Below are 138702 nucleotides of genomic sequence, written 5' to 3' on the forward strand. Positions count from 1 at the left end.
ACTGCCGCAACTGCTACGCTTACAGACGAGCTTTAGTGCTCCGCGATAAGAAACCTGGCTTGCTCCAACCTCTCCCGATCTTTTCGCGCTTTTAAAAGCACGTTACTATGGATTTTTATAGCTTTAATAAAGACAAACACGGCTACGACAACGTCTTTGTAATAATCGACCGCTTCTTTAAGCAAGCAATCTCGATCCTTTATCACAAGTCCATCGACGCTAAAGGCTTCGCCAAGCTCTATATCTACTATATCTATAAGTATTTTAAAGCTCTTTTAACGCTGACTTCTGATAGAAGACCTTAATACTAGTCTGAGTTCTAGAAAGAATTCAATAAAATCCTCGGCACCAAACTGACTTTCAGCACCGCCGCACACCTTAAGACTGACGGTCAGACCGAAATCTATAACTAGTACTTGCAAAAGCGCTTCCGTCCTTTCGTAAGCTACTACCAAGACGATTGGAGCGAGTTCCTCTTTATAATAGACTTCGCCTAATTGACGCTCCTTCACGACTCTTTCGGCGGCCTCTCTCTCTTTAAGGTAATTCACGGCTACGCTCTCCGGACCACCTGGAATTAAAGCTTGGAACGACTTGACGACCAAACCCTTTCTCGCAAGCTCAACCAAGACGAAGCTCGCGCTTACGCCAACCGCCACCTCGGAGCTTGGAACCTCGCTAAAGAGCACTTCTAGCGCGCCCAAGACCGCATAGCTAAACAAGCTAATAAATCAAGGCGCCCGGTTGACTTCGACGTTAATGATAAGGTTTAGTTAGATATGCGCTCGTTCTTTACTTCTCGACCATCAAAGAAGCTCGATAACCTTACGAACGGACCGTTCGAGGTTACCGACAACGTCTATAGCAGCTTCAAACTCAAGCTCTTCGAATCAATGAAGGTTCACTCAGTCTTTTACCCCGGACGGCTACGAAAAGCTTTTAATAACCTTACCTTCGAGCAAATCATTTTTGAACCTAACCCGATTAATATCACTAGCGAACTTAAGTACGAAGTAGAGAACATCTTAGCCGTGCGCTAAACCAAGAAGCACTTCGAGTACCGCGCTTCTTAGCTCGGCCGCGACATTGACTTTACTTGGTATCCCGCTTTCGACTTCATGTACGCTCTTTTTAAGGTACGTGACTTCCACTTAAAACACAAGGAGCTTCCCGGCCCTCCCGCGAAGCTCTTCGACTAGATTAAAGCTTATTCGGACAGTGTTGATAACTACGATCACTTGAGTAATAATAAAGCAATAGATAGACGCTCGAGGACGAGCTTTTTTCGGACGAAAGAGTAGTGTGACGACACGCCAAGTCTCTTGGACGCACCTCACATGCGCTAAGCTATTTCTTTCCTTTTTCCTTTCGTATTCTTCGTATTCTCTTATTCCCCGCTTTTGACCCATGAACCATAGTTCACGAGTCCTTGGCGCTTCTACCTTCGTGTATATAGACCTCAGCTACCTTCGACCTTTACACTCGATAGTTGTTGATTCTAAGTCATTACTTTGAGATTCTCTTAAGCTCCCATGTGAACCTCGCGCTCCCGTGAGTTCCTTCAGGTAATCGCTTAAGGTCGTCACAAGAATTAAGTCTTATCGAACGTTACGTTGCGTATAATAATCACTTTATAAAGCATAAGAACATAGACTTTATATATATTAAAAGCTATATATCTAATCAAGTAGCTTATATGTCTTTTCGGTTTAATTTTAAAAGCTCTTTTATTGCGAAGAGCTTTTCGGTCTTTGATTATTAAGTACGCACGAGCGCTATACGCAACTAAACCGCTATAATCTAGTCTTAAATCGATATCGATCCGTATAAAGATCGCTAGATCGTATTACTTAAAATATTATTTGAACTAAAGCTATAGCACTTCATTCGGACTTTTTATAAAGCTTTTCGCTTTCGGTGTTATATTATAAAAGTAGATAACGGTTAGTATAGTTTTAAGCTAAAGCTTCTTTAAGAGCCTTGCTCTTACTCTCATTTTGATAGACCGTTTTATTACTTTTCTTTTAGCCTTTTCGGCTCTTTTATTAAGTTCGTAATTAAAAGATAATAAAAGCTTTAACTCGATCTTAACTTTTTTCGCTTATTTTTGATATTCGATAGAATTGATAACGTTGATTACGATTACCGAAAAATCGTTATTATAACGTATAATAGCTATTAAAAGACCGTATTTGCGTCTCGTTTATGCTTTAAATTCCTTTAACACTTTTATAACCGTTAATTGTAACTTGTCTTTTAATATAAAGCCGAATAGCTTTTTATTATATTCATTCTTAATTATTAACAATTATTTGCTTTCGTTAAAACCGTTAAAAAAGTCGAATAAATTTTAAGCGATCTTATAAAATAGCTTAGTTGCTTTATTATTTAACGTGCGACGAGATATAACTTATTAAGCGTGCGTAATAGCACATGCTTTACATTTAACTTTAATAATTCTTTTAAGTCTTACCTTTTTAGCGTTATAAGCTAGCGCTTCGAAAGCTTTTTTGCTTAAATAACTTGTTCGTAAATGCTAAAGTATCGATAAATCTTTTTTTAAAGCTCGGAAGACACTGCTCTTTTAGAATTTATAACGTGTTTACAAACGCTTTTAAGTTGTAAAGAATATTATTAAACAAAAAGAGCTACGAATCAATTAAAGCAAAGAATAATTGAATAGCTTGTATTTAAAAAACGTAAAGTTAAACTTCCTTTTTAACTTTCTTAATACGACGCTTTCCTTGACTTTCTTATAGCGGAGAATTGCGTTATATCTCGAGTACTATACGCTAGCTTTGCTTAAAAAAGCTTTCGAGATAATATTAATATTAAACCTTTTAACGATAGCGACGTTCTTTAACTTCAAATTCTTTATCTTAGCTTTATTTAGTCCGTTTAAAGCTTTTTTAAAGACTTTAGTCTTTCGCCCGACGACTAAAAGACTATTCGTTTTAGCTTCGATAAAGTCGGTTAAGCGAAAGCGCTAAATTGATTTTAGCATTAAAAGATTTTTATCGTTAATAAAGTGAGTAGCGCCGTAATTATCGAGAAGAGTGCTATTAGATAGCTAATGCTTATTGTTAGCCGTATTATAAAGACCGTTAAAGACAAGATTATCGAGCGTGCTAAAGAGCTTAAGATCGATAATAATTATTAATACTTTTTTAAAGTATTTTAACTTATCGCTATCGTTCGATTGCTTCTTTTTGCCTTTTAAAACGATTTTATCGACTTAAATTTGTGCTTACCTTTCTTTCGTGATTTCTTTTTAAAGCGCTTTAAACTTAAGCTTTTAAAGCCTTTTTTTTATAGCGACGATATCATTTCGATTCGGCTTTGCGAATCCACTTTCGTTAAAACCGTTAAAGCAATAACGAAAGATCTTATATTTGATTGCGTTTTAATAGTAGTTTCTCTTTTTAAAGCACGAGCATTTAAAACTTTTAATAAGTCTTTTAAAGCTATCGGAGCGTTTACCGGACTGCTTAAAAGCAGTGTCGTTAGCTTTATCACTTCCGGAAATGCTGCGAATAGTTTGATCTTCGAAAGTAGCGAATACGTTAAAAAAGTTAAAGTTCGGATTGCTCGTCTTTTTTTCGACTTAGCTTTCGTACTAATTAAAGTAGTCGTAAAAGGTGCGCTTTTAAGGCAATGATAGCTCGTCGTTTCGAATGATCTTTGCGAGCTTTAGCGACGCTTAAGTTAATGATCATTTTTCGCTAATAGCTTTTAAGAATGCTTTTATCGCGAGTATACTCGTCGTTTCGTAAAAGTTGTTTATCTTCGCTAATTTATAAATAGCTCGATGTTCTTTGATCTATACCGTTAAAAAGACGCTTTTTTGTTTAGCTGCTTATAAGAATTTGTTATAATCTCGTATTATCGATAGCTTAAAGCTCGAGTCGGATAGACGGTATATTTCTTAAAGCTTTTTTATTAAGAATTAAATAAAAGTATTATCTTTTTTTAAAGCCGCCAAGATCGCTTCCTCGAGAATAAAGCTCTTAACCGTCTTTTTAATTTAATTTATAATTTGATTGCTCTTGTTACTTAAGACTTTTTAGTTGTTTATAGCGAAGTTGTATTCTTTTATATTATCGTTATACGCTTTTCGGACGTCTTCGAACTCAACGTCTTTTAGCTTTAAAAGTCTGTTAAAATCGTTTGCAAAAGCTTTTAAGTATAGTTCTTTTTAAGCCTTTCGTTAGCGGTCCTATTCTTAGAATTATTCGTTATTAAGCTCCGTTACTATCTTTATAACAGACTTCGTTTTTAATCTGATCTACTCGATAAAAAGAGCAAGTTCTTTTACGCTAATACGAAGAGATGCGTATTATTCTATGCTAAAGCGCTTAATAAAGTATTTATAATTCGTAATCTATCTTAAAAAGTCGTTACGACTTGTAAAGTTCGTTTTATTAATTAAAAAAACCTTTTTTACTTTGTCGTTTATTATTATAGCAATTGACTTTATGATTAAAGCTTTTGAAAATTAATTAAAGTTCTTAAGAGTAGTAAGTGTTGGTTGTAAAGAATAAATATAATTGAAAAAAAGATAAATTGCAAAATGAAAGTTATAATAAGATAACGTTAAAGTGACTTGCAAAATCCGCTCTCGATTAATTCGAAAGTTATTAAAGACTAACTAAATAGCTCGTAAGTGCGAATGTAGCTCTTAATTATAATGCTTATTAGCATTAAGATTAAAAGGAGATTCTATAGATTGAATAAAGCTTGGTATATTTTATTTAAGAAGCTCGTCAGGATTTATATACATGTACTTAAGAGCTCTAGTATGCTAAGGGCGCTATTAAGCGAGGTCATATAATATGTCACATGTAGCTTGGGTAGAACCATGCTTGTTCCGCACAACATAAACTAGTAGGTTAAGTAAAAGTCGAAACGGTAGTAAAAGTTATAGTCGAAAGTCAAAGGTAAACTTTTATTATCTTTGCTATTAATAAGGTTGCTTATCGAATAGTATATCGAATTGTATATTATTCGAAGGTAAAGGTCGATACAATTGAAAGTGTATCGGTAAGAGAAGTGGTCGTATAGTAAGTTGTATCGGTATAAAAAGTATAAAAGGTAAAAAGAAAAGTAAAGGTTTGACGGCAAGTTTATATATTATTAAACTAAGTCGCTTTTCTCGTCTTGCTTTTTCGTAAAATAGAAATACGAGAAATGTAAATCTATAAAGTAGTTTAGCAAAAGCTAAAGCATAGCTTATACTACTTTTCGAATCTTTTATTTATACGTAATAAACGAAAAAGTGATTATATAAGTAACTTAAAATTATAATATAACCTAGCTTAAATAATAGTTCAGTCTATTTTTCGAAAAAGCTTTAATATATCTTTTATAAATTATCATTTGTAGCGTAGCGATAATCGTCTTTGAATATATCGAAAGCTCGAATGATATACAAGTGAACGCAACTTTAAGTCTATTTAATTTTATTAAAAAGGTCGAAATCATTAGCTTCTTATACCTCTTGGTCGACCTTGAATTTGCTTCGGAGAATCTATTCGAGTTCTTCGAAGCTATTTGCTAAAGGTCGAACAGATTTCTTTAAAAGAAAAGGAAAAAAAGGGTTTCTGTTTTTATTATCCGCTATATTAGCGGTAGTTGCGTGATAGACGCTACAACTAGTGATAGTACTGCTAATTATATTAAGTTTCCGCTAGACTTATTAAGAACTAACGGTTGCTTATAGCGTAATTAATACTTTTAAAAAAGCAAAAACTACCTTTTTTTTTTTATATTTAGCTTATCTATAATTAAGTATGAATTTAACTATTAATCAGTATTGATTACACAATAAGGTGCACACGTAAGACTTGATACGAATAGCAAGTGGTTGCATTCGTAGTATTGTTAAGTCTAAGAAAGGAAAGAAGCTATTTTAGCTGCGAGGTGCAGTTATATATGGGTGGTTGCTATGCCAAGGGTGCACGGGCCACCCTTATCCCCGATCGAGTCCTTAACTCCGATCCCTTCATTCCCACACTGCCTTTAAGCTAGTGGCTTCCGCGAAATTGGTGTCTCAGATGACTTTTTAAGATGATATCTCCATCGAAGCAGAAATTTATTTTAAGGTTTAATAGTCAGTGCACCGACTTTGTAACCTGCGCAGGGGTTGAAGTAGATTGCTTGGTATTGCGTCTCTTCCAACCTCACTTCCTTTCTATCTCGACCATATACACACTTCTTTCACTGGAATTCTCTCCTTGATCCATAGTCTCTTTGTTTACTCTCTACTTAAGCCCCCAAAGTCCTCCAGGCCTGATTATCTTGCACTTGGCTGACCGTCTTCGGCCTGATCAATTGAACAGCAACGACTCTGGGGACAAACGCCCAGCATCAAACCTGCAGAACGTATCCGATGGGGGAAGTTTCCAAGATCGTTGGCGACCTTGCCGAGCACATATCCCAAAAGACATCCGGCTTTATTCAATCTAGCAAGCACCGAGATCTGCTGGACATTGTCGATTCTCTGCGCTCCAACGGTGTCAGTCATTAGTAAGTCAGAGTTTGATTTCTTCCCCACGTAGAATTAAATATTTGCTTGCTGACTGGAGGCTCTTTAGTGTTGATCTTCCTCAAATCATCGTGTGTGGCAGTCAGTCTTCGGGGAAGAGTTCCACACTCGAATCTCTCTCGGGGATCGCCTTCCCAACTGCTGAAGGACTGTGCACCCGCTTTGCTACTGAATTGTAGGTCTTGCTCTGTCGCTAAAGGACCAGGACGCTTCAAAAATTTCCCTTTATCCATTTCAACATCTCGCATTCGCTAATATGTCCCCTTACCTAGGATCCTCCGCCGAGGAGAAAAGTCCGAGCTCAAAGTTCAGATTCAGCCTGCCGCCAGTCGGTCAGAAGAAGAGAGAGTCAAGCTACTCAAGTTCCACGATAAAGAAACAGCCCAGCGAAGCTTTCCGAAGATTATCGAGGCCGCGAAAGTTGAAATGGGCTTATCCGGAACTGGCCCCGACTCCAAGGTTTTCAGTAATGATGTGTTGCGGATCGAAAGTACCTCGCCAAATGCCCCCAACTTGACCTTAGTAGATCTTCCAGGTCTCTTTGGTGCGAGTGACAAGAACCAGTAAGTTTTCATAGCCCTTGATTGCACTTTTTCTTCTTCCTGGGGTCGATTGCCATCTACGCCACCCTTTCCGTACATGCCCCTAGTTGCCTGGCTCAACCTGATATTGTCACAGGTCGGACGACGACGCTGAAATGGTCCAGAATTTGGTAGTTTCGTACATGAAGCAACGCAGAAGTATCATCCTGGCCGTCATTTCAGCGGACAATCCCTTCGCGAACCAGCCGGTCACAAAATTCGCTCGGCAGATTGACCCATCTGGAACCAGGACGCTTGGGCTGATCACAAAGCCAGATAAGATAGAAAGAGGCTCCGAGAGTGAAAAATATTACGGTGTGTGATCCGAGCCGACGCTATAGATGTTTTTGTGCCGGTCGCTGTTGGAACTCCATTCCGCCACTTCTTATCTTGTTCGGAAAGTCTAGCCCAGAAAATACTTACTGACCGGGTTCGCTAGTCGAAATGGCACAGAACGAGAACGTTAAACTCACTCTGGGCTGGCATGTCTTGCGCAATAAGAGTTCATCCAGCGCAGACGATACAGCCGAGCAACACGAGGAGAAGGAGGCAGCTTTCTTCTCCGAATCTATCTGGGAGCAAAACCTTGAACGCTCACAGCTTGGCATCGGAACTTTGCGAGAACGACTTCGTGACGCATTATGGAAGCAGATTCACGATGGGCTTCCTGGGGTGAAGTATGAGGTTCAACAAGGGATAAAGGACTGCACTACCAAACTCCAGCAGCTGGGTAAGGCGCGCAGCTCCCAGAGAGAGAAGCACACCTACCTCCACCGGATTAGTGGCACACTTACTACTATTATTCAAGCCGCGATTGATGGAGTCTACGCAGACCCCTTCTTTGCATCGTATCCAGGCCAGCAAGATGCTATCGACAGACGACTTCGTTCAAATATACAGAGGCTCCTTACGATCTACGCTGGCCGAATGGCGCTGCACGGGCACTCTCTAGAAATAGTGGAAGATGACATGGAATCTTTACGAGAATCGACCACGAAATATGTCACGAGAAGCTCGTATCTTGAGGAGGTTAAGAAGCTCATGGTCGAATGTCGGGGCCGTGAACTACCTGGTACCTACAATCCGCTCGTGGTTGGAGATCTGTTCAGCCGTCAGTGCAAACCCTGGGTGCGCATCACTCAGAACCTGGCCGAAGAGGTCCACGGAGCTGCAGCCACGACTTTCAACAAGATTTTGGCTGAGATCTGTGACGAAAACACTCGATCGCTCTTGATGAGATGGCTTGTCCAACCATCACTGCACAAACTCCGCAAGGATTTAATTGCTAAGCTAGACGAGCTCCTTGAGCCGCATCTTGCCATTCATCCGATCACATATAATGACTATCTTACAAAACAGGTGCAACTCATTCAAGGCAAACGTCACGACCGAGCCTTCGATAGGATATCTGAGGAAATCTGTGACTATACCTCAGAGACAGCAGATGTTGGTGGTAGTTATGATGATGTCGATCTGCAAGAGCTCTTGACATCACTAAAAGATGGCACCAGGCCAGACGTGGAGGAGTACTCTGCCTCGCTCGCTGCTGATGTTGCCGCAGCCTACTACAAGGTAAGCCGATTCAACGTTGGTTTCTTGCGAAGGTCCACCATGCTAACAAACTCAGGTTGCCCTCAAGAAATTTATCGACGACGTCAGTGTCAACGCTGTCGAAACCTCCCTCATTCAGAAGCTTCCAGGGGTGTAAGTCAAGACTCCATCTCTTCTATAGCATCGCCGCGGGCCATCTAGGCATTAGCGGATGTGGCCGATGAAACGTTCGTTGTGAGGACTAACAACCATGCAGATTCTCTCCGGATGTCGCGTGGGACCTTACCGATGATCAAGTGGAGATTCTTGGATCAGAGGATACCGCCACTATCACCGACAGGGCTGATCTATCCAAGAAGTTGGAGGTTCTGGAGAAAGGTCTGCAGGGCCTGGACGCCTTCACTGCACGATCGGGAACACGAGCATTATGATGCTGTTCCAATCTCCCTGCCAAAGTCTACGCGGCTGAGAACTCAAATTTGAGATCTCCTTTGAAGACAGACAGCGACCGAGAGCTAGAATATTGATAAACAAGAAATTGCGAGTCGTAACCTGAAGAATAGTCGCATTTTGCATGGCAGACGGTTGAGGTCGATTGTATCGAACATGCAGCAGGATATTATTTCAGATCAAGAAGCTTCCCTCCTGCTAGGATACATTATATCGCAGCAAGGTCGACGCACGAGAACAGAATGAATCTTGGTAACCATGCTACCCACACGTTCGCCTAGAGAGCTCGTAACTAGATCTTTGCGATAGGCAAGCAAAATAATTTTTTGGGAAGGAAAATAGATGGAATACCATACTTTTCGTTTAATACCACCTGTCGTGATATATCTGGCCTTATAGTCTTTTTATGGGAAGGTCTTGGTAAATTTGTTATATCTAGAAGTTGAATCGTCGGTTACCTTAAAATTTGATTCATGAAAAAATCCGACCTGGCTGCGCCAAGTCGGCGCCACAAACCCGGGACACTTTCATCGAAACACTTATTAAATTGTAACTACTAACATTTATATATATGCAGATTTATATGCTTGGAAAACATTGCTATAAAACTGTGTATTATATGTATTAAGATGCATCTTCTTTTTGCAAATCAAAAGATTATAATATAGCGAAGATATAGCTAAAAACTGTCCCAAATAATCAAATTTTACCTGTCCGCTTTAAATCTCACAATAACCACAACTCTAATTTTTTTAAGAAAAAACGGCTTCTAAGTTCGACGGGAAATAAGTGAATCTATCATGTGACAAAAGGAAATCATCATTAAAGGAAAGTTGGTGGTATGGGAAATGGATTTTTGGTGGATTTTGATGGAAGTCCGATTTTCGTGTTCCTCGGTCATTCTCGTATTTACAGGGCAATTCTGATATATACGCACGGTAAAACTATACCAAAATCGGTACCAGAATCAGGAAGCTTAGTCGGCGCTCGGACTCATACCTACTCAGAAAAAGTATATCAAAAGTATCATTTTTACTACTTTAACACAGCATAATAATGGAACAACAACATGTAATTTTAATTTTTCTTAATCAGTTACTATTGAATTCCATACGGTGCATCTTTTCATATAAGAGCAACTACGATATTATCGGTGATTGATTTTATATCGATTTTATAAGGGCAAAAGTAGGTGCTCTGGGTTGGTGGGTGTCCCGGATCGGTGGTGCGCCAGGTCGGGATTTTTTACATTTTAATTCAAGATAACCGACGATTATCAGACAAGAGTGGCGGGCGGCTTGGATATGAAGTAAAGCGGATGGCCTTAGATGGACTTATGAGATGGCCATCTATTTATTAGAAAAGTGAAATTTTATTTTCCTATATAAATCTCGATAGAATAGGCCGATGTCAGGTTCTGCTGGTCAGTCAGGGGCAAGGCTGAATGTGAATGAAGTTGGTTGTGAGATGGTTCCAACCATATCCCGGAAAGAGATCACTGAAGGCTGGCTGATCGAGGCTAGCCAAATGATCTGCAAACTTTGCGCGTTGAACGACCATCAACACATTTTTTATGTCCTCTCCTTCTATCCGTCCTATAGTCGCCCTCATTCTTCATGGCTAACGCTTCCTATCCGTTGACCCGTATCGGGGGCAAAGGTACGTTGAGTCAACTTGCGCCGCCCTGGGCATGCGGTTTAAAAACGAAGACACTGTGAAGTGACAGCTCGTTGCAGCATTCAATCATAGCACCAGCGGCGATGCCGAAGCAGAATACGACCGTCTCCGCGACGCAGCGCGACAAGAAGCCGGCAAGCGCGCGTCCTGCTTCGACAAAGTGGGTTGAGAACCCCCCCTCCATCCCTATTCCACACCGCTGGACCCCCGATCGCACGAGCGCAGGTTAACGTCGTGTAATCCACAGGCGCATCAGGCATACGAGCGAGGCGATGGAGCGGCGGCGCATCAGTTGAGTCAGGAGGGGAAGCGCCACGCGGCGAAGATGGATCAGTTCAACAAGCAGGCCTCCGACTACATCTTCCGCGAGAACAATGCGCCGGGACGGGTTGCGGACGACACGATTGATCTGCACGGGCAGTTTGTCGAGGAAGCGGAGGATATTCTAGAGCAGCGGATCCGCTATGCGCAGCAGAATGGACAGAACCATTTGCATGTGTGAGTCCACCGGGTGGCGGCGAGGTTTGCTGGGCCGGGGGGCTGCGACTGATGCCGAGTAGGATTGTCGGGAAGGGCAACCATTCGGTGAACCACGTTCAGAAGATCAAGCCGAGGGTCGAGCAAGTATGCCGGGAATTGGGACTGCAGTATGCCACCGAGGCGAACCAAGGGCGCATCTATATCAACCTCAGCGGCGGCCCAGCGACGATGCCTCCGGCGGGCGGCCACCAAGGACAGCAACATGGAGGGCACCAGCAGGGCGGTCCTCCACAGGCTGGATATCCGGGCGGTCATCAACACCAGGGCCAACAGCAGCATGGTCAGCAGCAACACGGCTTTCAACACGGCAATCAACACGGCAACGAGAACAACAACAACAACCAGAACGACGAGCTGGAGAAGCTAGCCAAGAAAATTGTACCAAGAATTTTAAAGAAGCTGGATGGGTGCTGCATTGTCATGTAAATGTATACATATATATACCTATATATGCCTGGAAATCGGAGTCCTGGAAACGTGGAAGCAACAATGGATTTACAAGCCAAGCTACGCTTGAGAAAATCCGGCGTAAGTAACTCTCACCCAAGCTTCATACCACGGATCAAGCCTTGGCTACTTACCAGCCCCTACCTGCATGCTTCAGTTCTCCACGGATCTTGGAGATGTCCTGGTATTGATACTCGATCCGGGATTACCACTCCTGCTTCTGTAACGAGTGAGGGAGCCTGTGCATTGAATAGGCAGTGCTCTTTCGAGGGATTTAGATTCGGTTCAAGCAAGGGTCTGTTATATCAGTATGCAATATAGGTATGCTACTATCAGATCAGAAATATATCTCAAAGGTGCATCGAAAGGCCAAAGATATGGCTCAGTATTTCTCTCCAGGAACTCACTTCCAGCCAATTATCCAAATAACAAGCGGCGTGATTTCCAGCAAGCTACCCGCTCAGGAGGGCGCTACGCTATCAGCGGCTCAGGTGCTCTTGGGCAGGTCGTCTTTCTCAAGCTCTTAGCTCCCAGAGAGGCCATCGTTGCGATTTGATAAGATGAGTCTCAATTCTATGATTTACTTGTTCTTTCTTCAGACCTGCCTATTTATTCCCATTCGAATTTGAAAATCTGTCTATTATAGCAGGCAGTCTGTCCTTCAGATTGACATTTGATTAATAGGAAACAAGGAAAGGCTTCGTCTTGAAGCTTGTACATTAAGATGGATATAAGGCTACTTCCGGATGATTCGAATTTTGATAGCGATGTAAGAAGCGATATATCTTTTTTTTTTTCTTTTTTTTTTTTGAAATAGTGGTTTTTGAACTGAATTCAAGCCAGCAAGAAGTTCAAACCAGCAAGGGTAATATACAAGCAGGCTGGCTGGCTGGTATCTGCGCTCTCGCTTAGAATATGGGTAGAAGTAAACATATTGGTGACGCTCGTCACATTGGTATTAATCTCGATTAAAATATATTATCAATATTTAAAAGGGAAGGGGGGAGATTTTAACAAGACAATAGCTTGCATTAGACTTAACAGGGCTGATACTAAGAATAAAATCTTAGAAAAACAGCTGCTTGCATTGCACTTAAGTAGACTATTAATAAAAATTTCAGATGAAATGTTACAGAATGTTAAGAGCAGAACCCATTCGGAGGTACCGTAGTAAGAGGCTCTGCGGGCTTGGCTCGATTACGTGTTTTATACTAGCCATATTTTTTTTTTAAGAATTCCCTAAAGTTCCAGGGTTTAAAAGGCTGAAGATCAGTTTAAATATTAACGGAGCTTTATCGGGACTTTGAATAATGATTCTTTATACTTTTCCGAAGCCGTTTTTTGCGCTGAAGCGGGACAGACTTTTTTCGCCCACTTTAGGGGAAGGGCCCCGAAAGTTGGGACGTCAAGGCCCACTATTAATGCTATCGCAATTAAAAGTTCATAAGTAGCAAAGATTTAAGCGGAAATTGAGCGAAAAAAAAAGAGAAAGAAAGGAAGCAGTTAAGATTCGAATCGCAAAGCTAAAAGAGGTAGTAAGAGAGCGAGAATTGTTGGAAAAAGAGCTGGAAGATATTTTGCAAAAGCAGCCAAAAAAAAAAAGGAAGAAAAAAGAAAAGAAGAAAAGAGAAATCCGATTGATTTCGCGACGCCGAATTAATATATAAAGTGATCGATATGAAAGAGAGCCTTTGATATCTTTTTATGATAACTTGGATTAACATTTAATTATTATTGAAGGTGATTATAAATAAATATTAGTAATTATGCTTATGGATCATCTAGTCACGTAGGACTATCCTATACCGGTCGGATAGGATTTCTGAGAGTGCCAAGCTTTTCAATCGCCCGTATTCCATTATCTTATACTCGAAAGAGATCGGCCCAAATTAAATATATCATATAGCTAAGCTTAATTCGGCCAAGTAGCTTGGCAGCTACTTTACGTATCAGCGGTTATGATAAGTTATCTACCGGTAATCATGTAGCACTGTTTTAATAAGCTACCTACCGCAGCGCGTCGACGCGTTATTTGAATACGCGTGCACGGGTCACCTTTCTTATCTTTTTCATACGAGCACGTCGTTTGTATAATACTGCACGGACCACTTTTTTCTTTTGAAATGAGCTTTCAATAAGGCTAAGAAAGCCGTATGTTGAAAAGTGCAACATAGTATAATAAAACTAAATAAGAATCTTTCGAACTTATCGAAAAGTTCGAGCTTACTATATATAAGCCAGCAACGGTGACGATAATCTACGTAGTAAATAGTAGAATAGAAAGACCCTTGATAGCCGCGTAGTAATCAGTAAGAAGGAAATCTATGCGTTGGATCGCCGGCAGGGGATCGATTAAAGCGTCACGCTCTTATTACTAGCGTGCAGCGCACGTAGCTTCTTGCAATTGCAAAATCATGGGTAAAAATAGGATCTGATTTCGGTCTGCTCCTTAAGGTTCGGGGGAATGGATTCCTTCTACCGGTAGCATACGACTAGAAGGAACCACGAGACTACCTAGCTATATAATAGTATTTACAAGGAAGTTGGGGGCCCTGAGGGTGTGCCACGCTAAGCCAGGCATGCTCAATCCGTAGCCGAGCTAACCGAGCCTGCCAATTCCCCTCAGCCGAGTCGTATCGATATTGATGCACCGACACTATGCTCTTATATATACGTGTAACATTCTTTTCCTTTTTTTTTTCTTTTAATTTTTTCAAAACGCGTAATTCATTCAAACGTATTCAGGCTAATCGAGCATAGTAATATAAGTAAATCGCAAGGGGGTCCGGGGTCTCCGCGGTAAATGGAGGGTCTAAGGGGGTCTCCCCCTCATAATAAAATATCCAATAAATTATCTTTTATATAATAATACTTCCATATATATTTGGTTTTACACTATGATTTATTTTGTAATTCTAATTCAAATATATTGAATTATGTTATGTTTAACGTGCCATTTTATATAATATCAATTATATTATATAAAGTTGCTTATGAAATTTCGGCTCTGATTATCAGGCTGAATTATTATAAATCGAGTAATTAGCCAGTTGATGATACAATCAAGAACTTGAACCTTTGCCTGGTAAACACGGATTTTATGAATTGAAAAACTACATTCAGAAAAACTTACAAAGCTGGAATGTCAAAGATTTAAATATACGTAGTATATAGCAGCAAAGGAGATCGTGACGTATGCGAAGTTTGAGTAGGTCAAAATTAGCTTCCGCCCGACTCCGCCGCACCCTTAATACCAAGATCAGGATTACGTCGCTCCACAGGTAATTGTTGGGCGCAGGGCGTTTCTGTGACTTGGAAATCCCATCCCCATCACCATGGCCAGTCTCTCCTTATCTACCTTCGGCCTCCTCTCCTTCTTCTTAATCAACAACACGACGAATTCCTATCTGCGAGAGCTCGATACCAGTCGCGGGTATTGAATTAAATAAATACCTTCACGAAAAGCAGAGAAGCAGAGATAGGATCGGTTCGAGGCCCTCGAGCTCTTCCATCTTCCAACTCCAACTCCAACTCCATCACCTCAACATCACCATCAACATCACCATCACCATCATCATCACCATCACCGCCACCGCCACCATTACCATCACCACCACCACCACCTCGAGATGGCTGAGCAGCTCAATCCCATCATACTCCAGCAATCGCATGCTCAGGCATTGCGAGAAGATGCCGCGCGGCGGCTCTCACGGACCCCCAATCCCTATCATCGCCAACAGTCCGAGTTAGCCTATGGCTCCGAAAGATTCGATAATGCGGATGCGAATGCGAACATCCCTCCCAAGCATTCGCTCCTGAGATCAACCCAAACAACAGATGATGAAGACCTGCAGGTACTGAGAGTGCCATCAAGGCTATATAGGGATCCAACGAATAGCGACAGCGGCACCGAGGCGGACGATGAGCATTTCCTCAAGGGATTACCTGCGCCGAAGGCACGGCCCCATAAGGGACTCCGAGGTGGCGACGGCAACCCATCAGGCTCGCCGAGTCCTATCCTTTCGCCGGCCATACTCGAAGAGAACACTTTCAAGAGTCATGGGTATCTTCAACAACAATCGAAACTCTTTCTCAATACAGATATGGATGAGGCGACGCAGGCGGCCCGAAGACTCGGGAGGAAACGGAAGATCGAGGTGGTAAGGAGATCGGCAGAAGCAGCAATCCTCTGCTCCCTCGGTGGACTCCTGTGTCTTGATTCCCAAGTCCGCGAGGTCCTATACTTGTGGAGAAAAGGTACGTTTCAAAATCGTGGCCTGCTCCAGGCGTGCTGACTATGGCAGAACTGGCATGCCAGTTTTTCATATCAACCTCACTAGTCGCCGCATACCCTTGGAGATTATTGCGGCACTTACAGCCTTCACAAGTATGGAAGAGACCTTTGCCGATTGCTATTCCGGCAACGTTCGAGCCCGCGGCGCTGATATACCCCCCCGCGATCACCATACTCGTCACTGTGATACTATCGAGAAATAACCCTACGAATTTTCTTTCAAGCATAAGTCTGGGAATAGCGTCGCTCCCTAGGCAGCTTATACCATCCACTGGCGGACTGGAGGGCTCCAACATCTCTCACTGGGCTCTGACCTGTCTCCCAATGCTCGTCTCAGATTCAACGGCCCATGACAGAGAGATTGTGACCAGAGGCAACCAAATTAACCGGGTCTTGAGCCCTGAGGTATTGGTTCTTTTGTACCCGCTACATCAAGCCCTGTGCCACACATTACACTACTTGACCACCACGAGTTTACTTCCAGCGGAACTGCAGTTACTTTCGATATCTCTGATCCACTTATTGCTCCTGGCTAGATCTCCTCAAGCCACCATTTTGAAAGCCCTTCTTTGGGGTGGAGGAGTCGGCATGCTGATCAGTTGTGGACATGTGCTCATATGGGGCGTTGCACTTGCCAGAGTCCCAAAGTGGCGATTCAGGCGTGCCCCGAACGAAAGGGGTGTGATGAAACTATTATCTCTTGGGAATATTGGGAGAACTGTCTTTGGGAAAGACGCTGCGCTTAGCGAATCAAGCGCGGAGGACGAACCTGCTGAAATTCAATCAACAAGACTGGAGCTGAACACTCGAGACCAGATGTCAGCCTATGAGGAACCTCAGGGGAGTGGCTCCTTATCAGCAATTGATCCCAAAACAAAGGTCAACTTCACAAACGGGGCGGTAAAGATGAGCGGTAACGGTCTGTCTACCATGATTAGACGACATACGCTTCCTGCTTTGACTAGTCTTCCCCAGAGGTCAAGCAAAAGGACTCCGTCGGGTCGAAGGAGAAGGGCAACTTCTTCGAGCGTCCAGGCATTCTTTTCCCTCACGCAAAAGCAGGCCACTATCCGGAAATGGCTGTACGCAGGCTATGTCTACCTTTGTGTGGCAGCGATTATCTTCGTCGGTATCAGGGAATACGTCCAAAGATTTGCTCTGGATGGCAACGAGCCTATAGGGTGGGCTCTGGGGTACCTATTTGGTGACTTGCCATCGTTCAGGATGCAAGTGATAAGCTATAATCTTCAGCGATGGATATGTATACCTCCGAGGAGTGGACGCGAACACGAAGACTCTTGCTATATGGGATGGGTTGAACATCTACGACAGGCATCTTTCGGGCCAGCAAACACCCGCCTCATTCTATGCGGATATTGGCTGGCGATCATCATTGCGGGACTGGCAACTGTCTTTCGACTGTCATCTATTTATGAGGTTGATACTCGCCGCAAAGTCTTCCATTTCATGATGGTGGCAATGCTTCTCCCTGCCACTTACGTGGATCCCACATTCGCAGCATTGGCACTATCTCTAATGCTAGCGATCTTCCTACTTCTCGATTTATTTCGAGCTTCTCAACTGCCGCCACTATCAAAACATCTAGCGTACTTCCTTACGCCCTATGTAGATGGAAGGGATCTCAAGGGCCCTGTAGTAATATCTCACATCTTTCTCCTCATCGGGTGCGCAATACCCCTTTGGCTCTCTCTCGGGACACTCCCTCAGACTGGCAACGACTACCTCTCCGGCTGGGAGGTCCCAACAAGAGAAGTCAGCATGGTCAGCGGAGTGATCTGCGTCGGCATGGGCGATGCAGCAGCATCATTAATTGGACGACGATACGGCCGACGGAAATGGCTCTGGGGTGGCGGCAAAAGCATTGAAGGTAGCGTGGCATTTGCTACTGCCGTAGGACTGGCGTTGGTGCTGGCAAAAGCGTGGCTTAGAATCGGAGGCTGGCCGGCAAATAACAACGATGCTTGGTTTATAACGATTGGGAAAGCGGGCGTTGCGGCGTGGGTGGCCAGCTTGACGGAAGCAGCTCTTACCGGGGGTAATGATAATGTCGTCGTGCCCGTGGTGCTTTGGCTTTGTGTCAAGGGGTTAGACATTTAGCGTTGGATATCTGGGAATATCAGTCTTGGGCATTCTTTTGCTTTTCTGGTCCTGTTTTTGAGACCTCCAACTTTCGATGCCAACGTTGCAAGTGCTGTCTGTACCTGGCGTTCATGCTTGATGTCTGCAGTCATGGGTGATTCTGCTTGCTTCACTCCACGCATCTTCTCGGGTATCTTTACAGCTGTGAATTATGCATTTGAAAAGCCAGTGCTATACGACACCTGTCAGCCGCTATCCATGAATAGCAGCGCTCCCAAGTCACCGCGGGCAGCTTCTATCATATCTCAGATCGGTGCGAGAGGTCTGTTTGTTTGGAATCTCTCGGGCCTGATCAAATTCTCTTTGAAGAATGATTGCCCTGTTTTCTAATCCAAGTGCACCATTGCATACCACGGCAAATTCCCCAACTTCTTCTGCAGCACAGTATAATAGGCCGGGATATCAAAGATGAACACGCACTCGACGACTTCCATGCCCAGCTTCTCGACCAGCTTCTTCGCGGCCAAGATGGTGCCCCCCTTCGCCAGCAGGTCGTCGATCAGCAGCACCTTCTTCTTCCCGTCGATGCCCTCGAAGGCGTCCGTCTTGATCTCCATCACGTCCGGCCCGTACTCCCGATCGTAGGCCATGCTGATCTTCTCCCCGGGGAGCTTCCCCTGCTTCCGGACCGGCACGCAGGGGAGGCCCAGGCGCGAGGCGACCACCAGGCCGATGAAGAAGCCGCGCGACTCGATGCACACGAGGCTGCCGATCTCGCTCACGTCGTGCGTGGACCGGATGTGGTCGACGAGGTGGCTGGCCACGGCCTCGGTGGCCGCGGGATCGCGGAAGATGGGGAAGATGTCTGCGAATGGCTGGCCCTGGGTTCCACGGATATATTCGCGTCAGATGTTTGTTGTCTTCTTATATTATATTATACATATATGTCTATACGTCTATATGTCTATATGTGTGTATGTGTGTATTATATCCTCCTTTTTCCATACTGGATGGGGGCAGGCAGCTGTGGAGAGGGAGACTGACAGGTATCGGGTGGTTCTGGTATACTTTGACCTTGGACAGGACTAGAGCAACGTCCGCCATGGCGAGTGGCGAGGATATGGTGATGATGGCGGTGGTTCGGGTGGCGGTCTTGTATTGGGAAGTAATGGTATGGCTCAAATGGTAGCTTTGAAATCAATCATAGGTCATACGTAGATGGACGGGGATCGTCTTGTCGAGATAGGTAGTACTTCGACGCGGCAGAGACGTGCGAACTCCCTGGTAGATAGATAATTAGTTGGTAGGTGACTGGATTATTTAAACTCTGTTGGCATTGCTGTACGTTCCGCACCTAAGCCTTAAGGATAAAGGGGGGGGGGGGGGGGGGGGGAAGGCAAGGGAGAAGAGGGTCTGTCTGACTATGCATGATGCATCCCCAGCAGCCGGCACAGAAGACTGGTATATAAACAAGATGTCACTATCACTCACTCACTCCATCATCTTCTTCCCTGTTCGCAAAATCGTTACCGGGCCAAAAGTCTCGCAAAGAGGACTTCTCTCTGTACAACCAACGGGCTTACCACCAAAACGATTGACCAAGCGAATGTGAATATAAAAAAAGAGAAATTGCCCGCGGCATTGCATTGGTCTGTACAAGAACTACGTCCCAAGCGTAATCGCTACACCCTTGAGGGTAGTTTCGACTTCCGATTACGCTATCGATAGATTAACGTAAGCGCGCGAGCACGCTGATTAGATCGACGATCAATAAGATAAAGGGTTGTTTATCCACGAGACGTAAGCTTAGCCGAGAAAGCATTTGAAAGTTTATATTTACTCGTCGAACTAACGAACGTTAATACTCTGATTGCGTAATTCGTCGAAATCTACGAAAAGATCGAATAAATGTTTTCAAAGAGAATTTTTCGAAAAACTCGATCGAATGTAGGGATTCTTTTATAAGAAAGAGTAAGAACCGATCAATTTTGGAAAGTTATTTGAATATCTTTATGTTAATCTTTAGTAAGACTCTTTTCGATTATCTCGAATTTAAAGTTTTAACAAGATAATGCTCAAAGACGCGCTGCTTAATTTAGTAGTAGTAGTACGTCCCAGGCGTAAGTATTACCCCCTGAGGGTAGGGTAATGTCACGGTACGAGAGCAAGGTCTTCGAATGAGGTCTAAATTGTGTACGAAGGATGGAAGAGATACTAAGGTACAAGAGGAGATAAGTCCCATTATAGGGGTCCGTGCGTTCCTCAGCCTTAGCATTCCTTAGCTGAATTGTTTGTTTCTTCCTTTCACATATGGTCCTCTCTATTCCCTTTTTTCGAGCATCCTTTTCGTAAAAATTAATCAAACAATTAAGCTTCCTTTCGAGCGGCAGTAAGTTCTGTTTTAATAGGTTTTGGCTTTTTGAAGAAGCGTTTTTCGAACTTTAAGATAAAGGACCGTGCGTTAATTACGTAAGAAAGAGGTTCTTAAGTCTTATCTTTTAAATTATATCCTCTTTATAAAATCAAGTATTAGAAACCTTTTGCTTTAGTTCTTTTAAAGTCGATAATAGCTTTAACCGCTTATAGCTTTTCACTATTTGCATCGATAGCAATAAAAAGAGGAAGAGGGTTTTGTTAGCTTAACAAAAGGTCGGTAAAGGCGGGGCGAAAGAGGTTGGTATGAAAGCTATCGTTTAACTTATCGTGTTCGAAAGGTAAGTTTAAGCGATAAGTATAAGAGCTTAATACTTTTTTGATTTTGTAACGGCCGAAAAACTTATAGTCGAACTTCTTAATAGGTTTATCGGTTTTAATATTACGAGAATCAAAGAAGACCTTATCTCTAACTCGGTAAGCAAAAGCTAAGGATCTAGTCTTATTAACTGCGAATTCTTAAGTTGCTTAAGCCGAAATGAGGTTAGTCTTAAAGAGGGCGAAGATCTATTCTATTTTATTCACGAAGGCTATGCTTGCTTTGTTTCTTGCTTTAATTGCAAGTATAAAAGTAGGTTCGAAAGGTCGAAGGGGTCCGAAGCTAACGCGAAGGTAGAAACTAATATTAGCGAAAAATAAAGACATTTAAGTAAAGGCGTTCATTACGTTATTAGCTAAGAATTCAACTATTGATAACCAAGTAGCTTAGTCATCTTAAGTATAATCGGTATATTGTTTAATAAAGTGCTCGAATTGAGCATTGAAAATCTCTGTTTAGCTATCCGTTTTAAAGTAGAAAGACGTAGAAAAGCTAAGTTTGATCTCGAGTTTAAAGCAGACTGCTCTTTAAAGTTCAGAAACAAATAAAGAGCCTCTATTAGATACGATAGTATCGAAAAAGCCGTGTAATTTTTATACGTTATCGAGAAATAATTAAGCCAGTTCTTTCGCTTTAAGTTTAGTATAGCAAGCGATAAAGTAGCGACCTTTAAAAAAGCGATCAACTACGATTATAACGCAATCGTAGCTATTGCTAAGAGGTAGAAGGCCGACGAAATCGATTAAGAAGTAGCGCTAGCGTTGATCGGGAAAAAAGAAAGGTTTAAAGGTGCTTTAGTATCGAAGTCGAGAAGTAGTATTACGAGAGCAGCTATCGCAATTGCGAACGAATCGAGCGCAAAATGCGCTGATATTAAACTACTAGTAATCTCGAAATATTACTTCATATAAAGCGTTCTTGCTTAAGTAGCCCGACTCGCAAGAATCGTAAGCAGATTGTAAAAGGAAAGTGCGTAGTTCGGTATCCGGGACGTATAATCGACTTCGAAAAAATAATCGATCGTTACGCAAGATGCATTCGGAAAGAGCGATTTCTTTAGAATAAAAGATCTCTTTTTCTTTAGTCATCTTTTTGCTAATGACTTTGAATTATTTGTCGGATTTATAGCTTTTTTTTAAGAGTCGCATGATTTTCAGGTTTTAAGGCTCGTCTGCAAAAGCTAATTCGTTTAAGCAAAAAGCTATTTCGGTGTGAGGCTCGGCGGAAGTAAGTGTTAATAAATTCGAAATTTAAAAGTTTAAGTTGTCGGTAGAAAAGAAGGCTTAGTTTCGATAAGTATGACGAAGGTCGGAGTCATCTTGAAAGAGGTCTTGTGATCGGCGTGTAAAAGAGTTAGGTTTTCGGCCTTTCTTTTTTGATTTGAATTTAATAATAAAATCGAATTCAAAAAAGAACTCGCTCTATCGAACTTGCCGTCGAGTGAGTTGTTTTATAATCATAAAGTATTCGAGGTTGCGATAGTCGGTTAATACGTGTATAAGATATAAGGATCTCGTAAAGTCTGAACGCTAGCTTTCGAAAGCTCGAACTATAGCGAGGAGTTCTTTATCGTAGATTTCGTAATTGCATTCGGCTGCGTCGTATTTGCGGGACATGTAAGCTACGAAGTGAAGTTCGCTTTTATTATTTTTTTAAAAAAGAATAGCAAAAGAGACGTAATCGAAAGTATCCGTCTTAAGTTAAATCTTACGATCGGGGTCGAAGTGAGAAAGAATTGGTGCCGAAACGAATGCTTCTTTAAAAGTATCGAAAGCTCGTTAGCAAGCGAGGGTTTAATTTTATTTAAATTCTTTCTTAATAAGGTAGACGAGAAGAGTAACGATTCGAAAGAAACCTTTAATAAATCGTTTATAAAAATTTGAAAAGCTTAAGAAAGCTTGGACGTTTTTAATATTGACGAAGGCTTCTTAAGAGGTTATACAATCGACTTTAGCGGAGTCTATTTTAACGCTTGTAATAAAAACAATCAAGCCGAAGTAAGTGACTTTTTAGACCTCGAATTCGCATTTCTTAACGTCTAATTAAAAGCTTGCTTTTTAAACAGCTCGGAGTACGGCTTTAACGTATAAACGATGTTCTTTTAAGGTATTAGAGTAAACTAATATATCGTCGATATAAGCGAAACAAAATATATCGAAGAAAGGTCGTAGAACATCGTTGATTCGAGCTTAAAAAGTAATTAAAGCGTTTAATAAACCGAAAGGCATGACAAAAGATTCGAAGAAGCTGTATCGAGTATTGAAAGCTATAAGCTATTCGTTACTTTCTTTTATTCAGATTCTATTAAAAGCGTAGATAACGTTTAATTTAATAAAGTATTTAGCTTTGCTAAAGCGAGAAAAAGTTTCTTGAATAAAAGGGAAAAGGTATTTGTTCTTTATTATAATAGCGTTTAAGGCTTTGTAATCTACGTAAAAGCGGAGGCCTCCGCTGAGTTTCTTAACGAAGAGTATAAAAGAAGCTGCTTAAGAAGTACTTGCTCGAATAAATCTTTTATTAAAGTTTTCTTTAAAGAATTTGCAAAGGACTAGAAGTTCATCTTGTGATATGTTATAAAAGGGTTTATAAGAAGGGATAGCGCTTGGTTTCAGCTCGATAGCGTAATCGCAGTCTTTATAAAAGGCGAGTTTATTTACTTCGTCTTGATCGAAAGCGTTAAAGTGATCGTAGTATTAAAAAGGGACGATTATAGCAAGATCGATACGAGCCTTAAGAGCTAAGGCCTTCCGAATATTTTTAAAAAAGGCGCCGCAAAAGTATATGTCGGCGGCTATGTAGCGTTGTTAAAGTTCGGAAGGTTGAATATCGTTAATTAAATCTATAGAAGAAATATGTAGTTCTCGATCTATTTTTTGAAAGTTAAAGAGCTCTAAGATGTGGAAAAGAGGGCTTAATCGAGAGGTAATGTCGAAAGCGGCGAGGTCTACTTTAAATTCGATCTTTAATTATTAGTTAATTTCGTAAAAAGAAGCGGAGAAAATCTTTACTTTCGATATAGAAGCTGTAGTATAGAAGGCGGCTGCACTTAGTCTCCGAAAGAGAGGTCCTTTGATAAAGGTTTTAAAGGTCGTAACAAAAGGTGTTGAGCCGCGCATAAATAATTAATAATAAGTAAAAGGTAAGCAATGATTTTTGCAAGTCTTATTATTAAATGTAAAAGAATCAAAGCTTTAATCGATTTGAAAGTTGTAAAAAGCGAGCTAAAGCTTGCTTAGAATAATATCGTATTTATCGAGGTTAAAAAAGAACTTAATAATAAGTTCAGAGTAGCCGTTGATATTAAAGTGAAGTTGTGTCTTATGAGTAACGTTCGCTGACGAAAGAGATCTATCGGCGAATCGTAAAGATCGAGGTTTTAATAAAGGTTCGAGAATTAAGTTATAAGTTTACGTAAAAGAGTAATTGATTATCACTTTTTTAATACACTCGCAATCAATCATAGCTTTAGTTTTAATAGGAATTTTATTAGTTAAGTCTATTACAATACAAAGAAGAACTAAATGATTTTTAATCGAAGTATTTAAAGAAGAGATGATTAGAGTATTCTTTTTATAAAGTCTCCGACGGCGTTTTCGGTTAGAGATTAAGCTTTTCCTTAGCCTTTTCTTCCTTTAGTGTTTTATAAGGCGGTAAAGCAAGCGGAGCTCGTATAGTTTTTGTCGTAGCACTAATTGCAAAGGCTATTATTGCGACAATAGACTTTTTTAGCTTTTCTTTCGTTCAAGGTCTTAAGAATACGCTTAGCAAAGGCATCGGCGGCGGTTTAAATAGCTACGGGGCTCATTTCTATCACGCTAACGTTTATAGCAGTGCTTCTTTGTGTAGTAATAAGAGTAAGAATAAAAGCGGTGTATCCGAATGCAATTTAAAAGATAGCGGAAACCGTGATTATCTTTTTTTTAAAGTAGTTAAGGTTTTGATTGCGAAAGATATTATTAATACCGCGGACTTATAAGATAAACTCGAAGAGTTTAGTTTTGTGATCATTAGCCGAGATATATAAAAAGCGATTAATAATATCGGAGTAAAGGGCGCGCTTAAAGAGAGCGATAAAGGCTTCGTCGCCGAATTGAGCTTCGGAGCAGGTCTCTTACTACTTAAAAAGAAAGGTAGCGAAGGATCGGTTTCCTTAGACGAGGACAAAGAAAGCTTATTAAGCGGTAGATTTAGTATTGATATTATCGAAAGCAGCGTTTAAGATATCGATGATCTCTAATACGCTTTTGTAAAGTATTTCGCTACGGATAAAAGTGCTTCTTTTAACTTGTCTTTTAGCTTCGCCGGAAAAGCGAGAAAGGAAATAAGCTATCTTATCGTACTCGATAAGGTATTAGTCTCTATTAACAGCGAGTTTGATGCTTATGTCGGTCAAGAACGGGCGGAGTTTTATGATAGTTCTATCGAATTTGTCGGGGTCAAGGTGTTCGGCAGATCGATAAAGTCGATTAGATGAAAGGGAAAGGTTGCGTTGCAAGGCTTCGAAGGTAGTAATTTAGCTGGATAAAAGTGCTTTTTCGGTATCGAAAGTAATGATTTGTCTTTAAAGGTCGAGTAATTGTCCGCGCAAAGCTTAATTGTCTTCGTAACTATTAATAAAGAAGCCCGAGAGCTTAGCTTCTACGTCCTTAAAGTAAGCAGTAGCATGTTCGGCATATCCTTATAATACTACAATCTCGGCCGCAATAGCGTTAAGATTCGATTAAAAGGTTGCGGAAACGCTAGCGATATTAAAACACGAAAAGAGAAAAGGGAAATTGTTAGCAACGAAGATCGGCAAAGGGTTCTCTTAGTAGCTAAGGTCTGAAGTAGCTATAAGATCGTCGGCGGACATCGTTCCGAGAGTAACACGGGCTAAAACTAAAGTAAAAGCTTTGTTTTAGCCTTGGACTTAGTATGCGAAGACGGGTATGCGCGTCGAGGGCATGCGAAAGGGTTTTCGAAGTGTGAGAAGGTTTTTTTTTTTTTAGGATCACTAAGTTCGCGCGTTCGTAGATTGCGCTGTATAGCGATTAAGGAAGGTACACAATATGTCACGGTACGAGAGCAAGGTCTTCGAATGAGGTCTAAATTGTGTACGAGGGATAGAAGAGATACTAAGGTACAAGAGGAGATAAGTCTTATTGTGGGGGTCCGTGCGTTCCTCAGCCTTGGCATTCCTTGGCTGAATTGTTTGTTTCCTCCCCTCACAAGTAACCAAGGGTTTTATAATAGAAACCAAACTTTTGGGGCACCTTCAAAGGGTAACAATTTACGCCTGTTCCGTGGTACTGCGTACATTAGCCGGAGGGCTACGATTCTTTACCTGTACGAAGTGCCCCTTACGAACCTCTAGCTCTTTCTCTTTCTTTCTTTTGCAATAAAAAGAAAGATAAAGAGTTTAAAGAGCCGAAATTGAATTATCGATATGCGACGTCTCTTCGAAGAGATTTTCTTTTACCGGCGATTCCGAACCTCCTTCCTTTTTCTTTTCGAATACTGTGACAGCCTGCCTTGTTACCTGCAGTCAGCTGATCACCCATTCAGGCCTAGCGCCTGTGGCCTTGTATATAGACCTTCCTGAGCTCCCCGAGCTTCCTGTTTCCTCTCCTCACTTTGTATTCTAAGGTCAGAATTCATCAGTTCGTCACATTATACAAAGTCCTTCGATTAGGTCGTCGTATTACAGCTTATTGTTATTGATTATTGTTACAGATTACGGCTTATTGATTATTGTCAAGAACGGAGTGAGTTACTTGTTGGGTGCTCCACGGTCTTCATTTATTGCTTACAGATTATTGTCTCTTTTACGACCTCACCTTTTCCTCAGCTCTTCCGACCTAAAAGAGCTCCCCTCCTCAATTTTTGCACTTCGGTTGCAAGACGAACTCTCTTCCCCACTCTTTTTCCTGGCGTTTCCGACACTCAAACGCCCCCCATTTTCAATCCACTATTATATCGCCTTTTACGAGAATCGCTCAATTGGAGTCCCTCGTAAAGCAATTACGAATAGCCCCTCGCCAGCGCAATGCGTTCTCTTTTCGGATCTCGATAAGTTCAATAATACGGTCCCTTTTTTCAACGCTTCAGCTCAAGACTTCGGAAGTTCGGAACTACAATATCGGTATTCTCGGACCAGCTAGCTTTCGCTTACGGTACGGTTCAGCGATAAGATGCTAAGCTCCCTTCTCTTATCGGCGGTAAAGCTCTTGGCGGACCCACTACTCAACTCAATTACGTTTACGGTACCCCGATACGGCTCCCGGTCCTCATTCAATTATACGGACTCGCTCAAACAGCCAAATTGACGTTCCTTAACGTATATCGAGTACGCGCACGTCATTCAGCAACCTGAACGCTTTTCCGGCTCTCCCGGCCTTCCTAGCTTTTCGGTCCGTTTTTACGGGTTCCTTTTTCCTTCCTTCCGGCCTTCGGTTTTTCGGCTTTTCGGCTCTTCAGTTCTTCCGGTCCTTTTGGTTTTTCTCCCGGCCCGTCCTACGGATTCTCTTCGTCCCTCGGCTCCTTTCGGCCCCTTTCGGTTCCTTAAAACCGCCCTCGCACGGCCACGGGCCCCCCCTCTCTTTCGGCGATTTAACCGACCTCTCGGTACTCAAGTATTTGCAGCACGTTATTTGCAGCTTGAGCACTTGCAATACGCTTTCGGTTCCTTCGGCGCTATAGAACTCGTCGCTCTCGGCAATCAAACAAAGACTTAGCTTTTTAGAAGATCGAAATCCCACCCTCCAGCATGCTCCTCACAGCTCCCTCGATTAGCAAGCTTATCAATCTACCCGTTGTGGTGCAATCAATTTGGATTGCTGGGTGCTCCTTCCTTTTAGCTAAGCCTTGAGTTCTTTTCGAGAGAAAAGGTTTAAGGGGGTTTGATTCAGACGAAAAGGAGGATATTTTGGCGGATTTGGAACGCTTCTAGAAGCTACGATCGGTAGCCTCGGCGTATTTTTTGGTTTTTTTTCAGCAATTCCACCCGTGAACCATGGTTCACGACTGAATTTTTTTATTTTTTCCTTCCTCTGTCAGGTACTTTTTGAGAGAGCTGGGACAGCTCTCTAAGGGGGTAGTGTGACAGCCTGCCTTGTTACCTGCAGTCAGCTGATCACCCATTCAGGCCTAGCGCCTGTAGCCTTGTATATAGACCTTCCTGAGCTCCCCGAGCTTCCTGTTTCCTCTCCTCACTTTGTATTCTAAGGTCAGAATTCATCAGTTCGTCACAAATACTACGCCGATTACGATCTATACTTAACGGGCATACCGATTGAAAAAACTAAAAGGATTTGCGGTAAAAAGGAAACGTATATAAGAGATAAAATAAAAAAGGCTTAATTCGATTAATCGAAAACACGCTATTGCGCTTTCGAAAAAGCGTTTTGCAAATACATCGGCTTTATTTTAAAGTTACGAACGCGAGCCTTTCTAGTTTTACGACGAAAGAGAACGATGTTTATATTATACGAATCGAGGCCGCTCGTAAGGCTATACGTATTCGATAATTGTCGAAAAAAAACTCGACGCATAGCATTATAAATTGCTATTAAAAGGTTTATAAGTATTTAGCTATTTAACGAAAGGTTTTCCTTAATGTAGTTTTTACTTTCGATTAAATAGTATTTTATATATAATTCCTTACTTAGCACGTCGCAGTACTTTATAAAAGGTCTTTAAGGTTTAAGCATTGCGTTTTGGATACCAGCTCGGCGTTAATAAATGCAATAATAACAACAACGTACATTAGCCGTTTTAAAAGCTTATAGTATCGAGCCGATCGGATGGCCAGCTTTATTTCTCGATCTTAACTCGATCGAAACGGTTTGATTATGAACAAAGGATTATGATTTAGAAAAGTATTTTGAAGTGTATTACAGCTATTTTCGATTGAACAGAGTTGTTTACAAAGCATAAGATTCGATCGAAACGGATAGAATTACTGCTTTAATTAGAGTTATAAGATAGAGTTGTTTAGACGTAATCGCGGCGGAAGGGTGGTACACAGCTTAATAAAATAAAAGCTTATCGAAACAGCGAAGATCTACCGTCCAGGGTGCAACAACTACGCCTGTACCGTTGTATTACGATTGGCTGCCCGGCTTGCAGTTTTGCTTATCAACTGCACATTCCATCCCACGCGCTTGGCTGCTGCGCTCAACCCGTCACATGGTACATACCGGTACACACACACACACTCACATCTCGTTCTCTGATATCTCGATTGTTATTGCCCAGCTTGAAAAGACAAAAGAAAAAGAAGACGAGGAACGGATAAATATATGCTAACAGGGAGGATGTATGTATCACCCGATAGCATCGACTGCTCTTGGTTTTATTCAAATACATATAGTAGTAGTACGTCCCAGGCGTAGGTAGTTGTTACACCCTTGAGGGTAGGGTATTCAGGGGGTTTAAAGTGGAAACTAAACTTTGGAGGCACCCCCAACGGGTGTACAGCAACAATCACGCCTGTACCGTGGTACGGTACGATGCAAGCAACTGCCTCTTTACTTAGCACTCTGCTCTTAGTAATAACCCTCTTAAGTGCGATGCAGCCAGCTGTTTCTCGAGCGTTTGCTTAGGTTACTCGTGCGGCCAGAAAGTCTGGACCCATCCATACCTTGTTAATCTTTTCCAACTGGGCAAAGGGGTTGCAACGCTCTGTTCCGCATGGTTGACTGAGCCTAGATCTACTACTTACGTAGTACTTAGTAAATCAGACTCTACTATGTACTATATTTGGGATGATTTTCCGGCATGGGTACAGACTTTCTGGCCGCACGAGTAGGTACAGTACTGTACCTACTCAGACTTTTTGTTTACGGAGGTCCAAGCGAGCGTTTGCCGAGAGAGAGAAAAAGAAAAGGAAAAAAAAAAGGGGAAGGGAGGGCCTCGCCTACGGTACAGCGAGCTCGCTAAACCTTTGTAACGAGCCCGCCTGCCCGCCCCCGATGTAAATAATGCGGGCATTGCTTGCAAGCAGCCTGCTGGGAGAGCTCAAACCGATCAAAGGGAGAGAGACACAGAGCCTTCTACCCGCATTACGGGGACTCCATCCGATGTGAGCCTACCCTACTCTGTATCTCGCACATCAAGAATCCCTCGTGGCCGGCTTACCTCTCGATCCCCTTTCCCAGCAGCATCATCAATACCCATCCTCTGCACACTTCCGCTGCCGTTTAAAACCCCATCCCCGGTGGATCGCGTTGTTATCGCCCCAAGCCCATAACCCACTCGTGCACGTGAGTGGTGAAGACACAGATAGATTGATTCTCCGCTCGCGTTCCGTACGGACGGATATGGTAATACTATACAGCTGTCTACGCTCAAGATTCAAGATGACCTCAAAATCCCTCGCAGACAGGAAATCCCGCGAATGAGAACCCCCCTCGCTTATTTCACATCCCACGAGAATCATCTAGACCATGTTATCCAGACCAGAATCAACGTAGATCATTACTGCATAATACTCTGTCTCCACCTCTCGACCATCTCCTGCTGTCCCTGGTTCAACGGCGCCATCCCTGGCATCTGCATCCCCATTCCAAGATTAGGATTGTAGCCCATCGGCATCGCGTTCGGGTTATACCCGCCCACACCCATATTCATAGGCATCGCATATGGGTTCGCAAATGGCATCATCATCTGATTGCTGTATCCAGGCTGCTGGAACTGGCCATACCCGCCAAAAGTAGATTGCGGAAACATGCCATTACCGCCGTACATGTGGTACGGCACTTGCTGCTGCTGTTGCTGCTGAGACGACACGATACCGCCGCCTCTCCCGTCGTTGAATTGGCCAGCCTTGTAGCCGCCTGAGGAGCCCCGTTGGGCTAGATGAGCCGGAGCTCCGGGATTGGCAGAGGAAAAGTTGGGCGTAGTAAGGTTCAGCATAGTGTGCGAGCGATGCTGACTGCTCTTCTCATGCATACCCAACAGACCACCCACAGGGCGCTGGTAGCTAACCACGCGCTCAGCTGCTCCCGCACTCGGATGCGCAGAGAGAAGGTCGGCCATACTGCGTTTGGGCTGCATCAGAGGCCTTTGCGGCACCTCACCGGGCGTGCCGACTTCCCGGGCGCGGGCCTCACGTTCGGCCTGCAGGCGTTTCCGCCTCTGACCCAGCGTCTCCTCTTCCTCTGATGGCGGGGCGACTTCTTTCCCTTTCCCTTTATCGGTATTCACCGCGTCGCCGCCAAACTGAGACATCATCTCGGATGCAAAGTCGCCGCTAACGGGTCGAGCGGCAGGTAGGGCTTCTTCGTTGGGAGGTACGGGCCCGGCCACGTGAACCATGGTGGCAGAACGAGGCATGTTAGGGCGACCTTGCAGCCGATTCCGTCTTTGGCTAAGAGGCTCGTTGTCCTCCAAATCCCGGCGTTCCATGAGGCCCATGGGCCGATTCAGGTCCATCTTGGACTTCTTGGAGAACAATACGCCCAACGGAACATCATCATCGCTATCCCCAGCCCCATCTGGCACTTGGACATTGGGATCCTCCCATGCCAGATTGATCCTCCTGGTCTTTCGTGTGTTCTGTTCAACTTGTGCGACGGCGTCAAGCTCAAGCAGTGTCGAGTGCATTCCGTTCGGATATGCTTGCGCCAAAGGCCTGGTTCGTAGCTTTTGTTGTTGTTTCCGTAGTTGTAACTCGGCAAGGAGAGTCGTAGGAGCGCCGTGATATACCTCATCATCGAGTTGGCCCTGATCCGAGTCCTTGTCGTCATCTTTCCCGCCAGACTCTTCATCACCGAGTTCACCACTCGCCTCGTGCAAACGGTCACCAGCATCGGATTGATTTAGAGGTGTTGTATCCTTTACATTGTCCTCGTCGTCCTCATCATCCAGCGGCATTCTGATCGCGCTCTCAACAACCCCATCCATAGTAGACGCTCTCTTTCTTTCGCCCCCTTGCAGGGGTACCTCGCTGCTGCTCGCCCGCTTACCGCGCAGAATGTTGAAGGAACTGGTCCGTCTCCTTTGAGACTCTAGTAGTTGACTGGCACCTCGAGAGGTATGCTGCTGTGTCTGGCCATACACTTCAGCACCGACTGGGCCTGCAAATGCATGATCGGTAAACGCATTCACTGGCGCATGTGCGGATGCGTCGAGTATGCTATCAAGTGTTGCCACGGCAGAGTTGTCCTTCAGCTCTACCATCTGGTTAGGACAGAGTAAATCGAAGAAAGTGCTGGCTCGTAATTGAGGAGGCATGTGCATAAGGGTCTTGGCGAGCCACCGTCCACCCATGCTCGCCCTTTGATGCTGGGCCGTGTATTCTTGATGCTGGATCTCATCATCCACCCGCATTTCGCTGTGTTCTTCATTCTCCAACAAATCTGGAAGCCAAACCCCAGATGGTCGAGCAGCAGCTGGTATGCTGCTCATGACTTGGGATCTCATCTTATTCCTTGCCGTAGACGAAGGATTTTTGGAAAGTTTCTGGGGTAGGTTGAGCATCATCGGTACAGGCGCGGGATAGTAGACCATATCTTGTCCGGTAGCAGGATCCATGTAAGATTGCGGCCTACGGTTCGAAGGAGTGGAAATCATGTTGCCCGCCGAGATATTCCGCTGTGCGTTGTCATCCGAGTAGGTGGATAGTCTGTTACCCACTGAAACCCTGCGTTGGACCATGTCGTCGGAGTAAACAGATTCATAGCCAGAGCCTATAGACCCATGTATGGAGCCATGTTGAGAAACCCGTTTAGGCTGAGGATCTGGCGTTCTGGATGGGCTCCTTGATAAGGGGTGCGCATGGGCGGCTCCCGTGAATGCTGCTTCGTAATATGGGGTATGAGGGTTCCCCTCGGGTGTAACCTCGGTGTGTATGCCATCAAAATCCTCCCAAATATTCGCCTGATCGAATGAGTTCATCGAGGCCGAGGTGGTCGGTCGGTCGTCCAAGGCGATTGCTTTCGTCGATGAGATAGCATGCATGTCTGAGCTCCCAATTTGGTCTACCACCGGCCGAGTGAGTGTTGATGAGTGCTCGTCCTGCTCAGCAATCGAACTGGTTCCTTGGAGGTGTTCCGGGGGGCCGGTCAAGGAGAAATTGGAGAACGACATGTTGACAAAGGACTCGAGGGGACGACCCTCCAAGTCGGGCTCCGGTCTATTTCCGTACCTCGAACTTTTAGATGCCGACCGGGCTCGCGTACCTGCGGTAAAGGAGCCCTTGGGAGACATCATGAAGCCAGCCGGAGAGTAGCCACCAGACCGAGCTGCCGATTTGACCTCGACGATGGACGAGGCATTCGAGACTTTACTCGTCAGGGCATGCACACCGTGTGAAGAGACCAACGAGGATCTACGGCTGTCGGAGCGCTTCTGCTGGTCGTGCAGCTCGCGGATGGCGTCGTCGATGGAGGAGGTCATGCTCAGACGCTCAGCCGTCTTCTCCAGCTGCTGGATGTTGCCCGTATATGCGCCCCGCAAAGTCTGCAGATCTGGCACCGGATGGCGCAAATCGATGTGGCGGCCTGATGCAGTCCGGGGTTGTGGAGGAAGTTTTTGAGGATGGAGAGGGCGAGGATGAGGAAGTGGAAATGCATGTGGAGGTGGAGGTGGAGGTGGATGGCTGGGAGGGGAGAGAGAGAGGGGGGGAGGGGGAGAGGGAGAGGGAGAGGGAGAGGATGCCGTGGCTGCGTGGCGGTGGTTGTGGTTGTGGGTGTGAGGTTGTGAGGTTTGCCGTCCTGAGCCCTTCTTGAGGCTGGGGGAGACCGGTGAAAGACGAGAGCCAGAGGCAGAGCCAGAGGCAGAGCCAATGCCAGAGCCAGAGCCAGCGCCGTCGAGAGGATGGTCGGCGTCGATCATATCATCGCTGGCGGTGCGCATCTGGGTTCGGGCACGTCGTCGGGGTGATCTGGTCGTGGTCTGGCGGCGACGTTTATTGTCGTTGGCCGGATTATATTTATTCCAGTCCGCGCCGCTCGGCAGATGCTTTGCATAGAAACGGCTGCAGTGCAGATGCATCCCCATCTTCGTCCTGTTGAAGCACCTCGTAACTCATTCTGACCGTCGACTCTACTCGAGATGGGGCGGAATAGGAAAAAACTACAATCCAGTGTTGTGAAGGGAAAGCGGGGGTCGGAGGGTTCTGCAACATATGTATGTGTATATATATATATATATATTTATATATATATACTTGTATAGAAATACCTATAGGTACCTACCTATGTAGCCCATCAGTAAACAGCAATCCGCTCCCACCCACCTCTGATACCGGTACTCATACCACAAATGCACCATATCGGTCTGCCGCATCCGATCAACCTCGCATCATTATCCATCGCACAGAATCCAGATCTACCGACGATAAAATCCGCAGGCTAAAATAATAAACAAAAACGGTCATCTTTATTCATCTCGTCCGAAACTTCGTATTTGAGATCCAAATGACAACATATTCAAGTCCGCTTCCATTAACCATTGATGTTTTCTAGCTAGCGAACACCGGTCATCCCACGTAGAATGAAAAAGACCGGGCGCGGGCATCTGCCAATGCGGGATCGACCCCGGGGTTTCGCCACGCACCTTGATTTCGGGGCTTGAGAAGCGTAAGTTCGTGGGCTTGAATCTGGAATGCAGAGGGACTCGCTCATGTGCGGGGACGGAGGGTGGAAGCGGATGTCAAGACATCCAAACGGGAGAGTCTGTAGAAACCTTTCAGCTCGAACGGCTGGGTTAGAGCTGTACCAATGCTATATATACATTATCAATAAACATAAACACTACACATCATCAGGGATTGCGCCATCTACATCCCATCCAGAAAGAACTCCAACGCTAATAGCAATCCAAGAAGGACCCAAAGCTGCTGCAGGGTTCAGCATCACCGCGGTCTGGGTATATGGAGGCTGAATCCATCCTCATGCGCACTACTCAACCGAATAACACTCCCCCGACTTGTAGACCGTAAACTTGAACTCGAGCTTCCGCCACAACTCCCACCATTCGGTCTTCCACTCGGCGCAAAGCTATGCATGCTCGGTGACCTGGACATCAACCTCTTCTTGCTTCTGGGTGTACCAGGCGCAGTGCCGAATTCCTGTCTCTTGGAACATGTGCCAATACTTCGGGCTGGTCCCGTGCGGACAGTCCCCTCGCTGCGGCTGCGGTTGCGGCTGCGGATGCTGCGAGAAGATGCGAGAGAGCGGCTGCTTGGTGTTGCTGGGGTGAGTGAGGCTGAGCCATCATCGTCAATGTCGGTCTCCGAACGGTCGATATCCAGGCTTGTGAGAATCGCAGGGCTAAGTGGTTCCATAATCCTCAGTAGATCCGCAAATTGCCTCATAAGTTCCCGAAATTGATGTTCGCTCAGAGTCTGGCCAGAAAACCGAGCATATTCGTAATTCGCGAGAAATCCGGTAGCCACTTCTGGCGCTGGAACAACTCCCATACTGACTAGATGACCGATATAGTCCCTGAGACAAGTTGCTGCTTGTCTTTGCAGAAGGTCCACGGCTCGAATATCGGGTAAAGGGGACTCAGAGGTGGACCCGGGGTCTACAGGCGCCAGAGAGACCGCCCTGGCCTCAATCAGATGCGGCAGTTCAAGAATAACTGTAATGTATTGCAAGTTCGGCAAGTCTGGTGATGTCGGCGAGGACCATCCATTATGTGCTATGTCTCCCCACACAGGAGCAGGCGGGGGGATCGTCACTGTATGCTCCTCTGATTCCATCTGGGTGCGTACTCTGCGGAATATCCCACGCTTCACTCTCCATCTCTTTTCCGCCGCTTGATCCATGGTTTCGACTATATCATCTCGATTTTCCGGGTCAGACACGATACTTGCTGGCTGGTCGGAAAGGCGAGGTCGAGAGTCCCATGCGATGACAGCACTCCGGTTGAGGCTTGCTTCAATCATTTTCCGGACCTTTTCCTTCACGTCGCCCTTCTCAATCGGAATTTCTGACCTTGGGATTTTCTTTAGATGGGCCTTGTTCGAGACGATCCTAATAGAGTACAGCAGTACAGCCCAGAAGAATGTAGCAACATATCCAGCGGGAGCCACCAGCGTATTGGCGATCTGGAGAGGACTGTGGCTCCTTTTCCGGGCTTGCGCAATGAGATCCGCTGGCGTTATAATGATAAGTCCGGTGAGACCAAGGACGCAGAGGACGTAGAACGTCTTGTAAAGAAACGAAGATAGGCTGGGAAGCTTCATTTTGGCGGCATATTGTTGTTGGACAGGGGGCTCAAGCAAACGCGTTTGAGGATCTTTCTCCTTGTCCTTGTCTTTGTTCTTGTCTTTGCTCGGGCATCGAGTCGAGTCGGTGTTGGTGGTCGAGCTGCGTGGGCATGTACGAATGGTTTTGCAGGGCCTGATAGTTGATGGTCCGATATCTGATATTATGGATGATACGTCTCGTATTCGATACCTCCCATACTCTATGCGTATTCAGTGTCTGGTATGCGATAGACAAAGTGATAGGGGCGTTGGCTGGTTACGTGCATAGTGGTGGGGTGGAAATGCTGAAGCTGAAGGAGTTGCAGCATTCGCAGAAGTTAAGATTTGAAAAGTTGACGATGATGTCCGAGTTCCGCGCTAAGGCCAAGAAGGCCAAGCTTGGGAGGAGTGTCACGTGATACGGTTTCTAAGAACGGGCTCCACTTCAACACCAATACCACACGGAATATCTTCCCAAATCACTTCCAAACCACTTCCAAATTTATCTTCATTCTGCGCTTTGCCCAGCCTCGGGTGAGATGCGTCTCATGGCCCATTGCCCTAAATAGTATATACATTGTCCTCTCTAACCAACAACCTTCACTCCTGCCGTGTATCTACTTACTCTTCTCACAGGCATGGTGCTAGCTATCCATTCTACTTGCTTCGGCTTCATTATGTTATGAATGGAATTTTTGACCGTATCTTGTGGGATCTCGAGGTGCAAAGATCTACTCTACATGCAGCGACCTCATTCATGTTCTGGTCGCACCTGCCAAGTGGCCAGCCATTATCAAGCTCAAGACTTTATCATGCTGGTAGCAGTCGATCATCACAGCTTTCATGTTCCTACTTTGGTTTATTGGTGCTCCCGTGGCGACTGGCTTTGCATCAAATACTTGATTTCTATGAAGCCAATTCGGCATTCGTGCCCCTTTTCTCTCCCTGTCGTGTTATCGTTGAAGAGCAATATAAAGCCGCGGGAGACTTGGAACGAGCATCATGCCCATGACAACTCGTGCTTTCAGGGGCGAGAAGAATGAGTACGGGGAAAATTCCGACTTTGGAGGCCCAGATGATCTTGCTTCGGTATCCAATGCTGAAGGACGCGACCTTTTGGCTGGACAGGATATCGATCCCGTGCTTACTGCAAAGATGCGCATTATCAATGATGTGAGACGACTTCTACAATCTCAGAAGCCTCGTACCCAAGGAAATATGACTGATGAAGCTAAGGCTATCGATGAGATTGGCTGGACTCCATATCATTGGTATATCGCCTTCAAACCCCCCTCTGACATTCTCACTGCGGCGGCCAAGCTCAAGCTACCGCTTCCTGATGAAATATTGACTGATACTGGTCCACAGGAGACTATTTGTCTTGAATGGCTTCGGGTAAGTACCCCGAAGAGTAACCTTCTGACGCCCCGGCTGACACCTGCCCAGATACGCCGTCGACTCCCAGCTTCTCCTCCTCCAAAGCATCATCGCAACCCAAGCCAGCTATGAGTTCAGCCCATCTTACCCCCGCGCCCTCACTGTTGCTGCCAACTTCGGTATGCTCGTCGGAGCTCTCTTCTGGGGCCTGGGTGCGGACATGGTTGGCCGTCGCCTCGCTTTCAATCTATCCCTCTTCATTTGCTCCATCTCTACAATCGCCGCCGGTGCAGCGCCAAACTGGATTGCTCTGGCGTCAATGGTTGCAATGGTGGGATTTGGAGGTGGTGGAAATCTAACCATGGACATGACTGTCTTGGTTGAGTATTTGCCATCGAACAAGCAATGGGTTCTCGGTACGTCATCTGAATATGAAATTCGGGCTATAATAACAGTTCATAGCTTGGTTGGCATCTTGGTGGGGTCTTGGCCAAGCATTTGCTGGCTTCATTGCCTGGGGGTTTCTACGTGAGCCTTCGTCCAAGCCCCTCGTTTGTTTAGCCCCTGGTTTGTTTACTTAGCATTTCCAGCGCGCAAAAAATGGAACTGTCGAAATCCATTCGACGACAACGACATCAGAGCCTCTACCTGCCACAAATACGACAACGTCGGCTGGCGATATTTCATGTATACATCTGGTGCCATGGTCTTCATCATGAGCATTGCTCGCGTGACCGTCATCCGCCTTCAAGAAACACCCAAGTACCTTCTCAGCGAAGGAAAGGATGCCCAACTCGTCGCCGACTTCCAAATCATGGCCATCAAGTACAACCGTTCCTGCTCTATCACATTCGATATGCTCGATGCGTGCGGGGCCATCAACTCTATACGTGGCCCGTCCAAGTCTTCGATCCCGGGACTTTCGGTGCATTTTCGAGGTTTGTTCGCTACACACACGCTTGCATTGTCGACGTCTCTGATTTGGCTGAGCTGGACCTTGACTGGTCTCGCGTATCCGCTATTTTATCTATCTTTGAATAGTTACCTTGCGTCGAGGGGTGCGGATTTCGGAGTTGCGAGTGATTTTGAGAAATGGAGGAATTATGCTTTGGTAAACATTTCGAGCATCCCCGTACGTTCCGATTACCTTCCACCCCCCATCCACAGCCTAGTTCGCTCACGCGGTCAACTTCCATGACAGGGCCCGATGCTCGCTGGCTATATGTGTAACCGTCGTCTCCTCGGCCGCAAATACACCATGGTTATCGGCGCCCTCACGACCACGGCGTTCTTCTTTGCTTTCCCCCAAGTTCGGACCCAGGCTCAAAAGGTGGGCTTCAGCTGTGCCATGGGTTTCACGTATAGTGTATTTTATGGCACATTGTATGCGTATACTGCTGAGGTTTTGCCGAGTGCGCATCGCGGGACGGGTCATGGGGTTGCGGTCGCTTGCAACCGGGCCATGGGAATTTTGAGCGCGGTCATGGCTACACATGCTGATATCAGTAAGTCTTCTCCCGTTTGTATGTGGTTTGATCTCGGCGGTGGAGAGTGGGTGGCCACGTTGGCTTCTAGTCCCCGCTCCTCTCGCTGGCTGCTGCTGAGTGCCATCTGAGAGTGTGGACTCATGATTGCGTAGCTACTTCGGTCCCGATATATGTTTGTGCGGCGCTGTATATCGCCATGGCTGCTGTGGCTATTGCGTTTCCGCTCGAGCCGTATGGGAAGCGGATTTCGTAAGCGTCCGCTGAGGGTATGATTGTTCCGAGGGGGGGGGGGGGGGTGTGTTTGCGTTTTCTGGATGATTCTGGACTTTGCTCGTTCCACGTGAGTTACACACAAGTTGCAAGCGAGAAAAAGGCAACACCATTCTCGCTCCGACCTAAAAAGCGAGCTTCTTCTGAAAAACTTTCCCATACTTCGAGACAGTGGCCAACTCAGAGGGGATGGCTCTTCGGCACCCCCCGATGGAGTATATTCTAGGTAGAATGAGCCTCTGCATGGCTGGAAGATAGCTGAAAGAATGGAAGTAGTCTTCTGTACTATCTGTATTATGTGTATTATGTGTATCATCTGTATTATCTATATTATCTGTACTATCTGTATCATCGGTATTATCTGTCTTATCTGTCTTATCTGTCTGATCTGTTCACTTCCCATCACGTGTGTAGCAGGAGGTTGACGAGATTCCGGGATTCCCAAGACATTCTGCGGTGGCCCGCTCAGACAGGCCATTGCGGGTCCCGTGTCTGGGGGCATGTGTATTTTTAGCACCAAACCCGCACGCATCCCGTACCGGTAACTCTCTGTACGGTCAGAGGCCCGAGACCCGAGTCCAGACATGGGATCGGTTTCGCATCACAGATCATCGAGTGACCCGCGACCACTGTAGCGGGTCGGGTGGGCCACGTACGGAGCGGAGCGTACAAGTAGTACTGTAGTAGGTACTGTAGGTACTGGTCCTGTACTACCGGTCCTGTACTACCGTACCGTACCGTACAGTACTGTACCAGTGCCAGTACCAGTACCAGTACCAGTACCAGTACCAGTAGGTGCCGAAGCGGGCTCTTGTTTCGCCAGGGGGATAATCCGCGTCGACGGAGTAAGTTAGAATTTCATGTCCCGATTTTTCTTATCTACTGTATCTCTGTCTCGGCTTCTCTGCATGCATACACATATTATATACTTTCTCTCTTTCTTTGACGTGTTGTTCAGATTTTTATTAAATATATTTTTGATATATTTTTGATATATTTTTCGATATTTTTCATATATCTTTTCGATATTACATATCCTTTTATTTTTAGATCCACGTGTTACGGAGGACGGAGGCAGCGCTTCGACCCGGACCTACCGTATCCCGACGTTGAAAACTGGGTCGATCGATAGGCCCGGCAGGCCAAGAAGTACCGACGGACTGACTACGTATCTTTCCCCATCGCCATCTCCATCTCCACCCTCCATCTCCACCTCCACCTCGACACACGCCCGCGCGCTCACTCTCAGTCTCTCACCCATCCCCGAATACCAATCGAGAGGACACGACACGGCCCAACACAACTCACAACACACAACACAGCACAGAGCATCGCTTGTGCTACACCATTCAAGCTGTGTTTGCAACGGTGTATCTGTTTATCAATACCATACTCGTCCCGGGAGTCAGTCGGCCAGCCCGAAGTCAGTCGCAAAGGCAATTGCGAAATGCGCGCTCCGCGATTTATCTAAATCCCCCTCCAAACCCTCCAACCCCGATCGCCTCCCAAGAAACGATATACAACAGACAGAAACTCTGCGGAAGGATAACCGAGAAAACGCTAGTTACGCTGGCAAGCAGGATCCGGCTCAGGAGCAGGCCACAATAATGTTTGCTAAACTGCGACCTCACCATCGCCGCACCTCATCGAATCCCACGTCGCCGGCCGACCCACAACTACAACTACAACCCCATCCCCATCCCCAATCCCAACCCTTCGAGCAACCCGCCCATACAGATCATGCCCACCCCTACAGATACACGGACGGGAAGATACTAGAGTTACCGACGTCTCGATCGCCGCCGCCGCCGCCGCCGCCGCCACTGCCGCCGCTGCCGCCGCTATCTTTACAGCTGCAGCCCATTGCGCGCGTGTCTTCGGCAGACAGGGACTTGGATGGGCCGTGGAATGGCATATTCACATACAGCGGACTGCAGCCGGGCACCATCACAACCATTACGAGCGAGAAAGACCCATATTCACGGAGAAACCACGGGAGGATGCTAAATGCTGCGTCGCCGAGAACAGAGTCGGCTGGGATGATCGCTCCGACAAGCCACCACCGTCTACAGCATCCACGAGCACAGGCTGAGATGAAGAGGAATCCGGAAAGTCCACGTCTCAGATCGGACACCAGTCCTGGCTTCGTGACGTCTCCCGGGCTGGCAGCACCATCGATACAAGGCGTCAAGAAGTCGCAGACCAGCAGCTTCTCGTTGGGAGCCACGACGCTGATAGAACCTATACATTCGAAATCGAGACTGAATAAGCTGAATCCCATGTCACTGCTGGCGCGGAGGAAGGCATCACCAGCAATGCCGCAACTGGCACCCCAATCTCTGGTTTCGAGCAAGCGAGGAAAGAAGGTTACCGAGACCTTTGATCCCCGGATTCGAGGAACGCTTGTCCATGACTTCAGCGCCCCTCGACCCAGGAAGAAGCTGTCCAACGGAGATCTGCGGCAAGATGCAAACTCGGCGCAAAACCTAAGATATCAGCGCAGTCCGAATGGGGACCCGAGTAATGCGGGCGAGGATGTCACTAGCCCGTGGAGCGGTGGCAATCACACTCCAGTCTTTACAGAGAACTTCGAGGAGGAACAGTATCCTCATGCTGGACCCCACGTGCGGAAAGCCAGTGACTTGACGGATCTGCCACTTCCTCAGCCGCCCTATGCCCGAGGCCTTCAAAAGTCACCTGATCCCAAAAGCACCGATGGAGCACAGAAGCAACCCCATGGGCCCACGAGGCCGAATACCCAGAAGCCGGCTCCAGATTGCCCCCCGTTGCCACTCCATCCACCGCCAGTACCACTGAGGTCAGATGGGCCTTCATCCGTTGAGCCACGGCGCGTATCGATAGATCCCGCCTCGGCGCCTCCCAAGGCGGGTTCGAGGAGAAGTCGACCGCGCAGCAACGTCTCAGAGGTGTCTATCAAAGATGCTGCTGCGCTTCCCAAACACATGAGGAGCACGTCTTCGCGATTCAGCTTCGATATGGTCGGGGCAGCCAAGCAAGAGAAGTTGTTGGAAGAGAGGCACCGGAAGAAAGCTCAGAAGAAAGAAGCCGAGACCCTGGACGGCGGAGATGGTCGACTGGAAGATGAGCGAGGGGATGATGACTATTATGACCATATGGAGGACGACGATGGGTTGGAGGAATGGATACCGGGGCTCGAAGTTGCGGATGAGGAGGATTACCCCTACGATCACGATGATCTGGAAGAGCCGATACCCATGTCTGGTTTTGACGAAGGCGATGCTTATCCAGACAGCGGGATCTTGGGCGGGTTCACGTTCCAGCACTCTTTATTGCCAGCGCCATTGAGTCCCAAGAGTCCAGCGATAGCGAGCACCCCGCGAGATGAAGATGGCGCTGTTATCGGGTTTGCCATGTCCAAGAACTCGCCCTGGGCTCCAGACGCAGTCGAGTCGGGGTTGTCGCCGTCCTCGCCTCTTCCCTACGGCCTTAAAGCAACAGGCCCTGTCCAAGGCCTTGGACTCCAGGGCATGAATACCAGGACTGCTGACGCTACGCGGCGATTTTCACCCGTCGATGAGTTCCCACGACCTCCCGCGCTTGATGATGATGACGACCTGTACTTCGACGACGGCATCATCGGTGAGCCCGGTGACGGTGACAACCATATCGAGTTTGACGAGTCTGTTTTTGACAACATCGACACAGACCAGTATGGGAGACCCTTAAAACCACTTCCATCCTTACCGGCCCAGCCCCTCCCGCTTATGCTCGCCGCCGATCTGTCCTCTTCCTTCCAACATGGCACATTAGAAGCGGAGGATATGATCGATCCCGCCTCTCCAATCCTCCCTACAAGCGGCCGCCTCGCTCCCAAACCATCCATATCAGGCCGCGGCTATGGGAGTTCCGGCTCACAAGGATCAGAGGGACCTCTACCACTTCCTACACAAACGCTCACTCGCGACACTCTCGCTGCTTACCAGTCAGCTCTTGCAGAAGCAGCATTCGCCGCAGCCGCCAACGGGAAATTCCGCCGCGACAGCACCAACACGTCGGAGCAAGAAGACTCCCAGCCAGGCCTCATCAACGACTCCGGTCAAACATCGCATTGCGAACCCTTCTCGCCTCCCTACGATAAGTTAGAAGACGACTTCGACTATGACGACGTACTCGAAGATGATCCCATCATCGCAGCCGCAAATGCTGAAGCTCTAGCCAACGATGACGATGGTTTCTACGGGCATGAATTCGGGTTCTACTCGGCACCCGCTGAAGGCAACAATCAAATCGGTGGGTTCTTTGGACTTCGTGGGCTATCGGGTGTAGCTCGTGGCTTGAGCAACAGAGTTGTCTCGCGAGAACCAAACCTCACTCCCATCACCGAACGGTCCGAGTATTCTAACCGAAACTCCTTCATGAGTCTCGCCATGCACCCCCCAGGCAGCATGCCCTCTCCAGGGCTGGCACAACTCACAAACATGCTCCGCACCCCAGGGGGCGACTACGATAATGCAGACATCAGCTTTGAGGCCTTACTCAAGCTGCGGGCCCGCGCGTGGGGTGGTAGCCAAGCAAGCCAACACAGCAGCGGTGGCGGCGGCAGCCCCAAGAGCACAGCAGGTATGGACGATGGCCCCCCAAGCGGTGCACCGCCACCTTTGGCGCAAGCTGGTGCGGTGAGCCCGCGCCCCGGCTCTGGTTCTGGGCACCAGAAGAATAGCAAGACCTTCAGTTTCCATAGCGAGTGTGCGAGCGCGACCAGCAGTCCGCCTGCCAGTCCAACTCTCGCGACGGCGTTCCCGCCGCTGGATGGGATTGCAGAGAAGAGCGCGAAGGCGACCGAGAAGAATATGGGGTTTGATACTGGGAGGTAAGGCGTGTATGGCAGAGAACCCTTCACGAAACAGCATCACCATACTGGGAGAAACGAGAGCATCCGTCACACCAAGGGAGAGAGTCCAGATGGCGGAAAGATGGTGTTGGAGAGAAGACGGGCGAGGAAGAGTGGAGAGGAGGCGCCCGAGAGGGAGGTCGTTGAGGGTGGCATTTAGAGCGGGCTGGTGGACTTTGGGTTTAAATGGAGGGCGTCTTGTTGAACGGGGCGGCGGGCTCCTAAAAGCGTTTCTCGGTGGCAATCGCTTGTTGTGGGATACATGGGCTCGGCAATGGGATGATACCAGTTGGAAAACGTTACTTTTAAGCGAGAGCGTCAAGGGGTGGGCGGAGCATACCAATACTGTATATACTTGTACCCTGAGCCTCGATCTTGAGGTACGAGCCAGGCTGTTATAATTTAATTCCCTTCGAGTTTGTGCTCGAGCCTCTCTCTGTCTTTTCTGTCCGTTCCAAGCTTGGTCCTGACTCTTTTCATTTTAGCATCATCAGGTAGGTCTTCCTGCCGTAGGTACTGCATCTCATGATCTTGGCCTCCCCCCTCTCTCTTTCTCTCTCTCTCTCTTTTTCACACACACACACACACACACACACTTGAGCTTAAGCTTCAAGTTTTTTCTTTCAGAGTCCGCTAGGAACCTTGTATCTGTTGGTGTGGATGGACGAGGAATCACCTTTGGCTCTGATAATATGCCCGAAGGCGTCTATATGTGTCTTGTTTTCTGCACCGTTTCTTCAACTAGCCTATCTCATTGTCAGGATCTTAAGTCTGAATCTTTGCGCAATTGATACCAGAATTCATAACCAATATTCTCCTGTCAAAATTGGAAGCATCCGGTCGGTCGGCTTGGGCGATCCAGGACAGAGGACCATATCCCGCTGGGCCGATATTCAGGCTACAATCGACTGATCCATTTCTTGAACTGAAAACCTTGGTATCTTCATCTCTTTCAGAATTCTTTTTGAAAACAAAATCCAAATAACGCCGATATATGCCATCTGCTACAAGTCACATCCAAGCCCAGAAAACCATCGCGATGCACGCCCCCGAGATAACAGAAATCTGCATCCATTTCACCAGCGCGGCTTTCAGCATCTTCTCGAAAAACTCCTGCATGGCCTTCGCATCGTTTGCTCTCGGGAACGGCTCGTCTGGTACCGGACAGTTCAAGATTTTGCAAAGCGGCTCCCATCCGTCCTTGACGTTGAAGAAAAACAGCCGTTCCGGCGGCACCACCCGACGAATATAAGCTTCATGCAGCTCTAGCAGTTCTGATACAGCGTTAAGAACGGCTTTCAGCTGACTTAAAGGGGGGGGGGGGGGGGGGGGGACTTACGAGGACCGTTCATGTTGTCTCTGCTCGTTTGGTACACCTTCTCCAGCCTGTGATTCGCATCTGTCAGTTTGGATTCCGTCCGTCTCGCGAAGTCGTCGGCGATGCTTCATGCCAACCGAGCTCACCTGTCTCCGATGCTATCTCGCCACCTCCCAAAGTACCTCAGCGTGGGCACCGGCCAGAACACGAGATCCAGCCACCACAGCCCGGTGTTCTGCATCAGCGCCTGCGCGCTCCGCCACCAGCTGTCCTGGTCCCTCGTCGAGCAGATCACGACGGCATCCGGGTAGAGGCGCGTCAGCTCCTCCGTGAACTGGATGGCCGGCGTATCCGTCGTGCCCACGTAGCCGGCGGTCAGATCCCGCAGGTTCCGCTCCACCACCTCCTCGGCGGCCCCCTTCTGCTGGATGGCAATCCACTTCTGCACGTACGCTACCACGCGTGTGTGTCAGCATTCGCTAGCAAAATCCGATATCCGCCCCTCTGCGCCCGCGGGGGATCGCGATGTCAGGTGAGAAGCGTGTGGATGTGTGCCTACCTTCTTCTCGGAGGAGGATGGCGGTCCCGCTGTGGCACACGGGGCCGCTGAGGAGTCTCTCCAGCGCCATGGCGAACGAAACGGTCCCCGTCCTGGAGAATCCCGCGCCTATCACTTGGAGTTCTCGCGAGAGATCCGTGGGGATCGATGGTTGCTGGCCCATGGTGACTGAACTGCTTTTTTCCCCCTTACGCTGGGTCCCGGGATAATTGAGCTTTTGATTAGAGACCAGATTAGATATCAGTTATCAGATCAGATCACTGATCGGAAAAATTGCAGAAGAGAGTGGGTGAACTGCGAACACCGAGTCTATTTAGAGTTGCGGATCATCAACCCAGAAGAAAAAGAAAGAGGAACGATTGTTTTGCCCGTGTTGATCTTAGATCAACGCTACTATCGCGGATGTGGTCGTCGTCGTCGTCGTCGTTATTGTTGATATCTTAATTGTGATTGTAATTGCTTTTCTTCTTGTCGTTGTTGTAGTTGTTGTAGTTGTTAACGTCGGGCGGGGTGGCAGGCGGAGCGGGACCCCCCATGGGGTACGGCAACGTGCTAAGCCAAGGAGTTACATGCAAGACAGCCCTAGAAAGCAGTTTCAAAGCGCTACAGCAAAGGCTACGGTCAGGTGTTCTTTTCCCTTACAGATAGGATGAGCTGTCGCGGATGTCAAACCACCCGAAGGCCCCATTTCCCACGGGGAGCTTGACTGCCGGGCAGAAAATGCACCTTGTTCAGACGAATATCAAACCAAAAGAGAGGGTTATTTGTAGATATACAACAAACCGTTTAACCTTCATATCACATTGCGATGTTGCCATGTTTAACACTTACTTACTCCGTACCAGAGATGCAGGCATCATCTTGCATAAATGAAGAAATAATCCGTGGCTCCTGACTCATGTAAACAACCGATCAACCCAAGCGAGATCCACCATACAGTAGGGAACGCACGTCCGGGGTAAACTCAACCAACAACCCACTCCATGCGACCTGACCGCTTTGACAAATTTTCAAGTTTTCTTCGAGATCGTCGCCGAGTCGACCCGGGGAAGAACATGTTCCACGCAGATCCTTGGCCGTGTCGGCAGCTGTTCAGATGAGGCAACAATAGCCGTATCGCATCGAATCGGATCGCCCATTGACCATAGTTGAGAAAGCAAGCATGTTGTTGGATAATAGGTGGTGCGGCACTTGGCCTAGAGTGTCAGTTATCTGGTTCGAATATTACTATCGAAAAACATCTCTGAACGGGCTTATTGCTTGGATATTGTTCTTGGGTAATGTCCCTCTCCGAGTGATCTCCTCAATCCCTTCTCTCGCTCTCGTTGGTATTGTGAAGTCGCTAAATAATGCAGTAGGCGAACTTCTGGCCTGAGAAGCATCCCAGCGGTGTGTGAATGTGCACTTGGCTCGTGCGCAAATCCGCAATGTTGGACGCCCAAGTATATATATATATATATATTTTGCGATTGCGAAAGCAGTAGTAGGGTTGGGGAGCGGCACTCCAGATGATCCTCCGAAATTTCGTTCACTTATATAAACACACACACACACACAATATATATATTTATCCGTACATACATATGAGATGTGTTTCTCCATCCCCTCCACAGCCTTCAACTCACGTCACTGATCCCGATCATAGACACTGCCAGTAAAAGTCATTCTGGTGAAAGCAGACGGTCCCGGCGATGCAAGTCCCGGACCCAGTGAAGGTACTTCCTCCACATTGCCAGTACTTCGGAATGATTCCCGAGGTCGCCGTCGACGCTGGAGCCGATGTCGCTGTCGACATCTTGGTAGCCGCCGCTGTCGAGCTAGCCGTGCCGCCCAAGACGCTCACCACGGCATTATACGCAGGATGTTTCGTGAAGTCCGCATACCACAAGCAAGCCTGTCCCTGACCCGAGAAGGTGGCCGGAATCCACGAATACTTGTCGGTAAAGTCCCAGAGGGTGATTCCGACACAGCCTACGGTGGCCAGACAGGCCGAGACGGTGTTGACGTAGTCTGTTGATTGCTGGGCCAGGCCAGTGGTAGTTGGCGGCAATGAAGTGAATCGCACGTCGAGCTCGGAATAGGCAACCTCAACACCCAGAGCTGTGAAGCTCCTGAGATTGGAGGTCTGCGCCGACAGACTGGGAGTCGAGCCGACGATGAAATGGGCTTGCATCCCCACCCCATCAATCTTGATGCCGCGGGCTTTGAGACTCCTGACCAGGCTCAGTGTTGAGGTGACCTTGGATCCGGCCGATTCAATATTGTAGTCGTTGTAGTAGAGCTTGGCATCGGGATCGTACAGCGCAGCTGTCTGAAAAGCAATGGGAATGAATTCGGGGCCGATCTATTCTTGTCAGAAGCTTGCCTCTCGGACGGAAGTGCTTTGAAGTCTCACAATGTTGTAAAAAACGCTACGTCTCCAGGTCCCGTCTTCGTTGAAAGCTTCATTGACGACGTCCCAGGCATAACATTGCCCTTTGTAATGAGTGACTTCGTTGGCGATGTGGTTCTTCATTGCAGCGATGAGGGTCGCATTCGTCCACGTCCCAGAAGTGACTGGGTGATCATCAATCTTGTGTAAGCTAAAAGGGGGTTGGTTATGAACGTACCCCAACCCGGAAGTTGAGAATGCCACACCAGCGTATGACATCGCAAGAGCTGTCCATTGCTTTTGGCCAGGTTCGAAATGACATCTCCTTGGGTCCAACTGAAGCTTCCCTGAGTCGGCTCTGTGTAACTCCACTTCTGGGCGTTCCCCGCGGTGATCTGGCCGAACTCATTGGTGTCGGAGAGAATTGCGACGTATTGAGTGTCTGTCAGTTCGTGATTGTCTGTAGCTGAGCCAAAGTACTTCAGGCCCTTGGCTTTGGCCAGTTTGTTGAGCTGGCCGAAAGCCGCGGGCAGGGCAAGAATCGGAAGAAGGATTGGGAAATGCATGATCGCTGGCTAGAGAAACTTATCACAGAGGGTAATGGCCGTATGTTTATAACTTCAGTGCAGCTCGGTCTATGGATGGGATTTTTTTTGATAAAAATCCATGGTTCCGAAGAACAGGCTTCGAGGACTGACACTGATTGGTAAACAAAGAATTTTTCCTGTTTTGAGAGGGGCATTCTGATCGGTTCCTGAGTGATACCTGCCCTGGGATATTAATTAAATATGGCTGTAGCCTTGTGCATATGGCTGGCTAACGGAAGATGTTTTGACTGGAATGGAGGTTCGTCGGCTGTACTTGATTCCAATTTCCACCAATAGATTTCAATATTTTATTATGTTCTCGGTTCGACCCGCTTAAAGTAATGATTTAATTTGAGGCGGGTCAGATGTCGGTTCGGGCCGGGATCCGAAGGAAAGATGTCCATCTCGGAGATGCTAGTATCCTTAGGAGATGCCAGTATAAAGCTGGTAAGCAGATGAAGGAGGCCGTTCATACCCTCTAAATTAGAGCGTTAGATAAATAAGAACAGAAGAAGGACCAATTAAAGGCAAAGGGAGAAGCCTACACATTTTACGGCTATCAAAGATAATTGTAAGAAGATAATTTTTCCTTGTGATAGGGAAGCAGAAAGTGGTTTTAATTGTATTGATTTCGGTTATCTAAGGAAGAAGGAATCCCTCTTAAGGAGAAAGAGAACTGTATACAGTTCTCTCTTTACGCTAGCTAGCTATTCCTTCTTCCAATTGGCAGTTACTATTGTGGTGGAGTTAGGGGTCTGTATTTGTTTGTCCATGTATATAGTACTAATGCTGGGCACCTTTGTCACGTGGGTGCGCTGCATGCTCTGGCCCTGCTAGGCACGTGGTTAGGTCACGTGCAGGCTCTTATATAAACGAGTAATTGATTCCTCCTTGAACTACCACGACATTACAATACAATACAATACACGTATATACAAAATACATTCGAGTATCTTCGATCGTCTTTCTTTTCTCCTTTTATTTACTTACGATTTTATTATAGCTATATATATATATATCTTTTAATTTGACGTTAAGTATATGTCGGAGCTTTTCCTTTTTATATATATTTAATAATTTACGCAAAGAATCGAACTAAAAGTTGGTCTTTATACTTTTTTTAGATTTGCTTTCTTTATAAAAAGTTATATATTCGGAGTTTACGTTATACGCTAAGCTATTAATTATATGCTTTTGCGATGCACTTTTAAAGAGTATTCGATATACGTTAAGTTAATAGTCAAGTGCTTTTGCATATAAGCTTCGAGGCTATTGCTTTAAAAGCGATCTTTCTTCGATTTATGTCCGTCGAGCATGCTATTCGATATACTCGATAAGTATTACTTAAAAAATCGTTACTTTAGTTCGAAGATCGAACTAGCTAAAGTTTAAATCGATATTTATAAAGTATTATTTATTTAAATTACTTTGCACGGCGATACTTTCGAAGTACTATTCGTTTAGTATACTTTAGGCTGCTCCATGGGGTGGGGGCCCCATAGGGTTTTCCTCCCCATTCCTCCTATAAAGTCTTGGCCGATAAAGGACTTTTTTTTTTAAACCTTATAAAGAGGATTTTTTTAAGTCAAATTCCTTACGAGGGATAAAGAAACCTTATAGGTTTAAAGTAAGACAGCTAAAAATAATATATATAAGGCCGTTAAAAATAAAACAAATTTACGAATATTTATTAATTTTACTTAATTATTATATTTATTTATTATATTTATTAATCATATATGTTATACTTTACAATTACATTGCATTATATTATAATAAATTAAAATTATTAAACAAAACTTTTAATTATGATTTCTCGTAATTTCTTAATCAACGCTATATTTTTGTTTTAAATCGTTATTCGTTTAGCGTGAATAGTATATAAGTTCGTCACTAAAAGTAATTAGTAAATCGATTAGTAAATCGATTAGTAAATCGATTAATAAATAAATATATAAGTATTTACTTTCAAACTCTTTTACGAAGAATGCTTTTAAAGCTTTTTGTAAACATTTTAAAGCACCGCTTTAAAATTTAAAGTCTTATTTAAAATCGTAAGTGATCTTTCGAACAAAACGCTAGAAAAAAGTCTTTTTAATAAAAAGCTCGGTGCTTTTTTGATATCGTTAGATCTCTTTTAACGCAATAGCTATATAAATTAATAATTGTACTTGAGAATTAATTTATTAATTAATTGAACTTACTTTTTAGCTTATAGCGACGGCGCTTTCGTTAGCGTAAACCTCTTTTTTTCGTAACAACTATAGACTTCTTAAGATACTTGCCTTTTTTAGATTTTTAACGAGAAGAAGTTTTAGTTGCCGAAAGTGATTTGCTAGCTAATAGAACGGAGCGAGCAGCTTTAGCCGTCGAAAGTGATTTTTTAGCTCTTTTGTATTAAAAGAAAAGAATATTATTTTCATTTGAGTTTTCTTTATTATCGCTTTGCTCTTTTTTATTTATATTATTATAAAGCATCTGTGACGAACTGATGAATTCTGACCTTAGAATACAAAGTGAGGAGAGGAAACAGGAAGCTCGGGGAGCTCAGGAAGGTCTATATACATGGCTACAGGCGCTAGGCCTGGATGGGTGATCAGCTGACTGCAGGTAACAAGGCAGGCTGTCACACTACCCCTTTAGAGAGCGGTCCCAGCTCTCTCAAAAGTACCTGACAGAGGAAGGAAAAAATAAAAAAAATTCAGTCGTGAACCATGGTTCACGGGTGGAATTGCTGAAAAAAAAACCAAAAAATACGCCGAGGCTACAAGTCGCGATAATCGTCAGGGTCAGCGTCGTAGCCTCTAGAAGCGTTCCATTCCGCCAAAATTTCCTCCCTCTCGTCCGAGTCAAACTCGCTTAAACCCTCATTTTCTCTGACAGGTCGGTCCGAAAAAGGGTCCCAAAGAACTCGCTTCTTTGTCAAAGGCTTAGCTGGAAGGAGGGTACAGCCAGCTATCTAGTGGTCGATTGCACCGCAACGGGTACAGCGATTTGATTTGCGCCAAGCTTCGCGCTGATCAAGAGTGCTATGAGGAGCATGCTAGAGAGTGGGGTATCGGTCTTCCAACAGCTGAGTTTAATCAGCCTCGTGAGCGTCGATAAGCTCTATTGCGCCGAGCTCGTTGGCGTGCTGCAATTGCTCGAGTTGTTAAGCGCGTTCGACTGCCGAAAGGTCCATTGGGTCGCCGGGAAAGGGGCCCGTTGACGTGCGAGGGCGGTTTTGAGGAGGGGCCGAAGGTCGAGGGAATCCGTGGGACGGGCCGGAAGGGCCGGAAGAGCCGGAAGAGCGTCCAAGCTGCTGAGTGACGTGCACGTATTCGGTATACGTAATTGGGAGAGTCAATTGGCCATTCAGACGGGTCCGTATAGTTGAGTTCAGACCATTGCGGAACGCAATAATCTTATTAGCGTCGGGCCAGGTCTGACAGCGAGCAGCGTGCAAAAGTCGTTCGAAGCGTGAGACGTAGATATGGAGAGCGTCTGTACCTTGCTTGCAAGCAAGCAGCTTATCCTCAGCTTCTTGAATTTTGTTTGGATTGTCGTAAGCGAGAGCGAGCTGATCCAGAAGAGTATTGTAGTCCCAATTGCCGGAGTCTTGAGCTGAGGCCAATTGAGTCAAAACCATTGCTTGGGGACCGGGTTCCATATTGAAGTAAACGTAGTAGAACTGCGCAGTGGGTCCGCCAAGAGCTTCACCGTCGACGAGAAGCTTGGCCTTGATTGAGGGGAGCCAGGTATCCCACCGCTGAACCGTACCGTTGAACTTATCGGGATCAGGAAGGACGCATTTGCGCTGGCGAAGGGCCGTCCGTAATTGCTCTACGAGAGACTCCAATTGAGCGATTCTCGTAAGGGGGGAAGGGCCGTCGTCTTCGTGGGAGGACATGGTGGAATGAGGGGGGGCGTTTGAGTGTCGGAAACGCCAGGAAAAAGAATGGGGAAGAGAGTTCGTCTTGCAACCGAAGTGCAAAAATTAAGAAGGGAGCTCTTTTAGGTCGGAAGAGCTGAGGAAGAGGTAAGGTCGTAAAAGAGACAATAATCTGTAAGCAATAAATGAAGACCGTGGAGCACCCAACAAGTAACTCACTCCGTTCTTAACAATAATCAATAAGCCGTAATCTGTAACAATAAGCAATAACAATAAGCTGTAATACGACGACCTAATCGAAGGACTTTGTATAATGTGACGAACTGATGAATTCTGACCTTAGAATACAAAGTGAGGAGAGGAAACAGGAAGCTCGGGGAGCTCAGGAAGGTCTATATACATGGCTACAGGCGCTAGGCCTGGATGGGTGATCAGCTGACTGCAGGTAACAAGGCAGGCTGTCACAGCATCGTCTTCGTCGCGGTTTTTATAGCTATAGTTAAGCCCGAGATAATAAGAGACCTTTTAAAAGCTTTTTGCGCGAAAGCTTTTTTAATGCGATTGCTAATAAAAGCAGAAGAAGGTTTAGCAGCTATAAAAGAATTGTTTTTAGCACTTAAGTCGTAAAACGGATCTTCGTTTTAAAGCTAAGCTGATGCATTCGCTTAACTCGTCGATTGTTATATTGCTTTTAAAGCAATTTTAAAATAATTAGCGAACGAAAAAAAAGGTTTAAAAAAATTAAACTTATTAAAAGCTGTTAGTACTTATGCTAATATTATTAAGAACGATACTTTTATTCATTTCGGATTGAATAGCCGAAGTAAATCTAATTGCGTTTGTTAAAGAAAAATTTAATTAATAAATATTTATTAATTATAAGTTAAAAACATTATCGGATCGAAGTCTAAAAGATAATAAGTATTAATTTATATTTGCGCGAGAGTTTATTAGTATTTGAAAAGCGTTACTTAAAATGATAGAAATTAGCAATTATTAATTAATAAAGTAATTAATACTTATTAGCTTGACCTTAAGAAATTCGGCGAGAAAAGGACGAAGATAAATCGGTTTTTTATTATAGACTTGCAATACCGCGCGGAGTTTTAAGAATTTCTATAAATGCTTATTAGCTATTTACAATTGATTTATTAATTAATTTATTAATCAAATACTAATCGGATAGCTATCGAGTTGTAATAGCGCGGCGCTTAACAAAAGTAAAGTTAAGAATTTTTATAAATGCTTATCAGCTATTTACAATTAATTTATTAATCAATTTACTAATCAAATATTAATCGGATAGCTATCGAGTTATAATAACGCGGCGCTTAGCAAAAATAAAGTCTAGCGCATCCGTAATTAATTAAGCTTTACTAGATTAAAGATAAGGATTTGCGCTAAGCAAAGTAATTGAAAAAGTATTAATAATACTTCGATTAATTAAATATAAACTTACTTTATTTACTTTGCAAATTTAAGTTTTTTTTTTTTTACGCTTTCGCCGCGTATTATATCTGCTTCACTTTCTTATGCTTCGTCTTTATTTGCTTGACTTTCAGCCGCTTAACTTTCAGCCGCTTGACCCTTAGCCGCTTAACCTTTAGCCGCTTGACCCTTAATCGCTTGATTCTTAATTGCTTTATTAATTAACTTATCTTAGCTTGCGTTATCTTTTTTAGCCGTAATGCTTAGTATATCGGTAAAAAGAAATCGGTCCGAAAGCAAAGGTTCGTTTAATAAAGAAGCTATTTAAAAGTATTAATAAAAAGACTTGATCGCGATAATTTAGTTTACGATCAATAAGTTGATAATTTTAAACAAAAAAAGAACGACCTTATAAAGCAATAAATAGCGTTGTATTTAAAAGCGTAGCAAATAAAAAAGCGATAATTATAATTAATTATTAAGTAATAGTAAAAAGAAATCAGACTTTACTTTGTAAAGTAAAAATTGCGCGAGGCGGCCGCTTTATCTTAACTGCGGCCGCTTTATCTTAGCTGCGGCTGCTTTATCACTTCGTAAATTTATTAGCGGCCGCGCTAAGATGTTTTAAAAATAAAATATACGAATTCACTTTTAACCTTAATACTTTTATTCTATTACTTTTAATTTTACTTTAAACAATTACTTTTAACGTTTAGCTTTTTTATAATACTATTTAATATAGCCGCTTATCAACTTAATTCGATAGAAAGTATTATTGCAAATACAAATCAGCTTGATTTAATAAAAAGGATTAAAAAATCTATAATAAGAATCATTTTTTTATTTATTAATCTATTTACTAATTAAAAACGTCTTTCTTAAAATGCGGCCGATACGACGGTAATCGTAGCGGCAAGCAATCCGGTGCTAAGAAACTTTAGCAAGCGTAAAGTAAATATCTTTTTTACGTAGTATTTTAACTTTTATTAATTTATTAATTTTTCTTAAAAAGGAAGGCCAAAGAGAGGCTAATTATCAACCAATCTTTATACGATAAAAGCTAATGCTCGTATAGCAAAGCTGAAACAAGATCCTTAAGCAAATAAGCTTCGAAAAGCTAAAAGACGAGATCAAGCGGCCGCTAATCAGCTTTTTGCAATTTAAAAATAAATTTTAAAATATTCTTAAGCATTAAAAGCTAAAAAGAAAACTCGATAAGCCGAAATACGAAAGAATTTTATAAATAAATAGTACTTTTTCTTTTCTTTAATTTATTAAGCAATTTACTAATCGATTTTAAAAAGAATCGAAGCATTTACGCGGATAATCTTATTATGCAAGCCGCTTCTTTTATAGCTAGATTCAATAATAGAAAATACTTGAATAGCGATTAAGTTAATAAAGCATTCAATTCAAACGAAAAGGTTTATAAAGAATTTAATTTGCGAAAAAACAAAGAAGAAAATGATAATATACTTCGCGATAGATACGTCTCGATTACCGATAAAAAGATAAAGAAGGTCACTCGGCAATTAGCACGTCAGCACGTATAAGTAAGATTTTATTTTATTTAAATATTTATATTTTGCTAATAATATAAAGTCACGCTATATAATAACCGTTTAGCAATTTCGTCGCTATTAGCAAAGTGTAGCGCGGTCTTTATTAACCAGGGCAAAGGACCAAGTTCTTTGTAGTGTCACCAACAGGCTAATTACACGATTTATAAATATCTTTATATATTTAAGTAAATTATAAATTAAAAAATAATAGAAACTAAATAAATATAAAAGTAATTAACGCAAGGGATAATTTATTTAATAATTAATTATAAAAAAGAAACCTTTTTAAAACCTTCTTTTTATCGGAGAGACTTGAACCCTTTTACGAATTACTTATATTTTAATAATTTTTTATGAAAAGGAAATCCTTGCAAAGTCTTCTTTTTACTAAAGATACTCTAGACCCCTTTGCGAATTGCTTACATTTAATAATTCAATATAAAAGGGGGGACCCCCTTAAACCATTTTTTTACTAAGGAAATCTTATACCTTTCCGCGAATTACTTATATTTAATAATTTATTATAAGGGGGAGACCCCTTTAAACCCCCCTTTTTATTAAGGAAATCTTGTACCTTTTTGCGAATTACTTATATTAATAATTTATTATAAAGGGGAGACCCCCTTAGACCCCCCTTTCTAATAAAGAAATCCTAAAACCTTTTGCGAATCACTTATAATTTAATAAATTATTATAAAAAAGGGCTCTTTTTGAATGCCCCTTTTGATTAGAAAAATCTAGACCTCTTTGCGAATTGCTAATATTTAATAATTTAGTATAAAAGGGAGACCCCCTTAAACCCCTTTTTTTAGTCAAGAAATCCAAGACCTTTTTGCGAATCATTTATATTTAAGGCAGCAGCGTGCTTTACGTGTAGCAGCCTTACGTAAGTTACGTATAGCAGCCTAGCTGCTTTACGTATTACGTGTAGCAGCGACGTGCGTTACGTAAAGCAGCGACGTGCGTTACGTAAGGCAGCGACGTGCGTTACGTAAAGCAGCCTTACGTAAGTTACGTATGGCAGCCTTACGTAAGTTACGTGTAGCAGCGACGTGCGTTACGTAAGGCAGCCTTACGTAAGTTACGTATAGCAGCTTTACGTACGTTACGTATAGCAGCTTTACGTACGTTACGTGTGGCAGCCTTACGTAAGTTACGTATGGCAGCCTTACGTAAGTTACGTATAGCAGCTTTACGTAAGTTACGTGTAGCAGCTTTACGTAAGTTACGTGTGGCAGCCTTACGTAAGTTACGTGTAGCAGCGACGTGCGTTACGTAAGGCAGCGACGTGCGTTACGTAAAGCAGCGACGTGCGTTACGTAAAGCAGCCTTACGTAAGTTACGTATAGCAGCCTTACGTAAGTTACGTGTAACAGCTTTACGTAGGTTACGTGTAGCAGCCTTACGTAAGTTACGTATAGCAGCTTTACGTACGTTACGTGTGGCAGCCTTACGTAAGTTACGTATAGCAGCCTTACGTAAGTTACGTATGGCAGCCTTACGTAAGTTACGTGTAGCAGCCTTACGTAGGTTACGTGTGGTAGTGACGTGCGTTACGTAAAGCAGCGACGTGCGTTACGTAAAGCAGCGACGTGCGTTACGTAAGGCAGCCTTACGTAAGTTACGTGTAGCAGCCTTACGTAAGTTACGTGTAGCAGCGACGTGCGTTACGTAAAGCAGCGACGTGCGTTACGTAAGGCAGCGACGTGCGTTACGTATAGCAGCCTTACGTAAGTTACGTGTGGCAGCTTTACGTAAGTTACGTGTGGCAGCCTTACGTAAGTTACGTGTAGCAGCCTTACGTAAGTTACGTGTAGCAGCCTTACGTAAGTTACGTGTGGCAGCCTTACGTAAGTTACGTGTGGCAGCGACGTGCGTTACGTAAAGCAGCGACGTGCGTTACGTGAGGCAGCGACGTGCGTTACGTATAGCAGCTTTACGTAAGTTACGTATAGCAGCTTTACGTACGTTACGTGTAGCAGCTTTACGTAAGTTACGTATAGCAGCTTTACGTAAATTACGTGTGGCAGCCTTACGTAAGTTACGTGTGGCAGCGACGTGCGTTACGTAAGGCAGCCTTACGTAAGTTACGTATAGCAGCTTTACGTACGTTACGTGTGGCAGCTTTACGTACGTTACGTGTGGCAGCCTTACGTAAGTTACGTGTAGCAGCCTTACGTAAGTTACGTGTGGCAGCCTTACGTAAGTTACGTGTGGCAGCCTTACGTAAGTTACGTATGGCAGCTTTACGTAGGTTACGTATGGCAGCCTTACGTAAGTTACGTGTGGCAGCTTTACGTACGTTACGTATGGCAGCCTTACGTAAGTTACGTGTAGCAGCCTTACGTAAGTTACGTATAGCAGCTTTACGTAAGTTACGTGTAGCAGCGACGTGCGTTACGTAAGGCAGCGACGTGCGTTACGTGAGGCAGCGACGTGCGTTACGTATAGCAGCTTTACGTAAGTTACGTGTAGCAGCGACGTGCGTTACGTAAGGCAGCGACGTGCGTTACGTAAAGCAGCTTTACGTAAGTTACGTGTAGCAGCCTTACGTAAGTTACGTATAGCAGCTTTACGTAGGTTACGTGTAGCAGCCTTACGTAAGTTACGTATAGCAGCCTTACGTAGGTTACGTATAGTAATGACGTGCGTTACGTACGGCAAAATTGATAACGGTAGCTGAATTAAGCTTAGCTGTGTTTCATATTTAATTCGGGCCGACCCTTTCCGAAAAAAGTTCAATAGATTGACATAGAATAAAAGTCTTAGCACGCTCACAAATCTTATCAGATCCGTATAAAATAGTCTCACGTAATTGGATAACTAACTACTACCATAACCCTTGGATTACTCATCATCACCACAACCACTGGAATTTATCTTGGGTCACCGTTAGTGACAATAAAGTGCCGAGCTGCTAATTTAAAAAGTAAAAAAGCTTTCTTTGAATTGATAGCTTAAGACTTAGCAAGCACGGTTTCAAAACGAATTAAATAAAAATTCATTTTATTATGCTTTTAATTAACTGAACTAATATTATAACTTTTAGTTTTCATTTAATCAAGCTTCTTTACGTTTACTTTTCCTTTAATGAAAAGAAGTATTAGCGAGCTAAAATTAAAGCAAATACCGATAAGATTGAATACGAATTGCCGGGTCTAGCCGCTTAGTAGAATATGAAAAGATTCGAAAAGAATACTGAATTTAAAGAAGCTGATTGCGATCTTATTTTATTTCAACGCGTTATGCAATTGATTTGGAAAAAAGACGAGCCAGCTCCGGAGTTGTTTTACGGCGTTAAAGATAGCGATACGGAATTAAGATCATTTTTAAACTTAATGCTTAAGTTTATATAAAATAGAATTCACGATTAATTACAAATTTTGTATTTTATAAAAATACTTTTATTTATCTTATTCATTAATTATATTTATTAATAATATTTATTAATTATATTTACTTATTATATTTACTAATCATATTTATTAATTATATTTATTAATCATATTTACTAATCACATTTATTAATCGTCGGTTTCTTGTGTAACGATACGCTAGGTCTCTTAGACGCACCTTATATGCGCCAAGCTACTTCCTTCTGTTAGATTGCTTCTAAGCGATTGGGAATATATATTCGTAAGGTCGTAACGTTCGTCAAAGTACTTGCAATTGCAAAATACTCGGTTGATAAAGTATCTGAATTCTGTCTGCTCTCCAAGACTCAAAAGAGCTGATTCCTTTTATATGATTAGAAGGAATCACGTGCATTAGCTAGCTAATAAGTTTACTAGTCAAGTTAGAGGTCCTTTGACTGCTAATATGCTAAGCGAAGCATGCTAAGTGGCCCGTGAACTTTAGTTTACGAATGAACTTCTTAACTATTACTATTATTATTATTACTATTAACTAAAGTCGATATAGATATACCGACACCGGCAACTCTCTTTTTAGCAAGCAGTGCCTTGCCAACTATTATATCGACCGAAAAAGGAAAGAAAGTGATTAAACAAAAGAAAAACAATTTCACTTTATTAAACTTTACTTTTCTTTCTTTTATAGCGGCTTCTTTACCTATCCGTCTACTTGCACTTTCAAGGTATTAGTTAAAACTAGCTCTTGCAAAAAAGTATTAGCTCCGATTTTAATTATAGCGTTAATAAAGTTAGATTTGCTTCCGATTCAGCGTACCTTAAAAAGCTCTTGCTTTTCGTATGACTCTCGAATAGCTATAATATCGATCATTAAGCGCTTCTCTTTAATAGTCTTTAGCTTTACTATGCACTCGTAAAGCGAGTAAAAGTTAGTGCATACGATTACGAAAAAATTAAAAATTCTTAACTAAGCCGTAATTTAAGCAAAAGTAATCGATATAGCAATAGCTATATCGATACTTAAGAACATAGCGTATAGCTTAAAAGCTAATACTGCTTTTATTATCTTCTTGTACTTTTATAACATTTAATAAAAGATATTACTTATTAAAGTGAACTCGTTTTCACTTACGTAAGCTTTATTGCTAAAGATAGCTACGAAACCGATCTAAGAGCTAAAGTCAGCGTTGTTAGCAAACGCTTCGTTTACGAATATAAAAAGCTTCGCCGTCTTTAAGTTTAAAAGCACGTAATAGATCTTTTAAGTTAAGTGATCGATCAGCTATTAGATTACTTTATTAAAAGCTTTATAATCTTCGTCCTTCGGTTTTTAATATTAAGCAGCTATCGATAGAGTACAAGATGCTTTTAAATAGCAAATAGTAGTTAAATACGCTTTTCGAGCACGTTGCTTTAAGTACTTTTTAGCCCGTATGGCTGAATCGAGCTTAATTACGGTAAGCTTCTTACCTTATCCTTTTTGCTCGATTAATAATCCGAACCCGTCTTTATTTAAAGATAGCTTGCATCTATTAAAAATCATCGGTTCGGCGTGTATAAAAGTCTTTATTTCTTTGCTTTTCAGCTTAAATTTAACCAACTTTTTTTCTTCTTTTGCTTTTATAGCTCAATTAATAACTATAAGAATATCGTCCGTTTATAAAGCAATTATTCTTAACTAATCTTTATTAATTAATATAAAAAAGCAAAAGTTAAAGCTCGATTGCTTTATGCTAAAGTTATTTATAAAGTGCTTAAAAAAACGCTTATATTAATGCGTCTTTGCTTCGAAGATGCCGTATAAAAAGCTAGTTATAAAGAATAAAGTATCGGAAAAGAATCGATAAGTGATCTTTTTAAATAATCGCACGACGATTATTTGTATAAGCTTCGTGCTTAATTAAATATAAGTTTAAGTGATATCTTTGCTATAGATTTGATACTCGTAGTCTTTTATTAACGAAAAAGCTAAAGCATAATAAAGTCTTTAGCCCGCTCGCTGCATTATAAGCGACTCGATAAGTACTTTCGTTTTGCTTTTATTTTAAAAAGCTTAGACTATTATACGAGACTTCTCGTATAGCGTAAGTATTCTTTTGCTTTTAATTTTATTAATAAACTTAAATCCGAAGATCTTAGCGCTTTTAATACGTAAGTCGATGCTCGAGATTACTTAAAAGATGTTTTAAGCTATTAATTTAGCTAATTCCTTTGCTTTAGATTCTTGAAATAATGCTTCGAAGCTCTTAATAATTCTTTCGGCTCGTAGCTTAATTAAAAGCTTATAATCTCGGCGTTCTTTATCAGTAATAAATACTTCGGAGTCTTTAATAAATAAAACGTAAAAATCGCTTTCTTTTTTGTCGAGCACGGTCGAGATATTAAGATCGTACTTTTAATAAAGTATCTAGACTATCGGTATTATTAATCTTTAAAAATTAATAAATTAAAAATTAAAAAAGCTGTTTATTAATCTTAGCGAGCTTTTTAATAAGTTAAGCGAATATTAAAGTTTAAGCGAATTTCGCGGTTTTAGCTCTTTTTCGCTTTCGCTTTAATCTTCTTTTACTTTTACTTTAAGTACTTACAACTCTTTTAATAGCTTTTCAACTTCAAAGTAATAAGGTTTTATTAAAGTTGACTTGAATTCGATAAGCCTTAAGCATGCTATTATGCACGTATGCCCTTGCTTGCTAAGCAGTTGAAAAAAAGCCTTTCTACTTTTAGTTTTCCCGTTATACGAATACTCGTGAACTAATAAAAAGATTTAAAGTATGCTTCGTAATTAGCCTATTCTTCCTCTTAAGCGCGTCCTTAACCTGCTTAGCGGCGTAGCATTTTCGTACTTCTCTTATAGCTTTATTAATAGTAGCAGCACGCTCTTAAGTAGACGCGGCAAATCGATCTTGTTCCGTTAGCTTCGGTAAAGTCTTAAAAACGAAAAGTATAAGAACCAAGCTATTAAGTCTAGCTATATCGTTGATAGCTTTAATAGCTATTTAAAGCCGATCTTTTTTTAAAGCTTTAAAAAGCTCTTTTATAACGATCTTAAAAGCGCGTCGCACAAAAACGTAATAGCGTTTTACTAGCCCGACGCTATAATAAGCTTTTATAAGCATCTGCTTTAAAGTGCTGCTAATACTTTTAAAGTAGCTTCGGAACGTTATTAAATTGAAATTAGTCTCGAGATCGTATACGACGTTTATAAAAAGTCCGACGTAAGTATTAACTTAACATCGACTAAATCTTTTAAATAAGTGCTATGCGGATATGCTTTTAAAAAAAATAGCGGCTTGAAAATTAATAAAGTCGCAAACGACGTGCAATACGTTCTTGCCGTTAAAGTATATCATATCGACGTATACTGTATTATTAAAGTTAGTATTATTTTTAAGTCTAATATTAAACCTCTTTAAAAAGCGTTCGAATACTTAGTAGTAATAGCAAAACTTTTAAATGTTATAAAGCAAATCTCGCTTAAATTCGTGCTCGGCCTTTTTAAGAATAGCAGCAAATCGACTTGTTAAAAAGTGATTAAAACGCTTATAAATAATCTTTAATTATTCTTTCGTAAAATAGCAATAAACGGTCTCGCTTTCGCTTTCGATATTATAATAAGCAATAGCGTGTTCCTTACTTAATAGCATTTATACGTGCTTAAATATCTTTATTATTAATATTTCTTTTTTTTTTTAAATTAACACGTTTCGCAAGTTATTTAAAATCACTTTATGCTTATCTATATCAGCTAATAAAAATAAAAAGAGTACGTCGCTCTTTATAACGTAAAACTCTACTTGACCTAAAAGAGTGTTTAAAGTAACTGCTTTAATAAAAGTAGCAAAGCCGATGCCGTATTTAATAGACTTCTTTTTTGCTCGGAATGTATTTAATTAAACTTCGAAATACTTCTTTTAAAGTGCTCGTAGCTAAAGCAAGCTAGCGATAAAGAAATTAGCTGTTCCGCTATTAATTATAAAGCTTATAAATACGTTTTCAAAATACTTAAAAGCTATATAAATCTTTGCTTTGCCCGCGAGCACGTTTTAAGTCTCGATTTAGCTAATAAAAGCGTAGAATACCGTTTAAATCTCTAGTTGTTTATATACTTCGTTAGCGTTAAAAGTGCCGTAAGTAGTCACAAAACCTTCCGATATATTAGCGTAACTGCTCGATTCGAATAGCTCGTTTAATAGGCTTGCGATAAATTAATTAAATTCTTTTGTAAATAAAAATAACAAACTTTCGATCGATACTACGTATTAAAAGAATTTACTTCTCGTCACTTTTTTTACGTCTTTAAAGCTTTAAAACTTAGCGACGGATGCTTTACGCTCGTCGAAAGTGTAGTTAATGCTTTAATAACTTAGCTTTTTGCAAATAAAATACTTTTTCTTACTTTTAATAACCTTAATAGCTTTCTTACTTTCGAAGTATTAGCAGTCTTAAATAAAGCATTCGTATTCTTTATTTAAATCGGAATTAGCTTTTAAAGTATTATACTAAAAGCAAATGTGATCGTGTAGCTCGCTAAAGCTCGCGTAAGCTTTATTCGCTTTAACGGAAAGTCGAAAAGTCTTAGTTGCAAACGCAATAGCTTTGCGAATATCGGTAATTATAACGGTAAAAGTAAAAATAAAGTTTATTCGTGCAATCGTAATCTTTAATACGTTTTTATAAGCTAAATACAGCTTATTAATAAGACTTCGATCATCTTTCAAACTTAATCGTAAAAAGCCTTAAATCCTTTTAAGCTTTTTAGCGAGCTTCTTAAAGCACTCGCTAAGCGAAGTTTTTAAATTCTTTTTTTTAATTAAATCTAGCGAAATTTCTTTTTAACGGTCGTATTTTGCTTGCCGCCGGTGGTCAATCTCGAAGTAATCTTTTATTACAATAGCGTTCGCTTTAAAAATCAAAAGCCTAGCTTTAATAACGTAATTATAATAAAAGGTTATAGCTTCTTTTATAAGTATAATCGAAAACGCCGCTAAATAGTCGTCGGAAGTCAAACCGTATCGACTTACTTAATTAATAAAAATCTTTAATTAAATCTTAAAGTCATCGTCGGGTTTTAAATACTTTAGCTCCTTAAGAAAGCTTTGCGCGAACAAAGCTAATTCTTTCGCTTTTAAATGAAGGTCTGCTGCTTTTAGCTTAAGGAAGTCGTTTCTATTATCGTTAAAAGCGCTTAAAATGCTATACGCAAGTCTATTATACTTAGCTAATAATCTAATCGGTAAAAAGTTACCGATATAATTGCCGATAATCCGTTCTTTTTTAAAGTCTTTAAAAAGCTTATTTCCGGATCCGAAGTCTTTTAAAAGTCCGTTTCCGAATCTATTTTTTAATTCAAAAAGCCCGTTCTTACTCCTTTCGTATCCGTGTCCTCGATCTTTTTATTAATCTCTTCCGTTCTTTTTTCGTTGATTATCGTTAAGATTATTAAAGCTATTCGAGTCACCGGCTAAAGCTTTAGCTTAATAATATTCGTACTTTTAAGCACGCTCTTAACGATTCTTATACTTTTAATATCTTTTTTATCGATACGTAGCTTATTAAAAGATCTAAAAAGCTTATCGGTACGTTCGAAAGTGCTAAATCCTCTTTTCGAATTATTAAAGTTAAGCACGGAAATCTGCACGCTATCTTTAATAAGAGCTGATTTTATCCGGAATGCTTTTAAGTTTTAACGAATCTTTTTTTAGCGTATAGCTTTCGTAGCTTCGAGTATTATTTAATCCGATAATAATCTTAAAGCCTTTATTATTATCGCTATTAAGCTTAAGCTTTTCAAAAAACTAAATATAGCTTTTAAAAAAAGAATTTAAAAGCCGTTAAAGCGATTTTAGCTTTTGTTATATAATTAGCGTATTGCGTAACGATTGTTAAATTAAAAATAAGTACGTTAAAGTACTTCGTCGTAGCCTTTCGTTAGATTATATAACGTAAGTTTATAATTCTGCTATTTGCTTTGCTATAGCTTTTATATTTCGTTTTATATCTCTTTTCTTTTTTAAAAACTCTTTTCGTAACTTTTAAATTTCTTCCTTTTCTTTTTTTTTACTTAAAGTCTCTTTTTCTTTCCTTTTTAAGCTTCGCGAAAGTAAAAATAAAAGTAGTTAAAATATAATATCTTCGTCGTCCGTAAAGTTTTCGGCGGTCTACTTTAATTCGAAACTTAAAAGTATTGCTTATTGCTCTTTTATTTCTTCGAAAGTCTATTAGTATTGCTACTCGTCGTTTAAAAGCTTAACCATTTTATTAGCGTAGCTTTTTTGCTTTAAAGAGCACTATACGCCTTTAAACAGCAAGTGTTTTTTAAAGCTAATAAAAGTAGCAAACTTAAAGCTTCGTTTTGTATTGTCTTTCGTTATCGTAAAGCTCGTCTAATCTTAGCGTAAGAAAGCGTGCCGGAATAATCTTTATAAGTCGTAATCCTTTAGCCTTTTATACTTTGCATTTAAAAAGTCCTTTATTATTGCTCGAGCCGTAATCTTATTATTAAGCTTTGCGTATAATAGCTCGTTTAAGTCAAATAAGATACTCGACATCTCGTCGTCTAGCCCTTCCGAGAAGCTTAAAAGTCTTAAGTATAATATTTCTTTTAGCTAAATAGCTAAAGGTTCCGTAAGTAATAATAAGACTCGAGAAGTATAATACCTTGCTCTTTATCGGCTAGACTCTTTACTTAAAAGTCTAGTTGCTCGATCGGCTATAATTATTATCTGTTTGTGTATAAATCGATTTAAATTAATTAGATTGCTATATGTAGCAAGCGCGGCTCTTATAGCGTTAAAATTATTATATAAAAGTAACTTAGTTCGAAATCACTCTTCCGTAAGAATAAAAAAAATCAATAATATAAAAAGAGACTTAATACGGAATCGCTCTTCCGTTATAAAAAGAGGAAAATATCGTATTAAAAGGTATCCTCGCTATAAAGTCTTAGCTTCTTTATAATTAATCACTTAATAGTAAATCAACTATTAATCAATATTAAATTGCTTTTAAGCGATTAAAAATATATATTCGTAAAGTCGTAACGTTCGTTAAAGTACTTGCAATTGCAAAACACTCGGTTGATAAAGTATCTGAATTCTATCTGCTCCTTAAGACTCAAAAGAGCTGATTCCTTTTATATGATTAAAAAGAATCACGTGCACTAGCTAGCTAATAAGTTTACTAGTCAAGTTAAGGGTCCCTTAACTGCTGACATGCTAAGCGAAGCATGCCAAATAGCCCGTAAACCCTGGTTCACGAGTAAACTTCCCAACTATTACTACTACTACTACTACTACTAGCTAAAGTCGATATAGATATACCGACACCCTCTTTTTTTCTTTCGTATTCTTCGTATTCTCTCATTCCTCGCTTTTAACCTATGAACTATAATTCACGAGTCCTTAGCGCTTTTACCTTCGTATATATAAACCTCAGCTACCTTCGACTTTTACACTCGGTAATTATTAATTTTAAATCATTACTTTAAGATTCTTTTAAGCTTTTATATAAACCCCCGCGCTTTCGTAAGTTCTTTTAAGTAATCGCTTAAAGTCGTCATATCTTGAAGTTTTGAATCAAAAGAATTAACCGACTTGCTATATTTAAAATCGATATAAATATATTAATAAATTATTTTAATATTTATATTTATAAATTATATTTAAAGTTAATCATATATATATTTTATTGAATATAATAACGATTTTAAAACTATCTACATAAACTCATTTATTAATTTATAATAATAAAATTCAAAAGGCTTTCGCAAGCTATCGAATTTATTACCTTCCTTTCTTGCGATACTTCCTTTTTGTATATAAAAAGTCTTTTGCTCGTTAACAATACTAATTCTATGATATCCGTCGTTATATTCGTTTTTACTGATCTATTTAATAGATAGCTTAATTTTATAGCCATTATTTAAAAATCGCTTAACTCGATATTCGTCTATTCTAATTAACTAGCTACGATTACGCTTTTTTTCGTCTAGCATTTCTATTATATACCGAGCGTTTCGACCGTTCGTTCGTCCAATAGAAAAAGAATAATAAGTTTTATTATCTACTTCGATAAAGATCGAGTTTAATTGGTTTGCAATCCTTAATAAATTAATAACTTAATTAATATATAAATAATAAAACGGCACTTATAAATAAATCGGCAAGCGTCCGTTAAAATATAAATTTCTTTTATTTATTCTTTAGCTATAATAAATATTCGGGTTTATAAATATAATTATAAGCTAATACGATTATAAAGTGTTCTATCGTTTTATATAATAAATTTTTAATTAAATGCTTTTATTTTTAATATTTATTAGATTATATTAATTTTATTTACCGCATAGCAGCAGCCGAAAAGAAAGCTGCAAAGATTATATTTAAATTAAGATTTTTATAAGCACTTTATCTTAGTATACTAATTAAACTTTAATAAATTTAAGTAAGTACTTGTTATAACGACTTTAAGCGATTATTTAAAGAATTTATAAAAAAGCGAAAGGATTATATAAAGCTTAAGAAGATTATAAAATCATTATTTGAATTTGAAATTAATAATTATCGAAAGTAAAAGTTAAAAAAAACTAAGTGTTAGATTCTTTTTAAGCGATTAAAAAATATATTCGTAACTTCGTAACGGTCGTTAAAGTATTTGCAATTGCAAAACACTCGATTATAAAAGTATTTGAATTCTAATTGCTCTTTAAGATTTAAAAGAGCTGATTCTTTTTATATAATTAAAAAAAATCACGCGTACTAGCTAACTAATAAGTTTACTAGTTAAATTAAAAGTCTTTTGATTGGTATAATATGCTAAGCGAAGTATGTTAAGTAGCCCGTGAACTCCTTTAAATACTATTAGCTAATTAAGGTCGATATAAATATACCGACATTAAAATCTATATATAAAAAGGCTGTTCGTAATAGTCAACTTAAGTAAAAAGAGCTTAAAAGCGTTAAAAGATATAATTATAATTAAGCTTTAATAAAAAGGAAATAAAAAGAAATAAAAAGATAAAAAAAAAACCGCTAGTTAAAACTTAACGCTCGCAAAAATGCTGCTTAAAAAAAATTAAGCGTAAGCAAAACCTTTTTTAAAAATAAACTAACTTAATAAAATATATTTAAATTATAAAATGATATTATATAATATTCAAGTATATAAGACGTTAATATATAAGTTTAAATCAATAGTTTAATAGCAAATTCGCTAAAATTTAAACATATCTTTTCAAGCTACTGATTCGTTTTTATCTTAAATTACTTTAATTACTTACGAAGATACCGATTCATTTTAAAATCAAAAGTTCGAAAGCTTTATAACTAGTTTCTTTAGCTTAATACTATTAGCAATTATTAGATGTTCTAATTAATATTATATTTAAAACGTTAAAGAGATTAAGACTTTTAATATTTAGTAGTTATAAACCTTATAATATTCTTAATAATAAAAAGCTAATCAAAATCTTTTGCGAATCGATTAAAATAAAAAGAAAACTTTTTCTATATAAATTAAATTCGTTTAAGCAATTAAAAAATCAATAAAAGAGCTTGTAGTATGCTATAAAAAATGCAACCGAGCTTTAAAGCATCCGAAGCTAAAAGCTTTTAAAACGAAAGCATTAGCCGATCATCAGAAAACGGACGTTTGCAAACGCGTCGTAAATAAGCCAAAACAAAAGCTTTAGCAAACTCAATTAAGATCTAAATCTCTTTAACGCAATTTAATACGTTTGTTTTTATTTATAAATTCGATTAATAAATTTAATAAATTTAATTAATAAATCTAATTAATAAATCTAATTAATAAATCTGATTAATAAATCTAATTAATAAATCTAATTAATAAATTTAATTAGTAAATTTAATTAATAAATCGGATTAATAAATCTGATTAATAAATAATAAAACTAATATCAAATAAATATATTTATTACGAAGAACGCTTTCGTATCAAGACTTAAAATTAGCATTTCGAAAAAGTATTTTAAATATTATATTATCTACGCGAAGCTCGTTTCGAATAATTAATAACTCGGATTAAAAATCTTTTTGCGAATTACAAAACTTATATCTTAAGCTCTTTAATGCTTTAACTATTAAGCGAGACTTCGACGATAAGATTTTAGAAATTGATCGCTATCTATTAAACAATTTATTAGCTAATTAAAAACTTAGCATTTTATTAAATTATTAGTTTAGCATTAAGCGCTATTCTTTTATATATATAATCGAAACTGCAATTATAAAAGATTAGCATATAATTCAGCTTATGCTTAGATTTATATACGTTAAGTTCAATTATATAAAAAAAGAATTAGCAAGAATTATTTACGAACGCTTTATTAAATTAAGCTTAATAGAAAAGATAATCGCGATTATAATAAATAACGCATTTTTAAATAATATAATAATAAAAGAGTTGCTTAAATACGTCGAAAATGCATTTAAGAAAAAGCTTTTTATAAGCTAAGAGATTCTATACGTTCCGTGTATAGCTTACGTCTTGCAATTATCTTTTAAAGCGTTGCTCGGATCGCGATTATCGCTAACGAACGAAAGCTTAAAAAAGCATTAAAAAGAAGATTCTAATATAAACGAATTAAAAAAAGCAAGAAGACGCGATAAACGAAAGATTGCATATACACTTGCGATTATAAGTTTTTTTTAAAAAAAAAAAATATTTATTAATTATATTTATTAATTATTAATTAACGTATTTAAGTTCGGAAGTTTATTAAATATATTACGGCTAGCTAACTTCGAAAATCGCGATTTAATAAAACGATAAAAGCTTTTATTAACGATTTAAAGCATCTTTTAACGAAAAGCTTAAAGCTTGTTTTAAATATTATTATAAAATAAGATTTTATATTTTATATGCTTAATCGATTTATAACTCTTAAAGATATTATTTAAAAACATTATATAAAGATCGATAAGATAAGTATTTTTAAATTATCTAATACTTAATAAAAGCAAATCTTATAACTAATCGATATCTTTCGATCGTTTTACTTTTTAATTATATACTTAAGTAAAAAGCTTAGTCTTATTATTTAATACGGATTTTTAATATTCGATGAAATATTCGAACGTTTAAATAAAGTATAAGCACGATTAAAATTTAAATATATAAAGATTTCGAAAAAAGATCGCAATGATTTTAAATAGATCTTGCAATTAAAAAAAAGCGTTATTAATATGATCGAGAAATTAAATAAGTATTATAAAAAAACGCAAAGGCCGCTAAAAGATATTTTTGCTTTCGCAATAATCTTATATCTTGCTATTAAGCTAAAGACTTTCGACTTAAATTTTTTTTAGTTTTACGAAAGTAAAAATTAATCTATAATATATCGAACGAGATTCGAAAAGCTTTTTAACGAATATTATAAGTCTTTAATATCTATAGCTCAACGTATTAATAATATCAAAGCAATCGATCGTTAATCGATAGCCGCTTTATTACTTCGCAGCAAATTAAAGTTAAGTTCTTTTTTATAAGCTTTTTTCGAAAATATAAATCACGAATCGTCAAAAGTGTATGATTATCTTTCAACTCGTAAGTTTGAAATTTTAATTTAAAATCTTAATTTTATTGATTTTTATTAATTGAGTTTAACGGTCGACGGACGAAAGATTTTGACTTCTTAGCGAAACCTTAAGCTTCAGTACCTTGATCTAGCTCGAATAGCTAAAGATTTTTTATGCATCTCTTTAACTAGTATTTGCGTAAAAAAAGTATTTAATATTACAAAAGATATTTGCGATTATCGTCGCGGTAATTTATTGCTATTAACAATCGCAAAAGAAATAACTACTTTATATTTTAAAATATATAATACTCGCTTAAATAAAGCTCGGCACTTATTCGAATCGATTTTAATAAATTATAATAATTTAAATAAAGATCAGTTTAAAAAAGAATTCGAATAAAAAGTACAAAAGTTTTAAGAATAGCAAAATCGTTAATTTCAAAGCTTATCTTATTTTAAATATATCTTTGCTTGCGATAATCTTGCGATCGATTAAGACTTTCGAATAATAAGTTTTAAGCAACGAGAGGTTAAGTTGATAATATTAAAAGCTAATATGCAAAAGCAAACCTGCAATGCACATTGCAATAACCAGTCTTATAACCTTAATATTCCCGCACGACACACCTCCTAAAGCTAGCCGGTTGACTCTTACCGACTGCTCTATAAACTACGTAGCGGTTATAAGCTCTCTATCACTTATCGAATAGATTTTTAATCGGCGATACTCGTATCGCCGCCTGACTAATAAATCACTACTTTTTTTTTTTTTTATCGATAAAAAAGTAAATGCTCCGCAGCTAACGATAGCGGAGTAGCATCGGGTTTTCGGCTAAGAAAACTTTGTTTTGCGCACAATATAGCTTAATAATAGCCAGCGATCAACCAACTAAGCTATCGGAGCGAATATAACTCTTAACTAATATGCAAAAGCAAACCTGCAATGCATATTGCAATAACCAATCTTATAACCCTAATATTCCCGCACGACAAAAGCTAAAATGCGAGAATCACGTAAGTTTAAATAATATTGATTTTATAAATATTTATTAATTATATTAAATAAAAGAGAACTTAAATGGGTTTCAAGATATTAATAAAGATGTTTCGTTTAAAATGCGATAGCTACGGTACGGAAAGTCTTTAAATTACAAAAGGCATTCAAAAAGTAAATTAATTTACTTACGATATTTTTACTTTTTATCGATTTATTAATCGATTTACTAATCGATTTATTAACTATCATATAAGATTATATAAAGCGCATTCTTCCGCTTCTTAAAGCAAAGTCGTAGCAAATCGATTATATTCTTTATAAAGAAAACTAAGCAAAGTAAATCAATCGAAAATAGCTACGGATTTACTTTTCGATAAGCAAACTTAAGATAATATAGATTAAAATGTTTTTAGTAATATAAAAAACGAAAACGATTTAAAAAATTCAAATTCGAACGGTACGAACGAATCGATTAGCTTTAAACGCTATATAAACTATAAAAATAAAGTGCAACGAAGTACAATATTATATAATATACGCTTTTATTTAAATATAAATTCTAATTTAAATATTAGCGATAGCAAATTTATGCGATCAAAACGATTCGAATAATATTTTTCGATAAAATTATTTTAACGCGAAAGAAATATCAAGCCTTAAGCAAAGTGATGAAAAGATAATAAGTAAAAAAAAAGCTGATAGAATACCGGACTCGGCTTCGTTATCTTATAGAACTTTAAATGCCGCTTAAACTTCGAAACTTAGTATTTCGAAACTTAAAACTCTTTTAATCGTTATTCAAAGTTAAAGTAAGTCAATTATTATATATAAGTTTAACGACCGTAAATCTAATACTTTTATAAGCGAACGAATTACAAATCTATTATCAACTTTAAAGCGCAAACGAATAAAAGAAAAAGAAGATAATAAAGCGGGATTAATAAAAAAAAAAAAAAAAAAAGCTTCTTTTAGAATCAAGCGTTTAATTGCAAAGAGTATCGCTTTTGCTAAGTTTTATAATTAGCGACTTTAATTTTATTTATTAAATTGCTTTTTTTGTATTATTAAGTTCTTGTATTTATTTATTTACAATTGATTGCAATGATTAATTAAATTCTTTTTTATCGATATCTTTAGTTTTTTTATTATTATTAATATATCTATATCGACCTTAGCTAGCTAACTAAGAATACCGATAATAATAATTAAAAAAAGAATTCACTCGTAAACTATAATTCACGGGTCAATTAGCATGCTTCGCTTAAAATGTTATATTAATCAAAAGACCTTTAACTTGATTATAAAACCTTTTAGTTAGCTAATGCACGTAATTCCTTTAATCATAAATATTACTTTTATTAAACTTTAAAAGAGCTGATTCTTTTTATAACTATTAAGTTTTTTAATAAAGTTAAGTTATTCGTAAAGCTATATAGCCCGTAAACTATAGTTTACGAGTAAGTTACGTGTAGCAGCTTTACGTACGCTACGTATAGCAGCTTTACGTAAGTTACGTATAGCAGCTTTAAGTACGTTAAGTATAGCAGCTTTACGTAGGTTACGTATAATAGCCTTACGTAGATTACGTATAGCAGCCTTAAGTAAGTTAAGTATAGCAGCCTTACGTAAGTTACGTATAGCAGCCTTACGTAATTTACGTATAGCAGCCTTAAATACGTTAAGTATAGCAGCCTTACGTAAGTTACGTATAACAACCTTACGTAGTTTACGTATAGCAGCTTTAAATACGTTAAGTATAGCAGCCTTACGTAAGTTACGTATAGCAGCCTTAAGTACGTTAAGTATAGCAGCCTTACGTAAGTTACGTATAGCAGCCTTACGTAGGTTACGTGTGGCAGCCTTACGTAAGTTACGTATAGCAGCCTTACGTAAGTTACGTGTAACAGCCTTACGTAAATTACGTATAATAGCCTTAAATACGTTAATTCTTTTTATGCAGCATTTATTAATTAGATTTACTAATCAGATTTATTAATTAAATTTACTAATCAAATTACGTACGGTAAAGTACGTGCTATAGCCGAGCTATAGCCGAGCTATAGCCGAGCTAAGCACGTATAGCAAAAAGACGTGCAGCATGCAAGGTTTCTTTTCGTATAGCATTTACTAATCAGATTTACTAATTAGATTTACTAATTAGATTTACTAATCAAATTTATTAAGCGAAGCGTTTTTTCTTTGTTCTGCGTTGAGTTCGTGTTTTAAATATTGTAATTCACTTTTATTAAATCGAGGCATTGCATCGATTATTATTAAGCGACGCGTTATTTTCTTTGTTTCGCGTCGATTTATTATTTCAAATATTATAATTCACTTTTATTAAATCGAAGCATTGCATCGATTATTATTAAGCGACGCGTTATTTTCTTTGTTTCGCGTCGATTTATTATTTTAAAACGCGTTATTTTCTTTATTTCGCATCGATTTATTGTTTTAAATATTATAATTCACTTTTAATAAATCGAAGCAATGCTTCGATTACGATTAAGCTACACTTTTATTTTTATATAAGTACTCGCTCTTTCTCTTTTTCCTTTTCTTTTTTTCATTATTACTACAACTACTTTTTATTCAACTTCTTAACTTTAACTTCAATACTTAACTTCTTAACTTTAACTTTAACACTTAACTTTTTAACTTCAACTTCAACACTTAACTTCAACTTCTCAACTTTAATACTCAACTTCTTAATTAACTTTAATACTTAATTATAATTATATTCAACTTAAGTAATTATTTTCCTTTTGATTCTTTGCTTTTTGATTTTTTGCTTTAAGTTAATTTTTTTATTTATTTAATAATATCGATTTTTTTCTTTTATAACGCTATAATCGAAATCAACGTTTTTAACACCGGTAGCAATAAGCTAATCAACAAGATACTTAATCGCTATAAAGATTTCGTAATCGTTTATGCTAATAGTAACGTTATTAATTTAATATTTACTTGCTATAACGGAAAGGATACCGCTTTGTTTTTAAAACTAATCGGCCTCGATTACGAATAGAAAAGTCGTAAAGGTTTTATCGACGAGTTCGGCATTAAGCATTACGGTGCTAATAAAGTTAATAATAATATTTATATATTATGATCACTAATTGATTTTTTATTTAAAAGAAAAGCGCTTAAGTCTTTTATTTCTTCGATTACTTTGTCTTTTTCTTTAACCTAATTAAAAAGCAATTCACTTATAAAGATATTAAAGTTCGATTGATCTTAAGTGATCTTACTCTTAAGCTTTTCGATAGCGATTATACCGAAGCTAAAAGCATTTTAAAAGAGCTATTAATACTATACCCTTTCACTATCGATAATACTTTAGCATACAAACGCTTTACTTTTAAGTTCTCGAATGAAAATGAGTTTAAGTAAAGCAATAAGTGCTAAAAGCTAAGAGAGCTATTTAAGTCAAACGAGATTTATCTGAACTATGCTTACAAACAAAAACTTAAGCTAAAAGCGGAGACCGAGTTGAACGTATTCTACGTAATTATAAAAGGACGGGTCTTTATCAACTCTTTATAACTAATAGACTTAAGCTAAAGAACGAGTCTTTACTAACCTTTAAGCTTTTATAACTAGTAAATTTGATTAATACTTTAAGTCTTTGATTAGTAAATGTGATTAGTAAATGTGATTAATAAATGTGATTAGTAAATGTGATTAGTAAATGAGATTAGTAAATGTGATTAGTAAATGTGATTAGTAAATGTGATTAATAAACTTGATTAGTAATTATGCATATGTATATTTTTATATATATAAACCTTATAGAGTAACCTTACGCTTTATAGGGTTTCCTTATAAGGAGGGGCAGAATTTTGTACCCCCCGTAGGTTCCCCCGTGAAGAGGACTCAAAACTCCGTGGGGCCCCATAGGGCCCCATGGAGCAGCCTAGTATACTTTACTTTTTCGATTTAATATCGCTTTTAATACTAATCTATTAACTTTTCTTTTTTAAAAAGGTAAGCAATAGCTAAGTATCGGAAATACTACGCTAAGCTTAAAAGGTTAAGATTTAATACTTATCTCGTAACGGAAATTACGAATAAAGACTTGGAATTGCTTTCGAATATCTTTCGCTTTAGCAAATAAAAAATACGACGAACGGAAATAAATATTATGTAATTCGAATCCGTTTCGATGTCGCATTATATTAAAAGCAGGTTATATGCTGTGGTGGAGTTGGGGCTCTGTATTTGTTTTGTCTATGTATATAATACTGATGCTAAGCACCTTTATCACGTGGATGCGCTATATGCTCTGGCCTTGCTAAGCACGTGGTTAAGTCACGTATAAGCTTTTATATAAACGAGTAATTAGTTCTTCTTTAAATTAGCATCATATTATTATATAATACAATACACGTACTTATGAAACACATTCGAGTGTCTTTCGATCGTCCTTTTTTTCTTTTTTTATTCACTTACGATTCTATTATAATTATATATATATATATCTTTTGATTTAACTTTAAGTATATATCGGAGCTTTTTTTCTTTATATATATTTAATGACTTACGCAAAGAATCGAACTAAAAGTTAATCTTTATATTTTTTTCAGATTTGCTTTTTTTGCGAAAAGCTATATATTCGAAGTTCACGTCATACGCTAAGCTATTAATTATATGCTTTTGCGATGCATTTTCGAAGAGTATTCGATATACGCTAAGCTAATAATCAAGTGCTTTTGCATATGAACTTCGAAGCTATTGCTTTAAAAAGCGATCTTTTTTCGATTGATGTCCGTCGAGTATGCTATTCGGTATACTCGATAAGTATTATTTAAAAAGTCGTTACTTTAATTCGAAGATCGAGCTAGCTAGAATTTAAATCGGTATTTATAAAGTATTATTCACTTAAACTATTTTGCACGGCGATACGTTTAAAGTATTATTCGTTTAGCATACTTCATTTTTTTAATTTAATATCGCTTTTAATACGAGTTTATTATTCTTTCTTTTTTAAAAAGATAAGCAGTAACTAAGTACCGGAAATGCTACGTTAAGCTTAAAAGGTTAAGATTTAATACTTATTTTGCAACGAAAATTATAAATAAAGACTTCGAATTGCTTTCGAATATCTTTCGCTTTAATAAATAAAAGATACGACGAGCGGAAATAAGTATTATATAATTCGAAACCGTTTCGATATCGCATTATATTAAAAGCAAGCTATATGCTTATACGAAAGCTCGGTTATTACCCGACCTCGTTTCCATTTCGATACATTTAATCTTAGCAATTACTTTTCCGCTTATTACGAATCTTACGTTATAAAATTAAACGTATTATTAAAATTAGCTATTATATCGATTTAATTTCGATTATCTAGCTTAAAGCGATTGACACCCGACTCTTTAATAAATCACTTTCGACGCATCGAAATCTTATATCTTTATAATATTTTTTTATGTATTTAATATTTATTATAAATTATATTTATTTTATTTTTATTATTTATTTATATTTATATCATTTTCGTTTTTTTTTATATCCGTTTCGAAACACTTTTATATTTTAATCGATATTTATCAATTTAATTTAACGGGCTTACGTTAAAGCTTTCGGAAATCAAAAAGAGCTATAACTTTTTCGATTTAAAAGAATTTTAGATTTAACGAAAATGCTATTCGCAAGTTAACTATTAGTATCACAGGTATAATGATGCAAGGTTGAATACGTATTCAAGGTGTGAGTGTGTTCAGTTGGTATTATATGTATTTCTAAGTACGTAAAGCGGTAGCTTTTTATAGCTACCGATGCAAACGGAAGGTATAAACGGGTATTTACGTGACTTAACTTGTTTAACCTGTTTGATTAAGTTGACTTAGCTAAATATAATCAATCAAGCTGAATGCTAGTTCCAACACTCGCAGTCTTTTCTTTCTTGCTAATAGCAAGGTAAGTAAAATGAAGGTGAGGAAAAACTCAAAAACTCCGTACGCTAAAGTAGCTCTTTTAATAAAAAGCATCGAAAATAATCTTTTTTAGCTTTCTCTTTTAATCTAACCTTTTAATTTAACTTTTAGCTTATTTGTATTTAAAAAGGTCTCTAGCGCCTTATTAAGTGTTCCTTTTATCATTGCATCGGCGGTGTTATTGTGACAGCCTGCCTTGTTACCTGCATCAGCTGATCACCCATCCAGGCCTAGCGCTTGTAGCCATGTATATAAACCTTCTTGAGCTCTCTTAAGCTTCTTGTTTTCTTCTCCTCACTTTGTATTTTAAAGTTAAAATTCATCAGTTCGTTATATTATATAAAGTCCTTCGATTAAGTCGTCGTATTACAGCTTATTATTATTGCTTATTGTTATAGATTACGGCTTATTGATTATTATTAAGAACGGAGTGAGTTACTTGTTGAGTGCTTTACGGTCTTCTTTTATTGCTTACAGATTATTGTCTTTTTTACGACCTTACTTTTTCTTTAGCTCTTCCGACCTAAAAGAGCTCCCTTTTTTAATTTTTTATACTTCGGTTGCAAGACGAACTCTCTTCTCTATTCTTTTCTTGGCGTTTCCGATACTTAAACGCTCCCCCTTTCTTCATTTTATTACTATGTCTTTTTACGAAGACGACGGCCCTTCTTCTTTTACGAAAATCGCTTAATTAAAGTCTTTCGTAAAGCAATTACGAATAGCCTTTCGCTAGCGCAAATGCGTCTTTCCGGATCTCGATAAGTTTAACGGTACGGTTTAGCGGTAAAATACTTAGCTCTTTTTAATTAAAGCTAAGCTTTTCGTCGGCGGTGAAGCTTTTAACGGACTTATTGCGCAGTTCTATTACGTTTACTTTAATATAAAACCCGGTCTTTAAGCAATAGTTTTGACTTAATTAGCTTTAGCTTAAGACTCCGGTAATTAAAACTATAATATTCTTTTAGATCAGCTCGCTTTCGCTTACGATAATCTAAATAAAATTTAAAAAATTAAAAATAAGCTGCTTGCTTGCAAGCAAAGTACGGACGCTTTTTATATTTACGTCTTACGCTTCGAACGACTTTTGCACGCTGCTCGCTATTAGACTTAGCTCGACGCTAATAAGATTATTGCGTTTCGTAATGATTTGAACTTAATTATACGGACTCGTTTAAATAGCTAATTGACTCTTTTAATTACGTATACCGAATACGTGCACGTCACTTAGCAGCTTAGACGCTCTTTCGGCTTTTCCGGTCTTTCCGGCCCGTCTTACGGATTCCTTCGACCTTCGGCCTTTTTTTAAAACCGCTCTCGCACGTTAACGAGCCTTCTTCTCGGCGACCTAATAGACCTTTTAGCAATCGACCGCGCTTAATAACTCGAGCAATTGCAATACGCTAACGAGCTCGGCGCTATAAAGCTTATCGACGCTTACGAGGCTAATTAAACTTAGCTATTAAAAGACTGATACCTTACTCTTTAGCATGCTTTTTATAGCATTCTCGATTAGCGCGAAGCTTAACGCAAATCAAATCGCTATACCCGTTGCGATGCAATCGATTATTAAATAGCTAGCTATACTCTTTTTCTAGCTAAGCTTTTAATAAAAAAACGAGTTTTTTAAGACCTTTTTTCGGACCGACCTGTTAAAGAAAATAAAGGTTTATATCGGTATCTTTATATCGACCTTAGCTAGTAATAGTAGTAGTAGTAGTAGTTGGGGAACTCACCCGTGAACTATAGTTCACGGGCCACTTGGCATGCCTCGCTTAGCATATCAGCAGTCAAAGGACCCCCAACTTGATTAGTAAACTTATTAGCTAGCTAGTATACGTGATTCCTTTTAATCATATAAAAGGAATCAGCTCCTTTGAGCCTTAAAAAGCAGACAAAATTCAAATACTTTATCAACCGAGTGTTTTACAATTGCAAATACTTTAACGACCTTACGAAATTACGAATATATTTTTAATCGCTTAAAAGCAATCTAATATTAATTGTAGTGCTTACCAGCACTAAGATCAGGAGGAGATTCTGTGGATTAAATAAAGCTTGGTATATTTTATTTAAAAAGCTCGTCAGGATTTATGTATATATACTTAGGAGCTTTAATGTGTTAAGAGCGCTATTAAGCGAGGTTATATAATATATTATATATAGCTTAAGTGGAATTATGCTTATTCCGTATAATACACTTTTTAAGTTAGCAGCGTAATTGCTAAGCTGCAAGCAAATAGCAAAGAAAAAAAATAAGTGATTAAGCTTTTTAAACTCGATGTAAACAAAAGAAATTATTATCGCAATTTAAATAAACAAATAGCGGTTATCATTATTGATTAAGTGTCAGTTAAGAATGCAATTCTTTTTTAAATCGGTTTTATTACGTAGCGGAAATCTTTAGCGCCGTCTTTATCGCGTTATTATATAAGTAAGAGCGCGTTCTTTTCTATTATAATAAACACTTAACCTTTATCTATTTACACAATGCTTTTTAAGCAAGTAATTTAATCTAATAGAATCGTTAAGCGCGGCCGAGGCCGTTTAAAAGTAAGTGCTCTTAATAAATTAATATATCTATGTTAATTATTAAAAGAATCTTTTTTTTGCTTTAGCTATTGCTATTATTACAGTTGCGGCGGTTGCGGCGGCTATATTACGTACTCTTACTCTCGAAGCTTCGCTTTTTCTTTTAAACTTTTTTATTAAGCGCTTACTTATGCTAACGACCGTTAAAGCTTTAAAGTGCATAAGATGCATTAATAATAAGATCATATCGAGGTTTAATAAAGACTATTATAATTGCGATACGAGCGTCATTCGCTATCTTTAATATATTAAAAGTAGCTATAGCAATTATACTATTGCTTTTGCCGCTATTAATACCGCTTTCGATAATTTCGTAAGCGCTAAAAATAATAGTATTATATAAAGAGTTCGCCGAGGTTTCCGAGATGCTATACGATAATAGCTCGCTTTAAATACTGCTTTTTTAAAAGGTGCTATTAATAGTCCGGGCGGTCTAGCGAATAGAAATAGAAGTTTTAAAAGTAGTTTCGGTAGCCTTATAAGTTTTGCTTTTGCTTTTAAGACTTTTAATTTAAATATAGCCTTTATTAGATTGAATAGTCTTATGGTAACGAATCGTAGTCCGATAACGCGAAGCGCTTCGAGCATATTACCCTTTCGTAAGTCAAGCTTTTTGACTTACCAAATGATTTAATTTAAGCAGTTCTTTTTAATTAAAACTTCTTTTCGGACTTTATATAAAAGCTTTAATCTGCTATTATAGCAGCCTTTGCGCTTGCGCTAGCCGCTTTTATTGCTTTCGTCGCTTTCGTTGCTTTCGTCGTTTTTATCGCACTTATTATCGTCGCTTTTTTTGCGCTAATCGTTGCGCTTGCCGCTTTTGCGGCGGCGCTCGCCGTTGCTATAACTTTTGCAAAGCGCCGAGCTAAGGTAAAAAGATTGCTAAAAGCTTTGGTCGATCTTTTATTATAAAAAGCGAAAGGTAGAAGCGTATAAAATAAGATAAAATAACGGTTAAGATTGCTAAATAAATGTTTTCTTTTAAATCACGTGCAAATAAAAAAAAAATAAAATATAATAAGTGAATAGCATATGCGTGCTATTAAAGCTTTTCGATTGACGCGCGAGCGTTTTGTAAATTTAAAAGCTTGATAAAGCTTTTAAACTTTTATCGAGTTAAGTTTTTTATAAGACCGTTAGCGTGCATTTCTTTAATAAAGAGATATTAAACTTGAAAGCTCTTTTTAAAGTGCTTTTAACGCAGCTATATATTATGAATATCGACGTAGCGAAGCTTGGTAAAGATACGCTCTTTTTTACTAGCTATAAGTTTAATTATTTATTAATTATTATAATAGATTACTTAAAGCGCCGCAAAACGAAGGTGCAGCTTTTTAAAAAACCGTTAAAGCGCTATAATCTTTTTTACTATAAAGGCTATGTTAAAAAGCTCCGCTTTAATAAATAATATAATAATTGTATCTTGCTTTAAAGCTTTTTAAAAGATCGCACTTTCGAATAAAAACATAATATACTTTTAAAAAGATCGCTTTGTTTTTTCGTTATCGGCGTAAGAAGCGTTAAAAGCTATTATTAGCTTTGATTTGCTAAACTAGTTGTATTGAATACTTTTAAAGCGCGAGCTAAATAAATATCGCAAACATTAATTTATAACTCGAAGGTGCTCCGCGCTTAAATTAATATTAAAGTAAGAGAGTTAAGAGGCTATAAAAGCTATATTTAAGCGTAATATGATCGCTATATATAATACGGATCTAACTTTCTTTTAATATTTTTTCATTTGCTTTCGCGAAGCTATCTTTTTATTTTTAATTAAGTTATAAAACGGTAATAAAGTTGCTAAGCAGCGTTTATCCGTAAGTTCGAATTTCTTAATTATTTTTTTAATATAAGCGTCGTGCATAAGCGTTAGCGTTTTTCGCTAACGGTCTCGAGCGATTCTTATATTAAAAAACTATTTAATATTTTTTATCGCTTCGATCTTATACGCTTTGTTTAAACCGTTAATAATCTCTTGCGTTTTAAAAAGATTAAAGTAATAGTATATAAATTAAATATCGTTTACGTAAAACGCTATAAAGACCGTTTTATTTAGATTCGTAAAAATACACGGTTTTTTACCGAGTAATATAAGCTTTAATTTGTCGAGTGTGCTTATAAAGTCGAAATACTATAAAGCTAGCGAGTCTTTAAGTCTATATAAAGCTTTATCGACTTTTACAAGTATACTTTTTTACTTAAAACCGTTAAAAAGATAACACGTGATTAAAACGCTATTCGTATGTTTTATAACGTTAATAAAAGCGTTGACGACGTCGAATTATTTTACTTTTAAATTAAATTCGGCTGCTATAGTTATTATTATTTTAAACGATTTAACTGTTAACGTAATAGCGTAAGTTAAATAAATAATAGATTCGTTTTAAAGGTCGCTTTTAATTATAATCTTCGATTTAAACTTTACGATCTTTTCGGACGAGCTAATCTTGTATATAAACATTTATTTAAAAGGTATAAGTTTTAACTTAACTTCGCTCTTGAAAATAACTTTTTAGTAATTCTTTTTCTTTAGATTATTCAGCTTTATAAAAGCTCCGTTTTTAAACTCTTTGCCGTATAAGTGTCGTTATAGCTTTTTTTAATAAATAAAAGGTTTTAAATGTTTTCGTTCTTGCGGATTAAGCTATTTTAATAATAGCTTAAACGAAATAGCAGCTATTATAATAGCGTGCAATATTTCGTAATCTTTGCTATCTTCGCGCACGGGTTCGCTATTAGCTTAAAAAGTCGATATAAAATCTAAGACGCGCGAATAGCGGTTCGAATCGGCGCGAAAGTTGTTTAAAAGAATCTTATTAATACTTGCGTATATCTTCGCGCGTTTTTTAATACAGCTATTAATAAATAAATGCTTTTTATTAAAGTCGGAATTTTGTTTAAAGTATTTATAATTCAATTTCTTATTATTAATACTCGCTTTAAAAAGGTTTAAAAGCTTTTTTTTAATTATTCGATTTAAATCTCCGCCGATTATTAATGTAAAAGCTTTCGTTAATCGGCTTATAGCTTAGCTTTCCAGGCCTCGGCTTTAAATAACAACTTAAAGATATGATTTGCGCGCTCTTTTATTAAAGCTAAGTTTTTGCCCGTTTATAATGCTCTTCTTTGCTTTTAATAATCTTAAAGCACTTTCGCTTTTGCTCTTAGCTAAAAAGCTAGCGAAACGTTTAACGGTATAATTCGAATCGTTAAGGTTTATTAAATCGTTTCGTAAAGCAATTGCTTTTAATATAAACGTATTTATAAAGTTTTTAATTAAAGTTAAAGCTTTTAACGTTTATGCATCGCTCGGATTAAATAAAGTCGTATCTTTTAAGCTTTAACTAAATCTTTTTAAATCAACTTTTATAAAGTTTAACGGCTACTTACTTTTTATATCAGTTGCATTCGTTTCTTTTAAGCGATCTTTTGCAACGTTTTTTATATTAAATAAAGCGTCTTTTGTTTAATTAAAGTCTTTAATATCTTTTAGTTTAATAACGATGCTTTTAATCTCGTTAATCGATTAGCCGATCGATTTTTTTTCGTTTTTAAAATAAAATTAAGTCTTATCGAACGTTACGTTGCGTATGATAATCACTTTATAAAGCGCAAGAATATAGACTTTATATATATTAAAAGCTATATATTTAATCAAGTAGCTTATATGTCTTTTTGGTTTAACTTTAAAAGCTCTTTTATTGCGAAGAGCTTTTCGGTCTTTAATTATTAAGTACGCACGAGCGCTATACGCAACTAAACCGTTATAATCTAGTTTTAAATCGATATCGATTCGTATAAAGATCGCCGGATCGTATTATTTAAAATATTGCTTGAATTAAAGCTGTAATACTTTATTCGGACTTTTTATAAAGCTTTTAGCTCTCGGTATTATATTGTAAAAGTAGATAGCGGCTAATATAGTTTTAAGCTAAAGCTTTTTTAGAAGCCTTATTTTTATTTTCATTTTAATAGACCGTTTTATTTTTTTTTTTTTAACCTTTTTAACTCTTTTATTAAGTTCGTAATTAAAAGATAATAAAAGCTTTAATTCGATCTTAACTTCTTTCGCTTATCTTTAATATTCGATAAAGCTAATAACGTTGATTGCGATTACCGAAGAATCGTTATTATAACGCATAATAATTATTAAAAGATCGTATTTGCGTTTCGTTTATGCTTTAAATTCCTTTAGCACTTTTATAATCGTTAATTGCAATTTATCTTTTAATATAAAGCTAAATAGCTTTTTATTATATTTATTTTTAATTATTAATAATCATTTGCTTTCGTTAAAACCGTTAAGAAAGTCGAATAGATCTTAAGCGATCTTATAAAATAGCTTAGCTGTTTTATTATTTAACGTACGGCGAAATATAACTTATTAAGCGTGCGTAATAGCATATGCTTTATATTTAACTTTAATAATTCTTTTAAATCTTACTCTTTTAGCATTATAAGCTAGCGCTTCGAGCGCTTCTTTACTTAAATAACTTGTTCGTAAATATTAAAGTATCGATAAATCTTTTCTTAAAGCTCGAAAGACATTGTTCTTTTAGAATTTATAGCGTATTTGCAAGCGCTTTTAAATTATAAAAAACATTATTAAGTAAAAGAAGCTACAAATCAATTAAAGCAAAGAATAATTAAATAGCTTGTATTTAAAAAACGTAAAGTTGAATTTCCTTTTTAACTTTCTTAACACGACGCTCTTTTTAACCTTTTTATAGCGGAGAGTTGCGTTATATTTCGAATATTATACGCTAGCTTTGCTTAAAAAAGCTTTTAAAATAATATTAATATTAAACCTTTTAACGATAGCGACGTTTTTTAACTTTAAATCTTTTATTTTAGCTTTATTTGGTCCGTTTAAAGCTCTTTTAAAGACTTTAGTACTTCGCTCGACGATTAAAAAGCTATTCGTTTTAGCTTCGATAAAGTCGGTTAAGCGAAAGCGTTAAATTAACTTTAGCTTTAAAAGATTTTTATCGTTAATAAAATAAGTAGCGCCGCAATTATCGAAAAGAATGCTATTAAATAGCTAGTGCTTATTATCAGCCGTGCTATAAAAACCGTTAAAAATAAGATTATCGAGCGTACTAAAAAGCTTAAGATCGATAATAGCTATTAATACTTTTTTAAAGTATTTTAACTTATCGTTATTATTCGATTGCTTTTTTTTACTTTTTAAGACGATTTTATCGACTTGAATTTATGCTTAACTTTCTTTCGTAATCTCTTTTTAAAGCGCTTTAAACTTAAGCTTTTAAAGCTTTTTCTTTATAACGACGATATTATCTCGGTTCGGCTTTGCGAATCTACTTTCGTTAAGACCGTTAAAGCAATAGCGAAAGATTTTGCACTTAATTGCGTTTTAATAATAGTTTTTTTCTTTAAAGCATAAGCACTTAAAACCTTTAGCAAGTCTTTTAAAGCTATCGGAGCGTTTACCGGACTGCTTAAGAGCAATATCGTTAGCTTTATCACTTTTAAAAGTGCTGCGAATAATTTAATCTTCGAAAGTAGCGAATACGCTAAAGAAATTAAAGTTCGGATTGCTAGTTTTTTCTTCGACTTAGCTTTCGTATTAATTAAAGTAATCGTAAAAGGTGCGCTTTTAAAGCAATAATAGCTCGTCGTTTCGAATAACTTTTGCGAGCTTTAGCGACGCTTAAGTTGATAATTATTTTTCGCTAATAGCTTTTAAAAATACTTTTGTCGCGAATGTACTCGTCGTTTCGTAAAAGTTATTTATTTTCGCTAACTTGTAAATAGCTTGGTGTTCTTTAATTTATACCGTTAAAGAAACGCTTTTTTGCTTAGCTGCTTATAAAGATTTGTTATAGTCTCGTGTTATTAATAGCTTGAAGCTCGAGTCGGATAAACGGTATATTTCTTAAAGCTTTTTTATTAAGAATTAAATAAAAGTATTATCTTTTTTTAAAGCCGTTAAAATCGCTTTTTTAAAAATAAAGCTCTTAACCGTCTTTTTGATTTAGTTTATGATTTGATTGCTCTTATTATTTAAAACCTTTTAGTTATTTATAACGAAGTTATATTTTTTTATATTATCGTTATACGCTTTTCGAACGTTTTCGAACTTAGCGTCTTTTAGCTTTAAAAGTCTATTAAAATCGTTTGCAAAAGCTCTTAAATACAATTCTTCTTAAGCTTTTCGTTAGCGGTTTTACTTTTAAAATTATTCGTTATTAAGCTTCGTTATTATCTTTATAGCAGACTTCGTTTTTAATTTGATCTGCTCGATAGAAAGAGCAAGTTCTTTTACGCTAATACAAAGAGATGCGTATTGTTTTATATTAAAGCGCTTGATAAAGTATTTATAATTCGTAATTTATCTTAAAAAGTCGCTACGACTTATAAAGTTCGTTTTATTAATTAAGAGAACCTCTTTTACTTTGTCGTTTATTATTATAGCAATTGATTTTGTAATTAAAGCTTTTAAAAATTGGTTAGAGTTCTTGAAGGTAATAAGTATTGGTTATAAGGAATAAATATAATTAAAAAAAGATAAATTACAAAAATAAAAGTTGTAATAAAGTAGCGTTAAAGTGACTTGCAGAATCCGCTTTCGATTAATTCGGAGGTTATTAAAGACTAATTAAATAGCTCGTGAGTGCGAATATAGCTTTTAATTATAGTGCTTATTAGCATTAAAATTAAAAAGAAATTCTGTAGATTAAATGAAGCTTGGTATATTTTATTTAAAAAGCTCGTCAAGATCTATATACATATACTTGGGAGCTCTAGTATGCCAAGGGCGCTATTAGGCGAGGTCACATGACATGTCACATATAGCTTGGGTGGAACCATGCTTGTTCCGCACAACATTAATTAATAATTGATTTACTATTAAGTAATCAATTATAAAGAAGCTAAGAATACTTTATAGCGAGGATACTTTTAATACGATATCTTTTTCTTTTTATAACGGAAAAGCGATTCCATACTAAGTCGCTTTCTTATACTTCGATACTTTTCTTTTATAACGAAAAAGCGATTTCGTATTAAGTCGCTTTTTATATTACCGATTTTTCTTTATTCTTACGGAAAAGTGATTCCGAACCAAGTCACTTTTATACAACTTTTAAAGCTATAAAGCCGCGCTTGCTACACATAACAAACTTAATCAATAAGATCGATTTACGTACGAGCAAATAATAATTATAATCGATCGAGCAACTAGACTTTTAAATAAGAAGTCTAGCCGACAAAAAGCAATAAGATATTATACCTTTCGAGTCTTATTATCACTTACGAAACCTTTAGCTATTCAATTAAAAGAAACCTTATACCTAAGACTTTTAAGCCTTTCGGAAAGATTAAACGACAAGATATCAAGCATCTTATTTGATTTAAACGAGCTATTATACGCAAAGCTCGATAATAAAATTACGGCTCGAGCAATAATAAAAGACTTCTTAAACGCGAAGTGTAAAAAGCTAAAGGATTACGACTTATAAAGCTTATTCCGGCACGCTTTTTTACGCTAAGATTAAACGAGTTTTATAATAACGAAAGATAATACGAAACGAAGCTTTAAGTTTGCTACTTTTATTAGCTTTAAAAAACACTTGCTATTTAAAAGCGTATAATGCCTTTTAAAGCAAAAAAGCTACGCTAATAAAATAATCAAGCTTTTAAACGACGAACAGCAGTATTAATAAACTTTTAAAGAAATAAAAAAACAATAAGCAATACTTTTAAGCTTTGATTTAAAATAGACCGCCGATAATCTTACGAACGACGACGACGAAGATAATACGCTTTAACTACTTTTATTATCTTCGAGAAATTTAAAAAAAAAAGAAAAAAAGACCTTAAGCAAAAAAAAAGAAAAAAAAGAAATCTAAAAGTTACGAAAAAAGTTTTTAAAAAAAAAAGAAATATAAAACGAAATATAAAAGCTATAGCAAAGCAAATAACGGAATTACGAACTTACGTTATATAATCTAACGAAAAGCTACGACGAAGCACTTTAGCGTATTCGACGCCTTTAATTTATTAATCGCTACGTAATACGCTAATTATATAAAAAGAACCAAAATTATTTTAACGGCCTTTAAACCCTTTTTTTAAAAGCTATAACCGGGTTTTTTAAAAACCAAGACCGAGTAGCAATAATAATAGCTTCGAAAACATAATCGAGCTTAATAATACGCAAAGTAATAGCAGCTATACGCTAAAAAAAGACTTGTTAAAACTTAAAAGTATTTCGAACAAAATCAGCTTTTACTAAAGATAACGTGCAGATTTCCGTACTTAACCTTAGCAACTCGAAAAAGAGATCTAGCACTTTCGAACGTACCGATAGGCTTTTTAAATCTTTTAATAAGCTACGTATCGATAAAAAGGATATTAAAAGTATAAGAATCGTTAAGAGCGCGCTTAAAAGTACGGATACTACCGAGCTAAAGCTTTAGCCGATAACTCGAGTAGCTTTAACGATCTTAACGATAACCGACGAAGAAAGAATAAAAAAGATTAGCAAAAAGATCGAAGCTACAAGTACGAAGAAAATAAGAACAGCCTTTTTAAACTATTAAAAAGATTCGGAAACGGACTTTTAAAAGATTCCGGATTCGGAAATAAGCTTCTTAAAAACCTTAAAAAAAGACGGACTACCGGCAATTATATCGGTAACCTTTTACCGATTAAATTATTAGCTAAGCATAGCACACTTGCGTACGGCACTTTAAGCGCTTTTAATAATAATAAAAATGATTTCTTTAAATTAAAAATAATAAACCTTTACTTAAAAGCGAAAGAATTAGCTTTATTCGCGCGAAGCTTTTTTAAAAAGCTAAAGTATTTAAGACTTGACGATAACTTTAAGATTTAATTAAAGATTTTTATTAATTAAGCAAATCGATACGGTTTGACCTCCGACGATTACTTAATAGCGTTCTCGATTATGCTTATAAAAGAAGCTATAACCTTTTATTATAATTACGTTATTAAAATTAAGCTTTCGACTTTTAAAGCAAACGCTATTATAATAAAAGATTACTTCGAGACTAATTATTAGCGGCAAGCAAAATACGACCGTTAAAAAGAAATTTCGTTAGATTTAATTAAAAAAGAAAATCTAAAGACTTCGCTTAACGAATGCTTCGAAAAGCTCGTTAAAAAGCTTAAAAGAATTTAAAACTCTTTACGATTAAGTTTAAAAGATGATCGAAGTCTTGCTAATAAGCTATATTTAGCTTATAAAAACGTATTAAAAACTACGATTACACGAATAAACTTTGCTTTTACTTTTACCGCGGCAATTGCTAATATTCGTCGAGCAATTGCGTTTGCTATTAAGACCTTTCGACTTTTCGCTAAAGCTAAAGCTTACGCGAGCTTTAACGAGCTATACGATCACACTTACTTTTATAACACTTTAAAAGCTAACTTCGATTTAAACGAAAAATACGAATGCTTTATTTAAAACCGTTAATACTTTAAAAGTAAAAAAGCTATTAAGGCTATTAAAAGTAAGAAAAAGTATTTTGTTTGCAAAAAGCTAAGTTGTTAAAGCATTAACTATACTTTCGACGAAAGAAAAGCATCCGTCGCTAAGTTCTAAGCTTTTAAAAACGCAAAAAAAATAACGAAAAGCAAATTCTTTTAATACGTAGCATCAATTAAAAGCTTGCTATTTGTATCTACGAAAGAATTCGATTAGTTTATCGCAAGTTTATTAAACGAGCCGTTCGAATCGAGCAGCTACGCTAATATATCGAAAGGTTTTGTAATTACTTACAGCATTTTTAACGCTAACGAAATATACAAATAGCTAGGCTGCTCCATGGGGTGGGGGCCCTATGGGGTTTTCCTCCCCATTCCCCTTATAGGGTCTTGGCCGATAAGGGACTTTTTTTTTTAAACCTTATAAAGAGGATTTTTTTAAGTTAAATTCCTTACGGGGGATAAAGAAACCTTATGGGTTTAAAGTGGGACAGCTAAAAATAATATATGTAAGGCCGCTAAAAATAAAACAAATTTACGAATATTTATTAATTTTACTTAATCATTATATTTATTTATTATATTTATTAATTATATATATTATACTTTACAATTACATTGCATTATATTATAATAAACTAAAATTATTAAATAAAACTTCTAGTCATGATTTCTCGTAATTTTTTAACTAACGCTATATCTTTGTTTTAAATCGTTATTCGTTTAGCGTGAATAGCATATAAGTTCGTTATTAAAAGTGATTAGTAAATCGATTAGTAAATCGATTAGTAAATCGATTAGTAAATCGATTAGTAAATAAATATATAAGTACTTACTTTCAAACTTTTTTACGAAGAATGCTTTTAAAGCTTCTTGTAAATATTTTAAAGCATCGCTTTGAAATTTAAAGTCTTGTTTAAAATCGTAAGTGATCTTTCGAACAAGACGCTAGAAGAGAGTCTTTTTGATAAGAAGCTCGATGCCTTTTTAATATCGTCGGATCTCTTTTAACGCAATAGCTATATAAATCAATAATTGTATTTAAGAATCAATTTATTAATTGATTGAACTTATTTCTTAGCTTATAGCGACGGCGCTTTCGTTAGCTTAGACTTCTTTTTTTCGTAATAATTGCAAACTTCTTAAAATACTTGCTTTTTTTGGATTTTTAACGAAAAGAAGTTTTAGCTGCCGAAAGTGATTTGCTAGCTGATAAAACGGAGCGAGTAGCTTTAGCCGTCGAAAGTGATTTTTTAGCTCTTTTGTGTTAAGAGAAAAGAATATCATTTTTAATTGAGTTTTCTTTATCATCGCTTTGCTTTTTTTTATTTGTATTATTATAAAGTATCGTTTTCGTCGCGGTTTTTGTAATTATAATTGGGCCCGAGATAATAAAAGACTTTTTAAAAGCTTTTTACGCGAAAGCTTTTTTAATGCGATTGCTAATAAAAGCAAAAGAAAGTTTAATAGCTATAAAAGAATTGTTTCTAACACTTAAGTCGTAAGACGGATCTTCGTTTTAAAGCTGAGCTAATGTATTCGCTTGGTTCGTCGATTGTTGTATTGCTTTTAAAGCAGTTTTAAAACAATTAGCGAACGAAAGAAAAAAGTTTAAAAAAATTAAACTTATTAAAAGCTGTTAGTACTTATATTAATATTATTAAGAACGATGCTTTTGTTTATTTCGGATTAAATAGCCGGAGTAAATCTGATTGCGTTTGCTAAAGAAAAATTTAATTAATAAATATTTACTAATTATAAGTTAAAAATATTACCGGATCGAAGTTTAAAAGATAATAAATGCTAGTTTATATTTGCGCGAGAGTTTGTTAGTGTTTAAAGAACGTTATTTAAAATGATAGAAATTAGTAATTATTAATTAATAAAGTAATTAATACTTATTAGCTTGACTTTAAGAAATTCGGCGAGAAAAAGACGAAGATAAATCGGTTCTTTATTATAGATTTGTAATACCGCGCGAGGTTTTAAGAATTTTTATAAATGCTTATTAGCTATTTACAATTGATTTATTAATTAATTTATTAATTAAATATTAACCGGATAGCTGTCGAGTTATAATAGCGCGGCGCTTAATAAAAGTAAAGTCAGGAATTTCTATAAATGCTTGTTAGCTATTTGCAATTGATTTATTAATTAATTTACTAATTAAATATTAACCGAATAGCTATCGAATTGTAATAACGCGGCGCTTAGCAAAAGTAAGGTTTAGCGCATCCGTAGCTAATTGAGCTTTGCTAGACTAAAGATAAGGATTTGCGCTAAGTAAAGTAATTGAAAAAGTATTAATAATACTTTGATTAATTAAATATAAACTTATTTTATTTACTTTGTAAATTTAAGTTTTTTTTTTTTACGCTTTCGCTGCGTATTATATTTGCTTCACCTTTTTATGCTTTGTCTTTATCTGCTTGACCTTTAGCCGCTTGACTTTTAGCCGCTTGACCTTTAGCCGCTTGACTTTTAGCCGCTTGACTTTTAGCCGCTTGACTTTTAATCGCTTAATTTTCAATTGCTTTATTAATTAACTTATCTTAGCTTGCGTTATCTTCTTTAGCCGTAATGCTTAGTATATCGGTAAAAAGAGGTCGGTCCGAAAGCAAAGGTTCGTTTAGTAAAGAAGCTATTTAAAAGTATTAATAAAAGGACTTGATCGCGATAATCTAGTTTACGATTAGTAAGTTGATAATTTTAAATAAAAAAAGGACGACTTTATAAAGTAATAAATAGCGTTGTATTTAAAAGCGTAGCAAATAAGAAAGCGATAGTTGTAATTGATTATTAAGTAATAATAGAAAAGAATTAAACTTTACTTTATAAAGTAAAAATTGCGCGAAGCGGCCGCTTTATCTTAGCTGCGGCCGCTTTATCTTAGCTGCGGCTGCTTTATCACTTCGTGAATTTATTAGCGGCCGCGCTAAGATGTTTTAGAAATAGAATATACGAGTTTACTTTTAATCTTAATATTTTTATTTTATTACTTTTGATTTTACTTTAAATAATTACTTTTAACGTTTAGCTTTCTTATAATACTATTCAATATGGCCGCTTATTAGCTTGATTCGATAGAAAGTATTATTGCAAATATAAATCAGTTTAATTTAATAAAAAGGATTGAAAAATCTATAATAAGAATCATTTTTTTATTTATTAATTTATTTACTAATTAAAAACGTCTTTTTTAAAATGCGGCCGATACGACGGCAATCATAGCGGCAAGCAATCCGGTGCTAAGAAACCTTGGTAAGCGCAAAGTAAGTATCTTTTTTACGTAATATTTTAACTTTTATTAATTTATTAATTTTTTTTAAAGAAAAAAGCTAAAAAAAAGCTTATTATTAATTAATCTTTATACGATAAAGGCTAATGCTCGTATAGCAAAGCTGAAATAAGATCTTTAAGCAGATGAGCTTCGAAAAGCTAAAAGACGAGATCAAGCGGCCGCTAATCAGCTTTTTGCAATTTAAAAATAAACTTTAAAATATTTTTAAGTATTAAAAGCTAAAAGGAAAACTCGATAGGCCGAAATGCAAAAGAATTTTATAGATAAACGGTACTTTTTCTTTTCTTTGATTTATTAAGTAATTTATTAATCGATTTTAAAAAGAATCGAAGCATTTACGCGGATAATCTTATTATACAAGCCGCTTCTTTTACAACTAAATTTAATAATAGAAAATACTTGAATAGCGATTAGGTTAATAAAGCATTTAATTCAAACGAAGAAGTTTATAAAGAATTTAATTTGCGAAAAGACAAAGAAAAGAATAATAATATACTTCGCGATAAATACGTCTCGATTACCGATAAAAAGATAGAAAAAGTTACTCGGCAATTAGTACGTTAGCACGCATAAGTAAGCATTTATTTTATTTAAATATTTATATTTTGCTAATAATATAAAGTCACGCTATATAATAACCGTTTAACAATTTCGTCGCTATTAGCAAAGTGTAGCGCGGTCTTTAATAAAGAAGTGCCGAGCTGCTAATTTAAAGAGTAGAAAAGCTTTCTTTGAATTGATAGCTTAAGACTTAGTAAGCACGGTTTTAAAACGAATTAAGTAAGAATTCATTTTATTATGCTTTTAATTAATTAAATTAATATTATAACTTTTAGTTTTTATTTAATTAAGCCTTTTTACGTTTACTTTTCTTTTAATAAAAAGAAGTATTAGCGAGCTAAAATTAAAGCAAATACCGATGAGATTGAATACGAATTGCCGGGTTTAGCCGCTTAATAGAATATAAAAGGATTCGAAAAGAATATTGAATTTAAAAAAGCTGATTGCGATTTTATTTTATTTCAACGCGTTATGCAATTGATTTGAAAAAAAGACGAGCTAGCTTCGGAGTTGTTTTACGGCGTTAAAGATAGCGATACGGAATTGAGATCATTTTTAAACTTAATGCTTAAGTTTATATAGAATAGAATTTACGATTAATTATAAATTTTGTATTTTATAAAAATACTTTTATTTATTTTATTCATTAATTATATTTATTAATAATACTTATTAATTATATTTACTTATTATATTTACTAATCATATTTATTAATTATATTTACTAATCATATTTATTAATTATATTTATTAATTATATTTATTAATTATATTTACTAATTATATTTATTAATCATATTTACTAATCACATTTACTAATCGTCGGTTTCTTGTGTAACGATACGCTAAGTCTTTTAGACGCACTTTATATACGTTAAGCTATTTCTTTTATTTTTTCTTTCGTATTCTTCGTATTCTTTTATTTTTCGCTTTTAACTTATAAACTATAGTTTACGAGTCTTTAGCGCTTTTACTTTCGTATATATAGATCTTAGCTACTTTCGACTTTTATACTCGATAATTATTGATTTTAAATTATTACTTTAAGATTCTTTTAAGCTCTTATATGAACCTTCGCGCTTTCGTGAGTTCTTTTAAGTAATCGCTTAAGGTCGTTACATCTTGAAGTTTTAAATTAAAAAAATTGATCGACTTGCTGTATTTAAAATCGATATAAATATATTAATAAATTTTTTTAATATTTAAATTTATAAATTATATTTAAAGTTAATTATATATATATTTTATTTAATATTATAACGATTTTAAAACTATTTATATAAACTTATTTATTAATTTATAATAATGAAATTCAAAAAGCTTTCGCAAGCTATCGAATTTATTACTTTTTTTTTTGCGATACTTCTTTTTTGTATATAAAAAGTCTTTTGCTCGTTAACAATATTAATTTTATAATATCCGTCGTTATGTTCGTTTTTATTAATCTATTTAATAAATAGCTTAATTTTATAGCCGTTATTTAAAAACCGCTTAACTCGATATTCGTTTATTTTAATTAATTAGTTACGATTACGCTTTTCTTCGTTTAGCATTTCTATTACATACCGAGCGTTTCGACCGTTCGTTCGTCTAATAGAAAAGGAATAATAAGTTTTATTATCTACTTCGGTAAAGATCGAGTTTAGTTGGTTTGCAATCTTTAATAAATTAATAACTTGATTAATATATAAATAATAAAACGGCACTTATAAATAAATCGGCAAGCGTCCGTTAAAATATGAATTTCTTTTATTTATTTTTTAACTATAATAAATATTCGAGCTTATAAATATAATTATAAGCTAATACGATTATAAAGTGTTTTATCGTTTTATATAATAAATTTTTAATTAAATGCTTTTATTTTTAATATTTATTAGATTATATTAATTTTATTTACCGTATAATAGCAGCCGAAAAGAAAGCTGCAAAGATTATATTTAAATTAAGATTTCTATAAGCACTTTATCTTTGTATACTTATTAAACTTTAATAAATTTAAGTAAGTACTTGTTATAACGACTTTAAGCGATTATTTAAAGAATTTATAAAAAAGCGAAAGGATTATATAAAGCTTAAGAAGATTATAAAATCATTATTTGAATTTGAAATTAATAATTATCAAAAGTAAAAGTTGAAAAAAACTAAGTGTTAGATTCTTTTTAAGCGATTAAAAAATATATTCGTAACTTCGTAATAATCGTTAAAATACTTGCAATTGCAAAACACTCGGTTATAAAAGTATTTGAATTTTAATTGCTTTTTAAAATTCAAAAGAGCTGATTCTTTTTATATAATTAAAAGGAATCACGCGTACTAGCTAACTAATAAGTTTACTAGTTAAGTTAAAGGTCTTTTGACTAGTGTAATATGCTAAGCGAAGCATATTAAGTAGCTCGTAAACTCCTTTAAATACTACTAGCTAGCTAAGGTCGATATAGATATACCGATATTAAAGTCTATATATAAAAAGGTTGTTTGTAATAATCAATTTAAGTAAAAAAAGCTTAAAAGTGTTAAAAGATATAATTATAATTAAGCTTTAATAAAAAAGAAATAAAAAGAAATGAAAAGATAAAAAAAAAACCGTTAGTTAAAACTTAACGCTCGTAAGAATGCTGCTTAAAAAGAATTAAGCGTAAGCAAAACCTTTTTTAAAAATAAACTAACTTAATAAAATATATTTAAATTATAAAATAATATTATATAATATTTAAGTATATAAGACGTTGATATATAAGTTTAAATTAATAGTTTAATAACAAATTCGCTAAAATCTAAACATGTTTTCTTAAGCTATTAATTCGTTTTTATTTTAAATTACTTTAATTACTTACGAAGATACCGATTTATTTTAAAGTCAAGAGTTCGAAAGCCTTACAATTAATTTCTTTGGCTTAGTACTATTAGCAATTATTAGATGTTCTAATTAATATTATATTTAGAACGTTAAAAAGATTGAGACTTTTAATACTTAGTAGTTATAGACTTTATAGTATTCTTAATAATAAAAAGCTAATTAAAATCTTTTGCGAATCGATTAGAATAAAAAGAAAACTTCTTTTATATAGATTAGATTCGTTTAAGCAGCTGAAAAATCAATAAGAAAGCTTGTAATATGCTATAAAAAGTGCGACCGAGCTTTAAAGCATTTGAAGCTAAAGGCTTTTAAAACGAAAGCATTAGCCGATTATTAGAAAACGGATGTTTGCAAACGCGTCGTAAATAAGCTAAAACAAAAGCTTCGGCAAACTGAATTAAGATTTAAATTTTTTTAACGCAATTTAATACGTTTGTTTTTATTTATAAATTCGGTTAATAAATTTAATAAATCTGATTAGTAAATTTAATTAGTAAATCGGATTAATAAATCTAATTAGTAAATTTAATTAGTAAATTTGATTAGTAAATCGGATTAGTAAATCTAATTAATAAATAATAAAACTAATATCTAATAAATACATTTATCACGAAGAACGCTTTCGTATTAAAACTTAAAATTAGCATTTCGAAAAAGTGTTTTAGATATTATATTATTTACGCGAAGCTCGTTTCGAATAATTAATAACTCGGATTAAAAATCTCTTTGCGAATTATAAAACTTATATCTTAAGCTCTTTAGTATTTTAATTATTAAGCAAGACTTCGACGATAAGATTCTAGAAATTGATCGCTATTTATTAAACAATTTACTAGCTAATTAAAAACTTAGTATTTTTTTAGACTGTTAGTCTAGTATTAAGCGCTATTCTTTTATGTATATAATCGAAACTGCAATTACAAAAGATTAGCATATGATTTAGCTTATGCTTAGATTTATATACGTTAAGTTCAATTATATAAAAGAAGAATTAGCAAGAATTATTTACGAACGCTTTATTAAATTAAGCTTAATAAAAAAGATAATCGCGATTATAACGGATAACGTATTTTTAAATAATATAATAATAAAAGAATTGCTTAAATGCGTCGAAGATGCGTTTAAGAAAAAGCTTTTTATAAGCTAAAAGATTTTATACGTTTTGTATATAGCTTACGTTTTGCAATTATCTTTTAAAGCGTTGCTCGGACCGCGATTATCGTTAACGAACGAAAGCTTAGAAAAGCATTAAAAAGAAGATTTTAATATAAACGAGCTAGAAAGAGCAAGAAGACGCGATAAACGAAAGATTATATATATACTTGCGATTATAAGTTTTTTTTTTTTTTTTAAAAATATTTATTAATTATATTTATTAATTATTAATTAACGTACTTAAGTTCGGAAGTTTATTAAGTGTATTACGGCTAATTAACTTCGAAAATCGCGATTTAATAAAACGATAAAAGCTTTATCGACGATTCAAAGCATTTTTTAACGAAAAGCTTAAAGCTTGTTTTAAATGTTATTATAAGATAAGATTTTATATTTTATATGCTTAATCGATTTATAACTCTTAAAGATATTATTTAAAAACATTATATAAAGATCGATAAAATAAGTATTTTTAAATTATTTAATACTTAATAAAAGCAAATCTTATAGTTAATCGATATCTTTCGATCGTTTCACTTTTTAATTATACACTTAAATGAAGAGCTTAATCTTATTATTTAATACGGATTTTTAATATTCGATAAAATATTCGAATATTTAAATAAAGCATAAGCACGATTAAAGTTTAAATATATAAAAATTTCGAAAGAAGATCGCAATGATTTTAAATAGATCTTGCAATTAAAAGAAAGCGTTATTAATACTATCGAGAAATTAAATAAGTATTATAAAAAAACGCAAAAGCCGTTAAAAGATATTTTTGCTTTCGCGATAATTTTACATTTTGTTATTAAGCTAAAGACTTTCGACTTAAATTTTTCTTAGCTTTACGAAAGTAAAGATTAGTTTGCAATATATCGAGCGAGATTCGAAAAGCTTTTTAACGAATATTATAAGTCTTTAATATTTATAGCTTAACGTATTAATAATATTAAAGCAATCGATCGTCAACCGATAGCCGCTTTATTATTCCGCAGCAGATTAATATTAAGTTCTTTTTTATAAGCTTTTTTCGAAGATATAAATCACGAATCGTCGGAAATGCATAATTATCTTTTAGCTCGTAAGTTTGAAATTTTAATTTAAAACCTTAATTTTATTAATTTTTATTAATTAAGTTTAACGGTCGACGGACGAAAGATTTTGACTTTTTAACGAAACTTTAAGCTTCGATACCTTGATCTAGCTCGAATAGTTAAAGATTTTCTATGCATCTCTTTAATTAATGTTTACGTAAAAAAGGTATTTAATATTGCAAAAGATATTTGCGATTATCGTCGCAGTAATTTATCGCTATTAACAATCGCAAAAAAAATAATTGCTTTATATTTCAAAATATATAATACTCGCTTAAATAAAGCTCGGCACTTATTCGAATTAATTTTAATAAATTATAATGATTTAAATAAAGATCAGCTTAAAAAGGAATTCGAATAAAAAGTATAAAAGTTTTAAGAATAGCAAAATCGTTAATTTCAAAGCTTATCTTATTTTAAATATATCTTTGCTTGCGATAATCTTGCGATCGATCAAGACTTTCGAATAATAAGTTTTAAGCAACGAAAAGTTAAATTAATAATATTGAAAGCTAAAGTGCGAGAATCACGTAAGTTTAAATAATATTGATTTTATAAATATTTATTAATTATATTAAATAAAAGAGAACTTAAATAAGTTTTAAGATATTAATAAAGATGTTTCGTTTAAAATGCGATAGCTACGGTACGGAAAGTCTTTAAATTACGAAAAGCATTCAAAAAGTAAATTAATTTACTTGCGATATTTTTACTTTTTATCGATTTACTAATCGATTTACTAATCGATTTACTAACTATCATATAGGATTATACAAAGCGCATTCTTCCGCTTCTTAAAGCAAAGTCGTAGCAAATCGATTATATTCTTTACAAAGAAAACTAAGCAAAGTAAATCAATCGAAAGTAGCTACGGATTTACTTTTCGATAAGCAAACTTAAGATAATATAAATTAAAACGTTCTTAATAATATAAAAAACGAAAACGATTTAAAAAATTCAAATTCAAACGGTACAAACGAATCGACTAGCTTTAAACGCTATATAAACTTTAAAAATAAAGTGCAATAAAGTACGATATTATATAATATACGCTTTTATTTAAATATAAATTTTAACTTAAATATTAGCGATAGCAAATTTATACGATCAAAACGATTCGAATGATATTTCTCGACAAAATTATTTTAACGCAAAAGAAATATTAAGCTTTAAGTAAAGTAATAAAAGGATAATAAGTAAAAAGGAAGCTGATAAAATACCGGATTCGGCTTCGCTATCTTATAGAACTTTAAATGCCGCTTAAACTTCGAAACTTAATATTTCGAAACTTAAAACTTTTTTAATCGTTATTTAAAATCAAAGTAAATTAATTATTATATATAAGTTTAACGATCTTAAATCTAATACTTTTATAAGCGAACGAATTACAAATCTATTATCAACTTTAAAGCGCAAACGAATAAAAGAAAAAAAAGATAATAAAGCGAGATTAATATAAGATAAAAGGAAAGAAGCTTCTTTTAAAATCAAGCGTTTAATTACAAAGAGTATCGCTTTTGCTAAGTTTTATAATTAGCGACTTTGATTTTATTTGCTGAATTGCTTTTTTTGTATTATTAAGTTTTTGTATTTACTTGTTTACAATTGATTGCAATAATTAATTGAATTCTTTTTTATCGATATCTTTAGTTTTTTTATTATTATTAATATATTTATATCGACTTTAGCTAGCTAGTTAAGAACACCGGTAATAGTAGTTAAAAAAAGAGTTTACTCGTAAACTATAGTTTACGAGTCAGTTAGCATGCTTCGCTTAAAATGTTATATTAATTAAAGGACTTTTAACTTGATTATAAAACCTTTTAGTTAGCTAGTGCACGTAATTCTTTTAATCATAAGTATTACTTTTATTAAATTTTAAAAGAATTGATTCTTTTTATAATTATTAAGTTTTTTAATAAAATTAAGTTATTCGTAAAGCCATATAGCCCGTAAACTATAGTTTACGAGTAAGTTACGTGTAGCAGCTTTAAGTACGTTAAGTATGGCAGCCTTACGTAAGTTACGTATGGCAGCCTTACGTAAGTTACGTATAGCAGCCTTAAGTACGTTAGGTGTAGCAGCTTTACGTAAGTTACGTATAGCAGCCTTACGTAGTTTACGTATAGCAGCCTTAAGTACGTTAGGTATAGCAGCCTTACGTAGTTTACGTGTGGCAGCCTTAAGTACGTTAGGTGTAGCAGCCTTACGTAGGTTACGTATAGCAGCCTTACGTAGTTTACGTGTAGCAGCCTTAAGTACGATAAGTATAACAGCCTTACGTAAGTTACGTATAGCAGCCTTACGTGGGTTACGTGTGGCAGCCTTAAGTAAGTTAGGTGTGGCAGCCTTACGTAAGTTACGTATAGCAGCTTTACGTAGTTTACGTATAACAGCCTTAAGTACGTTAAGTGTAACAGCTTTACGTAAGTTACGTATAGCAGCCTTACGTAAAGTACGTATAGCAGCCTTACGTAAGTTACGTATAGCAGCCTTACGTAAGTTACGTATAGCAGCCTTAAGTACGTGAATTCTTTTTGTGCAGCATTTATTAATCAGATTTACTAATTAAATTTACTAATCAGATTACGTACGGTAAAGCACGTGCTATAGCCGAGCTAAGCACGTATAGCAAAAGGACGTGCAGCATGCAAAGTTTCTTTTCGTACAGCATTTATTAATCAGATTTACTAATTAGATTTACTAATCAAATTTATTAATTAAATTTATTAATTAGATTTATTAATCAGATTTACTAAGCGAAGCGTTCTTTTTTTGTTCCGCGTCGAGTTCGTGTTTTAAATATTGTAATTCACTTTTGTTGAATCGAGGTATTGCATCGATTATTATTAAGCGACGCGTTATTTTCTTTATTCTGCGTCGATTTATTAATTCAAATATTATAATTCACTTTTATTGAATCGAGGTATTGCATCGATTATTATTAAGCGACGCGTTATTTTCTTTGTTCCGCGTCGATTCATTGTTTTAAAACGCGTTATTTTCTTTGTTCTGCGTCGATTTATTGTTTTAAATATTATAATTCACTTTTAATAAATCGAAGCAATGCCTCGATTACGATTAAGCTACACTTTTATTTTTATATAAGTACTCGCTCTTTTTCTTTTTCTTTTTCTTTTTTTTATTATCACTTTAACACTTAACTTTTTAACTTCAACTTTAATACTCAACTTCAACTTCTTAACCTTAACACTCAACTTCAACTTCTTAATTAACTTTAATACTTAATTACAATTATATTCAACTTAAGTAATTATTTTCTTTTTAATTCTTTGCTTTTTGATTCTTTGCTTTAAGCTAATTATTTTCTTTATTTAGCAATATCGATTCTTTTCTTTTATAACGCTATAATCGAGGTCAACCTTTTTAGCATTAATAGCAACAAGCTAATCAACGAAATACTTGATCGCTATAAAGATTTCGTAATCGTTTATGCTAATAATAGCGTTATTAATTCAATGTTTACTTATTATAACGGAAAAGATACCGCTTTGTTTTTAAGACTAATCGGCTTCGATTACGAATAAAAAAGTCGCAAAGGTTTTATCGACGAGTTCGGTATTAAATACTACGATGCTAATAAAGTTAATAATAATATTTATATTTTATAATCACTAATTGATTTTTTATTTAAAAAGAGAGCGCTTAAGTCTTTTGTCTCTTCGACCACTTTATTTTTTTCTTTAACGCAATTAAAAAGCAATTCATTTATAAAAATGTCAAGGTTCGATTGATCTTAAGTGATCTTACTTTTAAGCTTTTCGATAGCGATCATGCCGAAGCTAAAAGCATTTTGAAAGAGCTATTAATACTATACTTTTTTATTATCGATAGCACTTTAGTATACAAACGCTTTACTCTTAAGTTCTCGGATGAAAATAAGTTTAAGTAAAGCAACAAGTGTTAAAAGCTAAGAGAGCTACTTAAGTCAGACGAGATTTATTTGAACTATGCTTATAAGCAAGAGCTTAAGTTAAAAGCGGAGACCGAGTTGAACGTATTTTACGTAATTGCAAAAAGACGAGTCTTTATCAATTTTTTATAACTAATAGACTTAAGCTAAAGAACGAGTCTTTACTAACCTTTAAGGTTTTGTAACTAGTAAATTTAATTAATACTTTGAGTTTCTAATTAGTAAATATAATTAGTAAATGTGATTAATAAATGTGATTAATAAACTTGATTAGTAATTATGCATATGCATATTTTTATGTATATAAACCTTATAAAGTAACCTTACGCTTTATAAGGTTTCTCTATAAGGAGGGGCAGAATTTTGTACCTTCCGTGGGTTCCCCCGTGGGGAGGACTCAAAACTCCGTGGGGCCCCATGGGGCCCTATGGAGCAGCCTACAAATAGCTAAAAATTCAAACGGCATTTTACGCTTTTACTAGCTAAGTAAAGACTTAAAAGATGCTCGAGCAAGATCCGCGTATGCTCGCAAGCAAAGCAAAGACTTATATAGCTTTTAAGTACTTTAAAAACGTATTTATAAGCTTTATAATTAATAGCGAAGCAATTAATTTTTTTACCGCTAGCTTGCTTTAACTACGAACACTTTAAAAAAAGTACTTCGAAGTTCAATTAAATATATCTCGAGCAAAAAAAAAGTCCGTTAAATACGAAATCGGCTTTGCTATTTTTATTAAAGCAGTTATTTTAAGTATTCTTTTAAGTTAAGTAAAGTTTTACGTTATAAAAAGCGACGTACTTTTCTTATTCTTATTAGCTAATATAAATAAGCATAAAGTGATTTTAAATAACTTACGAAACGTATTAGTTTAAAAGAAAAAAGAAATATTAATAATAAAGATGTTTAAGCACGTATAAATGCTATTAAATAAAAAGTACGCTGCTACTTATTATAATATCGAAAGCGAAACCGTTTATTATTACTTTACGAAAGAGCAATTAAAAATTATTTATAAGCGTTTTAATCACTTTTTAGCAAATCGATTTGCTATCGTTTTTAAAAAAGCCGAGCACGAATTTAAACGAGATTTGCTTTATAATATTTAAAAGTTTTGCTACTATTGCTAAGTATTCGAACGTTTTTTAAAAAAGTTTAATATTAAACTTAAAAATAATACTAACTTTAATAATACGGTATACGTCGATATAATACACTTTAATAATAAAAACGTATTGCACGTCGTTTGCGACTCTATTAATTTTTAAGCCGCTACTTTCTTTAAAAGCATATCCGCATAGCATTTATTTAAAAGATTCAATCGATATTAAGTTAATACTTACGTCGAGCTTTTTATAAACGTAATATACGATCTCGGAACTAACTTTAATTTAACGACGTTCCGAAAGTACTTTAAAAGTATTAAAAGCACTCCGAAGCAGATGCTTATAAAAGCTTATTATAGCGTCGAGCTAATAGAACGCTATTACGTCTTTATGCGACGCGCTTTTAAGATCGTTATAAAAGAGCTTTTAAAGGCTTTAAAAGAAGATCGGCTTTAAATAACTATTAAAGCTATTAACGATATAGCTAGACTTAATAGCTTGGTTTTTATACTTTTCGTTTTTAAAACCTTATTAAAGCTAACGGAATAAAATCGACTTGCTGCGTTTACTTAAAAGCGTGCTGCTGCTATTAATAAAGCTATAAAAGAAGTACGAAAATACTACGCAACGAAGCAAATTAAAGACGCGTTTAAAAAAAGGAATGGATTAATTACGAAGCATACTTTAAACCTTTTTATTAGTTTACGAATACTCGTATAACGGGAAAATTAAAAGTAAAAAAGCCTTTTTCAGCTGCTTAACAAGCAAAAGCACACGTGCATAATAGCATATCCGAAGCTTACGGAATTCAAGTTAACCTTAATAAAACCTTATTATTTTGAAGTTAAAAAGCTATTAAAAGAGTTGCAAATACTTAAAATAAAAGTAAAAAAAGAAATAAAAGAAAATCAAAGCGAAAGCGAAAAAGAATTAAAAATACGAAATTCGCTTAAACTTTAACATTCGCTTAATCTATTAAAGTCGCTTAATTTAAAAAGCTCGCGAAGATTAATAAATAGCCTTTTTAACTTTTAAGTTATCAATTCTTAAAGACTAATAATACTAATAGTTTAAATACTTTATTAAAAGTACGATCTTAGCATTCCGACCGTGCTTAATAAAGAAAAGAACGATTTTTACGTTTTATTTATTAAAGACTTTAAAGTGTTTATTACCGATAAAAAACGCCGAGATTATAAGCTTTTAGCTAAATTACAAGCCGAAAGAATTATTAAGAGCTTTAAAGCACCGTTTTAAGAGTCTAAAGCAAAAGAATTAATAAGATTAATAGCTTAAAGCATCTTTTAAGTAATCTCGAGCATCGATTTACGTGCTAAAAGCGTTAAGATCTTCGGATTTAAGTTTATTAATAAAATTAAAAGCAAAAAAATACTTACGTTATACGAAAAGTCTCGTATAATAATCTAAGCTTTTCAAAATAAAAGCAAAACGAAAGTACTTATCGAATCACTTACGGTGCAACGAACGGGCTAAAGACTTTATTATGCTTTAGCTCTTTTTTTAATAAAAGACTACAAGTATTAAGTTTATAATAAAAATATCACTTAAGCTTATACTTAATTAAGTACGAAGCTTATCCGAATAATCATCGTGCGATTACTTAAAGAGATCACTTATCGATTCTTTTTTAGCACTTTGTTCTTTATAACTAGCTTTTTGTATAAGATCTCCGAAGCAAAAACGCATTAATATAAGCGTTTTTTAAAGTATTTTACGAATAATCTCGAAATAAAGCAATCGAGCTTTGATTTTTGCTTTTTTATATTAATTAATAAAGATCAGCTAAGAATAATTGCTTTATAAACGGATAATGTTCTTATAATTGTTAATTTAGCTATAAAAGCAAAAAAAGAAAAAGAGCTAGTTAAATCCAAGCTAAAAAGCAAAAAAATAAAGATCTTTATATACGCCGAACCGATGATTTTCAATAGATGCAAGCTATTTTTAAATAAAAACGAGTTCGGATTATTAATTAAGCAAAAAAAGCAAAGTAAAAGACTTGTAGTAATTAAGCTCGATTCAGTTATACGAGCTAAAAAGTACTTAAAGCAACGTATTCGAAAAGCGTATTTAGCTATTATTTATTATTTAAAAGCATCTTGCGCTTTATTAATAGCTGCTTAATATTAAGAACCGAAAGACGAAGATTATAAGGCTTTTAATAAAGTAATTTAATAACTAATCGATTACTTAACTCGAAAGATTTATTACGTGCTTTTAAACTTAAAAACGGCGAAGCTTTTCGTATTCGTAGACGAAGCGTTTGCTAATAACGCTGACTTTAGCTTTTAAATCGGTTTTATAATTATCTTTAGCAATAAAGCTTACGTAAGTAAAAACGAATTCATTTTAACGAATAATATCTTTTATTAAATGTTATAAAAGTGCAAAAAAGTAATAAAAGCGGTATTAGCTTTTAAGCTATACGCTATGTCTTTAAGTATCGATATAGCTATTGCTATATCGATCATTTTTGCTTAAATTATAACTTAACTAAGAATCTTTAATTTCTTCGTAATTATGTGTATTAACTCTTATTCGCTTTACGAATGCATAATAAAGCTAAGAATTATTAAAGAGAAGCGCTTTATAATCGATATTATAACTATTCGAAAGTTATACGAAAAGCGAAAGCTTTTTAAAATACGTTAAATCGAAAGCAGATCTAACCTTATTAACGCTATGACTAAAATCGAGGCTAACACTTTTTTATAAAAGCTAGTTTTAATTAATACTTTAAAAGTGCAAGTAAATAAATAAGTAGAAAGGCCGCTATAAAAAAAAGAAAGAGAAAATTATGTTTTTTTTATTTATTTGATTACTTTTGCTTGATTACTTTTTTTCTTTTTTCGATCGATATAATAATTAGCAAAGCATTGCTTATTAAAAAAAAAGTTGCTAGTATCGATATCTTTATATCGACTTTAGTTAATAATAGTAGTAGTAATAGTAATTAAAGAACTTACTTGTGAATTATAATTTACGGGCCACTTGGTATGCTTCGCTTAACATATCAGCAATTAAAAGACCTTTAACTTAATTAGTAAACTTATTAGCTAGCTAGTATACGTGATTCCTTTTAATCATATAAAAGGAATCAGCTCTTTTAAGCCTTAAAGAGCAGACAGAATTCAGATACCTTATTAACCGAGTGTTTTGCAATTGCAAGTACTTTAACGACCTTACGAAGTTACGAATATATTCCTAATCGCTTAGAAGCAATTCAACAGTTTAAGCGAATTTGAATCGGACGAAAAAGAAGAAATTTTAACGGAATAGAACGCTTCTAAAGGCTACGACGCTAACTTTGACGATTATCGCGATCTATAGCTTTAACGTATTTTTTTGGTTTTTTCTTAGCAATTCTACTCGTGAACTATAATTCACGATTGAATTTTTTTCTTTCTTTTGTCAAGTACTTTTAAAAGAGCTAAAACAGCTCTCTAAGGGGGTAGTATGACAGCCTGCTTTATTACTTACATCAGCTGATCACTTATCCAGGCCTAGCGCTTGTAGTTATGTATATAAACCTTTTTAAGCTCTCTTAAGCTTCTTGTTTTCTTTTCTTCATTTTGTATTCTAAGGTCAGAATTCATTAGTTCGTCATAGTTATGCTCTTTAGCAATCTATCGATGTTGGATTGCTTCCAAGCGATTAAGAATATATTCGTAACTTCGTAAGGTCGTTAAAGTACTTGCAATTACAAAACACTCGGTTAATAAAGTATTTGAATTCTGTCTGCTTTTTAAGGCTTAAAAGAGTTGATTCCTTTTATATAATTAAAAGGAATCACGTATATTAACTAGCTAATAAGTTTACTAATTAAGTTAAAAGTCTTTTAATTGCTAATATGCTAAGCGAAGCATGCTAAATGGCTCGTGAACTATAATTCACGAGTAAGTTCCTTAACTATTACTACTATTACTACTATTAACTAAAGTCGATATAAAGATATCGATACCGGCAACTCTCTTTTTAGCAAGCAATGCTTTGCTAACTATTATATCGACCGAAAAAAAAAAGAAAGTAATTAAGCAAAAGTAATTAAATAAATAAAAGAAACATAATTTCCTTTTTCTTTTTTTTATAGCGGCTTTTCTACTTATTTATTTACTTGCACTTTTAAAGTATTAGTCAGAACTAGCTTTTGCAAAGAAGTGTTAGCCTCGATTTTAGTTATAGCGTTAGCAAGGTTGAATTTGCTTCCGATCTAACGTACTTTAAAAAGCTTTCGCTTCTCGTATGACTTTCGAATAGCTATAATATCGATTATAAAGCGCTTTTCCTTAATAGTTCTTAGCTTTATTATGCACTCGTAAAGCGAGTAAAAGTTAGTGCATATAATTACGAAGAAATTAAAGATTCTTAATTAAGCTATAATTTAAGCAAAGGTAATCGATATAATAATAATTATATCGATACTTAAAGATATAGCGTATAGCTTAAAAGCTAATATCGCTTTTATCACTTTCTTGCACTTTTATAACACTTAATAAAAGATATTACTCGTTAAAGTAAACTCGTTTTTATTTACGTAAGCTTTATTATTAAAAATAATTACGAAACCGATTTAAAAGCTAAAGTCAGCGTTATTAATAAACGCTCCGTTTACGAATACGAAGAGCTTCGCCGTTTTTAAGTCTAAAAGCACGTAATAGATCCTTCGAATTAAGTAATCGATCAGCTATTAAATCACTTTATTAAAGGCCTTATAGTTTTCGTCTTTCGATTCTTAATATTAAGCAGCTATCGATAAAGCGCAAAATGCTTTTAAGTAATAAATAATAATTAAATACGCTTTTCGAGCACGTTGTTTTAAGTACTTTTTAGCTCGTATAATTAAATCGAGCTTGATTATTACAAGCCTTTCACTTTGCTCTTTTTGCTTAATTAATAGTTCGAACCCGTCTTTATCTAAAGATAATTTGCATTTATTAAAAATCATCGGTTCGGCGTATATAAAGATTTTTATTTCTTTGCTCTTTAGCTTAGATTTAACTAGCTCTTTCTTTTTTTTTATTTTTATAATTGAATTGATAACTATAAAAACATCATCTGTTTATAAAGCAGCTATTTTTAACTGATCTTTATTAATTAATATAAAAAAGCAAGAATTAAAGCTCGATTGCTTTATCTCGAAGTTGTTTGTAAAATGCTTTGAAAAACGCTTATACTAATGCGTTCTTGCTTCGAAGATCTTATACAAAAGGCTAGTTATAAAAAACAAAATGCTAAAAGGAAATCGATAAGTGATCTCTTTAAGAAATCGTACGACGATTATTTAAATAAGCTTCGTGCTTAATTAAATATAAGCTTAAGTGATATCTTTATTATAAACTTGATACTCGTAATCTTTTATTAAAGAAAAAGCTAAAGCATAATAAAGTCTTTAGCCCGCTCGTTATACCGTAAGTAATTCGGTAAGTACTTTCGTTTTGCTTTTATCTTAAAAAGCTTAAACTATTATACGAGACTTTTCGTATAACGTAAGTATTCTTTTGCCTTTGATCTTATTAATAAACTTAAATCCGAAGATTTTAACGCTTTTAACACGTAGATCGGTGCTCGAGATTACTTAAAAGATGCTTTAAGCTATTAATCTTATTAATTCCTTTGCTTTAAACTTTTAAAACGATGCTTCGAAGCTCTTAATAATTCTTTTAGCTCGTAGCTTAGCTAAAAGCTTATAGTCTCGGCGTTTCTTATCGATAATAAACACTTCGGAGTCTTTAATAAATAAAACGTAAGAATCGCTTTTCTTTTCGTCGAGCACGGTCGAGATATTAAGATCGTACTTTTAATAAAGTATTTAAATTATTAGTATTATTAATCTTTAAGAATTAATAAGTTAAAAATTAAAAAGGCTATTTGCTAATCTTAACGAGCTTTTTAAATTAAGCGACCTTAATAGATTAAGCGAATATTAAAGTTTAAGCGAATTTCGTATTTTTAGTTCTTTTTCGCTTTCGCTTTAATCTTTTTTTACTTCTTCTTTTACTTTTACTTTAAGTACTTGCAACTCTTTTAATAGCTTTTCAATTTTAAAGTAATAAGGTTTTATTAAAGTTGACTTGAATTCCGTAAGCCTCGGATATACTATTATGCACGTATGCTCTTGCTTGCTAAGCAGTTGAAAAAAGCCCTTTTACTTTTAATTTTCTCGTTATATAAGTATTCGTAAATTAATAAAAAGGTCTAAAGTATATTCCGTAATTAGTTTATTCCTTTTTTTAAGCGCGTCTTTAACTTGCTTCGTTGCGTAGCATTTTCGTACTTCTTTTATAGCCTTGTTAATAGCAGCAGCACGCTTTTAAATAAACGCGGCAAATCGATCTTATTCCGTTAGCTTTAATAAGGTCTTAAAAACGAAGAGTATAAAAACCAAGCTATTAAGTTTAGTTATATCGTTAATAGCTTTGATAGCTATTTAAAGCCGGTCTTTTCTTAAGGCTTTTAAAAGCTTTTTTGTAACGATCTTAAAAGCGCGTCGTACAAAGACGTAATAGCGTTCTACTAGCTCGACGCTATAATAAGCTTTTATAAGCATTTGCTTCGAAGTGCTCTTAATACTTTTAAAATACTTTCGGAACGTCGTTAAATTAAAGTTGGTTCCGAAATCGTATATTACGTTTATAAAAAGCTCGACGTAAGTATTAACTTAATATCGATTGAATCTTTTAAGTAAGTATTATACGAATATGCTTTTAAAAAAAGTAACGGCTTAAAAATTAATAGAATCGCAAACGACGTGCAATACGTTTTTGCCGTTAAGGTGCATTATATCGACGTATACCGTGTTATTAAAGTTAGTATTATCTTTAAGTCTAATACTAAACCTTTTCGAAAAACGTTCGAATACTTAATAATAATAGCAAAACTTTTAAATATTATAAAGCAAATCTTATTTAAATTCGTGCTCGGCCTTTTTAAAAACGGCAGCAAATCGACTTACTAAAAAGTAGCTAAAACGCTTATAAATAATTCTTAATTGCTTTTCCGTAAAGTAGTAATAAACGGTTTCGCTTTCGATGCTATAATAAATAGCAGCGTGCTCTTTACTTAATAGCATTTATACGTGCTTAAACATCTTTATTATTAATATTTCTTTTTTCTTTTAAACTAATACGTTTCGCAAGTTATTCAAGATCACTTTATGCTTATTTATATCAGCTAATAAAAATAAAAAAAGTACGTCGCTTTTTATAACGTAAAACTCTATTTAACTTAAAAGAATACTTAAAGTAACTACTTTAATAAAAGTAGTAAAGCCGATCTCGTACTTAACGGATTTTTCTTTTGCTCGAAATATATTTAATTAAACTTCGAAGTATTTTTTTTAAAGTGCTCGTAATTAAAGCAAGCTAGCGATAAAGAAATTAGCTGCTTCGCTATTAATTATAAAGCTTATAAACACGTTTTCAAAGTACTTAAAAGCTATATAAGTTTTTGCTTTGCTCGCGAGCATACGCGAATCTTGCTCGAGCATTTTTTAAGTCTTTATTTAGCTAGTAAAAGCGTAAAATGCCGTTTAAATCTTTAGCTATTTATATATTTCGTTAGCATTAAAAGTGCCGTAAGTAATCACAAAACCTTTCGATATATTAGCGTAGCTACTCGATTCGAGCGGCTCGTTTAATAAGCTTGCGATAAACTAATCGAATTCTTTCGTAAATATAAGTAGCAAGCTTTTAATCGATGTTATGTATTAAAATAATTTGCTTTTCGTTACTTTTTTTGCGTCTTTAAAAGCTTAAAACTTAATGACGGATGCTTTTCTTTCGTCGAAAATATAATTAATACTTTAGCAACTTAGCTTTTTGCAAACAAAACACTTTTTTTTACTTTTAATAGCTTTAGCAGCTTTCTTACTTTCGAAGTATTAACGGTTTTAAATAAAGCATTCGTATTCTTCGTTTAAATCGAAGTTAGCTTTTAAAGTGTTATAAAAGCAAGTGTAATCGTATAGCTCGCTAAAGCTCGCGTAAGCTTTAGCTTTAACAAGAAATCGAAAAGTCTTAATAGCAAACGCAATTTTTCGACGAATATTAATAATTACCGCGGTAAAAGTAAAAGCAAAGTTTATTCGTGTAATCGTAATTTTTAATACGTTTTTACAAGCTAAATATAGCTTATTAACAAGACTTCGATCATCTTTTAAACTTAATCGTAAAAAGCTTTAAATCCTTTTAAGCTTTTTAACGAGCTTTTCGAAGCACTCGTTAAGCGAAGTCTATAAATTCTTTTTCTTAATTAAATTTAACGAAATTTCTTTTTAGCGATCGTATTTTGCTTGCCGCTGATAATCAGTCTCGAAGTAGTCTTTTTGTGACGACACGCCAGGTCTTCTGGACGCACCTCACATGCGCCAAGCTACTTCCCTTCTTTTTTCCTTCGTATTCTTCGTATTCTCTTATTCCCCGCTTTTGACCTATGAACTATAGTTCACAAGTCCTTAGCGCTCTTACTTTCGTATATATAAACCTCAGCTACCTTCGACCTTTACACTCGATAGTTGTTGATTCTAAGTCATTACTTTGAGATTCTTTTAAGCTCTTATATGAACCCTCGCGCTCTCGTAAGTTCTTTTAAGTAATCGCTTAAGGTCGTCATATTATCAACAACTACTTTACTCCGCCGGGAACGGCCTTAATAATATTCCTCCTCTTTAGAATTCCTTAGTAGTTGGACGTTAAAAAACATTTAAACGATACTAACGGTTACGAAAAGGCTTATTCTAAGTATAACTTGAAAGATAGCACTTATACAATATAGCAACTCTCGCCCCGCGGGCAAAATCCTCCGCACACTTCTTAAAGCTGCTTTAGCAGCTCCTTCCTTTTTTTTTACGGCCCAACTAATAGTTCCTTTTACTTAAGAAAAAGCTATTAGTAAGCAAGACGATGAAGATGATCCTTCGGCCTTTACTAACCTTGAAGAAGCTTTGGCCTAACACTAAGCTCTTTTCTAGTCTTAACGAGAGGCTGCTAAGCTTAAAAAGCTCTTCGCAAACATAAAAACCCGCAACGAAGAGCTCGATAAAAACGCTAGCGAACAAAAAACTTTCGTTGAAAAAGCTGAAAAAGAAGCCCGTCGAGCTCGAAAGGAACTAGACCAGCTTTAAGCGGTCCTGCCAACTACGGAACGCTCGTCAAAGCTTCTTTAAGTCTCTTTCGAAGATAATTTCAAAGACAAAGAGCTATACAAGCCCTCGGTCCCTTAGACCACTCCCTCTACTTATAAAACCGCCAACCTTCGCCGCCTTTTCGACGACGACGATAAACCACCTTTTCTTCATAAGCTAACCAACTTTCGCACTCTAGCTAGATTCAACACCTTTAAAGCTTCCTCTTCAGCTTCTTAAGGTCGCGCTCGTATCGAGCGGATCTTTAATCTTAAACAAAAGCTTTTAAACGGTATAAGCTATCGAGCACGCTACTAGCAAGCCCGCGTCTTCGATAACTTAAAAGCTTTCGAAAAATACTAGGCTGCTCCATGGGGCCCCATGGGGCCCCATGGAAATTCGAGTCCTCCCCACGGGGGAACCCACGGGGGGTACAAAAATCGGCCTTCCCCATGGGGAAACCCCATGGGGGGTGGGGTTTCCCCATGGGGTTTCTCTATATATATATATTCATATCACGTGGCCTCGCCTAATAGCTTAAGAAAATCATATATACCAATCGATTTACTAATCATATTTACTAATCGATTTACTAATCACATTTACTAATCATATTTACTAATCACATTTATTAATTATATATACTAATCACGTTTACTAATTATATTTACTAATCGATTTACTAATCATATTTACTAATCACATTTACTAATAATATTTATTAATCGATTTACTAATCATATTTACTAATCGATTTACTAATCACATTTACTAATCATATTTACTAATCGATTTACTAATCACATTTACTAATCATATTTACTAATCACATTTACTAATCATATTTGTTAATCACATTTACTAATCATATTTACTAATCACATTTACTAATCATATTTACTAATCGATTTACTAATCATATTTACTAATCACATTTACTAATAATATTTATTAATCGATTTACTAATCATATTTACTAATCGATTTACTAATCACATTTACTAATCATATTTACTAATCGATTTACTAATCACATTTACTAATCATATTTACTAATCACATTTACTAATCATATTTGTTAATCACATTTACTAATCATATTTACTAATCACATTTACTAATCATATTTACTAATCGATTTACTAATCATATTTACTAATCGATTTACTAATCACATTTACTAATCACATTTACTAATCACATTTACTAATCACATTTACTAATCATATTTAATAATCGATTTACTAATCACATTTACTAATCACATCTACTAATTATATTTACTAATTAATTTACTAATCGATTGATTAATCGATTTTAAAATAATAAATAAAGTATACTTAAGTAAGTAAAACACAAATTCATAAGGTAGCGATAATAGTATTTAATTTATTTAAAAGAACAAAAGAACAAAAGAGCAATTATACTATATAAATATATATAGCACGCAGCTTCGCTTAATAGCTTAAGCGCAAAGGAGCTTACTAAACAGGTGTAAAAGAGCACGTGCAAGGCCAGACTGCATTTATAACAGATTTACTAATCGATTTACTAATCATATTTACTAATCACATTTACTAATCATATTTACTAATCACATTTACTAATCATATTTACTAATCATTTACTAATCATATTTACTAATCATATTTACTAATCATATTTACTAATCACATTTCAATAGAAAATTTAAACCTTTAATCAATTTGCGATCGGCAAATCAGCGAAGATAATTTAAAGTTAGTATTTCGTATATCGCAAAGTATATTAAAAAAGAACTTAAAAAAAGTAAAATTATCGGTGTCTTACTAATTAAAGAAAAGGTCAAAGCATTGCTATGACGATGTCAGCGCTTTGACAATCAAGTGGCAATAAGATTACGCGAATCCTACCCCCCCCCCCCCCTCTCCTTGAATAGCCCTTAGCTATACGAATTGACTTGTATTGACTTGTATTCACTTGTATTCACTTGCATTCACCTGTATTAAAAGTCTATAATAAAGATAAAAACCTGAAAAGAAATATAATAATAGATTTATTATTAGTTAAATTGAACGTTAAAGCACTGCTATGACGATGTCAGCGCTTTGACAATCAAGTGGCAATAAGATTACGCGAATCCTACCCCCCCCCCCCCCCCCTCTCTCCCTGAATAGCCCTTAGCTATACGAAGTAACTTGTATTGACTTGTATTCACTTGTATTCACTTGCATTCACCTGTATTAAAAGTCTATAATAAAGATAAAAACCTGAAAAGAAATATAATAATAGATTTATTATTAGTTAAATTAAACGTTAAAGCACTGCTATGACGATGTCAGCGCTTTGACAATCAAGTGGCAATAAGATTACGCGAATTCTACCCCCTCCCTCCCCCTCTCCCTGAATAGCCCTTAGCTATACGAATTGACTTGTATTGACTTGTATTCACTTGTATTCACTTGCATTCACCTGTATTAAAAGTCTATAATAAAGATAAAAACCTGAAAAGAAATATAATAATAGATTTATTATTAATTAAATTGAACGTTAAAGCACTGCTATGACGATGTCAGCGCTTTGACAATCAAGTGGCAATAAGATTACGCGAATCCTACCCCCTCCCCCCCCCCCCTCTCCCTGGATAGCCCTTAGCTATACGAATTGACTTGTATTGACTTGTATTCACTTGTATTCACTTGCATTCACCTGTATTAAAAGTCTATAATAAAGATAAAAACCTGAAAAGAAATATAATAATAAATTTATTATTAGTTAAATTGAAAGTCAAAGCATTGCTATGACGATATCAGCGCTTTAATAATCAGTTAGCAATAAGATTACGCGAATCTTACCCCGTCTTACCCCTCTTATCCTTTCCCTGAGTCGCCCTTAGAAGTTAGCTATACGTATTGACCTGTATTGACTTGTATTTCATATTTACTAATCGATTTACTAATCGATTTACTAATTGATTTATTGATCGGAATAGCAATACAATTACTCGAATCATATCCCCCTCCTCTTGAGTAGCTCTTAGCTATACGCATTCACTTGTATTAATCTGTATTACTTGTATTGACTTGTATTAACTTGTATTAATTTATATTGATCTGTATTAACTTATATTAACTTGTATTTCATATTCACTCATCGATTTACTAATTGATTTATTGATCGGAATAGCAATACAATTACTCGAATCACCTCCCCTATCTTAAGTAGCCTTTAGCTATACGCATTCACTTATATTAATCTGTATTACTTGTATTGACTTGTATACTTGTATTAATTTATATTGATCTGTATTGACTTATATTAACTTGTATTTCATATTCACTCATCGATTTACTAATTGATTTATTGATCGGAATAGCAATACAATTACTCGAATCATATCCCCCTCTTCTTAAGTAGCACTTAACTATACGCATTCACTTGTATTAATCTGTATTACTTGTATTGACTTGTATTAACTTGTATTAATTTATATTGATCTGTATTAACATATATTAACTTGTATTTCACATTCACTCATCGATTTACTAATTGATTTATTGATCGGAATAGCAATACAATTACTCGAATCATATCCCCCCCCTCTTAAGTAGCACTTAGCTATACGCATTCACTCATATTAATTTGTATTACTTGTATTGACTTGTATTAACTTGTATTAATTTATATTGATCTGTATTAACTTATATTAGCTTGTATTTCACATTCACTCATCGATTTACTAATCGATTTATTAATCGATTGATTAATCGGAGTAGCAACACGATTACGCGAATCACCTCCCCCATCTTAAGTAGCCTTTAGCTATACGCATTCACTTATATTAATCTGTATTACTTGTATTAACTTGTATTAACTTGTATTAACTTGTATTAATTTATATTGATCTGTATTAACTTATATTAACTTGTATTTCACATTTACTTATCGATTTACTAATCGATTTATTAATCGATTGATTAATCGGAGTAGCAACACGATTACGCGAATCACCTCCCCCATCTTAAGTAGCCCTTAGTTATATGCATTCACCTATATTAATCTGTATTACTTGTATTAACTTGTATTAACTTGTATTTATTTATATTTATCTGTATTTCACATTTATTAATCGATTTATTCATCGATTTACTAATTGATTTACTGATCTATCTATTGATCGAAATAGCAATACGATTACTCGAATCATATCCCCCCCTCTTCTTGAGTAGCCCCTGGCCATGCGCATTCACCTGTATTAATTTGTATTACTTGTATTGACTTGTATTTACTTATATTGATTTGTATTAATTTATATTGACCTTTATTAACTTGCATTAACTTGTATTGACTTGTATTGACTCGTATTTCACATTCACTTATCGATTTACTAATCGATTTACTAATCGATTTACTAATCGAAGTAGCAATATAATACGCCAGTTATTTGCACCCCCTTCCCTCCCTCTATTGCAATTGATAAGACTTTAAAGGATTAATCAATTTGCGACCGACAAATCAGCGATTATAAGTTAAAGTTAATGTTTCGTATATCGTAAAGTATAATTAAAATAAAAAACCTTAAAAGAAGAATAATTATCGGTTCGTTACTTACTGAATTAAAGGTCAAAGTATTGCTATAACGAAAGTAGCGGCTGCAGCAGTGCAGCGCTGTAATAATTAAATAGCAATACAATCACGCGATTCATACCCCCCCTTCCTCCCCCTTCTTTCCCCCTTTCCTGAATAGCCCTTAGCTATACGTATTAACTTATATTAATCTGTATTACTTGTATTGACTTGTATTAATCCGTATTGACCTGCATTTCACATTTACTAATCGATTTACTAATCGATTTACTAATCGAAGTAGCAATACAATACGCCAGTTATTTGCACCCCCCCCCCCCCCCCCCCCCCCCCCCCTTTTCCCCTTATTGCAATTGATAAGACTTTAAAGGATTAATTAATTTGCGACCGACAAATCAGCGAATATAAGTTAAAGTTAATGTTTCGTATATCGTAAAGTATAATTAAAATAAAAAACCTTAAAAGAAGAATAATTATCGGTTCGTTACTTACTGAATTAAAGGTCAAAGTATTGCTATAACGATAGCAGCGGCTGCAGCAGTGCAACGCTCTAATAACTAAATAGCAATACAATCACGCGATTCATACCCCCCCCCCCCTTTTCCCCCCCTTCCCCTTCTTTTGAATTGCCCTTAGCTATACGTATTAACTTATATTAATCTGTATTATTTGTATTGACTTGTATTAATCCGTATTAACTTGCATTTCACATTTATTAATCGATTTACTAATCGAAGTAACAATACAATACGCCAGTTATTTGCATTCTCCCCCCTCCCTCCTTATTGCAATTGATAAGACTTTAAAGGATTAATCAATTTGCGACCGACAAATCAGCGATTATAAATTAAAGTTAATATTTCGTATATCGTAAAGTATAATTAAAATAAAAAACCTTAAAAGAAGAATAGTTATCGGTTCTTTACTTACTGAATTAAAGGTCAAAGTATTGCTATAACGATAGTAGCGGCTGCAGCAGTGCAGCGCTGTAATAATTAAATAGCAATACAATCACGCGATTCATACCCCTCCTTCCTCCCTCCTCTTTCCCCCTTTCTTGAATAGCCCTTAGCTATACGTATTAACTTATATTAATCTGTATTACTTGTATTGACTTGTATTAATCCGTATTGACCTGCATTTCACATTTATTAATCGATTTACTAATCGATTTACTAATCGAAGTAACAATATAATACGCCAGTTATTTGCACTCTCCCCCCTCCCTCCTTATTGCAATTGATAAGACTTTAAAGGATTAATCAATTTGCGACCGACAAATCAGCGAATATAAGTTAAAGTTAATGTTTCGTATATCGTAAAGTATAATTAAAATAAAAAACCTTAAAAGAAGAATAATTATCGGTTCGTTACTTATTGAATTAAAGGTCAAAGTATTGCTATAACGATAGTAGCGGCTGCAGCAGTGCAACGCTGTAATAACTAAATAGCAATACAATCACGCGGTTCATACCCCCCCCCCTTTTCCCCCCCCTTCCCCTTCTCTTGAATAGCCCTTGGCTATACGTATTAACTTATATTAATCTGTATTACTTGTATTGACTTGTATTAATCCGTATTGACTTGCGTTTCATATTTACTGATCGATTTACTAATCGATTTACTAATCGATTTACTAATCGATTTACTAATCGAAGTAGCAATACAATACGCTAGTTATTTGCACCCCCCCCCCCCCCCCCCCCCCGCCCCTTTCAATAGCCTCTAGCTATACGTATTGACCTGTATTAATCTGTATTACTTATATTGATCTGTATTTACTTGTATTAAGCACTTGCAAATAAGTACCGACAACCCCCTCCTTAAATAGCCCTTAGCTATACGTATTGACTTGTATTGACCTGTATCGACCTGACTTATATTAACCTGTATTAAAAGTATATAATAAAAATAGAAAATCTTAAAAGAAGTATAATTATAGATTCATTATTAATTAAGTTGAAGGTCAAAGCATTGCTATAACGATATCAGCGCTTTAACAATCAAGTAGCAATAAGATTACGCGAATTATACCCCCTCCCCCCCCCCCCCCCCCCTCCCCTTCCTTGAATAGCCTTTAGCTATACGAATTGACTTGTATTAACCTGTATCGACTTGTATCAACCCGTATTAACTTGTACTGACCTGTATTAACCTGAATTAACTTATGTTAATTTATATTAACCTTTATTAACTTGTATTTTATATTTAATAATCGATTGATTAATTATATATATTAACTATATTTACTAATTACATTTACTAATCACATTTACTAATCATATTTACTAATCACATTTACTAATCACATTTACTAATCACATTTACTAATCACATTTACTAATCATATTTACTAATCACTTTTACTAATCACATTTACTAACCGACAACCCCTTCCCTGAATAGCCCTTAGCTATACGAATTGACTTGTATTGACCTGTATAGACCTGTATCGACTCGTATTAACTTATACGAACTTGTATTGACTTGAATTAACTTATATTAACTTATATTAACCTTTATGAACTTGTATTTTATATTTAATAATCGATTTATTAATCATATTTACTAATTATATTTATTTATTATATTTCTTAATCACATTTATTAATCACATTTACTAATTACATTTACTAATTACATTTACTAATCACATTTACTAATCACATTTACTAATCACATTTACTAATCACATTTACTAATCACATTTACTAACCGACAACCCTCTTCCCTGAATAGCCCTTAGCTATACGAATTGACTTGTATTGACCTGTATCGACCTGTATCGACCCGTATTAACTTGTACTAATTTGTATTGACTTGAATTAACTTATATTAACCTTTATTAACTTATATTTTATTTTTCATAATCGATTTATTAATTATATTTACTAATTATATTTATTAATCATATTTACTAATCACATTTACTAATCACATTTACTAATTATATTTACTAATCACATTTACTAATCACATTTACTAATCACATTTACTAATCACATTTACTAATCACATTTACTAACCGACAACCCCCTTCCTTGAATAGCCCTTAGCTATACGAATTGACTTGTATTGACCTGTATCGACCTGTATCGACCCGTATTAACTTGTACTAATTTGTATTGACTTGAATTAACTTATATTAACCTTTATTAACTTTTATTTTATTTTTCATAATCGATTTATTAATTATATTTACTAATTATATTTATTAATCATATTTACTAATCACATTTACTAATCACATTTACTAATTATATTTACTAATCACATTTACTAATCACATTTAATTATTATATTTACTAATAACTTTTACTAATCTCATTTACTAATCTCATTTATTAATCGATTTATTAATAGATTTACTCATCGATTCATTAATCGATTAATTTATTATAATAGCGAAAATAAATATAATAAAGCATAAAGTAATTCATTAATAAAATTAATAAAAAAGGTTTGATTATTTCAGAAAGAAAAATAAGAAAAAAGCAACTGCAATTATATATATATATATATAATATACGTAGCTTTAATTCAAGAGCTCGGCAAGCACGTGCAAGTTAAATCTTTTCAAGTAACGTGACTTATAACTAGCCCCACTTTAAACCCATGGGGTTTCCCCATCCCCCGTGGGTAATTTCACTTAAAAAAATCCTCCCCATGGGGCTTTAAAAAAAAAATCCCCCATCGGCCAAGGCCCCATGGGGCGAATGGGGAGGAAAACCCCGTGGGGCCCCCACCCCATGGAGCAGCCTAAAAAATACTTCTTTACAAAACGCTAACGTAAGAACTACGTCTTTAACCAAACCGAAAGAACAGCTTATCTATTCCTAGCCTTTTTAATTATAGATCGTAGCAACCCCGTAACTATTCCGGAACTCGTCCAGATCGCTTTCGAGTTCTTGAACGACTTCGCTGAGAAGGCTAAAGCGTTAATTGAGTTCGAAAAACTCTATATGAAGCTTAATTAGCAATTTTAAGACTTTTACTTTGTTTTCTCGGAGCTTATTACTACCGCCGAAATCAAGGACGAGGACCGATTACGTAAGGCCTTGCGTTTTAAGATTACTAAGACGCTGCGCGACCAGCTTTATTTAGAATTTGCTAAGACTACAACTTTTAAGGACTTTCAGACTGCCGTCTAACAATTAGCTGCTGGCTAATACGCGTCTGCAAAGCTTTACGACGCTCTACAAGCTAAGTATAATACTTAATTCGCGAAGAGCTTTTATAATAGAGCTCGTACCGAATCCCGCTCGGCTTAAAGAGCAGCGGTCAAGCAAATCACTTATTACGAGAACCGCCAAGGTAGCTTAACCTTTGTCTTCTTTCTTACCTTTTAGCGCTAAACCTTTAATAGCTCTAGCGCTGATGCAGATCGATTTAATCGATCTAACAAATTCTCTTCTCTCGGAAACGCTTTTAAGTTAGCGATTAAGACTTTTAGATCGTTTCGCAAGGACTCGAATACGCCGAAGCTCTTTCGCTATCACTTAGTCAACGAGATAAAATACGGCGCTAAACCTGAATACGGCCTTTATTCGAATGACTCGGACGATAAGCTTTACTCCGATGCTTTTAAAGATTACTAAGAGCTCTTTCTTGCTAACTCCGACGCTTTTAATAAAGGAAACGTCGAAGCTTAAGCAAAGCCTTCTTCTTAAGCCAGCTTCGAGACATGCGATACTTCGACCTCACGAAGCTTCTTAGTAGTAAAACTATGATTATACCCGTCACTTTTACTAAGAATGGCTTTTCGTATAAAGTATTTGCTTTGCTCGACTTAAGAGCTAATAAGTACGCGCTAATTAACTTAGCGCTACTTAAATTACTTTTTTTCTTTTTTAAACTTTTAATTCAACCTTTCTCGGCCTTATTCTTTATCAAATCATACAATAGAGCTCGTAGAGCTACTATCTCACATTTTGCACTTCTTAACTTTACGATTAACAAGCGCGTCTAATCTTTTACTTTTTTTTTTATTATTAACTTTAGAAATCACAGCGTAATCCTCGGACGAGCATAGCTAGCTAAGCACTAGATTCTTTTTGATTGCTTTCGCCGCAAGCTCTATTAGCCTCGTTTTAACCTTCCGATCGCTACTTACGCTAAACCTATTGAGATCACACACCTTAATTAGCGTAAAGTAAACGCTCGTTATTAATACGACGCTAACAAGCGTGATCGAGCTTTAGACCGCCTTTAAAAAGCTTACGACGCTAATTCACTCGTAAACTATAGTTTACGGGCGGATCAAGCAACAACAATAGTCGTTAAATCACTTTCTTTTCTTTAAAATCGTTTTCCTTCCGCTTCTTCTTTTAAGATCGTTAAACCCTTTTCTTTTATTTACCCTCTCGTAAAGCCGTCACTTCTTCGCTTTACGAAAAACACTTTTTCTAAGGATTACGCTAAGTCAATGTCTTAGATGAACCGTAAGCTTGTATCAACCGACATCGCTTCCGTAGAACCTTTTTTATCCGTTAAACGCTCTCGCTAAACATTTAAGCACAAAATCAATAGAAACTTTAAAATCAACGGCGTCTCCGGACACGCTTTCTATATGATTACTCGATAAAAAGACGTAGAACTGTTCTTTACGTCTTTCTACGAGCTCGATTGCTTGATCTCCGAGCGTTAGACGATTGCTTCTACTTAAGCTAACCATTAAGCAACGCTAACACGCTTTATTAACGGCTTTATCTTTGTTATCGACTTCGCAACAGAACTATTAAAGCTTATTAACGACCCTTTTATTTTTTTCGAATACTCCGATTATACATACGTGTTCTTTAAGGCCGCTAGTAACGTGCTAGCACTATATAAGCCTTACGACCACAAAATCGAGCTTTTCGAAAAGGAAGAGAAGGCGCTTCGGTACTTATTATTATATAAGATATCAATCTTTAAGCTAAAGCTTATTAAAGCTTACTTTATCGACAATCTTAATAAAGGTTTTATCGAACTTTTAATAGCGCTATTTGCAGCTCCAGTTTTGTTTGCTAAAAAGCAAGACGGTTCTTTTCGCTTTTGTATTAACTTCTGCGCGCTAAACAACCTTACTCGTAAAGATCGATACCTTTTCCTTTTGATCGATAAGACCTTCGCACGTCTTTCAAGAGCTAAAATCTTTACGAAACTCGATATTCGGCAAGCCTTTTATAGAATACGGATGGACTTAGTTTTAAAAGAGCTTATAACATTCAAAACACGCTACGGTGCTTACAAGTGTAAGGTTCTCTTATTCGGACTAACTAATAGACCCGCCACTTACTAACGCTATATAAATGACTTCTTCTTCGACTTCTTAAATATCTTTTATACGGTATATTTAAACGATATCTTGATCTACTCCTCCGACTCTTTAGAGCACTCTTACCACGTCCGCCAGGTCCTTTAACGACTCGACGACGCTAGCTTTTAGGCTAATATCAAAAAGTGCGAATTCGGTATTATTAAGGTAAAATACTTAGGCTTCATCATCTTTATCGAAGGCTTAGAGGTAGATCCGGACAAGACGTCGATAGTAAAGCATTAAGCGCCTTTTACAACCGTTAAAAGCGTTTAAAGCTTCCTTGGATTTTATAACTTCTACCGCCGTTTTATTCGAAACTACGGCGTAATCGCGAAGCTTTTAATGCACTTGACTAAAGCTAACGTTCCTTTTTTATTCAATTCTTAGTATTAGAAAAGCTTCGACCTTTTAAAGCTCGCTTTGATTACTTCGCTAATCTTATAGCATTATAACTAAGACCTCTTTTGTATGCTAAAGACTAACGCTTTAAACGGCGTAATCGCCTTAATCCTTTCTTAAAAGCATAGTTCCGACTAGCTACTAGTCGCTTACTACTTTAAAACTATGGCTCCCGCTAAGCTCAACTACGTCGTCTACGATAAAAAGATGCTGGCTATTATACGCTCTTTTAGTAACTTCCGCGCCGAACTCGTCGGCTCCTTTTACTAGGTTTAAATAATCACCGACCATAAGGCTTTAAAGTACTTCATGACTTTTAAAACCTTTAACGCTCGTTAAGCACGTTAAGTAAAGCTACTCTCCGACTACAACTTTATTATTACGTATAAACTAAGTAAAGACAACTCGTTGGCTGACGCGCTAATACGTCGCACCGAAGAGCTCTTCTCTTAGAACAGCTTTAAGCGTACTTAGCGCTTACAAACGCTGCTTCGCGCCGACAACGTTAATCTACGACTCTTGACCGAAAAGCTACGCTAACCTACGCTTTCGAAGACCGCCGTCACTATCGAAGAGATCGCGGAGCTCTTACCGATATTCCGAGTTATTAACTAAGTCTTAAAAGCTAATCGGACCGCTTTTAGTTTTTTAGCACTTCGAATTCAAGCTTTTAAAGCTGAGTCTTCACTCGTAAACCACGGTTCACGAGCTAAATTCATTATGAAAGGCGACTTGCTGCTTTATAACGGCCGCTTATTAATTCCCGACGTTTAAAACTTGCGCTCGTTACTCGTCCGAGAAGTCTACGACCAAGTATTTACGGCATACTTTAGCTCTCGCAAAACCTATAAGCTTTTTGCAGCACAGTATTACTAGCACGGTATAGCTAGATTCGTTAATTAATATTGCCGCAACTGCTACGCTTGCAAACGAGCTTTAATGCTTCGCGATAAGAAACTTAGTTTGCTCTAACTTCTCTTAATCCCTTCGCGCTTTTAAAAGCACGTTATTATAGATTTTTATAGCTTTAGTAAAGACAAGCACGGCTACGATAACGTTTTTATAATAATCGACCGCTTTTTTAAGCAAGCAATCTCGATCTTTTATCATAAGTTCATCGATGCTAAAGGCTTCGCTAAGCTTTATATCTATCACATCTACAAGTATTTTAAAGCTCTTTTAACACTGACTTCTGATAGAAGACTTTAATACTGGTTTGAGTTTTAAAAAGAATTCAATAGAATCCTTAGCACTAAACTGACCTTTAGCACCGCCGTACACCTTGAAACTAACGGTTAAATCGAAATCTATAACTAGTACTTGCAGAAGCGCTTCCGTCCTTTCGTGAGCTACTATTAAGACGATTAGAGTGAGTTCTTTTTTATAATAGACTTCGCTCAATTAACGCTCCCTCACGACTCCCTCGGCGGTCTTTCCTTTTTTAAAGTAATCTACGGCTACGCCTTTCGGACCACTTAGAATTAAAGCTTAAAACGACTTGACGACTAAACCTCTTCTCGCAAGCTCAACTAAAACGAAGCTCGCGCTTACGCTAACCGCCACCTCGGAGCTTGGAACTTCGCTAAAAAGCACTTTTAGCGCGTTCAAGACCGCATAGCTAAACAAGCTAATAAATTAAAGCGCTCGATTGACTTCGACGTTAATAATAAAGTTTAGTTAAATATGCGCTCGTTCTTTACCTTTCGACCGTTAAAAAAGCTCGATAACTCGACGAACGGACCGTTCGAAGTTACCGACAACGTTTATAACAGCTTCAAACTCAAGCTCTTCAAGTTAATAAAAGTTCACTTAGTCTTTTACTTCAGACGATTACGAAAAGCTCTTAATAACTTTACTTTCGAGCAAATCATTCTTGAACTTAACCCGATTAATATTATTAGCGAACTTAAGTACAAAGTGGAAAACATCTTAGCGGTACGCTAAACTAAAAAGCACTTTGAATACCGCGCTTCTTAGCTCGGCCGCGACATTGATCTTACTTAGTACCCCGCCTCCGACTTTATGTACGCTCCTTTTAAGGTACGTGACTTTTATTTAAAACATAAAAAGCTTTCCGGCTTTTCCGCGAAGCTCTTCGAATAGATCAAGGCTTATTCGGACGGTATTAATAATTACGATCACTTGAGCAGTAATAAAGCAATAGATAAACGCTCGAGGACGAGCTTTTTTCGGACGAAAGAATAGTGTAACGACACGCTAAGTCTCTTAGACGCACCTTATATACGTTAAGCTACTTCCTTTCTTTTTTCCTTCGTATTCTTCGTATTCTCTTATTCCCCGCTTTTGACCCATAAACCATGGTTCACAAGTCCTTAGCGCTTTTACTTTCGTATATATAGACCTCAGCTACCTTCGACCTTTACACTCGGTAGTTGTTGATTTTAAGTCATTACTTTAAGATTCTCTTAAGCTCTTATATGAACCCCCGCGCTCCCGTGAATTCCTTCAGGTAATCGCTTAAGGTCGTCACACTTTTATTGCAATAGCGTTTGCTTTAAAAGTCGAAAGCTTAGCTTTAATAACGTAATTATAATAAAAAGTTATAGCTTTTTTTATAAGCATAATCGGAAACGCCGTTAAATAATCGTCGAAAGTTAAACCGTATCGACTTGCTTAATCAGCAAAAATCTTTAATTAAGTCTTAAAGTTATCGTCGAGTCTTAAATATTTTAGTTTTTTAAGAAAGCTTCGCGCGAATAAAGCTAATTCCTTCGCTTTTAAGTAAAGGTCTGCTATTTTTAATATAAAAAAATCATTTTTATTATCGTTAAAAGCGCTTAAAGTACCGTACGCAAATATGCTATGCTTAGCTAATAATTTGATCGGTAAAAGGTTATCGATATAATTACTAGTGATCCGTTTTCTTTTAAAGTCTTTAAAAAGCTTATTTCCGAATCCGAAGTCTTTTAAAAGTCCGTTTCCGAATCTTTTTAATAATCTAAAAAAGCTGTTTTTACTTCTTCCGTACTTATAGCCTCGATCTTTTTGTTAATCTTCTTCGTTCTTTTTTCGTCGGTTATCGTTAAAATCGCTAAAGCTATTCGAGTCACCGGCTAAAGCTTTAGCTCGATAATATTTATACTTTTAAGCGCGCTTTTAACGATTTTTATACTTTTAATATCTTTTTTATTAATACGTAGCTTATTAAAAGGTTTAAAAAGCTTATCGGTACGTTCGAAAGTACTAGATCTTTTTTTCGAATTGCTAAAGTTAAGCACGGAAATCTATACGTTATCTTTAATAAAAGCTGATTTTGTTCGAAATACTTTTAAGTTTTAATAAGTCTTTTTTTAACGTATAATTGCTATTGCTTTACGTATTATCAAGCTCGATTATATTTTTAAAGCCGTTATTATTGCTACTCGGTTTTGGTTTTTAAAAAACCCGATTATAGCTTTTGAAAAAAAGATTTAAAAGCCGCTAAAGTGATTTTAACTCTTTTTATATGATTAGCGTATTGCGTAGCGATTAATAGATTAAAAGCGTCGAGTACGTTAAAGTACTTCGTCGTAGCCCTTCGTTAAATTGTATAGCATAAGTTCGTAATTCCGCTATTTGCTTTATTATAGCTTTTATATTTCGTTTTATATCTTTCTTTTCTTTTAAAAATTCTTTTCGTAACTTTTAGATTTCTTTCCTTTTTTTCTTTTTACTTAAAGTCTTTTTTTCCTTCTTTTTTAAATTTTTCGAAAGTAATAAAAGTAGTTAAAGCGTATTATCTTCGTCGTCGTCGTTTATAAAGTTATCGGCGGTCTATTTTAAATCGAAGCTTAAAAGTATTGCTTATTATTCTTTTATTTCTTCGAAAGTTTATTAATACTGCTGCTCGTCGTTTAAAAGCTTAACTATCTTATTAGCGTAGCCCTTTTGCTTTAAAAAGCATTACACGCTTTTAAATAGCAAGTATTCTTTAAAGCTAATAAAAGTAGCAAACTTAAGGCTTCGTTTCGTATTGTCTTTCGTTATCGTAAAACTCGTTCAATCTTAACGTAAGAAAGCGTGCCGGAATAAGCTTTATAAATCGTAATCTTTCAGCCTTTTATACTTCGCGTTTAAGAAGTCTTTTATTATTGCTCGAGCCGTAATCTTATTATCGAGCTTTGCGTATAATAGCTCGTTTAAATCAAATAAGATGCTCGATATCTCGTCGTCTAGTCCTTCCGAAAGGCTTAAAAGTCTTAAGTATAAGGTTTCTTTTAATTAAATAATTAAAAGTTCCGTAAATAATAATAAGACTCGAGAAATATAATACTTTACTACTTTTTATCGGCTAGACTCTTTACTTAAAAGTCTAGTTGCTCGATCGGCTATAATTGTTATCTGCTCGTACGTAAATCGATCTTATTAATTAAGTTTGCTATATATAGCAAGCGCGGCTTTATAGCTTTAAAAGTTATATAAAAATAACTTAATTCGGAATCACTTTTCCGTAAAAATAAAGAAAAATCGGTAATATAAAAAGCGACTTAATACGAAATCGCTTTTCCGTTATAAAAGAAAAGTATTAAAGTATAAGAAAGCGACTTAATACGAAATCGCTTTTCCGTTATAAAAAAAAAAAGTATCGTATTAAAAGTATCTTCGCTATAAAGTATTCTTAGCTTCTTTATAATTGATCACTTAATAATAAATCAACTACTAATTAATATTAAATTGCTTTTAAGCGATTAAGAATATATTTATAACTTCGTAAGGTCGTTAAAGTACTTGCAATTGCAAAACATTCGGTTGATAAAGTATTTGAATTCTATCTGCTCCTTAAAGCTTAAAGAAGCTGATTCCTTTTATATGATTAAAAGAAATCACGTATACTAGCTAGCTAATAAGTTTACTAGTTAAGTTGGGAGTCCCTTGACTGCTGACATGCTAAGCGAGGCATGCCAAGTGGCCCGTGAACCATGGTTCACGAGTGAGTTCCCCAACTACTACTACTACTACTACTACTAGCTAAGGTCGATATAAAGATACCGACAATCGAACTTTAATAAGCTCCTTTCTTTCGTAAGATTGCTTGAGCGCTATGATATCGATCAAAAAGCGCTTTTCTTTCGTAGTACTAAGCTTTATTAAGCACTCGTAAAAAGAGTAAGAATCGGTAAAGACGATTATTAAGATAGCAAGCAAATTGAGTTGTTTTATAATTATAGCGAGTATAGTACTTATTGCAATCGCAATATCGATTCCAGCTATTATATCGTAAACCTCGGACGCTAGTACGCTTTTCGTAATTCGAAGGCACTTCACCGACGAGTAATAAACTAGATTGCCTTTTAATTCGATTTCGTTGGTCTTTATTTTTGTGTTTCGCTCGATAGCTAAAATAATTATATATCTAATCTAAAAACTCAAGTCTTTATTATTAGCAAAAGAGCTATCGACGAAGACGAATAGCTTAGTGTTGCACAGTGTGGTCCTTGCCTCACGTGCTCCTCACGTGGCCTAGCACGTGCTCCCTTGCAAGTGCCTGCCAAGCTCCTTAAAGGCCACGTACCATATATATATATATCTACAATTGCTTTCGTGCTCCTTTAAATAGATCAGACACTTCTATCGCTATCTCTTAGACCTTGATCTGCTCTACTTACTTAGGTATACGCCATCTGTCATTATAGTTAAGAGCCATACGCTTCTACGAGCTCTTTTAATTATCGTTAATACGGTACAGACTGCTTCGATAGTTGCAAGATTTATTATCGTCTTTTTTTTCTTCGGTCGATAAAAGTTGTTCTCTTTTCTAACGCTCGGAGCGTCTAGTAAGAGCTTTTCAAACCTCATTTTACTTTATTTACATTCCACTTCGAGCTATCACGATATATCACTTTAAAGCGCCTAACACTTTACGGACCGAGCGTTATAAGTCGATTGGTTTATCGATTACTGTCGGTATATCCATATCGACCTTAGCTAGTAGTAGTAGTAGTAGTAGTTGGGGAGTTCACCCGTGAACCAAGGTTCACGGGCCACTTGGCATGCCTCGCTTAGCATATTAGCAATCAAAGGACCTTTAACTTGACAAGTAAACCTATTAGCTAGCTAGTGCACGTGATTCCTTTTAATCTTATAAAAGGAATCAGCTCCTTTGAGTCTTAAAGAGCAGACAGAATTCAAATATCTTATCAACCGAGTGTTTTGCAATTGCAAGTACTTTGACGAACGTTACGACCTTACGAATATATATTCCTAATCGCTTAGAAGCAATCCAACAATTACAAAGCTATTGCGATAATAAAAAGCGTTTAAAAGCTTGCAGACTTTTATTCGAAAGAAACCTAGCCTTATATCCTTTTTTTAAAACCGCCGGCGCCACTTACGATTAACGACTTAATCGTTAAAGAAAACGAGCGAAAAGATAATCTTATAAAAAAATAAAAAGAAGCGCTTTTAACTATTCGTAAAGACCGCTTAATGCTAAAGGGTGCGAGTTTCTAAGACGTCAAAAAGGAGTTTGTATACCAGTCGAAAGAGTACTTTAAAAAAAAGGCGCGCTAAAGCGCTTTAAACTTCAAATACTAATACATGCTAAAGTAAGTGAATCAGACGGTCTTAAAAGAGCTATTACAGCTTTATAAGACTCGTCTAATTAAAAAAAAAGAGTTTTCACTTTAAACGCTAGTAAGGTCTTTACGAGATTAATACGCGGAGGACGACGAATCGACGAAAAAGCATATGCGAGACGAGTACCGTCGAATTCTTAATAAAAGAGCTGCGAGGACTATTAAACTTTAACAATAAATTCGAAGTTAAAAGCTCGTGCACTTTAAAGCTATCGCTTTAAAGCTCGAATTGCAAAATGTTATCAATTCTCTTGCTATAAAAGATTTTTTAAAAGCAATTGCTTAAAAGCTAGACTTTGCTTAAGAGAATCGCTACTTAAGTCTTATAATCGACGCTATCAGTATAAAAGAAGCTTTTAAGTTGAAGAGCTTAAGAGACTACGTAAAAATGTTTAAAAAGCATTTACAGCAAAAAAGAGCTCGTAAAAGTATGTTCGCTATACTTAGCGAGCTTTCGAAAAGAAAAGTTTGCCTTTGCATGCGTATTTACTTTTAGCAGCCTTCTTTTTGCGACCTATTAAGGCTTGTTTCTACTGGTCAAAACCTTAAAAATCTCATAGTGTCGGAGCCGAAGCTTTAAGCTATTAAAAAGCGATTCTCTATGCTTAGCTACGAAAAGCTCAAGGCGAGCTTAAAGCTTTAATAAAAAAAGAATAAAGCTTTTACTAGCGAAAGCAGGTCCAAATACCTTAAAAGTGTAGTTGCTTAAGAAAGGCCACCTAAGAGCAGGTTTATAAAGAGCTTGGAGCCGCTCGCGCACGCCGGAAAAGTGAATTGGGCCGTAGCCTTAGCGCTGCTAGAGGCTTATTAAAGCTTGAAAACCGTGTTTAAAGCTTAGGGTTAGGTTAGGGTTAGGGTTAGGTTAGGGTTAGGGTTAGGGTTAGGGTTAGGGAGTAGCTGGAAGGCAGATTGAAATCAAGAAGAGTAGGAGTCCGACAGTCAGTTGCAAAGAATCAAACTGTTTCGCCTGGCTCTTCAGGGACTCGTACGGCGGCTAGGTATTATATACTTAAGCTTCGGCGTAAGCTCGGTATAAGCCGAGTAAGTCATACAATCAATACCTTTGCTCACTCGTAAACCTTAGTCCTCGATCTAAAGGATTTATGCAAGTGTATCAATATCGAAGGATTCGAGTTATATTAATTGCGCAAACTTAAATTAGACGCGCGGCTTTTTAAGGTTTCGTATATTTAATACGACGATAAGCGTGCATATATGCGCGCATGCGCGCATATATGCGTGCATAAAGTCTATTAAATACCTCGCTAAAGTAAGTTGTGCACTTAATTAGCAAAGTGCAAAACTTTAACTTTAACGTTCCGAGTAAACTTTGCGGCGTAGCCGGATACGATAAGCGAAAGTATATACGCGATGCTATTAAGTCTACGGTCTATATATATGACTCGATATCCTCTTTTATTGTATATTATAGCAGTATGCAAAAGGCGAGATTCTTGATTGTCGCTTCTCATTCTTTTTATCGAAGGTATTGCGCCGTTTTTATCGTAAGCTCTATTTCTTTTCTTAAGTTAGTTTTCTCTTTGTATTAAGTGACTCTACGGTTCTGCTTAGTAGTGCTAACGAAACTCTTTAAAATAGGTTCTTTCCGAAGGTCTCCGAAGAAGTCTCGCAAATACTCCGAAAAGTATTCGCTTTCTTGTAAGTCCTTTTCTCTTAAGGTAATCTCCGTAAGCAATGACTACGTGAAGTTTCTAAGGCTGACTAATGTAGTAAAGTAAGCTCAAACCAAGGTCCGGGTTAAAGTTCTAGTTAAGGTCAAGGTTAAGTTAAGTTTAAGATTAAAGGTTAAAGTAAAGAAAAGGTTTGAACTTCTTACTTTCTTAAAGCCTTTTAACCTTTTTTGTTTTTATCTTGTATTCTTATCTCGATAGATCGTATTAAAATCTATTAAAATATAATATAGCCGGCGTCTATTAGTTAGCGAAAGCGTTATTATTACCTTTACTACTCGTCATCGACGTCACCGCACTAACGCTTTTCAGCGCTACGAGCGTCGAGCCGCTTATTACTTAAGTAGTATACAAACGCGCCTCGCTTTTAACAAAAGTAAACAGCTCTCGTACCTCTTTTCAAAGGTTTAAACTGAAGTTTAATAATAAAAGAAATCGTTAAAAATACGGCGTTTCGAGTATTATATTCCTTCTTTCGGCTCATACGCATTTAATAGCGTTAAATTATAGAGATTAAAAGAGTCGTATAGACTTCTCTTCCGCTTTAGCGAGGTTACGATGTTATTTAAATCATCGAAATCCTTAATAAACATTTTTCGCAAGATATCTTTTAGCGGACTAATACGTATATATTTTTATATTAGATTATACTCGGAAAAGAGTATTAGCTTAAAAATAAGCCGCTCGATCACTTTAAAGGTCTCGTTAAACTATTCATTTAGTATCTTTTAAAGATAACTTCGTCTTAAAAGATTTAAATACAATTTGCGTTCGCACGCTTTCGCTTTCTTAAGTCGCGTGCAAATTGTATTATATCTTACTCGCTCGGCCTTAACGAAGGCTCTTTTGGTTGCAAGAGGGTGAGCATTAAAGAAAGGAATATACATATGACGATTAAATGCTTTCTCGTAGATTCTCGTAACTAATCGATCTTTTACGATTAATAGCTTAACGTTTAGAAAGTGAGCTAAATGTTTAAAATATTCTTACGTAATATTTAAGCTTGGTAGCTTCCATTCGCTTAACCAGGTGTTCAGCTCGCTTTTTATGCTTTTATAGATAAGACAGATATCGTTAATAAAGCGACCGTAGAATTTAATCTTATTATTGCGATATTTAAAACGACCTTTTTCGTACAATCCGCAATAAAGGTTTGTTAAAATCGAAGCGCAAGCGACGCTTATAGCTAAACCACTGCGTTGTTAGTAGATCTTATCTTAGCATTTAAAAAAGTTATTTAATAAAACGAATTCTATTATCTTCGTTAAATCACTCTTTCGAATTCCTTTCGACGCTCGTCCGATTATTATTTTAATCGAATCGATAGCCCGAAAAAGGTCTATATTAATATATATAGCTATAACGTCACCCGTTACAATCCAGCACTCGTCGAAGGAATCGACTTTTTTAATCTTTGTTAAGAAATCTTATGTCGAAGTTAAAACGCTTAGAAAGTTAAGAAGTTCTAATTGTAAAGCGTAATCTATTACTTCCGCTACTCGCGACGTTATCTAGCTATAGCTTAAGATGATTAGTTTAAAGGCTCACGAGTGCTTGTATACTTTAAGTATTACATAGAACGTAGGCAAATCATTCGTGCTAGCGCGAATATACTTTTTAATAAAAGCAAGCAAGTAAGAGGATTCATAGATTTCTTTTAGCTGTTTACTAAGTGATATAGGTATAAAATCTAATAGAGTATACGCTTTCGTATTACTTATGTGGATTGCAACTTGTTCCTTATACTAATCAAGCGAAATAACGCTTAAGCTTAGATTTTTATTAGTTATTTTAACGAAGTAATTCTTTTCGGTTAAATACTGCTTTAAATCTCGCAAATTAAAGTTATAGCGTAGAGTTAACTTCGGCAAAGCATTGATCTGTTTATATAGTGCATGTTTGATTTCTATTAATCCACTCTTTAATTCATTAAAAGCTTTAAGTAGATCTTAATCGTCTTGCTTGATATAGAACTAAGGTATATAACTTAGGTTTACTAGTCGATCTTTAAAATAGAATTTAATTCTAATAAATCGTTGAAGCTTTAGCTAAGCTTTGCGTACTAGTTATGGTCTTATTTTATCGTGTAAAATAAATTTCTCGTTTAATAATAGCGTTTGCTATATATTTTCTAAAAGAAATACGTTAGGCCTTTGAAATATATTTGATTAAGTACTTAAAATACTATTAAGATATTTAAGTTTACTATAAGGTAGTAACTATTGGGCTTTAATATCTACGGGTTTTTTAAACCACGTACGAAAGTAAAAAGACAAATTATTCAACCGAAATTGTTTTGATTAAAAAGTTAGCTAATTATTTAATCCCGCTAATTCTTTTTTAGTTTCTTCTTTTCATTTTTATTTCCTTTTCCTCTTTTCTTTGAGTTTAGTTAGGGTTTCTTTGGTTTAAAGCCACCCTTAGCCTTGTTCGGCTTAGGGTTGGACTTTTTAGCACTTATCTCTTGAATTAATTAAGACTTTAGTACGGAGACTAAAGGACTTACCTTTCGGAGGTGCGCTTTTCGCTTTACTAGACTTGTTTAAAGCCTTAGCAACCGCGAGCTCAACTACGCGAGTGATATCGTTTGCTTTATAATTGCTTATATAGGTATCCGTATCCTCTTTAAGCTTCAGCTTACTCAGCTTTACGGCAAGCTCATTTTGATGTTTTATTAGTCCGAGGCTAAAAGACCTTCGGAGCCAAGTCACACTTAGTTGCGAGCACGTACGAATCTCATTTTTAAGATAATCGTTCGATTTGTTTGCCGTACTTGAAAAAAAAGGGCCGAATGACTCGGTGACCTTTTTAATCGTAAGTTCTTTTGCAGTCTCAGCTGCTTTATCGTCGGCTAAGGATTCGAAATGCTTAAGCTTTTGTTTTTTGACCGCGATACACTTTTTATATACTTTAAGACGGTATTTAAAGGTGGCGGTAATAAGACTTGCTTTTTATGCGTTCTACGAATCTGTTCTTTTAAACTCTTTAAACACTTAAATTGCTGGTACCTTTAGCGCACCTTAAATGGAAAAGGGAAGGGTGTGGACAAAGAAGTGTTCCTTAAGCGAACTAATAGCGTAAGAGCAGTATAAGACTTTTACGCCGATATCGAACTACTCTTTGAAAATCAAGCGAAAGTAGGCTTAAAAAAGGCGGAGAACGCAAGCTGCAAGCTCGTCGATAAAGCCCGCAACCGCTACGTTATCGGCGTTGTATTTAACGGTAAATGCTTAAATAAAGACAACGATAGAAAGCATAGTTAGATTGAGTGCAAACAATTAATAAAAAGTTAAGGTTAAAGAGTAGCTAGAAGGCAGATTAAAATCAAAAAAAGTAAGAGTCCGACAGTCAGTTGCAAAGAATCAAACTGTTTCGCCTAGCTCTTTAGAGACTCGTACGGCGGCTAAGTATTATATACCTAAGCTTCGGCGTAAGCTCGGTATAAGCCGAGTAAGTCATATAATCAATACCCTTGCTCACCCGTAAACTTTAATCTTCGATTTAAAAGATTTATGCAAGTGTATTAATATCGAAGGATTCGAGTTATATTAATCGCGCAAACTTAGATTAGACGCGCGGCCTTTTAAAGTTTCGTATATTTAATACAACGATAAGCGTGCATATATGCGCGCATGCGCGCATATATGCGTGCATAAAGTCTATTAAATACCTCGCTAAAGTAAGCTGTGCACTTAGTTAGCAAAGTGCAAAACTTTAACTTTGACGTTCCGAGTAAACCTTGCGGCGTAGCCGGATACGATAAGCGAAAGTATATACGCGATGCTATTAAGTCTACGGTCTATATATATAACCCGATATCCTTTTTTATTATATATTATAATAGTATGCAAAAAGCGAGATTCTTGATTATCGCTTCTTATTCTTTTCATCGAAGGTATTGCGCCGTTTCTATCGTGAGCTTTACTTTTTTTCTTAGGTCAGTTTTCCTTTTGTATTAAGTGACTTTACGGTTTTGCTTAGTAATGCTAACGGGACCCTTTAAAATAGGTTCTTTCCGAGGGTCTTCGAAGAAGTCTCGCAAATACTCCGAAAGGTATTCGCTTTTTCGTAAGTCTTTTTCTCTTAAAGTAGTCTCCGTAAGCAATGACCACGTGAAGTTTCTAAGGCTGATTAATGTAATAAGGTAAGCTTAAACCAGGGTCCGGGTTAAGGTTCTAGTTAAGGTCAGGGTTGGGTTAAGTTTAGAGTTAAAGGTTAAGGTAGGGAAAAGGTTTGAACTTCTTACTTTTCTAAAGCCTTTTAACCTTTTTTGTTTTTATCTTGTATTCTTGTTTCGATAGATCGTATTAGAATCTATTAAAATATAATATAGCCGGCGTCTATTAGTTAGCGAAGGCGTTATCATTACCTTCGCTACTCGTCACCGACGTTACCGCACTAACGCTTTTCAGCGCTACGGGCGTCGAGCCGCTTGTTACTTAAGTAATATACAAACGCGCTTCGCTTTTAACAAGAGTAGACAGCTTTTGTACTTTTTTTTAAAGGTCTAAACTAAAGTTTAATAATAAAAGAAATCGTTAAGAATACGGCGTTTCGAGTATTATATTTCTTTTTTCGGCTTATACGCATTTAATAGCGTTAAATTATAAAGATTAAAAGAGTCGTATAAACTTCTTCTTCGTTTTAGCGAAGTTATAATATTATTTAAATCATCGAAATCTTCGGTAAACATTTTTCGCAAGATGTCTTTTAGCGGACTAATACGTATATATTCTTATATTAGATTATATTCGGAAAAGAGTATTAGCTTAAAGATAAGCCGCTCGATCACCTTAAAGGTCTCGCTAAACTATTTATTTAGCATCTTTTAAAGATAACTTCGTTTTAAAAGATTTAAATACAATTTGCGTTCGTACGCTTTCGCTTCTTTAAGTCGCGTGCAAATTGTATTATATCTTACTCGTTCGGCCTTAACGAAAGCTCTTTTGGTTGCAAGAAGGTGAGCACTAGAGAAAAGAATATATATATAACGATTAAGTGCTTTCTCGTAGATTCTCGTGACCAATCGATCTTTTACGATTAATAGCTTAACGTCCAGAAAGTGAACTGAATGTTTAGAATATTCTTACGTAATATCTAAGCTTAATAGCTTCTATTCGCTTAACCAAGTGTTCAGCTCGCTTTCTGTGCTTTTATAAATAAGACAGACATCGTTAATAAAGCGACCGTAGAATTTAATTTTATTATTGCGATATTTAAAACGACCTTTTTCGTACAATCCGCAATAAAGGTTTGCTAAAATCGGAGCGCAAGCGACGCTTATAGCTAAACTACTGCGTTGTTAGTAGATCTTATCTTAGCATTTAAAGAAGTTATTTAATAAGACGAATTCTATTATCTTCGTCAAATCACTCTTCCGAATTCCTTTCGACGCTCGTTCGATTATTGTTTTAATCGAATCGATAGCCCGAAAAAGGTTTATATTAGTATACATAGTTATAACGTCACCCGTTATAATCTAGCACCCGTCGAAAGAATCGACCTTTTTAATCTTTGTTAAGAAATCTTGTGTCGAAGTCAAAACGCTTAAAAAGTTAAGAAGTTTTGATTATAAAGCGTAATCTATTACTTCCGCTATTCGCGACGTTATCTAGCTATAGCTTAAGATAATTAGTCTAAAGGCTTACGAGTGCTTGTGTACTTTAAGTATTATATAAAACGTAAGCAAATCATTCGTGCTAGCGCGAATATACTTTTTAATAAAAGCAAGCAAGTAAAGGGATTCATAGATTTCTTTTAGCTGTTTATTAAGTGATATAAGTATAAAATCTAATAGAGTATACGCTTTCGTATTACTTATATGGATTGCAACTTGTTCCTTATACTAATCAAGCGAAATAACGCTTAAGCCCAGATTTTTATCAGTTATTTTAACGAAGTAATTCTTCTCGGTTAAATACTGCTTTAAATCTCGCAAATTAAAGTTATAGCGTAGAGTTAACTTCAGCAAAGCATTAATCTGTTTATATAATGTATGTTTGATTTCTATTAATCTACTCTTTAATTTATTAAAAGCTTTGGGTAGATCTTAATCGTTTTGCTTAATATAAAACTGAGGTATATAACTTAGGTTTACTAGTCGATCTTTAAAGTAGAATTTAGTTTTAATAGATCGTTAGAGCTTTAGCTAAGCTTCGCGTACCAGTTGTAGTCTTATTTTATCGTGTAAAATAAATTTCCCGTTTAGTGATAGCGTTTGCCGTATATTTTCTATGAGTTCTCGTAACAGGACGCAATTAACCTTAGCAATACGTAACTGAACG

General features: G+C 36.4%; 11 protein-coding genes across 11 annotated transcripts; 5 read left to right on the forward strand and 6 right to left on the reverse strand.

The window, feature by feature from the left end:
* Positions 1–6388: 6388 nt before the first annotated feature.
* On the forward strand, positions 6389–9107 carry L3040_008103 (uncharacterized protein; the record flags this gene model as incomplete). Its single annotated transcript, XM_007291905.1, has 7 exons — positions 6389–6525; positions 6594–6719; positions 6817–7107; positions 7223–7440; positions 7565–8697; positions 8753–8829; positions 8933–9107. 7 exons carry the CDS (start codon positions 6389–6391, stop codon positions 9105–9107), a joined length of 2157 nt encoding a protein of 718 aa, XP_007291967.1.
* Positions 9108–10742: 1635 nt separating this feature from the next.
* On the forward strand, positions 10743–11769 carry L3040_008104 (uncharacterized protein; the record flags this gene model as incomplete). The annotated part of the gene is made up of 4 exons (XM_007291904.1): positions 10743–10785; positions 10863–10963; positions 11051–11301; positions 11364–11769. 4 exons carry the CDS (start codon positions 10743–10745, stop codon positions 11767–11769), a joined length of 801 nt encoding a protein of 266 aa, XP_007291966.1.
* A 3650-nt stretch (positions 11770–15419) lies between these two features.
* Positions 15420–18202, forward strand: L3040_008105 (uncharacterized protein; the record flags this gene model as incomplete). The annotated part of the gene is made up of 4 exons (XM_066154807.1): positions 15420–16047; positions 16095–17003; positions 17060–17166; positions 17417–18202. 4 exons carry the CDS (start codon positions 15420–15422, stop codon positions 18200–18202), a joined length of 2430 nt encoding a protein of 809 aa, XP_066010701.1.
* A 368-nt stretch (positions 18203–18570) lies between these two features.
* On the reverse strand, positions 18571–19288 carry L3040_008106 (uncharacterized protein; the record flags this gene model as incomplete). Its single annotated transcript, XM_066154808.1, has 2 exons — positions 18571–19065; positions 19229–19288. 2 exons carry the CDS (start codon positions 19286–19288, stop codon positions 18571–18573), a joined length of 555 nt encoding a protein of 184 aa, XP_066010702.1.
* An 11104-nt stretch (positions 19289–30392) lies between these two features.
* Positions 30393–33314, reverse strand: L3040_008107 (uncharacterized protein; the record flags this gene model as incomplete). Its single annotated transcript, XM_007291902.2, has 1 exon — positions 30393–33314. The coding sequence occupies one exon, from the start codon at positions 33312–33314 to the stop codon at positions 30393–30395; it is 2922 nt and encodes a 973-aa protein (XP_007291964.2).
* Positions 33315–34773: 1459 nt separating this feature from the next.
* L3040_008108 (uncharacterized protein) lies at positions 34774–36111 on the reverse strand (the record flags this gene model as incomplete). The annotated part of the gene is made up of 1 exon (XM_007291901.2): positions 34774–36111. The coding sequence occupies one exon, from the start codon at positions 36109–36111 to the stop codon at positions 34774–34776; it is 1338 nt and encodes a 445-aa protein (XP_007291963.2).
* A 1005-nt stretch (positions 36112–37116) lies between these two features.
* L3040_008109 (uncharacterized protein) lies at positions 37117–39231 on the forward strand (the record flags this gene model as incomplete). The annotated part of the gene is made up of 8 exons (XM_066154809.1): positions 37117–37287; positions 37351–37385; positions 37483–37509; positions 37561–37907; positions 37954–38019; positions 38082–38623; positions 38693–38996; positions 39131–39231. The coding sequence occupies 8 exons, from the start codon at positions 37117–37119 to the stop codon at positions 39229–39231; spliced, it is 1593 nt and encodes a 530-aa protein (XP_066010703.1).
* Positions 39232–40855: 1624 nt separating this feature from the next.
* Positions 40856–44104, forward strand: L3040_008110 (uncharacterized protein; the record flags this gene model as incomplete). Its single annotated transcript, XM_007291899.2, has 1 exon — positions 40856–44104. The coding sequence occupies one exon, from the start codon at positions 40856–40858 to the stop codon at positions 44102–44104; it is 3249 nt and encodes a 1082-aa protein (XP_007291961.2).
* Positions 44105–45132: 1028 nt separating this feature from the next.
* On the reverse strand, positions 45133–46161 carry L3040_008111 (uncharacterized protein; the record flags this gene model as incomplete). Its single annotated transcript, XM_066154810.1, has 4 exons — positions 45133–45395; positions 45461–45507; positions 45586–45892; positions 45999–46161. 4 exons carry the CDS (start codon positions 46159–46161, stop codon positions 45133–45135), a joined length of 780 nt encoding a protein of 259 aa, XP_066010704.1.
* Positions 46162–47637: 1476 nt separating this feature from the next.
* On the reverse strand, positions 47638–48935 carry L3040_008112 (uncharacterized protein; the record flags this gene model as incomplete). Its single annotated transcript, XM_066154811.1, has 3 exons — positions 47638–48342; positions 48394–48554; positions 48608–48935. The coding sequence occupies 3 exons, from the start codon at positions 48933–48935 to the stop codon at positions 47638–47640; spliced, it is 1194 nt and encodes a 397-aa protein (XP_066010705.1).
* Positions 48936–52107: 3172 nt separating this feature from the next.
* Positions 52108–52845, reverse strand: L3040_008113 (uncharacterized protein; the record flags this gene model as incomplete). Its single annotated transcript, XM_066154813.1, has 1 exon — positions 52108–52845. The coding sequence occupies one exon, from the start codon at positions 52843–52845 to the stop codon at positions 52108–52110; it is 738 nt and encodes a 245-aa protein (XP_066010706.1).
* Between the last annotated feature and the right edge of the window lie 85857 nt (positions 52846–138702).

The sequence above is a fragment of the Drepanopeziza brunnea genome (genome assembly GCF_022702325.1).
Source record: "Drepanopeziza brunnea f. sp. 'multigermtubi' strain 214-2 chromosome Unknown ctg14, whole genome shotgun sequence".
Classification (NCBI taxonomy): Eukaryota; Fungi; Ascomycota; class Leotiomycetes; order Helotiales; family Drepanopezizaceae; genus Drepanopeziza; species Drepanopeziza brunnea.